The sequence below is a fragment of the Vipera ursinii genome, assembly GCF_947247035.1.
Source record: "Vipera ursinii genome assembly, chromosome: 1".
Classification (NCBI taxonomy): Eukaryota; Metazoa; Chordata; class Lepidosauria; order Squamata; family Viperidae; genus Vipera; species Vipera ursinii.
Window position 1 is genome coordinate 321,807,191 of NC_139512.1, and position 144,179 is coordinate 321,951,369.

Consider the following 144,179-nt stretch of genomic DNA (forward strand, 5'->3'; position numbering starts at 1 on the left):
CCGGAGAGATGAGGGGGAAAAGGAAAGTATGCGGAGCTCTGGGGGAAAGGAGGGTGGTTTGGGCTGGGGGGTGGCTTACCGGCTGCAATGGTGGTGGGGCGGGTGCCAAAGGGTGGATACTGTAGGGGGTGGTAGTTAAGTTAGGTGTGGGCGTGGTGGAATAATTAAGGGTGTGGTGGAGGGTGTTGCCGTTACTGGCTATTTAGCAGCGTTGATTGTGCTGTAAAATCAACGCTGACTGCATCAATCTTCGGGCTCTTGTTTATGAAGCAATAAACGTGGCTTAGAAGAACCAGCTCCCGTTCCGGTTTCATTTGTTTGGGTGAATCGTCGGACGGGCCCTGAAACTGCACTGTGCTACATAATTGTGTCTTTTTCATTTTGATTTAGAATTTAGCCCATTGTGTGAACACAGGCATCGAAGCATCCCTCACTAGAGGGAGGCTCCCTGATAATCTTATCTGTTTGCAATATTTAGCTTAGTTTGTTTTCACCTATTTTCAAATGCAGGTAGTCCTCAGCATACAACCATTTGTTCAGTGACTATTCAGTTACAATAGTACTGAGCAAATGGCATCTAGGGCTGGTCCTCAGAGTTCCAGCTGTTGCAGCAAGCTGTAATTGCATAATTGCAATTTCCAACATACTCTGCTGGCTTCCCACAAGCAAAATCAATGGGGAAGCGGGCAGGAAATTGGAAGTCACAATCACATGAGGTCCCTGCTTAACAACCTGCAGGGTCCTTGCTTAATGACAGCAACCAGGGCTGCTAGATTTCCTGTTGCTATGTAATGTGCTCACATGATATCATGGTTTACAATTGTGTCTCTTAGTGATCATAATTCTGGTCCCACTTGCTTTTCTAACCTAAGTTTTACCTTTGCTGGCAGTATTTTTTGAGATAAGCATGTGAAATAGTTACTGGAAACAGAGAGAGACATGGTGCTCCTTTCATACAGTATGTTATATTGTTGTTCAATTATTGCATATTTGGGGGGAGGTTGTCATGGGTATTGTGCTTCCCTCCTTCACCCTTACTCTTTGTACGTTCAAAAAAAAGTTTTTGTAAGGAGCTAGACCTTATACATGGAGAGGATTGATGGGAGAGGATGCTTGTAGGTACATAGTATATGCAATATCATTGGATGGGATTCCAGGATCTCAACATTACTACTGCTGCTTCTGCTTTACTGCTATTATGATAAAAATCTTATAACTCTGTATTTTCATATAGAATTCTAATATGTGAAATGGTTAAGAAAATTCCCAAGAGGCTGCAGAAAATTAATTGAATGCATAAGGTGCATAAGGCAGGCCACCCTAATTGGTCTCTCTCTCTCCCCCCCCCCCCGCCCCGCCCCGAGATTACTAGAGCTCACTAGTCTTAAAGTGACCAGAAAGTGATCTGACTATGACAAAAAAACAAAAACAAAACTTGGTGGAAATGTTAAACCTGACCCCATTGTTCTGAGGTAAAGATAAGATGTAACATGAGATGGGCTCTGATCTCCTGGGACAGGAGTAGGCAACCTCGGCTCTTTTGTGGCTCATGGACTTCAACTCCCAGAATTCTGGGAGTTGAAGTCCATGAGCCACAAAAGAGCCGAGGTTGCCTACCCTTGTCCTGGGAAAGCTGGTACTTGTCATGGTGGCCATGTATTAGCAAACCCTTCCTGACCGCACTTCCTCAGCACTTTATGAAGCTGGGTATGCTTACAGCTAGTTTCAGCCTTTTTAACTATGCATGGTTAATTCCAATGGCAATTATTTTGCTTTCTCCCATATACAACTTTATTTCCTTGCTACTGAAGGAAATTATCTGCTGTGTCTCATAATACCCTTCTGCAAAAGAAGTTCATGTCTTTTCCTCCTTTCTCACCTTCTTCACTCTTACATAGAATTTACCATGGAGTCAAAATGGTCAAACTGCTTTTTGCAATCAAATTGCTCACAGAGAGGACATTTCTTAATGACCTGTTGTTATGTATTGAATATATATAAAGTTGTGTTAATCCCTGCTAAAGTGAAACTAACTTAACTCCAACTGCTTGTGAAGCTAAAATGAAACTAGCCTTTAGATGACCCTGACTGTTAATTCCAACTGTTTTGGAGGGAAACTTTGAACATTCATATTTGGGTGGGTTTTTCAAGTATTGTGATTGGTTAAGGCCCTGTGGGTTCAGAGTATAAATTATACGCAATTGCCTGCATTTCTCCAGTTCTAGTTTGAGTCAATAAATAATGTTGTAACTATGCTGGTCTGCTCCTTGCCTACTGAAGCCCACTACTCAATACTTGTAGCCTGAGATTGTGCTGTCTATGGCAGTGTTCCCCAACATTTCTGGGTTGGTGGCCCAGTATGGGGAGTGGGGGAAAAGAGGGGATGATTTTGTGCAAAGGGCAGGTGAGCACACACAGTTTCATTTGCGTGAGCGGTGGGTGTGCGGTGGCCCACCTCTCATGTGGCACGGTTGCCAATAGGCCACAGTCTGGTAGTGAGCCATGGCCTACAGGTTGGGGACCCCTGGTCTATGGTAAACAGCTACTTTTCTTTCACCCAAGGTCTTCACAAAAGAGATATGGTTGGCAGATTCACCGCTATCCTTTTTCAAAAGTAAAAGTGAAGAGACCAATGAAATGGAGTGCCAGTAAATTTAGAGCAACCTGGATAGAAAGAAAGGAAGGAAAGGAAGGAAGGAAGGAAGGAAGGAAGGAAGGAAGGAAGGAAGGAAGGAAGGAAGGAAGGAAAGAAGGAAGGAAGGAAGGAAGGAAGGGAGGGAGGGAGGAAGGAAGGAAGGAAGGAAGGAAGGAAGGAAGGGAGGGAGGGAGGAAGGAAGGAAGGAAGGAAGGAAGCCCTTCATAGCATAATGCATAATTAGCTGATGAGATCCATTGCCTTAAGTTATTGAGCTGGCAACTTGCTAAGACAGCTTTAAAAGGTCATTAACAGATCCATAGAGATAAGCCCATTAAAATTATTAAAAATCATTATTCAATGGAACCTGCCTATTCAGCAGCAATAGATCTTGCACTAACCAGATAATGAAAATAAATATTGGAAGGACTGTTAAATTCGCATCCTGTTAATGTGCTCATGTATTTTCTTGGGGTGCAAAAAGAGAAGGCATAAATTTAGTATCAACAACAACAGCTATATTATCCTGTGTCTGATGGATCCTTAAGGTAAGTTCAGTGGATGACATGGGTAGAGGCAGTTTTTTCTTTCTCATTCCTCTCCCTTGTCCTCATAAAGTCTGTTTCAGAGATTTAAGAACAGATTTGTAGTTTGCAGAGAAATGTACAGGAAGTAATGGGAGGGAAGGTCCTTTTGTATGAATGGAAGTCTTGATACAATATTAGATGATGCCTGAAATCCGAATGAGTCAGTTTGTTTAATGTTCTTTTTCTTTTCTTTAAAAAAATGCTATTACATGTTCTGATTGATTGTAATAAACATGTTATGCTACTATGGATTTTTCCTCCCCATCTAACAAATCAACCTAGCTGTAGAAGCTTTTTGTGCTTGTAATATCTGATGGAAATGTAGCAGTGCAGGATGGATAAAAGCAGGCTGCCAGTTGTCCTATTATCCCTCACTTTCACTTTAGGAAGGAATTGAAACTGAATTTGAGAAACAATATTTCCATTTCAAGAATTGTCCTGCACCTGTCATTTCTCCATTATGACAGGTGGCAAGTAAAAAGACATTCTGAAGATACATAACAATGACTTTATTGTGCTGTGTTAACACAACAAGCATCTTGGGAACTTCTGTGCATGCTGTAAACACAGTGCATCATAGCTATATATTTCTCCTATATGAATGTGTTACTAATAAAGAGCATACTCTTTAAATAATGCATATTATGAAAATGCTCTTTGATACTTTAAAATTATCCACTTTCAGCAGAGTTGTAGCTGTTAAATTTTAATCATTTTCATCATTTTTAAAACCAGAATGTCTCCTAAAACTGCCTATTACTCAGTTTTAGGAGGGGCTTAACCCGGATTGGCAATACCAAAGGCCTGGTTTTCCACACGCCTGGCACGTGGCTGTCCTAAAATGGCAATCTGCATGTTGATGGCGGCCTCTGCAGCCCATACATCTAAGGAACGGAACTGCCTTCTCAGAGATTCTCGGCCCCTTCTCCTGGTGCCTTTGTAGTTTGTTGACTTCGTGGTCAGAGTCAGTGTCTTCCTATCGCTTGATGTCCTCGTGGTGGACTGCTTCAGTGTTCGATGTGCATTTGGCGGGCTGCAATGCTTTAACAGCCCCACCAGTGGCTTCATCTGCCATAACTTCTTTCAGCGCTTCCTGGAGCGAGACAGTCTCCTTCGCAAAAAGTTTTTGTTGGAGTTCTCTGCTCCGAAGTCCACAGACCAAGCGGTCTCTTAGTCTCTCTTCCAAATTGGTGAATTGGCACAGACGAGATGCTTGTCGTAGCGCTGTGATGAACTCTGTCGCCGACTCGCTGGGTTGCTGTTCACGTTGTTCGAAGGCATGCCTCCATGCGATCATGGACAGCTTCAGCTGAAAATGGTCTCCTAGCCATTTCTTCAGGTCCGTGTAAGTTACGGACTCCAACTGCACCGGTGCAACCAAATTTTCAGCAATATTGAAAGTGGCTGGGCCACACATACAGAGGAGTGTTGTGGCCTTCAGTCCATCTTTGGCAACCTGGTTGGCGTGGAGGTAGTTTTCTACCCGTGAGATGTAGGATGCCCATCTCTCTGGGTGTGTTACATCGAATTTTCCAGCTTGCCAATCTTCGCTATGGTGAGTAGCCTTCTTTGTTTCTTTTCTCTTGTGTTGCCTCATGCTGCTGGCTTCTGCGTAGGCCTTTAGGAGGGGTGGTCTCTAGCATGGCTTGCTAGGCAGACTGAGGGGGAAAATGTGGTTCCTGCCAGGGTCTGTGCTGGCTTCACCCCCTAGTGACTTCAGGCTCTTAAGAGGAACCAGCACAATCCCATCCTCATCGCCAGTGTTGCATATTCAGTTCTTTAGGCAGTAAATGAGATGTGGTTTCAAACAGGAACTGGCTTATTCAGAAGTTAACAGGAACAGAAGCAAAGCAATAGTTGCTACACAGCTATTTAAGCAGTTGGCCACTAGGCGGCAGCCAATAGGTTTGAAGGAGGCATTCCCCACCTTAACTTAGGGCTCCGCCCTCGTAGACAGCCAGTCTGGCCCAGACAGTAACCGTTACCCCATACATACAATAAGGAGTAGCAGTTAACAAATATATTACAGTGCCCATGAAATACATTACATTACAGTAATACATTACATTACAGTGCCCATGAAATATTCTTGTTGAAATGCATGTGAATGAAATTCTCCCTCATCCTTAGTTTTCCATTGCTTGTTGAAGACCTGTTATTTTGCTCTTATACTTGCATATTTATAAATAAAACAAAAGAATCTAGACATTTTCAATGCTGTTTTATTTAAATGAAACTGGACTCAATAATGTTGCCATGGAATTTACAATCTTTTAGAAGTGCCAAGAATATAGTATATGTCTGTGTTCTTTGCATTTGATTTTTCTTTTTTACTTATATGCTTTTGGACAATCTTTTGTTTTGCGTATGGTTTTCCTAATATAAAATTACACTATTGTTAAATAAAAGCTTTGTCTTATTTTTTAACCAGGGGCTGCAGTCTGCAAACACATACATATATACATCGCCACTAATTCTTTGTGTGTATGTGTGTGTATGCGCACAGGTGCGCATGAATGACATAATTTCTGAATTTTCTTTCGAATTTTGAGTCACAAAACAACCTGCCCCCCTCAGAAACTCTCCAATTAATCCCACAGTTTTCCCTCTTTGGAGATAATTGCAAATAATAAGAAACAGAATGGCATTTAATACTTTTAACTCCATATTTGAAGCAACTAAGAAAATGAATCCTCACATAACCCCTCGGATGCAGCATCAGACTCCTGCATCTGCTTTAATGATCAAAAACAAGGCAGAACTGTGCATCCTGAGAAAAACAGCATTCTTTGGTCTGCTAATGCATAATTAATGCTTCCTTTCCTTAGCACATCCTTCTGCAAGATTTCTTTCCTTGAGATTGCAGTAAAAGGATTTATACCCACCCCACCTCCTTCCTAGGTACAAACAATGGCTGTTTTGTTATTGTGATTGTGAGCAGAGAGTACATCTTCTCTCCAGCCTCAGCGCTTACCTCTGTTGAAAGAAAAATCATCAGGTCCAGTTCCAAGCTGGGAGTAAATAAAATAGATGTTAAAATGCTGGAAATAAAAATGGAGGCTGAGATGCTGGAAATAAAAAATGGAGGATGCTTAGAAAGAAGTTTCCAGTTTACTGTTGAGCAAAACCTGCAACAGCATGCAGTTCTGGTACTGCTGACAAAATAGAGTTGAGAGTCATGGATCTTTATAGGGTTCTGTTTGAGATGCTCCAGGGGGTTGTGCAATGTAGTGAGTCTTGTGCCTTTTGCTATTCTAATGGTGGTGAATTAATCCTATTATGTCCTAAAGGTCATCTTCTTTAGCTTTTGGGTGGGGGAATATAAATTCTTAATCCCATCAGCTGTGGAGACTGAAGGCATTTTGCTTATGAATGGTATGCTCCAAATCTGCATTTCTAAAAGCTGGCCTCCTCTTCAGATTTCTGCCTGGGAAACTTGGGCTGGTTTCTGCCTCCCCTAAGATTTTTCTCCATTATTCCTTTGGGGAAATATAATATTCTGCCTTTTTTAATATCCCCCTAAATATTTCCTTCTCTAGGAGGGTGGATGGGAGCTGACTTTCTACATCTTATTGGCCTGGTTCAAATTTTTGGGTTACTGCAATACTATTTCAGGGGCTGCCACAAAGAAGATGAAGTCAACCAATTTTCCAAAGCACCTGAAGGCAGAACAAGAAGCAACAGATGGAAACTAACCAAAGAGAGAAGCAACCTAGAACTAAGGAGAAATTTCCTGGCAGTTAGAACAATTAACCAGTGGAACAACCTGCCTCCAGAAGCTGTGAATGCTCCAACACTGGAAGTTTTTAAGAAGAGACTGGTCAGCCATGTTTCCTGCCTGAGCAGGGGGTTGGAGTAGATGACCTCCAAGGTCCCTTCCAACTTTATTATTGTTATTATATAAAAAATTTATTCATAAAACATGAAACTCAGTCAACTGAACACTCAAATTGACTGGCACTAATGTTGACATGGGTTGCTGCCAGCATCCTAGGTATCAACCAGGTATCTCCTTAAAATGTAACATGTTCCGAGTAGCACAGTTTTTTGTAGCTTTGCTGGAGTTGTTGTTGTTGTTGTTGTTATTATTATTATTATTATTATTATTATTATTATTATTATTATTATTATTATTATTAGCCTCATGAAGAGAAACTGCCCAGTTTTTAACAGTGAATGTGACTCCTGTCCAAAGGTAGAACCAGACTTTAAATGTCTTTCTTTTAGGGAGAAGAACAGCAGTGGAGAGTTTTTATGGTGGTGGCTGCCACAATAAGATTTTCAGCATCTCCTTTCTTGCATTCCTGAAGCAGGCAGCTCATTTGCCTGCAATCAATCTGAAACTGTATTTCCCCAATCCTTTCTCATTTGAATGAAATAATAATTCAACAGGGGCTCAGCTTTTTGATAACTAGGCTATCATATTTGATCTGTTTTGAGTTCTATTTGCAGCTTCCATGATTTTTACATGTCAGGAAGGCTTAGAAATCCCATTAAAGAATAAGCAGCTTGTTCCTCTGTCTTTCTCCTCAAAATAAGTCCTGCAAACTTTCAGTAGCATTTGCATATTGGTTAAGCAGGGTCCCCATCCACTCCAGTTCCACTGGTAGATCACTCTGACAAGAGGCCAGCAGGAAAAAGGAAAGAGAGATACTTGTTAATCTTCCTGGCTTTCCTATATTTTGGGGAAGTGATTTCTTTTTTCTGAGCAAAGAAAGGGAATATACAGTATTTAGAATTCTCCCAGGTTCAGGCTGGGTTGGAGGGCATAAAGAACTTTGGATCATTTGTAAAGAAAGCTCTTCTTATTCTGACCAATTCTTGCCCTAGAGCTTTTCTGAACAGACTTCCAATGTTGGTGCTTTGTTTTTGAAATAACTAGTTACAAAGCTGGCTATGTGACTGGAATGGGAATCTGATCTGGATTTGTTTTCCAAGGAGTGTGCTGATTTTTCTTCATCTCTTGGGTTGTGTACACTATTGTCCATTGTTGTTTGCAAAGAAGTGTATTGATACAAATTTATATTTTTAAAGCTGGTGTCTCCTCACTGCCCTCAGAAAATATGCTTGCATTTCCCCCCTCTTTGTTGCAGAGACAGATAAAACTCACATTCCAACAAATTCATTTTGTGTCTTTGGGGTTGCTTTCTAATTGGAGGAAGTGCCTGCATGACTCTACATCCCAGCTCATAGCTACCATTTCATTCTGGTCAGTTTGCTAGCTAGTTACTTTCATAGGATTTTCTGCTGTGCAACACTGAGGAATTGTTGGAATAACACATACCCCTGGGTATAACTAAGATTGGAAAACTAGAACCATAGTGAACAGAAGGCTTTTAATATAGCATTAAAATCTATTGACAGTGCATTTGTCAATAGTTTCACAAAGCAAACATCCTCTGTAATCTCCTCCATCATATTTTATTGTGATGAATGTTTGGAAAACCACTAGACATATCTATGCAAATACATGTGGAGCAATATATAGGCTGTGTGTATGTAAAGAAGAAATGCTAGAAACTTATTTCCTACTTTTTGGGACAAGATCAGTTGGACTGAGTAATGATTGGATGAAAGTACTCTCAGCAATACTCATTGCTCATAAGTATAGAGACTAAACCAAACTGAAAGTGCTTGAGATCTACATGTAGTAGGAGATCAACATGTAATTAAGTTATAATTTGGCTTTAAAATATCTTGGGAATGTCTAGCAAAAGGAATAATTAGTGACAGAGCTGATTTCAAAGCCAAAATCCTCCCTCAACCTGTTAAGGAACAATCTTTAAACATACTATCATCAATCTCATGAAATTATAATGAACTCACTGTAACTATGAGTAAAGACACATTGTATAATATTTTTATGCATAAATGGGGAACTGGGAATCCAAATGCACTTGAGTAATTCTACTCTCTCTAATCTTTGTTTTGCACAAGAAATAATGTTCATCTAAGGAAAAAAGCAGAGACATCACCCTGTCAACAAAAGTGTGTATAGTCAAGGCTATGGTCTTCCCAGTTACAATGTATGGCAGTGAAAGCTGGACCATAAGAAAGGCTGAGCGCCAAAGAATTGAGGCCCTTGAACTATGGTGCTGGAGAAGACTTCTGTGAGTCCCTTGGACTGCAAGGCAATCAAACTGGTCAGTCCTAGAGGAGATCAACCCTGACTGCTCTTTAGAAGGCCAGATCCTGAAGCTAAAACTCAAATACTTTGGCCACCTAATGAGAAGGAAGGACTCATTGGAGAAGAGCCTAATGCTGGGAAAGATTGAGGGCAATAGAAGAAGGGGACGACAGAGAATGAGGTGGCTGGATGGAGTCACAGAAGCAGTAGGCGTGAGCTTAAATGGACTCCAGAAGATGGTAGAGGACAGGAAGGCCTGGAGGAACGTTGTCCATAGGGTCGCAATGGGTCGGACATGACTTCGCAGCTAACAACAATGACTAGAATCTATTTCCTTATTAAAAATGTTGTTTATTATTGGCACGATTAGATAGGTTTATTCAAAATCTCATTCAGTTCAATGGAGATCACTTGCAGTTAAATAAATACATGATTGTATCCTAGATTTCCATTTAGGTTTACTAAGAATTGGATCGAGATATGATTATTCTATATGCATGCAGAACCTATAACTTCTTTTATGAATAAAACTGATTCAGAGTTAACCTGATACTACATTTAACAGAATTTAATAGTAGGCACAATGGGTCTGTGCCAGGTGAGGACAGAACAGGCTACCTCAGAAACATGAGCTTGGGGTATGGAATATTTAATTCTTCTCTTCTGTTCTTATTTATTTCAATTTTCATGACTGCCCATCTTGATGTTGAGACTCTGCAGATTGAATAGCTGTTAATTTTCCTAATTATCGTTAATCCAAACTGATAATTCTTCACAGGTTTGGCAGGAGTGTAGCTCATAGGTAACAAATGTTGGAAAACAGGAAGTTTTCACTTAATGATTGCCTTTTTAAATGACTGTTTGAATTACAACGGTGCTGAAAAAGTAATTTTATGACCAGTCCTGTCACATGACTGTTACATCATCCCTGATCAAGATTTGGACACTTTGCAACTGACAGATGTTTATGACAGTTGCAGCATTCCACAGTCATGTGATCACCACAGTGACACATCACGTGACCACAACTTGATGCTTCAGATCCAGAATTCATAGAATCAGTGGAGAACCCGAAGCAAGTGTGGCAGGGACTGCAGCACCTAACCAATTATAAGGGCAACATGAGGAACACAGTTAATACCGATGCCTTGTTGGCAGAGGAGCTGAATATCTTCTTTGCTCGCTTTGAGGTGAAAAGACCAGACCCCGTAGCCTCTGCTGGCTGGCCTTCTGATTTTCAGCCACTCACCTTGTATGAACATCAAGTGAAAACTGTATTGGGGTGCTGGGGATTGTTAAGAATTGTGCCAATCAATTAGCAGGAGTCCTGACAAGGATTTTTAACATCTCCTTGCAATCGGCCTGTGTACCATCATGCTTGAAAGCAGCTACCATTGTCCCAGTCCCAAAGAAAACAGCAATTGAGTGCCTGAATGACTACAGATCTGTTGCATTAACATCTGTAGTGATGAAATGCTTCGAAAGACTGTTTTCTCCAACATCTTAGGACATACCTCCCACCGGACTTTGACAGACATCAGTTTGCCTACAGGGGGAACAGGTCAACAGACAATGCCATAGCTACTGCTCTACATTCTGTAGCAAGCCATCTGGAGAAACCTGGAAGCTATGTCAGGATGCTTTTCATTGATTATAGCTTGGCTTTCAACACTATTCTGCCAAGCATCCTTATTGAAAAGCTGACTGACTTGAATTTTCCCCCCTCCATCTGTGATTGAATTAAAGACTTTCTAAGGGACCGACTACAAACAGTGAGGGTCGGGTCTGTTTCATCCACCCCCCTGAAGCTTTGCACAGGCTCACTATAGGGCTGCATGCTTAGCCCCTACCTGTACTCACTGTACACATACAATTGTGTATCGTCCGACCCATCCACTGCGATCATTAAGTTTGCAGATGATACCACCGTAGTGGGTCTTATTACAGGTGGAGATGAAACAGCGTACAGGGGAGAGGTACAAAAACTATCCCTATGGTGTTTAGAGAACGACTTGCACCTGAACATCAGCAAGATGAAGGAGATGGTGCTAGATTTCCGGAGGAAAAGAGAGGAACCTGCCCCACTTTACATCAGTGTGTGTGTGTGTTTGTGTGTGTTTGTGTGGAGAAATTTTCCTCCTTTAAATTCCTGGGAGTCTGCCTCTGTGAAGATCTTACCTGGAAAGTCAATACAACCCAGGTGGTCAGAAAGGCCCAACAGAGACTCCACTTCCTCAGGGTCTTGCAGAAGAACTGGGTAGAATAATGGCTAATGACCTTCTTTTACTGGTCTACTATAGAGAGCGTCCTCTCATACTGTATTGTGGTTTGGTATGCTGGCCTGACAGCCATGGATAGGAAAATATTACAGAGGGTGGCGAGCACAGCACAAAACATTGTGGCCTGTCCCCTGACCACTGGATGACATTGCCAGGGCTCACTGCCTTTGAAGAGTGAGGAAAATTCTCAGGGACGACTCACACCCTGGTCGGTACCTCTTTACTCTCCTACCATCGGGTAGGAGATACAGGAGTATAGCCAGCCATACCAACAGGCTGAAGAACAGCTTCTATCCATGGGCTGTCAGGCTCTTGAACGGGAAATAACTTTATGTATGGTTGACTTGCGAGGCCAGTGTGTTGTGTGCAATTAGCTCACATGGTGTAACAAGATAGTGTATTTGTTGTCACTGTGAGTTGTGGTGGTGGGGTCATGAAGGGAGACTCAGCCAATCTCAATGTATACATGGTTGTACTTTGACAATAAAGGTTCATTCAGTTGCATCATTCCACAGTCATGTGATCACCACAGTGAGACATCACATGACCACAACTTGAGTGCTTCAGAGCCAGATTCATAGAATCAATGGAGAAGCTGGTGGTAAAATCACAAGTCGTGGTCATGTAATGAGTTGCTTATAGTCTATTGTGATTCACTTAATAACCGTGAACAGAGTGAGGTCATAAATCTATCGTGCTCATGTAATTTCTTACTTAACAATCACGTTATTTAGCAACAAAATTGCCAGTTGTAGTCATTAAGCAAGGACTACCAGCAATGTTATCTATAGCCACAGAAAGGTGGCATGTAAGTGTAGCTTTGGGGGTGGGGAACAGTGAAATATTAGCACTTTTTTCCAGACTGACTTCTCTGGCTGTCAGCATCCACAGATAATTGCTCAGTTATCCTGGGCCAACAGCACATTTTATCATCACAGTCCATCTCTTTGGGAGAAAATCCAGTTACCTAGCATCATTCTGGTTTCTACAATATGTTGCCCTTCATTCCTAGGTAGTAATTTATAAAGACTGCTGCTCTAAGATTTCTCATTAGAAAGAGTCCAAAGATATACTTCTATCATTATTCACTGTAAAAATAAAATGGGGTTTTACTCCTGCTGATCTGTATGTTTTCTGCGTTTGCTGTACAATGTGCACATGCACGCATACACACACACACACACACACACACACACAAAGAGACAGGCACAGAAATTTTTTCCTTGGTTGTCTAGCTAGAGTGAATACTTTTTTTCATTATTCACTGGGTGAAGTGTTATCACTGAGCTACAAATCAGAAAATCCCTGGTTTGAATAACATTTCTGCCATATATTCATTAGATGGCCTTAGGCAAACCACTTTCTCCCACCTTCAATCTCCCAATCTAAAATATGAAAGATAATAATATTGACTTAACCTTGTGGAATTATTTTAAGAATTATTGACTTTAAAGTGCCATTGAAATGCACTTGGATGTTGCTATTGCTACAAAAACCATTAGAGCTAAATATAGGAGAAACAAAGAAAAATTTGGAAAGAGGCATTCCTCACTATCAGATTTAAATGTGATATATACCTGTGAATTTAAATATTTATTTATTTATTTTATTTAATACTATTTCTATACCGCCCTTCTCCCGAAGGACTCAGGGCGGTGAACAGGGCGAGAATAAAAATACAGATTACAAAAGTTAAAACAAGATTAAATAAATGCCCACATACTAAAATACATCTTTAAAACCCAATAAAATAACCATAACAACCCCTCCCCAATCCCTTCATCAGGCCAGGCCAGCTTGTTCAAAAAAGTATGTTTTTAGCTCGCGGCGAAAGGCGCGAAGGTCGGGCGCCGTCCGGAGCTCAACCGGTAGCTGATTCCATAGCTCCGGGGCGCCCACAGAGAAGGATCTCCCCCTGGGGGCCACCAGTCGACATTCTCTGACTGGTGGCACCCTGAGGAGGCCCTCTCTGTGGGAACGCACAGGGCGGAGGGAAGTCGATGCCGGCAGCAGGTGTTCCCTCAGGTCCTCCGGACCCCTGCCACTATATTACTCTATTTTGGCCCAGAGAGGTGACAGCAAGAACTAAATCCATTCCTCTGTGATGAAAATATCAGACATTCAAATACAATCTCCACAGTTTACAGAAAAGGGAAAAGAAGATAATTCGAGGGCAACATATTCCTTTTTATTGTTCCCTTTTTATTCTTTTCACACCATGACATTTTAAAAAGAAATTATGTAAAATGGCCCAGGACTTTCAATCTATCTGTCCATCAGTAAGGCAACTGTCTCACTAAGGCAACGGGATAGAACACGACCAAATTTGGTGAGACAAGAAAAAACAGAAAAAAAATGCTTAAAATGGGCTGGATTTGAATAGAGGCTGTAAAACTCTGTCCTCTTTTTGCACTTTTTGTGATGTTGCAAGTATGCACTGATGGGAGGGCACATGTATCATTGTGACAGATATGGATTTGTTATTTTGCTAAAGGTTTTATTCCTGTGGGACATCATTGTCTGTGTAAATCCAATGGGTCCTTAATATTGGAATAACAATTTAGAACATTTAAAATATTAATTCAACTGAAGGCCATATTTGCATACCTATTTGTCAAAGCTAGATTCAAGAACAAAGCAGGACTTTCTGGGACTGGTTTTCTATTTCTAAAACTATTTTTTTTAAAAAAACTTTTATCTATCCCTATTTTTTCAGGCATTTATTTATGTGGATCTTGTCTGCTTGCACACACGTACCAGGGTATCTTGACCTATAGTTAACCTGAGTTGGGTTTTGATAAGATGCTGTTATACTGGTGATATATCTTATATCATAATGCTGAAAAAGTAAGGTTCTACACTTCAACAAAAAAAACCCAAATGCACAGGTATAGTATACGGCAGGGGTAGGCAACCTTGGCTCTTTTGTGACTCATGAACTTCAACTCCCAGGAATTCTGGGAGTTGAAGTCCACGAGTCATAAAAGAGCCAAGGTTGACTACCCCTGATATAGGGTGTATCTTGCTCAATAGCAGTAACTGTGAGAGGGATCTCGGAGTCCTAGTGGACAATCACTTAAATACGAGCCAGCAGTGTGCTGCAGCTGCCAAAAAAGCTAACACAGTGCTAGGCTGCATTAACAGAGGGATAGAATCAAGATCACGTGAAGTACTAATACCACTTTACAATGCCTTGGTAAGACCACACTTGGAATACTGCATCTAGTTTTGGTCACCATGATGTAAAAAAGATGTTGAGACTCTAGAAAGAGTACAGAGAAGAGCAACAAAGATGATTAGGGGACTGGAGGCTAAAACATATAAGGAACGGTTGCTGGAATTGTGTATATCTAGTTTAATGAAGAGAAGGATGAGGGGGGACATGATAGCAGTGTTCCAATATCTCAGAGGCTGCCACAAAGAAGAGGGAGTCAAGCTATTCTCCAAAGCCCCTGAAGGCAGGACAAGAAGCAATAAATGGAAACTAATCAAGGAGAGAAGCAACCTGGAACTAAGAAGAAACTTCCTGACTGTTAGAACAATTAACCAGTGGAACAAACTGCCTCCAGAAGTGGGGAGTCCTCCAAAACTGGAAGTTTTTAAGAAGAGACTGGCCAGCCATTTGTCTGAAATGGTATAGGGTTTCCTGGCTGAGCAGGGGGTTCATCATCATCATCATCATCATCATCATTATTATTATTATTATTATTATTATTAATCATTGCACAGTCAGCCAGATGTTCAGACTGGATTTGGCATTTTTGTCTACCTATCGAGTCCTTACTAAGGACCTGGGATAGGCAGATGTGGATTTTTGATGGTATTACAGATACCATCTGTAATGGTATTACCATTATTAGTATTATTTATTTTATTTGACCAATTTGATAGTGGGTGCATGGATATTGTTCAAACTGTCCTGTATGTATACTGCTGAAACAGGTTTTGCTCCTACATTGCTAAATGTAACTCAACTGATTCTGCAGCTGAGTGTGGGAGAGAATTGTCTGGCAGCACTGTTTCATTCTCTCTGGATTGTCAGGGAACAACACTGCTGAGAAAACGGCATCTGTAGTATTCAAGGAAAAGAGGTTTTCATCTGAGAAAACCCCTGAGATATTGGAACACTGCTATCATGTCACCCCTCACCCTTCTCTTCATTAAACTACACATACCCAATTTCAGCAACCGTTCCCTATATGTTTTAGCCTCCAGCCCCCTAATCATCTTTGTTGCTCTTGTCTGTACTCTTTCTAGAGTCTCGACATCTTTTTTACATCGTGGTGACCAAAACTGGATGCAGTATTCCAGGTGTGGCCTTACCAAGGCATTGTAAAGTGGTATTAATACTTCACGTGATCTTGATTCTATCCCTCTGTTAATGCAGCCTAGCACTGTGTTGGCTTTTTTGGCAGCTGCAGCACACTGCTGGCTCGTATTTAAGTGATTGTTCACTAGGACTCCGAGATCCCTCTCACAGTTACTACTATTGAGCAAGGTACCACCTATACTATACCTGTGAATTTGATTTTTCCTGCCTAAATGTAGAACCTTACTTTTTTCACCATTGAATTTCATTTTGTTTGATAGTGCCCAGTGTTCGAGTCTGTCCAGATCCTCCTGTATCTTAAGCCTATCTTCTGGAGTATTGGCTATTCCTGCCAGCTTGGTGTTGTCTGCAAATTTGATGAGTTCACCATCTATCCCCTCATCCAAATCGTTAATGAAGATGTTGAAGAGCACTGGGCCCAGAACAGAGCCCTGGGGCACCCCACTACACACTTCCTTCCATGAAGATGCAGTTCCATTGAGGACCACACGCTGAGTACGGCCTGTCAGCCAGCTACGAATCCATCTGGTGGTGATGCTATCTAACCCACGTTTTTATAAGAACCAGCAAGAATAAAAACAAGCCAAAAAGAGAAGCCAAGAGTTGTCATGGAGAAAAATGGTGTGGCGTCTCTTTCTTTTGCTCTTGTTGCTGCAACTTGGTGGAGTTTCAATACAAGTATATGACAAGCAATCATTATTAAACTGCTTTCAGTGTTTATACAAATGTTAAGGCAGGAATTTAAAAAAATCAATAATCCCACCAAACTGTAATAATGTGGTACCCCAACCTTCATTTTTTCTAAATTTCCTTTATTTGTATCACACTGACCTTATTCTTATCCTCTTTTGAGATGCTCTGAGTCTGGGACTTCCGATAGCGCTGCCACGCCGAATGGCGGCGTTCTGAAGCCGCCTGATCTTGGGATGCGTTAGAGCGCCTGGAGGCAGCGAAAATCAGCTGTCCCATGGTGCTGAAGTCTCTCCCTCGGGAGAAGAGGGAGAGGCGAGCTTGTTTGGGTAGAGGTAGAGCTCCTCTGTGATTCCCCCAATGAGTTTGGGGGCTAACGGAGTGAGTTCCCTCGGAGCCCAGGCTTTCTCCGCTCCCAGGACGCTTTCACTCCATAAAGGAGTGGAACTAGACACGACAACTACATCTGCTGCTTAGATGGGACTGTGAGTATTTTTTTTCTTTGAGAAGCAGGCAGAGCGAAGCAGGAGGATCTGAATTTTCAAGTTGGATTTTAACTTTAACTCAGACTCATTATCTTCTTCAAGTTTTAAGCTGATGGAAATGGAGTAAAAATGGCGCTGGAATGTTGCTTTCTTGTGTGAATTGACTGTTTTGGAAAATTGTTATATTTTGCAACATAGCAAGAGATATAATTTGCAACTGATTCTACCCAGTACCGGATTTTGTGTATTTGAATGCTTGTCCTTTTTTTATTGAAGGATAAGGAACTTTGGGAGAAAAACTTTTATTTTTTCTCCCTTCTCCTTTCTTTTTTTCTTTTTCTTTTTTGAACTTTGATTCTGCTGGGAGAAAGAGGAAATCAAAACCTAAGAGATGGCTGCAAGGCATGGGGGAGGCCCTACAATCTCTAAAAGTGTTATTTCTTCACCTTTACCACAAGCTGCAGGGCAAACTACAACAAAACCTACAGTACAACCACCTTTCCCCCCACCACCTGCATTTACATTGGCAGACATTCAGCAAGTTGTGATGCAGTCAACACAAGTATTAACACAAGTATTACAGCAAGAAATAAAGGAAACAAAGGAAGAATTTGTTAATCAAAACAAATAGATGAGGGAGGATATAGTGCTTGCACTTCAGGGCTTGGCTGCACATATTGAACGCTTGGATGTTCGTGTGGATTCAGTTATGGAGTATGTGGAGAATCTGGAAAATAAAATCATCAGTACTGAACAGAAAATAGACAGAGCAGAGGTTAAAATTGATAGAACAGAATATAGAGACATGGAGTTTGCATTGTGCATCAGAGGCCTTAAAGAGAATCCTAAAGAAGATTTGGAATGGGAAGTGGTACAAGCAGTGGCTCCTGTCTTGAAATGTGAACCTGAAGAATTACTTAAAGAAATGGATAAGACATTTAGGGTTAATTCCTGGATTGCTAGACAGAAAAATTTACCTAGAGATGTAGTGATTTACTTTTCCAGGAGATCAACTAGAAATTCTATTATCCAGGCTTTTTATTGGGAAAGATTTCAAATTGCAGGCCAAGATATTATAATTTTAAAGGAGATACCTCCAAAAATTCTTAGAAAAAGGAAAGATTTCGCTTTTCTGTCCGATGAGCTTAAGAAGCGACAAATTCAGTTTAGATGGGAAATACCCAATGGAATTGTGGTGAATTATGCAGGGACGAGGTACAGGTTGAATATAATTTTAAAAGCAAAAGATTTTTATACTAAGGTCCTTAAAGCAGGCTCACCACCGTCTCCTCAAGTTAAAAGAACAGAAGTAAGACAAGAAGACAAACAATTGAGTGAAGGGGCAATGTCATTGCCTCTTGAGGAGATGCGGCAGGCTGAGATTATGGAGCAGAGTTTGGCATTAAAGGAGGACCCAAAAGAACAGAGGATGACTAGGGCTGCATATAAGCATATGGAAAAAGAGCAAAAACAGAAGCTTGTATGTGGTCTAACTACGCAAGATGCGGTTGTTTCAGAGCCTGTGGGAGGAGCACGTCCGAAGAGAGGAACAGGTGATCTTCAGGCTATGTTCCAAAGGCTCATGGTCACCAGAGATGGTGAAGTTCCTGACATGGAATGTTAATGGCTTAAATTCACCACAGAAAAGAAAGAAAGTATTTTATTATTTGAAACAACATAAAAATGACATTGTTTGTTTACAAGAGACACATATTGCATTAAAAGACCAAAAGTATCTGGCTAATTCCCGATTGGGAACACATTTTGCATCTTTTGCTCTGGACAAGAAGGCTGGATTGGTCATTTATTTAAGAGAAGATTTTTCAGCTAGATTAATTGAATCGGACAAACAAGGGAGATATGTTAGTATTGAATTAATGCTACAAGGAAAGAAAGTTCTTCTTATTGGATTATATGCTCCAAATCAACAACAGCAAAAGTTTTTCAAATTTTTACATCAGAGAATAATTGAATTGGATTACAAATCTGTTATTATGATGGGGGACTGGAATGAAGTTTTGGACCCATCTGAAGACAAGAAGGGATCCTTCAAAAACTTTTCTAATTCGAAATTGCTCAAAGCTTTTTTTTTGATTTGAAGGAGGATCTGGAATTAAGAGATGTATGGTGGGAAAGGAATATGAAAGACAGAGATTTTACTTTTTTTTTGGATAGACATAAATCTTTCTCTAGGATTGACTTTATTTTAATTACTACTGATCTTTTCTCTAGGGTTAAGAACGTTAAGATTTTTCCTAGGACATTGTCGGATCATAGTCCTGTTTGGTTGGAGTTTTTTTGCTGAAGATGGTAGTAGAAGGTCCTGGAGACTGAATGAAAATTTATTTACAAATGAGGTGTTCTTGCAGAAATGTAGAGAACATGTGAAAGAATTTTTTGTTATAAATATGCATAAAGGTACATCGATGGGAATGGTTTGGGACACCAGTAAAGCTTATATGAGAGGGGTCTTGATTTATATGAACAATGCTTATAGGCGTAAGCAAATGCAAAAATGTATAGATCTTGAGGAAGATATTAAATCTAAGGAGAAAGACTTTATTTTGAATCCATTGGATAATAATTTAAGGATTTCGATACATTTATTGAAAGAACAATTTAGTATGCTATTGGCTGACCAAGTAGCAACTAATTTGCGTTATGCTAGACATAATACTTTTTGTAACGCTAATAAGCCTGGTAGGTGGTTGGCTTACCAATTAAGGAAGAAACAGAAATTACGTACTATAGATAAAATAGAATATAAAGGAAAACAAGTCTATCAACAAAAGCTGATTAAGAGGAGTTTTTTAGATTTCTATTCAAAATTATATTCTAGAGAAAACATGCAAGCTTTAGATATAGATAAGTATTTACAGGAAGCTCATTTTCCGAGACTTTCAAAAGAACAACAACTTGAGATGAATCGCTTAATAACATCAGAGGAAATCTCTTTAGCTATTAAACAGTTGAAAGTGGGCAAGGCCCCGGGAACAGATGGACTTATAGCAATTTATTATAAAATGTTGTTGGTTGAAATGATTGAACCTTTAAAGATCTTGTTTAATGAAATTCAGACTGGAGGAGCAGTTCCTCCATCTTGGAGGACAGCTTTTGTATCATTGATTCCAAAGGAGGATCAAGACCTTACTCAACCTAAAAATTATAGACCTATATCACTTTTGAATACAGATTATAAGATTTTTGTTAAAGTATTGGTTAATAGATTAATGCAAGTTTTAAAACAAATGATTCATAGTGATCAATTGGGATTTATATCTGGAAGGTATATGAAATATAATGTAAGACAAATTGTAAATTTGCTTGAATATTTGGATAAGAACAACCAAGTCCCTGCAGCATTGATATTCTTGGATGCAGAGAAAGCTTTTGATCAATTGAATTGGCAATTCTTATTGAGAGTTGTTGAGGAAATGAATTTTGGAGAAGGATTCCTACATTCTATTAAAGCTATATATCAACAACAAACTGCACAAATTATAATTAATGGGGGGCTAACAGAGAAGTTTAAAATTGAAAAAGGTACAAGACAGGGATGCCTCCTATCACCATTATTGTTTGTTTTAACGTTAGAGATTTTATTAATTAAAATTCGAGAGTCCTCTATGATAAAGGGAATTAAAATAAAACAGAATGATTATAGATTGAGAGCTTTTGCTGATGACTTGGTTGTGACAGTATCTCAACCGATACAATCGGTTATAGATTTGATGGAAATTATAACTCAGTATGGTAAGGTTTCTGGGTTTAAGGTGAATAGTAATAAGACTAAGATATTATCTAAGAATATATCTATGAGTGAAAGGGAAAGGTTAATTAAATTAAAGGTTAATTAAAGAGCCTTGGTGGAGCAGTGGGCTAATGCCTCCTTAAGTAACACCAGCTGCCTGCAATTAGTGCAGGTTCGCATCCCACCAGGCTCAAGGTTGACTCAGCCTTCCATCCTTCCAAGGTAGGTAAAATGAGGACCCAGATTGTTGGGGGCAATAAGCTGACTTTGTAATAATGCCGCTTGGGGGAGGTGTGAAAGCCCTAATAAGCAGGCTTATACATAGAATGAAGGCTACTGCTAAGTTTGTAAGCCGCCCTGAGTCTTCGGACAAGGGCGGGATATAAATGGAATTAAAATAAATAAAAATAAATAAATAAATTAACAGGTTTTGAAATAGTAAAAAAGGTTAAGTATTTGGGAGTGTATATTGCAGCTTCAAATGTAAAATTATATAAGAATAACTATGAAACATTATGGTTGAAGATACAAAAGGATTTAAATAATTGGAAAAAATTACAATTATCTTTACTGGGAAGAATCGCAGTTGTTAAAATGAATGTTCTGCCGAAGTTTTCTCTTTTTGTTTCAAATGATACCTATATTGAAAAAGGATGCCAACCTTGATGAATGGCAGAAGGGTATTAATAAATTTATCTGGGCGGGGAAAAAACCAAGAGTTAAATTTAAGATTTTACAAGATGCTAGGGAAAGAGGGGGACTCAAGGCGCCGAATTTGAAACTGTATTATGATGCGGTGGTCTTGACATGGGTTAGCGATTGGCTTAATTTAACTAATAAGAGAATACTTCACCTTGAGGGTTGGGATTTGGTATATGGATGGCATGCATATTTGCTTTATGATAAAAAGGTGGATAGGGCTTTTAAATCTCATATTCTTAGAAGTGCCTTGTTGCAGGTCTGGAAAAAGTATTATTATAAGTTAAATTATAAAATACCGATTTGGGGAATTCCTGGACACGCGATAGAAGGTGTATCTATGGGAGTGAGTTTGGATATGTTTTCCTATAAGGAATTACTTAGATTGGAAGGGAATGATTGGCAACTTAAATCATTAGATGAGTTAAGACAAGAAAACATAAGTTACTCTTGGTTTCAATATACCCAATTGAAAGCTAGGTGGAAGTTGCATCAGAAGGTTGGCATCACAATTACAGATGAAAATTTAGTAAAACAAATTAGAGATTTAAATTGTGCACATATAAAGAGGATATATAATGTTTTAATTGAATTGGATTCGGAAACGGAATTAGTTAAAGATTGTATGATAAAGTGGGCACAAAATATCCAGGAACCAATTCCGTTGGATACTTGGGAGGTAATTTGGGTTAGAAATGTTAAATTTACTCAGTCTCAAAATTTAAGAGAAAATTTTTATAAAATGTTTTATAGATGGCATCTGGATCCCAAAAAGTTGTCCAACATGTATCCTAACTTACAGTCTAAATGCTGGAGATGTGGTAGTTTAGAAGCCACCTATTTTTATATGTGGTGGACTTGCAGAAACATAAAAGCTTTTTGGGTTAAAATTTGGTGGAACATTCAAAAGATTTTTAAGAGAAAGATAAAGTTCTCTCCGCAATTGTTTTTATTGGGCATTGTTGTAGATTGTGATGTTAAAGAAACCAATTTGATGCTGAATTTGATAACAGCAGCACGGTTACTGGTGGGACAATACTGGAAGAAGGATAGTTTGCCTACCATAGAAGAATGGGTGTTTAAAGTATCGAATCTTGCAGAAATGCCTAAGATTTCTGCTTATTTGAAGGATCATTCACAAGAAAGATATATTTCAGTTTGGAGGAGATGGATAGATTATATTCAGAATAAATATGGGACTAAAAAGTTCCATTTAGCTTATGAGTAGATTTTAGAGGGACAGTGTTATTAATTTTAGTGTTAGTACTTTGTATGTATCTATGTTAAAGGGGAGTTAAAGCACATTATGAATTTGGTTAATTTTATATTATGGATAATTTTTTAGTTAGAATATGATTATTATATCTATAACCCTGTATTTAGCTCTGGGAAGTGGGGGGGGAAGGTGGGTGGTTTGGGGTGGGTGGGTTTTGGGGATATGTATTGTAAAATCTTTTTTTGTAAAACTCTTTAATAAAAAAAAGAGATGCTCTGAGTCTTAACCAGTGTTTCTCAACCTCAGCAATTTTAAGTATGTCTGGAAATTCTGGAGGAAGAATTCCGTTTCAGGGAGTTTTACTTAATTGTTTTTAAACAGGAGAAAGTATTCAAACGTACCTCTTACACACCCAACTTCAAATGCTGCTTTCCTGAATAATGGCAGGCTGATGCTCTATACTAGGGACTCTCAAACTTTTCATAGGTCACAGAAACTATTTTTAAAAAAAAGAAATATGCAGGCCTAATGTTAGAAAGTATTCATATCTTTAACACTGAAACTCAGGTAATACTATTGGCTGCATCCAAACCATATTAATCCAAACCAACCATCTAAAAGGGGTTAGTGAGAAAGATTAAGATGACATTTTACTTTTCCCTCCAGGCAATTATTATTTGCAAAAGTTAACTCTGAAAATTTTTAATTCTCATTTCTTATTTCAGGTGAACAAAAGGTTTAATAATTTTGTTTTTTCAGTTGCATTTCTGTTGTGTTCTTTTGAGTGTTCAGTGCTCTTTTTGGTTTGCTGTGGGCCATTTCTATCTAAAGGTCACTTTGACCCTGGCTGTAGACCTTGGAGCTGCAGATAAGGATAACAGTTATTTGGGACCTCACTAACAAATTCCCTCCCATTCTTGTCCTATGAAGCTATTTATTATTTCTCTGTTATTAGTTTGGGCAGTAACAAATTGGGAATGCATCAACATGGTATAATTGAAAGGCAGTCGGTATCAATAAGGCTTCTGATAGTGCTGTGGAGATCATTTGTCACTGCTATCAGCAGCTTCAGAGAAGATATCTGGGTACATTTTATTTCTCTGAATGAAAGTTTTGGCTTAGAATTTTCTATGATTGAGCCAACATTCCATCTAAATGAGAAGGTAGAGATCAACTGTTTGTCTAAAATTGCAGGTGGGCTGAAGGGAAAAAAAAACTTCTTGAACTTGGAAAGTGGGAGGAATGCTTTCACTTAGTGAAACACCTCCTGTTGACACAAAGGCTTCTTTCTACATTGGCTTCAACTAACAAATACAGAAAGGCGGGGGGGGGGGAGGGGGAAGTTACTTTTGAGGTGAATGGGGCATTCTGATGTTATAGGGAATGCAAAAGGTGTGGCTGTTTGCATTCTTTCTAGACAAGGGTTCCTCCCTTATTGGTAGGTCAAATATTTGGGGTCCTTTGAATGTATTTTGGGGGGGAGACTGGGGAGAGGTTTTAAAGGGCAAAATATGTCATTTAAGCTGTGCAGATATTCAAAAGACCGAGAACCCTCCCAAAGTGAGACTAGAGAGGGAGAAGTCTTTGGTCAGCATTCAGAATCAGCTTTACTGTAAGCAGACCTCCAGGATTTGCAATGCCTTGGCATAGCACACCTGAAATACAGTGATTATAACAGTATCTTGTCTTGCAAAGTTATTATACCATGAAATATACTTGAGGCACCATGTCTGAAGGTTACTAAAGCTTCAAGTGTGCTTCCCAGCACACAACGTCTAGGTCTGTTCCATCTTCTCATTTGTTAGGGTGATAGAGAATAATATACAGGTGCAAGCATCACAACTATTTATTTTCTTACTAAGTGTATTAGTGGTGGTGGAGAGTTAAATTACCTTACAGCAATCATTTACTCTAAGTCATCTAGTAAGAAAATTGGAGAATAATAATAATAATAATAATAATAATAATAAATAATAATAATAATAATAATAATAATAATAATAATAATAATAATAATAATAATAATAATAATAATGTTGGAAGGGACCTTGGAAGTCATCTAGTCCAGACCCCCTGCTCAGACAGGAAACCCTATACCATTTCAGACAAAATGTGAGACTCTTCCATCACAATTTCTCTAGGGAACAGATAAATTCCCCAACAGATTCTTAGGGCAAAGGCACAACCTCAGCAATGATTTATAGCATCTCCCCCCACCTTCCCTCTCTCTTCGACATTCCCTACCTTTATTTGCCTGTGTTAGTGTTAGCAGCCACAATTGTGCTAGCAAGCTAGCACCATTTTACATGCAATAGCCCTGTTTCCTTATTGTTGAAATAGGATAAAATGAGTTTAAGAATTTACTGGATGACTTGGACCAGTCACTTATTCTCAGATCAACCTACTTCACAGGGCTATTGCAGAGAAAAAAACTGGATGAGGGAGTCCAGTGTATACTGGTTAACACCTAAAAAATTACATCTAACAAATGAAAAGAATTTAAAAGAATTCTCCCCTTAAATGGTTTGAGAAAGTTTAGCTCAGACCTAATTATTACTACTGTCCAATAAAGCAGTAATTATAGTTGGCTCAATCTGGAAACAGGACAAGAGAATTTGGAGCCCCAGATGCAAAAATTATTTGGAAGAAAGAATTTAAAAATAATCTATACCACTCTATTATCTATCATAACCCCTAAATCTTTACTGAAAGTGTTTTTCCTCAGCTTGTTAGTCTTCAGCCTATATTGGGTTATTTGATTTTTCTTGTGTGATGTTTTATCCAGATCTTACAGAATGTTGTTTGTGTTATTTGCAAAATGGAGTTGGATTTTCTCTGTGTTTTTTTCCTAATGGGTGAGAGTGCAACTTTCTTACACCATAAATTTAATTCCTGTTCTTTATCATTCAAAAATGATACAAAATTGAGACTTACCAACATTTTTGGAATTTTTATTATTATTGCAGAGAAAAATGTTTTCTGGCTTATTCAGACCAAACTCTTGTGAGCAGGAGATATCAAAAACAGTTTATTTAAAAATATGGAATCCATGATGACTGACTACAATAAAAAAAACTACTTTCCTAAATCATAGGATTGTAAAGGACCTTAACATCATCTAGCCCACAATTTTGGGAATTGAACATCTTAAAGTTGCTGAGGTTGGGAAATAGTGATCTAGTCCAATCCATTGTAGTATCCCTTACAGCATGTCTGTCAGATAGCCTTTCAACTTCTGTCTGAACACCTCTTGAGAAGGACAGGTAATTACTTCATGTAACAGCCTTTTCTACTCTTTCCTTGTAGTTTTGATTCACTGGTTCTGGTCCTGCAGTCTGGGGCAAGAAAAAAGTTCATGCTATCACATCTCCCCTTGATCATCCATTCTTTCCCCAAAGTCTGTACTATAATCTTGTTTCCATTCTGAGGAGACATATGCAAAATAGGAGTTAAGAGATTCTGCTTTCTTGATTATGATGATGTTATTCATTCAGTCAAATCCGACCCTGACACTTGGTAATTCTGTGGGCCAGGTCTCTCCACATCTTCTGATCTTGCACTAGTTCTTTGAGTTTTTCTATGCTCTGATTGGTATCAGCTTTGATGGTGTCCAGCCACCTTGTTCTTTGATGGCCTGGTTTCCTTTTACTGCTAACACTTCCAAACTTAATTGCTTTCTCCAGTGAATTTTCCCACATGTCAATGGCTAAAGGAAGATGCAGTTTTGTGATTTTGCCTTGTAGTGACGTGTCTGGTATTATGCATTCCAGTACTTGCTTGCTAGTCATCTTTGCTGTCCCAGGAATATGCAGGAGCCTTCTCAAGCACCAACCATTGTCTCTATTTGCTATGAGAACTAACATCACATTAAGGCAAAATTATAAGCTATAATAATTTGATTAAGCATTAATAAGTTATTTGTCATTTCAACCTGGCCTAGCAATACATATTATCATGTTTACTGAAAGGTGAAGGGAGGGGGAAGTTAACTTTTATTACATAATTTTTCTAATTGTAAACTCTCCTTGACTAGTTTCCATCCGTTGCTTCTTGTCCTGCTTTCAGGTCCTTGGCAGATCTTTTATTTAGTACTCAACAACAGCAAACAAACCATCAATAGCCAGGAATCCCTTTCACAATGTATGTGAAGTTTCTTCCATCAACTTTGTAATCAAGGAACAGACTAGTATCAGTAACCTAGAGTGGACTATAAAATGGATATATTTTTGACAATTCACAAAGATTTGGATTGAGATTTCTGCTTTTGGATGAGAGATTCCTGACCTTTGCATTATATAGATTGGATCGCATTCATATTTCTTTGATCTGAAGAATGGTTAAAAAAAAAGGGAAGCGAGGATCTATGCTTCTAACAATGTACAGTATTTGGTTACCTAAATTTATTAAGTCTCAGAACATTTGTCATTTATTGCTAAGGTAAATGTAGGAAGACCTTACTAAAAGAGTGACATAGTATGCATTTTGCACATAAAAGTTTGGCTCCTAGCTTTTTAGATTCTCTGAACAGATTTCAGGTAGGAAAACTGGTAGGAAAATGTCCAAGATTTTGGAAATTTGATGTTAGTTATACAAGTAGATAGTTCTGATCTGGATACACCAGTGTCAACTTGGTATAAATTTGTTATATTTGCTCATTAAAGAAGCCCATAATAAGCAAAAGTATATTACAACTTTGATCTCTATCATGAAAAAAATCAGTTTAGTTTGGAGAGTACATTCACAAATAGCTTACATCCAGGGCTAGTCACAGTAAGTAGAGAACTTTTTTAAGTTACTGATGATCAACATAATTCTGACTGATCTGAATAAATCTATTTTAAATATAGCTAAGTTTGCAGCTAACTTTATGTGCTTTATCGAGTGGGCTAAATCAAGATATTTCAGCAATAATATCACACATTGATAACTATATTTAACCCCATCAGTTGAATTTTATATCAGTGTGGTATGCCTGAAAACTAAATAGCTAAATAGTAATTTGAGATTATGGAAAACATTTGTCATCTTTTGTAATTGCCTTCATCTTGCCAAGGAAGCAAGGATCATGATTTGATAACCTTTGACATAAATTTATAGCCATTCTGCTTCAGTTCACATGATTCAGAGGCACTAATGAATAAATTGTTCCATCACTGGTTTTAGAAGCTGGTGTACAATGCCCATTTTTCATATGGGAGGTATGAACAGAAGAGGATGTTTCTGTTCTATAAATTTGAGCATACATTTCACAGCAGCCAAACTTACTTAGTAGGATGAAAAAATCCCTGCGAAATGTCTTGGTGAAGATGGCATAAAGAAATGGATTGGCACATGAATTAATGGGGTAGAACAAAACAAGGAGGATCTTTGAATTGGACACAGTGATCAGAGGGACCCTGAGTGATGCTGAAATGGCAAAAAAGGAGATTGGTGCCATGCAAAGGAAATCTGTGAAGATCAGTATGGCCATGCGTTTGGCAATCTTGGTGTCACTGTTGGATGAGAAAACATTGGGATTCCTCACAGTGAAGTAGATGCTGATGTAGCAGGAACAGATGATAACAAAGGCAAGAATATTTAATATCAGCAAAAACATGACGTAGGTCTGGGCAAGCAGAGTTTCAATATCCATAGGTAGGCAGATGCTAACTTTCATGTAGCTGCTGACTTCAAATATGGGAAGGAGGGCCACTGTAAAGGCAAAGACCCATCCTACCAGCATAATTATCGCTGCATGACGAAAGCGGACTTTGCGGTCTAGTTCCATGGCATAGGTGATGGTATGCCATCGTTCTAATGTAATGACGGTTAAAGTGTATACAGAGAGTTCACTTGCAAATACAGTGAAAAAACCAGCTGTATTGCAACCAGCCCCAGTTTGCCAGTCAATAGCATAGTTATAATACTGAGTTCTACTTTGCATGTCTTTGATGGCAATCAATAGTAAATAAATACCTGTGCAAAGATCAGCAAATGCAAGATTGCACATAAGGAATCGAGGGACAGTGAGCTTGTATTGGCTGCTGACTAAAATGATGAGCACAATAAGGTTCCCCATGATGGCCAAGATGTTGATGAACCATATCAGGACTCGGAGAATTATGTGGCCCATTATGTCTTCACATGGGTTGAAGGCATCAGGCTCTGGGAAGCAAACCACTTTAAACTCTTCTCTACATAGAGCATGATAGTAATCATTTTCATCCAGCTCAAAACTGAACTCATCAGACTCTTCTGAAATTGCAGATTTATTGCATATAGGGTGCATCACAGAACTGCAAAAGATGAAAATAATATAGTCAGAACCTAGGATGTATATAGTGCCAATATTAACTGAAATACTAATATGTGAATTCTGGGAAAATGCTAACAATATCAACATTTTTTTATTTTTTAAAAGTAGATTACTTCAGAAGACATGGAGGAAACCTGGTAGTATGGGTAGACATTTTTCTTTAAGTTTTGGGGAAGCTTAAACAGGTGGTTCCTTCAGCAGTAGCCAACATTTAAAACAAAGGGTGATGACTAACAGAGGTAAGAAAAATAGTGATGGAATTTGCAGACTCCAGGGCCTTTATTAGTGTCCTTTGGTCCACAAGGCCAGAGAAGAGGCTGTAAATGGTGAGAGTGAGATTCTGTACCTAGCCTATGCAGGCTGCAGGAATTCAAAATGTGTGGGGAAAAGGGAAAAGAAAGGTCCCATGGCCATAGTGGCACAAAAATCACACCCATCTTCTCTGTGATTGTAAAATATCCCTTTGGAAAAGGACTCTGATGACAGTGCTGCTGGTGACTGAGGCAACAGCTAACCCAGGAGTGGCAGCAAAGGAGGGAAGTAGAGTAGCAGCAGTGGCAGTGGATACTCCCTCCTGCCTTTGTTCCATACCGCTTCTCTGCTGTGGCTTTTACAAGGGTCATGAATGATCAGAAGGGTATAGGGACATTATAATCGTCATCATCATGAATAAATGTGGCTTCTTTTTTCTGGAGGGTAAAATTGATGGGTCAGGAAACCTGGACTAAATTCAAAAGTTCTGTAGTGCTAGTCAGTGAAATAAAAAGAATTTCACTTTTTTTTTAGTTTGATATGTTAAGTTTAGCCTGATAGGAAAGAAGTCAGGAGGGTATGCAGTACAAACGTATTGGCATGCCAAGCAGAAATAGAACAGATTACCAGCAGCTACCCACTTGAGCTATAACTGGTCATATGGTAAACCCCCCAATATAAAAATTGTTTGTGTTTTCAGTCTGTATTTTCAAAAAAATGAAGTTGCCTGTTATTTTGTAATTATACATACACACAAATACAAAACTGGGTAGTGTTATGATTAAGAGTAATATATCTAGACTGCAAAAATCTGGATGGCTTCTAGGCCACAGTAAAGAGGACAGAGAATGCTGTTTGCTACTATATACATTGTGGCTGTCAGAATCTTGCAGCCCAGATTTCCATGTATGGAGTCCAGGTTAACAAATATCAAATGCCGAAGATTTTTTATAGGTGTTATTTTTTAAAAAACTAAAATATCAAAGACTAAGAACAGCCCACTTCTGATGTGAAACATACATTTGTGGAGGAGTTAGAAGCATAATCAGCAAAGCCACTGAAAGAGCTTAAGGGTTAATTAAACCAGTCATTGTGCACATCTTAAAGTATACTTGAAAAGGCAGAAATAAATGAGGAGATCTCTTGATGCTTGAAGGCCTAAGCCATACAGGGATGGAAATCAACATGAAGGATGTCTGATTTAAGAGGATGAGAAGACCTGACAATTAACACCAGTAAAACTCCGGGGTGGGGGTGGGGAAGAGAGGTTGTGGTAATGATTATTTCTGAAAACTGGAGTTATTAAATGAACACAGTGGTGTTATTGCTGTTTTTATTTTTCTCCTGCCCCAAGGCTGTCCAAATGCCAAGGCCTGTTTTGTCCTTCTTGTTTCTAAATGGAAAAAAAATGCAGAAATAGTTTCTTATAGTATCCATTCTTTTGAAAAGAGGATTAGAAATGATGATACTTTGGCTAGAAAGGGAATTCTTTACATAGCTACTGAATTCAAGAGGGGCAGGTAGGGCATACAAACAGAGAATGTTAGCTTTAAAAGTATATTCATGTGTTCATGTAAAATGCTACCTGTTTGTCTTTAAGCTACTATCAAAATTGAAGATTCCTTGATCTTTCTTGGTAACAGTCCAAATAGTCCAATTATTTCTTTGAACTTTTGATGGGAATATATGGAAGAGCTACTAGCTACTAAGACCAAGAAACCAATTTTGTTCAAATCTAGAGCGCTTTTTATTACATTTTTAATAAGCTTAAGAATTATTTAGAGCTATGTACAAAATATTCAACATCAGAATCAATAAAATATCTGAGCTTTAAATACTATGAGATATATTTGTTCTTTGCCATCCAGCTCTTTCTATATATTTGAAAGGAAACACTTATTCTAGCCTGATGATCCTCAGTTACTTTTTTAAATAGTAATAATTTTGTATATGTTAGCTGTTTTATAGTCAAAATGCAAAATCATTTTTTCATTACATGGGTGCCATATAAGTTTCATGAATAAAGTATTTAGCCCAATCCTCATTAATTCTTACAAAGAATCCTTGTTGATATGGCCACCAACTCAACTATTCCACCCCCAAAAGCCAGAAAGGAGCAGAGTTTCTCTTAATTCTTATCTTCCTCTTATTGTTTACTTATCTAATGTATAAGTAAACAATCTATTGTCCTCCAGATGTTATTGTCCTCTACTTAGGACTGTTAAAAATTAGAATGTAACTATATTGTGGAGGGCCAGATGTCCATCTCTGATGACTGTGTAGTCAGAAAGGAACTTGGCCACTACCATCAGTATCCAGCTTGTTGAGAGAAGCAAAGTCTGTAACATTTATGTTTTTTGTTGGGCTGAGAAACCTAAGGGCTGACTGTATGATTTTTTCCCCCCTGCCTGGCAAATTAAACAAGTTGCACGTTAGTCAGACTAGTCATGGAAATCAAAGCAGACTTTGCCATTCACAAATGCTTCAAAACTCTACATGGAAAACAAATGAGCTACTCACTTTTGTTTAGTCCGATTTTCAAATGCACAGCAGTGGCTTGGATATGTGAGGTTTGCCTCAATCAAAGCATGGAACTTGTCCAAGGGAGGGAGCTTTTTTAAATTGTATGTAGATTTTGCTACCAACTTGTTAATGTGTTCTAGACCAATGCTTGGTAGTTGGCTGATCTTTGTCTCAGAAATATCCCTGTAAGAAGAGATAATGAGGATTTCAGATGCTACACCATTCCATTAATGATTTATCTGGAATGTTGGAAATACTTCAATATCACTTTTGTTAGCAATTTAAAGTAAACTGGTAAAGAAATGAAAAACTACAACTTGTATAATCCTGTGCAAAAACTGGAAGCACTTTTTTGTGAAATGACTGGGTCTTACCTGCAGCAGACATACTGTGCTTGAGTTAAATGCCTACTTTCTCTTTCAAAGTGTAAACTTTGAGCTAAAATACCAAAAAGTTATGATTCATACTTTTATTATTTTTTATGAAGATGGGATTTCATCATGAGCAGCTTTTCACTTTGTCTAATTACAAAATTAAAATTGTCACATCATTGTTAAATGAATAGGGGCTGAAATTTCCTTGTTGTTGTTGTTAGTTGCAAAGTCGTGTCCGACCCATAGCGACCCTATGGACAATGTTCCTCCAGGCCTTCCTGTCCTCTACCATCTTCTGGAGTCCATTTAGGCTCACGCCTACTGCTTCAGTGACTCCATCCAGCCACCTCATTCTCTGTTGTCCCCTTCTTCTATTGCCCTCAACCTTTCCCAGCATTAAGCTCTTCTCCAGTGAGTCCTTCCTTCTCATTAGGTGGCCAAAGTATTTGAGTTTTAGCTTCAGGATCTGGCCTTCTAAGCTGAAATTTCCTTAGCTTGCTCTAATTATAATCTTACTTATAATCTTACTGTCACTGGCTGTTTTTTCCCCTCTGACCCTCAGGACTGAGTGTCTCTAAAACCCACTTACCTATTGGCTATTTTCTTCCTAATACTTTAGCAGTTTGCCTCTTTTGATTTTAGATCCCGATTTATTTATTTTTTCTGCTGCTTAGAGGAAAACGTCTCTTTCCTTCTTAGAATTCACAGGGTTTGCCAAAGTTTTGCTTGAGCTGACAGATTTTCTTGAGAAATTAGAATGCTCATGAACCTCCTATATTATCACAGATTAGCATTTGAAGTAGAAATTAGCTGTACAATGTAGAAAATAGTTAACTTTTAGTTTTCAAGAGAAGCTTGTAAGTAAATAAGGGTACCAAGGGCAAGCAATCTCTTTGAAGTCTATGCTAGAAAAAGACAATACGCTTTTGCAGAAATGGCAATCTGGGATTGATGAAGAAGTTCTACATGCATGTTTCAGAGTGAATCAGTACAGCTGAAAGATGAAAAATAGATTTAGATCACCAGGGGAGGAAAATATCATGCAGGATTAGCAGTTGGGGCAGAACTCTTTTCATTTTACATCAGTGGCCTAAAGGAGAAGATAAACCCAAAAGAGCAAGGGTTGGATGATAACAGAAAACTGATGAAGTGAGAAAAACTGATTGAAGGGAGAAGCTGTGGCTGAAAAGGGATTAGAGGGAATAGTCTGTGTTCATTGCAGAAAATTGTCAATTAGGACAAGATCAATACAACCACTAAGAAAAAAAATGACTACAGAGTGCTGCTGAGGATCAAGAAGACCATTTCTGGCTCACAACATAGTTGCTTTGAGGAATTTGGGCCAAAATGATGCTAATTATGTAGAAATAAAAAAAAATATTTAAAATGTAGTTTGTCATCAGCAATATCTATTGCTGGAAAAGAAGCTTTCATCTTGGCGTTATTATTTTGTGTGTTTCTGGTTCTGAGTGCAGAAGCACATCATATTTCAAATTGGAAGGCAACTAGATAGAAGTTGCTCATGTTCAAAGGCCAACAGGTCAACTAATTGGTTTGAAGAAAAAGATTTTTTTCCACATAATTTTATTAAAATTAAAAAAGAAAGGTAAAAACTAATAGAAGCTAATATTCAAGACAGAAGAAAAAGCAAGAAGAAAAAAAAGCCAAAAGTGCAAAAGAAAAGAAACCATAAAGAAATAGCTTCTGATTTTCTTTACAGAGTTATAAGTCTAAATTTATACTTATACTCTTACTCCATGGTTACAACATCTCTCTCACTTTTTAATAATCTCTTTTCTAATTGTTAAAAACTATAAATCTTATGGTTTTTTCATTTCATTGCTGCAGTTTTCATATATAAAAATAAAGTTCTTTTCCTCAAATTGTTTATTGATAAGTCTCGAAAGAAAAACCTCTGGTTTCAATTCTATATTAATTTTAATTTTTTTCTAAATTACTGTAGGTATTTGAATCCGAAACTTTCTGGTTTTTAAAGTGTCCACCAGCATGATAAAATGTCCCTTCATTTTGTTTATATTTCTACTATAAACTTGAAATACATGTATGCATTTTAGACATTTTTTCTGGTGAGATATAACAAAGATATATCATTTTATAAAAAATTGCTTTAAGTTTTTAATATAATGTAAATTTCAGTGTTTTAACCACATGCAATATTCTCTCACTATTCCAGGTACATTGTGACCAACATTTGTATCCTACTTTAATATAGTTTTTCACGTTCTTTTGTTTCAAATCTCAAAAAAAGTTTTATTGAAAATTTAAATGTAGAAATGTAAAGCGTAAAATTTACATTTTAGGAATCACACATTCATCATTTGTTCACAGTTCTAATTCAAATTCAGTCTGAGACTGTTTAAAATGAAAAATTATTTTATCTATCTTAAATCTTTGAAGAAGGAGCTTTGATCCCATGTCTAACTGGTTGGTGATAGGGCTGACTCTATTTGTAGGTTTAAGTAACCAACTTTGGAGATAGATTTTAAGATAGTAGTTAAATGTATTGTTGGATTTTTAACACTGGTAGTAATAATGGTTTGATCATTTTGATTTTCTCTGTAGGTTTCCAATTGTCACAAAGATGCTTTGTGAACATGCAATTCTTCGGAAAACATGTCATAATAGTATGGAGATTATGCTGGAAGCCTTGTGGTCTGCTGTGATTCTCATTATTTATCATGCTCCTGGCATGTAAGCCATTGATGAGAAAACAGTGAAACAGGACACAACACCAGAAAAACCTGTTGTTGAGGGAAGAGGTCTTAGCATTGGTCCTGAGGCAGAATAAAATCCCGGTCCTTCAGACTCTCCCTCTGCAAACTTAGATCCTGCATTAGATTCTCAATATCATGCCCAGAGGGAAGAAGAAAGCTAGAAGGCAAGGACAAGTTGCATGGGGCAATATCTTGAGGAGGATGGTAGCTTGCAATCAGAATTGATAAGTGCCAGCTGCCTCTGGGCAGAGTTTCCAGCATTTAAGGCTCTATCTGTGTGCAGTATGAAGCTGGAACAATTTCTCTGTTCATCAGGAAGTTTGTAACTCCAAAGATAGGTGTTGCATTGCTTTTCCTTTGGAAAATTAGACCTTTTTTGGGGGGGGGGGGAAACGCTATTAACCATGCAAAATTTATTTCAAATTCCAACAGCTACAAGTTTCCAAGAAAGCAAGATTTCCATTTTGTTTTTATATGGAAAATAATTCAAATAAGTGACTCCTCAACCTCTTGTGTAAATGTGCTATTTATACTGTACCTACTGTACCTGGACAATTAAATCTAATTATGCAGTAAAGAATAGGAGTTTTATTTTTGTTAGTTTTTTTACTGTTTCATAGTAAAAGCCCATCTGCTTGTCATAACACTAGTCTCATACGGTACTCAAATTTTCAAATGTGTCCTCATTCACCACTTTGGAAAATCCTTAGATATTATTTTCTTTTCTGTACAGGTTGCCAATTCTACTTTATGTACGCATTTCATATTTGGATATACAGTTACTGAAGCTCCATTTTTGAAATTAAACAGTTTCTTTGGGAATGAGACGTGAGATGAGATGTGTGCGTGTATGTGTGTGGGGGAGGGGAGTAGGTTATATATTTCCTTTAGGATAATGTTAATGCAATACCTTTATAAGCAGGACCAAATACAAATATGAACTAAAGGATTATCAAATTGATTTCACTGCAATTCAGTTTCATCCAATGGTTTAAATTCAAACATTGAATTATTTTTATGAGAATTATTCTGTTTTATTACCATTGTATTATAGATGATGAATTGCCTTTTTTGATCCTGGCCAACTTCATGACTAGACATCTGTCACCTTACATTAAATATATTTTCAATTACAAGAGTGGTTGTTTGCTAGGTAAAAACAGAATTGCCAGATAAATCAATGTTTTTGCTCTTGTTTTTCCCCCAGCATAATGAATATCCTTTTATTAAATAGCATGGTTGACTCTCTTAAGTCCTGAATTCTGAATTCAAATAGCAATTAAAATGCTGTATATAAAATAAGTAAGAAGTAAGAAGGATGTGTTGGAGAATGGCAAAATATACACATGGATAAAAATTCATATAAAAGAATTAGTGCTGCAAAAAAAAATAAAGATGAGAGAAAAGTATTGTATACTACTTATAAAAAGTAAAAAAAAGATTAAAAGAGACAGAGAAAATGTAGAGTGATTTTGATTGAAATGAAGTTATTTTGGAAATAAGTAAAGATGACTAAAAAGAAACCACCATAAGAGTGAAAGGAATTAAAAATAAAAATGATGAAATGATTTGGGATGAAACTGAAGTGAAGGAATGATAGAAGGTATATTTTAGAGAGTTAGTTGGGAATTAAAATTCATAGGTTGAAGAATGAATTTAAAGCAAATGCAAATTTAGTACCCATCCAATGATGAAAAGCAAATAATAAATACATGGGAATATGGAAACATTGTAAAATTGCAGATACTGATGTATAACTAGAAAAATGTTAAAACAAATGATGTGGTTTTCTTATGGATTAGTTATACAGTATATTAAACCTGTGTATTCATGCTTGGCCAATTGAAGGAATCTGTTACTGTTCCACTATATAAGTGAATGACACTGTGAATACAAAACCTGCAGAGGGCCTCATGCCTGGGAAGGTATTCAGTGGAATTCTGATTAAAAGGGTAAAAGTAGCAATCAAAATTAAATAAAAATGAGTAGAATAAATTGGCTTTGAAGGTGAAGGTTCATTCTCCGAGCTTGTGGGTTAGTTTCTGAGCATTTCATTATCAGGCTAGGTAACGTATTCAGCAGGGTTTAGGGGATGTCATTGTCAGTGTTGTTCTGTTTATAAGGGCTTTTTGTGGTCAGTAGGTCTTGTGATGGGCCAGGTATGGGTGTGTCAAGTGAGGGTCTTGAAATAGGTCTTGTGATGGGTCAGGTGGTGAGTCATCAGGGGGAGTCTTGTGATGGGGAGGTTACATCAGGTGAGGGTCATTGGGAGGTGAAGTGCTGGTTGGGGAGGGGCTTGTGTGGGATGGTTAAGGGTTAGCTGTCTTTGGTTAGCTGTCTGGTTAATTTAGATTCTGAGGGTTTTGTAGGATGGTGGTAGGTCAATGTGTCTGTTGATGGAATTGCCTGAGTGCCAGGCTTCAATGAAAATGAATAAATTGGCTTTATGATGAATTTTGCTCTCCAACAGGTTATTGAAAAAGATCAGAATGTATGGAAATTTATTGTATATACACTGTTATTTTAGAATTTGCTATCATAGTACCTATGGCATCCTGCTCCTTATCTCTTCCTTTTTTGGGGGCGACCCTGAACTATTCCATTGCTTTTGATTTGAGGGATGCTATTACTAATAATAATTATAATCAGAATCATAATAATTCCAAAGTGATAAAGGTGATATGAACCTTTATCATATCAGTGTTGCCTTAAAATTCTATTATCAAATAAATCTGATAATAATATAGCCACCTTGGGTGCAATCCCAGAACAACTGGGATTGACAAAATCACCATCAATTAATTGGAAAAGACAGCTTTATTTGGGACAGCTTACATAATACAGACCATCAAATATCTACATCTGCCTGTCCCAAGTCCTTGGAAAGGACTTGATAGGTGGACAAAATGCTGAATCCAGTCTGAACATGTGGCTGACTGCCCAATAAAGAATAACATAACAAGATCACATCATTGGTCCATCTATTCATAACATATTACCAAAAGTGCTGGAGAATATGGTGCCAAATAGCACATGCACATGCACACGTACACACACACACACACACACACACACACACACACACACACAATTCTGAAACACTACCCTGTTTTGCCTGTGAATATGGAGTTTCCATTTAGTTTATCTATTATACTCTGTACTGGTTATGTTGAACTGTAGTACTGGGTCCCATTCTGGGCACTGCAACTTCAAAGAGATATAAATAGGCTTGGAGCAGCTACCTCCAAGTTAAAGAGCCCAGAGGCCAGATGTTAAAGAAGATGGGCATGTTTATAAAAGTGAATATAAAGGCAGATATAGCAACATTCTACAAATACCTACAAGTCTGTCAGATCAAGACAGAATCAACGGTTGAAAAATAAAGAAGATGATTCAGGTGGAATATTAGTATGACTTTCCTAGCTACAGTTAAGTAGTGAAACAGTCTCCTTAGAAAAATGAGACACTGTCTTGGTGGATACTTTTGAAAGAGACTGAATGGCTATCAGCAATGGAGATTCTGCTGGATTCTTGCAATGAGTAGGAGTTTGGACTTAGATGACCTCTAAGATTCCTTCTAATCCCTACAACCTGTAACTCTACTGACTATGAATTCATACTGACTATGAATTTTTCTCAGTCCCTTTTAGATTATCTAAGATGGAATCCATTGCTAGTTCATGAGAAAATACATTCCTTAGTTTTTTATATAGCCAAAGCTCCTTAAATGAATCATAAACTGGGAATTATGTGTTAATTATTTTGTGCTCTTTAGGGGAGCAAAGAATCAAAAATAAATATATAGTGCAGAGCAAGGAGATTCATGCAGTGATGAAATTTAAATGCTTCTTAAATTTCATAAAGCCACATGCATTTTTTAAAATGTGAGCTGTGATGGTACCTTAAAATCTACTTATCTGAGATTATACAAGCAGCAATGGTAAGCATATAATGAGAATTGTACTTACAAATAGCCTGGTCCGTGTGCTCCTTGGAAAACTTCATTAGGTAACTTTTCTAGGTTATAATTATCACTCAGATTTCTGTTAGTGAAATAAAAAATAAACAATAATTGTTTAAAGCTAGGCACTTCAAGAAGGGTATCTACACATTCATGTATCTTTAGAAACCTCTTTAATTGCCCACAGACTCTGTGTGACATTTGATAAGGTTGCTTTATGATGACCTTCTGAAAAACATAGGGTCATACAACAACATTTTTTCCTAAGGAAAAAAATGAGCTCCATGCAGGTTCACAGGCTTCCTTCAGAAAATAAATATTGCTGCAATGCTGTGTGTCACTTGGAAATGAATCCATCACTCCCTATCATAGAGAAAGCTATGCTGGCACATGTCTTGGGAGAGCTAGAAACAAAGGGGAGATCTTTAACAGCTGCATTTTCTAAATGCCTATTTTGGGACTGACCATTTCAGGACATGACCATGACCATTTTATTTCATGACAATTTCCTCATGAGAGCAGCAATATATGGTTTCAGAAAGGTTTGAGAACCCTGGTTTATAAGTTTGGAAAATTCTGATTTAATTCCATCCCTTCACTCAACTAATTGCATTACTTAAATGATTTCATTTAATTTAGATTTCTCCTGGTCGCGTTCACTGGGAATTCTGGTATGGCAGTTTCCCTACAACTGAAGATGCCATCTTGGAGAATGGTTATTTTACAGGCTACAGTTCCATTCTGAAAACCAAGAGATGGCCTCTCATTTGGATTATTGTCAGCTGATTACAATATTCAGGGATGTAGGTAGCATTTGTATTACTGTGAAATATTTCAAAACTTAAAAATTTTGGGATTTTGTCTTTGGTATCTTACTTATCACTCTCCATTCCAAAGAATATTACTTTCAAATAATTTATTTATTCATAGTTACATGTTTTTCTCATTGGTGCCTTCTAGATGCCTTATGATAGAGTCCTAGATTTAGAAAGCCTGGCACAACCTTTGGGGCATCAAATTAACATGACAGTCCTTCCAGCAGGTATATGGGCTCCATTTCAGATATTGGGCAGAGAGGATATATATAGTATAAAGCTTTGGTAAAATTCTATTCTTCCTCTCCCTTATGCCATTCACATAGGACAAAAACATTTCCCTGCTCCACATACTGCTACTGTAACCATAGTTTAGAGATCATACTATACTTTTAAACAACGAGAAAGTGAAATGAACGTTGTTGTTTTTTTGCAGTAACTATTTTACAGGAAATCTTTCAAAATTTCCATATAATGTAACTAATGTAACCTAATCTTGCAATACAATACAATACAATACAACAAAATACAAATATACACACAGCTCAGACAAGATAGTCCCATTGAAGGCATGGTTTTCAATTTCACGTATTCCATTTTTATTCAGTCTTCTGCAAGGAAAAAAAGTTTTTTTTTAAATCTATAAAAGGCTTTTAGTACAAACACTGTTTTTTAAATAGTTAGATAAATAACAATACATTTTCCTCCAACAAAGTTGTATCAACCTGATACATACTTCTAGTCCCCCTCCTTCCCCCCTATTCTTAATGAGAAACAAGTTCAAGAAAAAGATTGGGGGATTTCCCACTGAGTAATACCTAGTGGTGGGGATAAACAAGGACCAGCCACTCTCTTTAATGTGTGCTAAAGTACTTAAGAGTGCAGATGAGTGCCTGGGGCAGAGAATGTAGCCTGTCTTTAAAGTCTCCTGAGTGTCAGGTAAGAAGCAAAATTGTGCTATTGTGTTTGTGTCCTTCATTCAGGCTGTTCATGAACAGAGATCTAGTGTTCTTCTAATTTAAATGTCTGTACTCTAGACCTGATTTTTAAACAAAAGTTATTGCTCTTTCAAAAGAGCATTAAACTCAAAAAAAAAGATCCTGTCCTTCCTCTTTAAAAACAAAACAAAACACTAAACCCATGAATGCAAGAAGTCCATGAAGTGTCTAGTTGGCACTTTTTGAAGCACCAATTAGTTACTACAGCAGATACCATTGCAGAAATTAGGTATCTACTTTTCTCCAGCAGCTCAAGGATAATGGCCATGGAAGGCAATGCCCAGTGCTGGAGTGGCAAGGGCATGACTTCAGCACCTATAATCATCAACTATATATATACAAGGAAGTACTGAAGATCATGAAAGCCAGTTTGGTCTACTGATTAGAAATCTGGTGAGTTCTAATCCAGCATGAAAGCCACCTGGGTTATCTTGGGCCAGTCACTCTCTCTCAATCCACCTCATAGTGTTCTTGTTGTGAAGATAATAGGAAGGAAGAGTATTACATTGTTTGCTGACTTGAGTTCTTTATAAAAAATAATAAAAAAGAGGTATAAATAAAAAAAGTCATGAAAAAGAGGGTGTCAATGCTAGTTTAAACTGAAATAGCTCAATATGACTTGAGGCTGCCTATGTGGCAGGTTAGAGATGAAATAAAAGCAACATGATGAGGATGTATCCTTTAAAAACTTTTTGTGGGATGTCTCCATGCTGTGGTTGGAAGGATGTAGGATTGATTCCTCTGTCTTTTGCAAACTATGAGAGAGATTCTTAATTATTTGCCATTTATTCCTACTTCAAGTTATGTTTTAAGTTAATTTTTTCTGTTTGTATTATTGGATTTCTTTGGTTTTTCTCAATGCAAATTATTTTATTAATTTGGCAAGTAACATTATTAACTTGCAATTCATCAATAAGAAGAATACTAAGTTAAAATTTTCAAATATTTTTCCAAATTTTACCATTTTACCAAATATCAAATGTCTGTGTTCTGTTTAGCACAGTCATCACCATCCACTAACCACGTGTTACATAATACAAAAAGGTTAGTTGCTTGCCAGAGTTGTCCTCACATTGTCACAGAGATGGGAGCAAGAAATGGAAACAGGGATAAATGGAGGCAGAATGTATGTTTAAATAATTTATTTATACCTACTCACACTTCCTTTCAGTAGAACATGAAGATAGCACTATTGTATGCATTACAGATACAGTATGAATAGGTATAAATGAATGGGAATGCATTGTTCACCAGTTTACCCCTGCTTTCCTCCTTCCTCTCCTTTTCCTGGGGCAAATTTTAAAGATTGTAAACATATTGGAATAGGGGTATGTTCTCTTTATATTTCAGTTACATCATCCACAACAATGGTATACAATGTATACCAATAATCAGTGCTTTTTTCTAAAAAAAAAAAAGGTGCCAGAACTCTCATCTTGGCGGGTGCAGGAAGTGGGGGGTGGGGGGCGGTGCTGCAGTCACAGGTGCGAAGGGTGTTGGCGGTGGGCACCCCCCTGGGGCTGGAGCCAGCGCGGCTGGTGCTGTGGGAGCAGCAGAGCCCACTCTATATGGCGGGGCTGCGCGGTGCGGGCAGCAGAGGCGGTGCGGGCCAGGCGATGTTTTAATCTTATGATTTTAAATATATATTTTTTTCTATTGTAAGTTTCCCCAAACCTCGCCATGTGGATTGCATACAAATATTATATAATTGGTAAATAAAGGTAGAACATATGTTAAATATACATCAAATGATAATATGCTTCCCTACAAAGTCAATTCTTGCTCAATGACAGACCAAGGAGTTAACTCGGAAAGGCAAGAGGAAAATCTAGAAAAGATCTGTGCAACTTGTAGAAGGGAAAAGCCCACACTGATAAATTAAAAATCTTTGTGGTCTGCAAAGGAATGCTGGTAGGCTAATCAATGATTTGGTGACTAGAGGAGCATCTACAGTGTTGGAGTTCATGGTCATGGTAAGCCATGGAGGCACTAGGCAACATGACTTTCAGGGCAGTGGTGGTGATTTTATTACTTAAAAAAAAAAAGTCTGTGCTCTGTCCAAGGCTGCTTGGTGGGCTGCATGTACAGGCCTGGTCTAGAATTTATTTTGAAGCATTCAACTATCTAGAGCAGGCATGTCAAACTCATTTTGTTTGAGGCAACTTCTTATAAAAGAATTGTGATTAATTTGTTTTAATAAAATAATTTAAATCAATTTTTCACTTGATTTCAAATTAAATGAATTATATTGGTTGACAATGAGATTTTTTTAATACAATTGCCAAATGCAATAAACTGGTTTTAGGTATATGTTACTGGAAGGAAAAAGCAATCCCTGCTGCGTTACTGATCCCAGAGAAACATTTGCATGTATGCAGGTATCCTTAGGGTGCCATAGTTATGGATGAGAAATATTGGTTGCAAAGTTGGCATTTCTGGATGTAATACAGATATTTTGGACTTATTTTTGTTTCTTTGCATGTTTGATACTTTTAAAAAGGCATATGCTACTGACTACGCTTATGCATATATGTAACATGATCACTGCTTGTCCAAAATTTTACTATACAGATAATACCACCAGAAATTATTTTAGCCTTTTTAATAAATGTTGTTATTGATGTTAAGCTCACCATGGAAAACATATATTGTTATGTATATACTAGGTTAATTATTTAAAGACTGAAGTGTAACATAACTAGATTCTAAATAATCTATTTTTCAAAACACACAACAGTCCAAACAGTAAAAGTAAAGTCCAAATTAAGAATATTTCATTCTTAAGAATTGTTTAGATTCAAAATAGTTTTCAAGAGTGTACAAAAGATACTATTTTTTTCTAGAATCAGCTAAATTAGACATATTACATTGAGAAAAATGTTTCTCATTTCTTTCCTGTTACCTTTGATTTCATTGCAGAGATGTTAACATAAGAAATAGATTATTTTGTTATCTAATGATAACAAAGCAGATGAAAAATGTGAGGTTCTTTTCTGTTGGCTTTTTTGAATTAGCTGTTTTAGATTCTAAAAGTTTAGTTCCTAAAGAAGTAATCCTGTAAATAATTTTAATGTCCTCCTCTGGTGCAGGCTCTTTTATGACTCAAGGACTTCAACTCCCAGAATTCCTGGGCCAGCATGGCTCAGCTTGGAAACCTCTCCCTTTCCCCTCAGCATGGCTGGCTCAGGATTTCTGGGAGTTGAAGTCCACTAGTCATAAAAAAGAGCCAAGATTGCTAGCCCTGCAATAGGCTTAGGAAAGCCTATAAGGGAGCTGGTTTTTTTTGTTGTTGCAAAAAAAGGTGCCGGAATGCCATTCTGAGCGTTCTATGAGAAAAAAAGCCCTGCCAATAATGGTATACAATGATAATTAAACTAAACTAGTTTAGTGAGCACTCTTCTCAGCTAGCACTTGATCATCTGAATTTAGCATGTAATCTCATTCCTCCTTCTGTAACCATTCCTCCATGCAAGCATTTAATATATTAGGATATACTATTTCATTAGATGTGGAATGTGCTAGTAAAATAATAGTAAAACCTGAGGATTCCACCAATGGAATCTCAGAGCCTGCTGCAAATTTGTTCCTCAGGATATAGTGAAGTTAATATGCTTTTCCCTCTCTTTGCTTCTTGCTTAGACCCAATCTACAGTCAGCTATATTTATCATTCCTCCTGCATAATTTCCTTTCATCTCTGCTCTTATTGTGACTTGGCAAGGCTCATTCACTCTTAACCTAAAGTGGCAGGCCTGAGTGATGGGTTAACAATGAATCATTTAATTAAACTGTCAGAAATCCTTCACACTTGGTCTCTAATCCAGAGCGAAACCTGCCCATTCAAGTGATACACTTATCTAAGGTCCGAGAAGGAGTGTGAAGGTTGATGTGGAAATCAATTATGTTCTTGGTAGGGGAGATTACCCTTTTGACAGTGAAAGGCATGCGCCCTTTGGTGTCACATCTTCAGTACATGTCAGAACCTATCACAGCTTACCAAAAACCCTTCCATAATGCCTTTGGAGATGACAAACCAGAGAAAAAGAGCTTCACTGTCAGGTACCCTGACATTAGCTCTTGTGGCAGTGGAGAGAAGACCTGATCATAAAGTGGACCTCCAAACAACAAACTCCTGTTTTTGAGGGAAAATTCAGATTGAGAAGTCATCCAACAGATAATTACTTCCTGACAGGAAGCTCTCTTGAGGCTGGAATAATGATTATTGGCAGCTCTTCATTAAGTTAGAGATCAGGGAAACAGGATCTGCTGCATGTTTTCCTCCTGGGCCTTCTTGCTTAACATCTTTATAAATAATATGGATGAAAGAATACAGAATGCTCATTTAGTCTGCACTATGATAGCTAAAACTATGAACATGGCTTTAGATTGCACTATACTGCCTTTCTAATGTTGGTAGGCAAGTATGAAATTTTGAGATCATATTGATGGCTGCTAGAGAACCTCAATGAGGAGGTTCTAAAGTAAGGTGCACCATTCCCTCTAGTTGCCAGAATTGCTCTTTATTGCTTTCTTTCACTCAGATTTTTCTTTTTTTTTCTTTTCTGGAATAGGAGGCCCTGCTTACACTCAGCTGCAGCCATCCGTTATTTTTATTTTCTAAGACTGTTTATGGGATGTATTTAATTTTGTTTAATTAAAATAACTTTAAAAAATATTTAGGTAGGGCAGGAGAGCTGGATGGTGCCCAGGAAGATATTGCGAGCGTGTGGGAGAAGACCTTTGCCTGGGGTGCTGCTTGTGATGGAATTCAGGAATTCCATTTGAAGCACATTTTTCACCTTTAAAAGAGCAATGAAAATATATCTCTTTAGCCTAGCCCATCTAATGTAAATAATTTTAGTACTTGCTGTTTTAATTGCCTTATGATTACTTTATTTCCATCTTGTGTTTCTATATTGTTAAATCTACTGAGTGTTCAAAAAATAGACAGTATATAAAATGAATAAATACATGAAGGAACCAATTAAGATGGAAGCTGAGCTCCAGCATTAGCACTTGATTCATGCCTCTTACAAGTTTTCCAGAAATCTGCAGTGTCATAGGATTTCTTGCAGTGAGCCAGGTAAATTGTTAAGTCTTGTTTTTACAACCGGTTGCAATGCAAATCAGCTTCTTACTACACACATGGGCCTTTCTTAATCTTCCTTCTTTTCATCATGTGCACCTTATTAGACCACACACTTGAATTTTGCCTGCAATCAGCTGCCTTTTGCCTGGTTTTAAGAAGCGCTGTTCACAGCAATACCTTACCAGAACCTTAGAGTTCAGTAGTACAGAATTGAACAGGATCTTGCAGAAGGTCATCATGACCAAATCAGAAGAATCCATTATTTTAGCAGCTTAGAGAACAGTCATAAAGAATCCTCCCCCCACCCACTGTTTTATGCAAGTGGATATAAGACAGAGATAGGAACATGTAACATGTTGGAAAAGAAGGACAGAGAAGTGCCCAAACCACCCAGAATGAACTCTATTTAACTCTGTTTGGTCAGAAAGCATTGCTGAAGTGGCACAAACAAATGTTGGTTATTCTCATAATGATAACAAGAGAAAGCAGGCATCTGCTTTGCCCTATATATATATTCAGTTATGCCCAACAGACAAGAGATGAGAAGTGTCAAGGCTGCATGCTGGTTTACTAAAAGACACAATGCAAAAGGTTCCAAGCAGGCAGCATGACATTGTCCTGTGAAGTAGCCAGTGATGATATATTAACATTATGCACAAGTGTATCAAATAATCAGCTGCTCTCCCCATCGTTTAATGAAGGAAGGGAATGTCGGGAGCTGACAGGAAATAAGAAGCCATCCTGCTGACTTTGAGTGGCACTTGAATGATATGAGAGTGCCTTGGCATGTGAAAGGGGGAAGGAATGGGAGCATCATTAATTTTTAAATGTGCTTCATGTTGAGAAAGAGAGCTGGGGGGGCATTGAATGCAAAAGGAGTAAAGCAATTCAATTCTGTCAGCACTGAAGCCTATTTTCACATCCATGAAATTAAATCAGTTGGAAAGGTGTAGTAAATTCAAAGCCTACTATAGCATCTGCATTTTTTTTAAAAAATGTAAGTTAAGCAGTATAAACTTGAGAAAATGAAGACGTGGAAAAGGGAGGACTATACAGTATAAGACATGCTTTAAGCAGACCCTGGAAATGCCATGAGAAAAGAGATTGAGCTGGATAAATCAGCAACAATGGAAGCAAAGGTGATTTTTAATGCCAATCTGTCCTTATTTGCCAAAGTAAATTGCATGTAATTGTTTCCCTTTCCCCCCCAAGATGGCAGAGGACCCAGATTGTTGGGGGCAATTAAGCTGACTTTGTAATAATGCCGCTGGGGGGGGGGCGAAAGCCCTAATAAGCAGGCATATACATAGAATGAAGGCTACTGCTAACCTTGTAAGCCGCCCTGAGTCTTCGGAGAAGGGCGGGATATAAATGGAATTAAAAAATAAAAAAATAAAAAAATAAATAGCAGTTCATAAATTTTAATTTTAAAACTTTGGAGATAACGAAAGATCTACCTACATATAGATGGACAAAAAAATAAATAACATGTATATGTATAAAATCAGATGTAACTTACATATCAACACGATCAGAACTTAGGCCGAGAAAAGAATTTCTTTCAATTTTGCGAATATTTATGTTGTCTTGAATATCTCTGAAATTAAAAGAAAAGTCAAGGGAAGGGATACAAACATGGATTTTCATACTGTATTGTTAAAATACAAGGCAGATCCTTTAAGATTTTATAGTAGTAAGTACCAAAATAAAAATGAAGTGAGAACATAATTACATAATTGCTGATGATGACCTAAAAAGCCCTAAATGGCATGGGTCCAGATGATCTCAGGGAGCACCTGCTCCCATTGTCTTGTGCGCTCCCACAGGGAGGGCCTCCTTAGGGTTCTGTTGGTTAGGGAATGCCGGCGGGTGATTCCAAGGGAGAGGGCATTTTCTGTGGGCGTGCCTGCCCTATGGAATAAACTGCCGGTGGAACTTCGGACTGCCCCGGACCTTTGCTCGTTTCGCCGGGACCTGAAAACTTGGTTATTTGATCTTTCTGGCCCGGACTGAGTGGGTTTTAATTTAACTTTAAATTTTAAATTTTAATTTGTTTTAATCGTGGGCTAGTCTTAATTCTATTTTAATTGTATTTATTTGTATTGTTTAATTCGCCCTGTAAACCACCCTGAGTCCTTCAGGAATAGGGTGGTATATAAAATCAATCAATCAATCAATCAATCATTACAATCAAATCAAAATATATAATATATAAAGTATATAATAAGTACTTTATGTAACAACTAATACTACTTTATTGGTGACCAAATGCTGGTATTTACTAAAGTTCTTTTTCATGGTGGCTGAATCTCCAACCAATGATCGCCACACATAATTCTCTCTCTGCTGTGATCACTATCAGCAGAACAGAATTTGAAATTAACAAGGAAAGGTCAAAGTCTGATTTTAAAGAGAGAGAAGTTTGAAGGTAAATCCTATTTTCTTCTGGGAATCTATTCTTGTATAAATGCCAGTGGAATGTGGTTTCCATGTGCAAAATGACTTTATTGTCTTCAGTATTATTTTATGAATGAATTCCAGTGGTGTGCATTTACTGCTACAGATATTAGGAGAACAAATTACTCCTTCCCTCTGCAGCTTCTTCTCTTGCCCCCCCCCCACCTTGCTCTGGAGAAAGGCTAAGTGCTCTTTGAAGCAGATCTGGGGAAAGGCATGTAGGTACATGTGAAAGAGATGAAGGGAAAGAGTCTCTGCATAACTGGAAGTATGTTCATGTGACGTTGATAAATGTATTTTACTAGAAAGAATTTTATATGGCCAGATTATTTTAATTTGATCTATTGTTTAATTCTGAAGTTATATTCACTCTGAAACTTTTGTAGAGTTTCCAGAAATATGTATTATCCAGTATCAATTTATATTTTCATGTTTGCATTGCAAGTTTAAAATCTGAGATTTTATTCTGTTGAAGATTTGTAAAACCTAAACTGTAACCTGAATTGAATCCATCTTAATTTATGACTCCTATTTCTCTTTGCTTTGCTTCCCCCCACCCTGCTCTCTCTTACACACATACATGCAGGAGCATACATAACGTATGTTCATAAAATTAAAACTGCAAAAAAATCCAGGAAAAACTTACAACACAACTTTCTGCAAAGCGTATACTTGGTTAACAACAGGCAAAAATCTGATGGCAGTGTTCGATATTAACCTAAAAGAAGAGAAATATATAGTCATAATTACTTAAGGGACGAATGAGAGATTCATGAGAAATGCCTTCCCATCATGGGTGCCCTCCAGTTGTGTCACTGCAAGCCAGAATGTTCACTGTTAATCCAATATATTTGCAGGAAAGCAAAAATGATTAAAAACAGTGGGATTTATAATCCCACAGAACCAGAGAGTGCTAGATTGGAGAAAGCTGTCCCAGGATGATCTTGTGATCTTGTCACTGACATTATTTCTGACTCCAGTAAACAACTTTGTTCAGATATGCTGCATAGTTCTCAGCTACAATATGTGACACTGAAAGGGGAAAAGCAAGTTTTGTCCTCACGCTTATGAGGATTCTAAAGGGATTCTGAAATATGAAAAGAAGCATCAAAGAACTTGTGCTGCAGAAGAACTAATGAGTTTGTGGAGTAAGTCACATATCCAACACCAGGGACAACTAGTTCCATTCCAAAGTCAGCCTTCAAATCAGTATCATAATGTTCTGCAGTGTTTCAATCTTTCTGGTTATTCACAGTCTAATAACGGTTTATTATCTGACTTATTTAATATCCTCACAACATTTGCTTGAGAGCAAAACAGCATGCAAAGGAAGGCTTTTAAGCACTACAGCCAAGAGCCTGTGAATACTGATGACATTTTGCTCTTTGCATCTCAGAAGGAGAAGTGACAAATCTTGTCTTACTCAGTATGCCAGAATGTGACTTGGCTGAGTGACTTCCTGAGAATGGCTATCCAATAGATAAGTTGCTTGTGTTTCTCTTAGTTTTTTCAGGTAGTGGACATAGGGCATTTTTTTCCTGAGAGAATAGAGCATACAGTTATTAGGTCTGAACAGTGTTTTATGCAAGCAATTATATTTATTTGTAAAGTAAACAATTCAAAATAAAATTCTTAGCAATGACATGGATAGATTTTTCTCCAGGATTATGGTTCTCTAGCTTACATGTTTCAGAGATGTGAATGTATGTTTTTACAACACTGTGTTATATGGTCATGTTTCAGCAAGGGAATGTTTTTGAATCTGAAGTGGAGCAAAAGGGAACACGTTTACTGCAGCATGAATTGTCAGGCTTGAACCCCTGCCAATGCTTCTCCCCTGGTGCTAGGACCTTGCCAGTTCTTCAACCCCTATAGATGTACAGTTATAAACTAAACCCATCATGAATTTCAGTGCCAAGGAAATCCCATTCCCTTTCAAATTTGAACTATATATAGGTTCACATTTGTTTAAATCTGTTAAGAGTAAAAATGTGTGGATGGGATTATAGTCATTAGAGTTGGTTGGTTTGTAACTAAAGCAGCATATAAGCCTGAACAAGCAAGCAAGCAAATAAATAAATACAGTCTATGAACAATATGATGTTTTCAAATACTGCTCTGTAAAATATTTCCTGCAAATATTTTTAAATCACCTCCTGAATTGTATTTGTTCTAATTGTAGTATACATTTTCTTAATCTTTTCCTAATAAACATACATTTATATCCCACTTTCCACTATGTAAATAAACATACATTTATATCCCACTTTCCACTATGTATACTTTTTGTGCATACACTTTTAAGCTATCCAAGGTATGCTTTTCTTCATGCAGCTTTCTTAAATGTTCATTCCAATGAAAGAAACATTCGGATCTAACCTAGCCAACTCAGCACATTGTGTTTTTATCTGTTCTGGAAGATTCCATGTTGGTATCTCCTGCCATTGAACTTGAAAAATGGAATTTATGATGGATTTCTTTCCCATCCCTTGAAATGACAGAACATTCTAGAATCCAGATTATAAATGAACAGCAACTCTGGAAACAAAAGAACCCAACAGTGCGATCTAATAAGCCAAAACATTTGCAGACAATAGTTCCCCTTACTCTTTCCTTTTAATGAAGTTTATATCTACAGTATTGAAAAGGGCAACAAGTTACCATTTGGAAACAGATTGTCCATTTGGCCTGTGCTGGAAAGGAGCAATTAACAATTTTATGTTCTGTTTGAAAAATCTTTGGAAACAAGTCAAGGGCACACTTTCCTTAAAAAAAGCAGGAGGGATGGAGAAACAATGAATTGAAGGCCTTAACAAATACAATTGGACCCTAATCATTTTTGTTCTTTTTGTAACTGCATAAACTAGTTATTAACCAGCATTTTAGTGTTAAATACTTTATTAATCTATATGGATGCCTGATTATGATTTTAAAGTTAGTAGAAAGTTTAAATATTAACATGTGGAAGAGGAACGCAAAGTAATTGCAATTTCATTTTCCCAATTGAAACATATATTAATAGAAATAAATGTGATATGAAGCTAAATTCTCTGTGTGTTTACTCAGAAGTTACTCCTGTACTTCAGAGGTATATATAATAGTGCAAGCCTCCTCTTCTAAATGGTGATGTCAATAATATTATTTGCCCAGAAATCATGCCATGTGAAAGGGTAAACCTAGTTTCCTAATTGTGTATGACTCAATACATGTAGTCTTCAACTTACAACCACAACTGAACCCAACATTTGTGTTGCTAAGTGAGTCAGTTGCTAAGTGAATTTTGCCCCAGTTTATGACCTTTCTTGCCCCAGTTGTTAAGGGAATCAGTGCGGTTATTAATTCAGTGACACAGTTAAATTGCTTGTCAGCTTTCCCATTGACTTTGCTTGTCAGAAGGTCACAAAAAGTGATCACTTGACCTTGGGACACTGCAACCATCTTAAATATGAGCCAGTTGCCAAGTGTTTGAATTTTAATCATGTGACCACGGAGATGTTGCAAAGGTCATAAGAGTGAAAAACATGACTTAACATAGACTGTATTTCTTTATTTGTTTGCTTCCTTGTTCAAACTTATATGCTGCTTTAGTTACAAACCAACCAACTCTAATAAATATGTCACTTTTTTCAGTGTTATTGTAACTTTGAATGGTCACTAAATGAACTGTTGTAAGTTGAGGACTTACCTGTATATAGAGCTGGTTATGATTTATCAGTACCAAGTAGATAAAATGTTACTACTGTGTTTCCCCGTAAATAAGGCCCAGCCAGAAAAGAAGCCCCAGCATGATTTTTCAGGATACTCGTAATATAAGCCCCACCCTAACAATAAGCCCCAGTTAAGATTGTCAGCCAGACAGATGCATTTAATACCGTATTTCCCTGAAAATAAGACCTAACCAGAAAATAAGCCCTAATGCATCTTTTGGAGCAAAAATTAATATAAGACCTGGTCTTATTTTTGGGGAAACATGGTATTAAAACTACTTGTTTAACAAGGATTCAAAATTATAATGGCATGGGCAAAAGTAACTTATAACCTGTCTTTGAAGTTAAGATTCACCACCCCCACAGTCATGTCATCACTGTGCAGTCGACTTGTATTTATGATAGTTGCAGTGTCTTGTGGTCATATGATCACGATTTGCAACTTTCGTGGCCAAAGCAAAGTCAGCTGGGGAAGCTGGATTTGCTTAATGACTACATAAGTCCCTTAACAACTGTGCAATTTGCTTAATAACTGCAGTGAAAATGTCCATAAAATCAGGTCCAGCTTAATGACCACATCACATAGCAATCGAAATTCCAATCCCAACTGTAGTCGTAAGTCAAGGACCACTGGTACTGCAACCTTTAGAAGAAAGTTATTGTATGACTGCAGGAAGCAATAAGCAAATAATCCCATTTTCTTGGCACCTTTCCTCATAACATGAAAAGTCTAAATATTGTGATGCCTGAAAGAAATGGAAAATTAAATTTACACTGGTATCTGCAGCTCTGTCCCTTTTCTTTATTCATTAAGTTTTTAAAAAGCCACTCAAGTTTTCTCAGTGGAGTGTGTAATGCTGTGATGAAGCGCTGAGATTCTTTTGCCTTTCCATTATATCTCATCAGCTGATCAGTGTGAAATAAAGCTGGGAAAGAACTGGTCTGGCATGGCATTTGTGAATACATTGCAGTGCCAAAAATAATTAAAAAAGGAAACACAATACAAATTGCTGCATTTGTCTCAGGTAGAGACCATAGTTTTTTAGGAATTCAAATAAGGAATGGCAGCATAGTACCGAATGTGTCACAATTCCCTAAACCAAACTCAGCCTAACTTCTTGTATCTCCATCACAACTTAAGGCAGGGGTTAAAAAAAAAGCCCTTTGGTCATGAAAAGTGTAACAATAACAGCAAAAAAGGCCATTATATCCTTAAGCTTGTTTCTTCTACCATAAGGATGTGAAGTCTTTTTTTCCTATCATTAACATTTGCCTGTTTCTGAGTTTAATACAATATAAAAAGGTAAAGGTTCCCCCGCACATGCGTGCTAGTCGTTTCCAACTCTAGGGGCCGGTGCTCATCTCCGTTTCAAAGCCGAAGAGCCAGCGCTTGTCCAAAGACGTCTCGGTGGTCATGTGGCCGGCATGACTAGACGCCAATGGCGCATGGAACGCTGTTACCTTCCCACCGTAGTGGTCCCTATTTTTCTACTTGCATTTTTACATGCTTTCGAACTGCTAGGTTGGCAGAAGCTGGGACAAGTAACAGGCGCTCACTCTGTTACGCGGCACTCGGGATTCAACCCGTCAAACTGCCGACCATCTGATCGACAAGTTCAGCGTCCTAACCCACTGAGCCACCGCGTCCCTTTTAATACAATATAGATATATTCAAAGAATATATGAGCTACTTGGGAAAAAGAGGGCAGCTGTTGTAAGCAGTGCTGCATGAATGAATTTTTGATGTACATGTAAAGTTCTAATTCCTATTCCAATATCTGACCATATCCACAGAGTGGTAAGAAGATAGTAAAGGGAAGAGCTGCTAGACTTTTTCCTGTTGAATATCCCTTCACTGCAAATATCTGTCCAAACAGAAGGGCACTATGGCTTCAATTAAGTCAATGGATTACATTTAGAAACAAACCCTCTTAGAACCAGGATGCTCTTCTGGATCATTATGTGGATTATTATGGCAGCAAAGGGAAGAGCAGAATTGCCCGTTGCTCCTTAAACATAACAGAATTAGAGATATATTTCTGATAGTGACTTGCAGTGCTTTGAATTACATAGTTTATTATATACTTTTTCTCAGAAGGCTTTTGAAGCTCATAACATGTTTCATATATGGAAATGGGAGAAAGAAGAAACTGCCACACTTATCAAGCAACAATTCCATTTTATTCCCACAGTTGCATTCTATAAACACTAAAAAATATAGCAATAAATGCATACCGGTAAGCATAAGCAAGAACCTGAAATAAAATAATGTTGCCATCAACAAAACTTTCATTTTTGAACTGAGAATATGAATTGTTTTCACCACAGGAGCAGTTGCATTAATTACGTGAAAGAAATTGACTGGATGGTTATTGTGTAGACAAAACAAAATAAAAAGAATACTGTATGTAAAAATAACCTGATTTGAAACAGTTACATAAATAACAAACTTACAAATATCTGAGACTGGGAAGTTTCTGGAATGCATTTCTATCAATATACACAAGACTGTTTGCTTTCTCAATCCTTCTGTATGGAAAAAAGAAATATGTCCATAAGAATATGTATTGTAAAGATTTAAGTCTTGCTGTTTGATAGTAAATAGAATGGGTAATCAGTATTTATCTATTAAGCTGTATGTAACTTGTCAAATATAAAATTTCACTATAACTTTGACATCAAGTTATATGTTTATAGAAAGACACCACCATCTCTTGAGGACCATTACCCTACCCTACTTTTCTGATGTCAGTGTAATCAATGTATACATCTGCATATGATAACTATAGCCCTACTACAAGCTTATTGTGAATCAATTGTTAGATGCTTACTATCATACTATCTCTCTATTGATCTGTTCTTACCAAACATGATAAGTTAGTCTTTTGATAAGAACAGATCAATAGAGAGATACTGTGATAGTATGAATTATGAATGTCAATTTATCACTAATTTATTATCACATGACAAGTTAGTCATAAATTGACTTTATGAATTTGATTTCAGCCAGAGCTTATCTTGGAAACTTACCTGTTCAAGGATTATGATCCATCTGGCAATTCCTTCCTTTACTCCAAATGCATCATTCCTTGCAACTCATTGAGTAAATCAGGGCTTTAATATTTGCCTTTTGAAACTGTTTATTGTCTTAGATTATTATTTGAAGCTTCTCCAAAGTGCCACCATTTTCAATATCAGGCAAGCAGGAAAAAAGAGGCAGCCTTTTCAGTGATGATACTACATCTTCATAATACCCTCCACAGAAATAGTTGGTGAGTGATTTTACTCAGTCTAGAAGTGAAGAAATGGCAGCCAAGGGCTAATTTCTATTTTTGTAATAAAAATATTAGTGCATTTTTTCAGGCTCCAAGGGAAAGGTAGTCATGGTACTATGCCTCTAAGCTCATGGTAGTCACCAATGGTGGGATAGAAATAGACTGTTGTCCTTTTTCTTTTGATAAATATAAATAACATTTATATCATTTCATCAATAAGTTCATCACATTTTTATGAGATTTTCTTTCAATTCCATTTATTACTTACATTTCATAAAGCTTGGGCAGGTGTGAGAAAACATCTGATTCTATAGTTTCCAGGGCATCATTTTGAGAGATCTCTCTGTCAAGAAAATGGAAATAAAAGTTTATATTGCCTTGCTAATGACTGGAAATGTTAATAGGGCAAATACTGTTTGTATGAAAACAAATAATTCAAAAATTTGATAATTTAAAAGAATTAAATAGCTGTAAACTGGAGTCAGTTAAAACACACTATTGCTTTCAAAATTAAATCATATCTCTAAACTGTTCTCTACAAATGAGACATAATCTTCTCAATTTAAAGGTTAATGTTTGGAAGAAAGAATCTAGTTTTTTTTTCAGATAAATATAGTACTGTACTTGGAATCAACCATCACAGCAAGAAAGAGACTTGCTTAAAAATCTTTCTTCTTGATTTTCAGGAGTTTGTGTATGCCTTCACCAATTCTATTGACATGACTGCCTGGAAACTAAAGTAATACAGGTCATTCTGCTGTCCATGTACCCTCACTTCTTCATATTGGCATTAATGTCATAAGTAACAACTCTGCAAGAATGTGCAATATCACAGCAATAAACATGTTTATTTAATTATGGTTGGCTGAGTAACAGATGTTGGCTGGCTATGTTTATCCAATATATATAGCCATAGATACACAAACTGCTGTCAAGCAAACCAGGCTGCTGTATGTCTTAGCAAGGTATATTAATGAGGGGGTCTTTGATGTTCTCTGAGCTTGGTTGTTTTCTTCCAACCATGAGCTTAAATATTTCCCTTAATTGATATGAAGTATTAACCTTATCTGCATACCTACATACTGTAGGTGTTAGTCTAACTCAGGGGTCAGCAACCTGAAACAGTGAAAGAGCCACTCGGAACCGGTTCCCTCACAAAAGGAAAAAACTGGGAGCCGCAAAAAACGTGTGCACAGGCGCGTACATGCGCGCAGGCACAGAACAGGGTTTGACTGAAGAGTGGAGCCAAAGTGAGATATGCACCTACCCTGCATATTTGAATTGATTGGTTGAACTTTTTTAGTCCCACTTTTTTTTTGGGGGGGACTGCACATGGCAGAGGACTGAGAGCCGCAGGAGACGGCTGAAAGAGCCGCATGCGGCTCTGGAGCCGCGGGTTGCAGAGTGGTCTAACTGGACTCAGTGTGGGTTTGGCAATAGTGGGATTTACTTTAGAGATCTTTGTATGTTAAAGGGAATAAAAATAAGGAATCATTTAACATTTTTTTCTAAAAAAATTAATCATGATTTTCAAGGCTAATATCTTAATAAAAGTTCAATGTATATAAACTAGTAGAAATAAGATTAAATAATAAATATCTAATTAAAACTAACAAAAATAATCCACAATCTTCTACTTCTTTTCATCAGATATAGATTTATTTTCTTGAACGTTATACCTTTAATTTATTTGGATTACTATTTCTTGCTCCTTTCTGTGCTCTGCATAATATACTTAACTTGAGAAGGTATAGCTATGTATATATGTATGTATCTACATACAGTAAAACCCAGATTTTCTGTACTTCCATTGAGCAGACTCCAGATCAATCATCAAAATTTTATTTTGGAGTTTATTTTACTTATTTTATTTTATTGAATTTATATACCGCCCTTTCCCGAAGGACTCAGGGCGGTTTACAGGGTACTTAAAACATTGATACAAAAATTAAAAACAATTAAAAAGATTAAATTTAATCCCTGAAAAAAATATTAAAAACCCCAATTAAAAAACTCTCAGCCTGGGCCGGAAAGCTCGAAGAGCCAGGTCTTCAGGTCCCGGCGAAATGAATGAAGGTCGGGGGCGGTCCTAAGCTCTGCGGGCAGCTGGTTCCAGAGGGCAGGCACACCCACAGAGAAGGCCCTCCCCCTGGGTGTTACCCACCGGCAATCTTTAACCAGCGGCACCCTGAGAAGGCCCTCCCTGTGGGAGCGCACTGGACGAAGGGAACTTGATGCCGGCAGCAGGTGTTCCCTCAGATATCCTGGACCCAGGCCATTTAGGGCTTTATAGGTCATCACCAGCACCTTGAATCTCACCCGGAGGGCAACCGGAAGCCAATGCAGCTCGCGGAGTAGAGGTGTTACATGGGAGTGTCGGGAAACCCCCATCACAACTTGCGTGGTTGCATTCTGCACCAGCTGAAGCCTCCAAGTGGTTCTCAAGGGCAGCCCCATGTAGAGAGTGTCGCAGTAGTCTAAACGGAAGGTCACGAGTGCATGAGTGACTGTGCATAGAGCATCTCGGTCCAGATAGGGTCGCAATTGGCGCACCAGGTGAACCTGGGCAAAAGCCCCCCTGGTTACGGCTCCTATGTGATCTTCAAAATTGAGCCGTGAATCCAGGAGGATGCCCAAGTTGTGAGCCCTATCAACGGGGGGGTAACACCTCATCCCCCATCGTTAAAGATGGAATAGTCTGGTTAACCCGAGATGTCGGTATGCACAGCCACTCACTCTTGGCAGGATTGAGACGAAGCCTGTTTCTCCCCATCCAGACCCGGACCGCCTCCAGGCAATGGGACATCATGGCGAGGGCATCACTGGGTTGGTTTGGGGTGGAGAAAAAAGTTGGGTATCATCAGCATACTGATGATACCCCACCCCGAAACCATGAATGATCTCGCCCAGCGGCTTCATATAGATGTTGAACAGGAGGGGTGAGAGAACCGACCCCTGAGGAACTCCACAAACGAGAGGCCTCGGGGCGGATCTCTGCTCTCCCGTCAACACTGACTGCGAGCGGCCCAGGAGATAGGAGGAGAACCACCGTAGAACGGTGCCTCCCACTCCCAACCCCCTGAGACGCCGCAGTAGGATACCATGGTCGACGGTATCAAAAGCCGCTGAGAGATCTAATAGGACTAGGACAGAGGAACAACCCCTGTCCTGAGCCTGCCAGAGATCCATTCTTTCCAAATTTTCTAGCTTTTTTACATATTCACCAAGCATGATAGCATGTCCTTTCTTGTTGTTTACATTTCCAATGTGTACTTGAAATGATTTTATACATCGTAGACAGTTTCTCTTGTGACTTTTTATTTATTATTAAATTTATACCACTCATCTTGCTGAGTCTATGAAGTATAGATATATATTTGTACATCTTTTTTTTTTAAAAAAAACCTCTTTAAGATTATAACATAGTGTAAATTCCAGTCCTTTCAATCATATATTTTCTCATTTTTTTCATTTATAAATTATCATACATTCTTTCACCTGGTTCACCTGGTTCTCAGTAGAAATTATGATCATCATCATTCTAGCCATTGTCTACCCATTGCAGGATGAAGGCCTCTTCTGCATGTTTCCAACTGATATGGTCCTGAACTTTCTTTTGCCAATTGGGCCTGCAATACTTGCTGATGTCATCAATCCATCTTCTGTGGTCAATTTTTATCAAGTGGGATCCATTCTATGACTGCCTTGGTCCAACTGCCATGAGTTCTTCTTGCTATGTGATCAGCCCATTTCTATTTCAATTCTTTTACTGTCTTTTTTTTAAAAAAATATGTTTTATTGATTTTTAACATAATCACCTTAATATTTGGTAAAGAGCGCATTGTCTGGGTTTATATTTTTTTAAAAAATAATAACAATTATTTTCTATAATTCCATAGTCCATATAATGGCTTTGCTTGATTTTCTCTTCTTCCAATAACATTCTCTTTTGCCAACCTTAAATTAATACAGTTCTTATTATTTGAATAAATGACAAATATAGTCATTTTTCTCATGTTTCTGCAAATAATAACCACCTCAAAATAAAGCTTCTTTTCTAATTGATCATCTTGATTGCCTCATCATAGATCCGGTTTACAAAATTCTTATTTAAATTTGTTTTCTTCACAATATTCAAAACATTCTTACTGGTTAAGATGTTCTCAAAATTAGTTATAGTTAAGTATTTAAGTCTTTTTTCCACATACAAGACATCCCAACACTTTTACATTTCTCATATCTTATAAAAAGCTAAGAAAAAAACCCACAGAGAAAACATTTTTTTATATAAACCATCCCAACAATTTTATATTTCTCATATAAAAAAAACCAAAACACAAAGGAAAAAAGAAAAAATACTATTACTTGAGGGGTTCATCCCTCTTAAACTAATCTTTATTTATATCCAAAATCTTTCTATTTCTTTAACCATATTCAAATAGATGTTTAATTTTTAAATATTCCCTCTGGTAAATTCCATCATCTAACTTCTTAATTCTCACTTTAGCCTTTTTTTTGTCAAACATCTTTCCTGATCAATATGCTTCACTCAATCAAAAAGTCTTCCCATAATCTTGTAAATGTTGTCCAGGTACAAAAGGCAAAACAGGTAAGATGTTTTTATAGGAAGTTTTCGCCCCTTCGTATTCATTGAAAATCTTTTCTCTTCTTTTTTTCTTGATTTCATTTATCATTTTTTGTCTCTCAAATTCTTGTAGTTCTGGCAGAATCCATTTTGTCAAATCTTTTTTCTTGTCCTCAAACTTATTTTATGATCTTAGAGTATGGGTTATCTTTTCCATGTTCAGTGTTTCCTGTAAGTTTTTTTTCCATCTGAGTTAAGTCATATTTCCTTCTATTGTTAAGTTCCATCTTGAAATCTCTCTCTTCTGTCTCATACACAGTTCTCTGTTTTTTTCTGCTCACTCTCTATTTTTATTTTCTGAGAGTTTTTGTGTTGTAAAGTAAAATTGGAGATGTATTCATTTATATTTTCAAAGTTATTTTTAATTTCCTTTGAGATCATTGTTGTTTGAATTAGTTGCAACATAGCATAAATATCTTGCTGGAAAGTATTTGCTTTTTCTTGGTATATTCTTTCTGCAGATCTCTTATTTTCCATGGTAGCCAAAAATCAAGGTTTTCCTTTCTCTGTAGACAGCTTTAGAGTCACAGTTGAGATGGTATTTGTAATCCAGAAAGGTCAATTTTTTTCTCTAAAGTTTATAATTCTCACTTTGTAGATAGCCCAAAATGTTTTCTTTTTTGGTCACAGCTGTTCTCTGTTATTAAGACATTGAAGGTCACCAAAAACAAGTTATCTTTTTCTGGGCTTTGCCAGTTCCTATAATAAAGTAACTACTGTCATATATTTTCATCCACCACTAGATGTCAGCACCAGTTCATTTTTCAGTAATAGACAATTGTTTCCCTCTATTTTCATGGTTTAAAAGGAAAATCTTAACAGGTTCCACTGATTTTAAACCTATCCAAATTAAGTTTTATATTCATTTCATTTCAGTATATTTCTGTTCCCCCTCAAAAGTTTAATTCACTGCTTCTGTCTGTAGGAGGGTGGGGCAAAGATCCCCCTTCTTCTCACTTTTGGAGGTTTTTTGCTTCTTGGTTTTTTTATTTTTCTTTTCCCCCCAGGAAATCAATTTTAAAATAGAAGAGAGAAAATCACTGTTCTTACCCAGTTCCAAACACATTGTTTACAGTCAGCTTAAAGTAGTGCTTTTGGGCTTTGGCTGCTTTGGCTAGACTCTGAAGTTAAGCTAGCCTTTCTCCTGCTGGTTTCTGGAGAGCTTTTTGCAATCCGATAGGATCAGCTGCCATCTCTACGCAATCAGCTGGACTTCCTTCCTTCTTTGTTGCCTCTATGGGGCAACTTCAGGCCCATTTAGGGTCCCCTAGCAGGCAGAAATAGGGTGTGGAGCCCCTTGATCCCTTGGCTACTTGCACTACTGTGCGAAACCAGAAGCCTCCAATTCTTTTACTCTCTTGATGATATCATACTAGTATACTTTTTTTTGTTCTCTAATCCATGTGTAGGTCTTTCTATCTTGTCTTGTAATGCCGAGTGTGTATCTTTCCATGGCTCTTTGTGGCACTTGTAGCTTTTGTCAAAAATATGAGTGGGGCAAAGTAGAAATTATACATTTTAGGAATTACATGTTCATAATTTGTACATAATGATGTACAATTCATGGCATGAGCCCAGGTTACCACAAGAACTGTCTCACCTAGTCAGGTGATTAAAGGCATGTTATGGATCTTGTCAGCTAGAGAGTTTTGACTGGTAGTGTCCAGGAAGGGATCCTTCTTTGCTGCTGCCCCTGTCCAATGGAATATCCTATCCCCCTGAGATGAGGCTGGCCCCCACCCTTTTGGCCTTCTGGATGAGGGTTAAAACCTGGCTCTGTCATCTCGCATGGGGATCCAAGGGCAATATGCAACCCTGTGGTAGTTGATGAGTTAGGCCATTCCCTCTGTCTTTTTAACTCCATCCTTTTAACTCTTTTTAATGTAGTCTTTTAATTTGGGGGTTTTTTTTGTATAGATTTTATAGATTTTTAAAAAATCTATAAGCCAAGATTCACTTCAATAGTGAGAGTGATAGTGTATAAATGTGTTAAATAAATAAATAAATCCATTTCAAATTCAGTCTTACAATGTTCAGAACCATAAACTCTTTTGTCTCCTTTAAAACTTTCTAATAACTGTAAATAAGGAAACCATTGGCAACTATGTTCCTCTGCCACAAGTTTTTCTCTTGATTTTATTTTGTATTCCTTGTAACAAAATTCTAGTATCTCACAATAAGTTACCCATTTGTATTTGCCTATTTTGTTTGCCTTTAAAATGTTTCTTGTGCCAAGAACCACAAAGTTTTTGTTTTGAGTACAACCTGGATTGGTACTTATTCCATATTGTGGAATGTAGCATGTTTATGTGATGTAATAGAATGCATGGATAACCTTGAGGAAAGAGTGAAGCAATATGGCTTAGAAAACTATCAGACAAAAGAGGCAGGAACCCACAGTTGTTTAATAGTCAATGAAAGAAACAGGACCTTAATGGGTCTAGCAGTTAAAAGTGGTGGATGGGAAATTCGTAATTCCACACTTGCAGAATTTAGCTGTTTGGGAAGTTTAATTGACTAGAAATACACTCATAAATAGTATATTTAACAATTAATGGAATTTAAAACCATCAGATTTATGAATAAAGAAATTGTTTTTACGAAATCCCCTTAGCCAATTCAAAACGGATGACTTCTTAAGGTCTGCTTAAAAGGTTGATTGATGATTCTAGATATATCTCCCATGAAAAAGGAGTTCCATTAAACATGAAATCTTCACAGTAAAAGCCAATTTTCTACTGATCTGATGGACTATCAGCGTATATTAAAAGCAGACTGGACAGGTTCAGAAATACAATATGTAAATATGGGTAGTCAGTTCAGGTTTTTAGGTGAACTCTTGGAGGCTGAAGCTGAGATATGTACTATAAATGTTAATATCTTCCTTTCTTTATACCTTCTTTGCATCCACTTAGGGCATTTGACAATGTTTTTGCAATAAATTGGGCTGGTAAGTATTATTTTTCTTCCCCAGGAGAGAGACAGTAGAGAAAGAACATATTTAATTAACCTTATAAACAACTTAGAAAATGCAAGCACCAACATTTATATCCACCTTTATATAAATTATCCATTCATATCAAGAAATGCGATTAACTGCATTTCTATTGCTAATTCCACTACATTTCACATTATGATGAAGCTGGGAACAGCAGGTGCTTTACAGTGACACTGTATATTTCACTTAAAAAAAACCAAGTTGTAAATTAAACAAAACAATCCAGTTTCTATAAAAATATGTATTTTAAGTTTATAAGCTGTCTCTTGCAATTCAGCCAAGCTGAACAACTAGATGCAGCTCCCACCTCCTTGAATACTAGCTCCCTCTAAAAGGGATTGTTTTTTATTTGAGAACACACTAGGTTTAAAATAATTGTAATATTTATCTTCTAATTTATATAGTATGCAGAAAGGAGCAGAGGAGGAAGTTACTATTTTGGCAGGTCTAGCAATTCAGAAATGAGCAGAGGAAAAACAATAGTTAGGCTTATGCTGATTAAATTTTAAGCTTTCCTGCTGTCACCGCCTTCTCCTCTTCCTCCTCTCATGTTCTGGCAGACAATTAGTCAGGTAGGCTTGAGTCCCAAGAAGACCTAAATTAATCATCCTACTATTTGGTCTCTACGGAATTTAGATCTTGCTAGCCTTCTACTATTTTACCTAGTTTTTTCTGGCTATTTTGCTAAACCTTCAGTTTAGTTGAACCAGTTCATCTCCAAATGGCTACAATACTATGTTATATTTTGTTATATTTTGCAAGCCTCTCTGGGAAGGATATGCAAATTTTATTCTTTGTAAAGTGCCATGATCCCAATCGTTATTCTTAAAGTTGCCTTATGCTGTCCTTTCTGCTCCAAGTTAATTATGAAGATCAAAATCAGATTTTAGAAATGGCTCCATTGTTAACATTCAGAGTTCTGTCTTCCCCTTTATAGTGAGATGTATGGATTTCTGCTGTATTTCTATTATATTCGAATCAAAGTAAATATTTCTGAATATTTATTTACTGTTGAAAACAGGAAAACCAAATTCAATTTTTTAAAATCTTTGTCCTGTTTTTGCTTTACTTCATTCCTTTTTTTATCATATTAGCTGCTATGTAAATAACACCAACTTTATATGGTTACCACTTTTACTGTTTTTAAGGGTCACTGATATATATATATATACATACATATATATACATATATACACATAAAAAAGTTAAAGGTAAAGGTTCCCCCGCACATGCGTGCTAGTCATTTCCAACTCTAGGGGCCGGTGCTCATCTCCGTTTCAAAGCCGAAGAGCCAGCGCTTGTCCAAGGACATCTCCGTGGTCATGTGGCTGGCATGACTAGATGCCAAAGGCGCATGGAACGCTGTTACCTTCCCACCGTAGTGGTCCCTATTTTTCTACTTGCATTTTTTTACGTGCTTTCGAACTGCTAGGTTGGCAGAAGCTAGGACAAGTAACAGGCACTCACTCTGTTACGCGGCACTCGGGATTTGACCCGCCAAACTGCCGATCTTCTGATTGACAAGCTCAGCATCCTAACCCACTGAGCCATTGCGTCCCTTATATAGACACACATATATATACATATAGTGCTTGATTGTTGACCAGGAACAGTCGATATAATTTTTCTGCTGATGAGCACATTTGGAATTTTGCAATTTTGTTGTGGATGATCTCATAAAATATCCACTGTGATGTATGCAGCCTGGTCACATAGCACTCCTTTACTAGAAAACAACATTTCATGATAGTTCTGTCATCCCTGTAACCTGTCAGATTGCTCTGTACCATCCTAGCTTACCTGTGCATTTTTCCTGGCATTGGGAGATACTAATTTGTAGCCACCTACAATTCTTATTTCATAAGAATGTTTACAGACCAGACTGGTGCTCTTAAAAATAAAAATGCTGAATGCTAATATGTAATTGGTTGTTAAGTTCTTATTTGTAAAATAATTAAAGAATTTTAAAAAAGGAATATAAGAATAAATATATACTGCAGATCAGAGGCCCCTAACCTTTTGGGTATCAGGGACCGATGCCGTGGAGAAAGGGTTTTCTGCGAACCAGAGGGGGCATGGTTTTGCATACTGCCCGCATCCCGTAGTTGGGGCTTTGCTTGTTTGTGTAGCCCAGTTGCTGACATGCCGCAGCCTGGTTCCAGTCCAAAGACTGTGGGTTGGAGACCCATGCTGTAGATGAAGGTTTTTGTAGGTACCAGCTAAGGTATCTGAGGCACAGTAATATCCAATCACATCTCACCAACTACTGTTGTAGATGGATTTTTTGATTCCCTTTCATCCATCCTCTCCCAGCTGATAGTGTCCCTTAGCAACATAGACATGTTTGTTATGTTTACATTCCAATATATTACAATTTTCCCTGCCAAAGTTTTGGTTCTGGTTCTGGTTCTGTTTACTTCTTAAACACAAATCTGCAGCTACTTCATTCTTGCCTCAATCTGATAGAAAATTGCTGTCCACTCTGCCAGTTCATCCATCTAACTATGTATCTTCTTGCACGTGCACACACTATTATTTCTTAAGTAACTTTTAAAGTGGCATATAATTTAGAAATTGTGAAAAGGAAATAAATATTTCTTGTGACGGAACTGATTTGAATGAATTATCTTTTAATTTTGAAAGCCTCGGCTACTGTCTATAAACAATTTTGGGTAAAACTACCAAGTATTCTTTCTTTTGGTTCATGACCCAGGAATTACTGTAGCAACTTGTCTTCGAATTAGTCTTCAGCTTCTCACAATCAGCATGATTAAGTAAGGTCAGCTTCAAACCAAATACTATGGATTTTCTTAAAAAGCAATAGCAGAATTAAGGAACAGACTTCATTTTATTTTTCTTCTTAGACATGAATATGATTTTTTTTAATGTTTAGAGCTTCTCCTGTTATACATTGCCCCACAATTTTAAAATCAGTGCATCTAAATATTTCTTTTTGTATTTTCTGATTATACAGAAATGGCAGAATGGCTGCAGATCACCAATTAAGAAGCAAAGTTCTAAACTCATCTATGTTTTAAGGTTTTGGCACAGGAGGTTGCTATAAATTAAAATGCAAAAGCATACACATCTTTTACTGAAGAGAAATAAAAGCAAAGCATAATGTACAATAGGATGTAATAGCTACATAAATGGGAAAAATATGTTGCACACTCTTAAAAAGTGCAGAACTTTATCATTCTTTCTCTGCACTGTAAACTAAATTAGGGTTGCTGAAATCAATGCCATCATTTTGAGCCACCTCTTTGTAGTGGCCTAGTTGCAAGGCTTCAGCAATTTTTGAGAAACCATTGTGCAGACTGCAAATAGCCCCACTGAGTTCTGCAGATAAGTCAATAGCTACAATTTGGCACCCAGCTGAGAAGGAAATATCGCTTTTCCTCTGTGCACCATTTATTTTTTCCATGTAATGGTTCATATATAACCAGGTATGTATATGTAATGGTTGACCTAGGTATGTAGCCTGAGCTTATAAATATTAGCACCCTAGTTGTCTCATTAAACTCTGGTTTTATGGAGTATTGCTCTTGGACCATTGATTCCAAACATTTTAAAATACGTCTAGGAAAAGCCCTGCTCTTTGATAGTAGCAATAGGTTATTGGCAGGAATAACGTAAACAATCAACTCCTTTTTGTTAGTTCTTCAAGAAACTGAAAGCATAACATAGTGGTCAAGGCCACTCACATTGATAGGCCTTGATGGTAAATAGCAATGCATCAGGTACTCTCCTAGTTAGGTAGATAGAGCAAAACAAGCCATAGAAGGGAGTCGTTTCAGTGAGGATGTCAACATATATTTTGCCTTTTGGGCTGTTTTAGGTGGATGATTGAAATGGAAAATAGATTTGATAATTTCCACTTTATTTTAACTCCCAAATCACATCACTGAAGATCAGTTATTTGCTGCTGAGTATCTATATTGTCATCAGTCTGTGTTTTGGAGGATGCAGATATTCAGTGGCAAATAACTGATTTTATCTTTTGCAGTCAGCTGTTTGGTTGTGGCCCCCGGGTTGAGAGAATTGCACATCCTTCTTCTAAGCAATAATCTACGTTGGGAAGAGGTATGTGCTGTTTCGCTGTTGGATCATCAGTAAGTAACAGAATAAACACATGCCATAGAAGTACTTAAGGCTTGACTAAAAGTACTTCAATGGTGAAATAAAACCCAGAAACTACTGGAAGAACATCCAAACTACTTGTGGTGTATTTTATCTAGTTTCTAGCCTTCAAACTGATTTTTTTTCACATGCCAATTTTTTAAGAATAAGAAAAGCACATTAAAGGCTGTTCTCTAGTTCCTGAGAAGAAATGCATATGATTATGAAAATTCAGCAGTGTGCACATTGGCCTTAGGACAAAGTGGGAGTTAAATATCTTAATTTACATTAGTAGAGATTATGCATAACAGCTACATTGTTGCAATGTACCCTGGAGAGTATAGACCACCTAATCTACATGCACTTCACTGTGCATTTTGATATTTAAGTCATATAGATGCTATTCAAGAGTAAGCATTTTATGAATTGTAATTTAATTAAGATACCTGAAAGACCGTTTCAAAACCACACAGAAATATCTGAAATAATGTCAAAAACGTACAAAAGCCTGCCTCATTTGTCAAATAGAGGAGGCTTCTGTTTTTCTATCCTTTTCCCAGAATACCTGAGAAGGTCTTTCAAATGTCTCCTGGTGGGTTTTGAATGTTATCAGTGGGGTTGTTTTTTGTTGCCTGTCTTTCCATTATTCCATTATTTCCATTATTAATGGGTTCAGAGCAATACTTAGTAGTATATGATGGAAGCACCTGATTAGAACCTGTTTCCACAGTTCTGAAAAGGTTTGTAAGTGCAAGTCCAACAGCCAGCTAACTAATGTTCCACATGATGGAACCTACCTTTTCAGAGAATCTGAAAAGAATTGTAATTTTCACCAAACAAGGTTTCCTTTAGACTGACATCCTCGGTTGGAATTAGAAAATCTGCCCATTCCTGATTCCCAGTCAGTAAACCCATCCCAAAACAACTTCATAGGGTTTTTTTTCTCCTTCTGGATAAACACATAATGTCCTTGTAGCTCTTGCACAACAAGTCAACTCTTTTCTCTTATAGACTTGGAGCGAAACAAAGAATTAGCTTCTCTAGCCTGTTTTACTCTAAGTTATGGCTTGTTTCATTTTTGTTATTATTCTTGGAATAATTAAGATCTAAAAATAATTTTTTTTGCAGGCTCTATGTTCCAGATTTGATTTTGGGTTTGGTAAGGAATAATCAGATAGTCTAGTGCTGCGGATTGGTAATCTTTGTTAAGTATAAATATGTTTATGTTAAATAAACTTAAAAAAATAAAAATTCAGTAAGTGTAAGATTTAAGGGAATCCCATGTTGCAAAATATATGCCTGTATTTTTAGGTGCACTGTGTATGAATGGTCCTGGAAAACAGCAAAATCTGGACTTTGCTGCTTGTATCTGCAGTGTTATGCTACTCTCCACTTTTCAGCTCAGAGGCTAAAAGCAAAACTATACAGGATCATGGGTGGGTATGGAAGTGCATTCTTTCATATTTTGACAACAAGGGGCTAAGTACTCTAATAAAGCTGGACTGGCACTTGTATTAGAGTTGGCAGCTGTTTTAGACAATTGATGTTGGATATCATAAAAGGGCAATCAAGTACCTTATATTTATTTCATAACTTGTGCTTTTTTACTGTTAGGAAGGGCAAGAAATGGCTATGGGTTTTTCTGCCTTACTTGCAACATAGTTAGCTAAACTTGGATGATGTCCAGTCTCATCAAGGTTCATTTGAGAAGCTGACTGGAGCAGAAGCATTCTTGCTAAGGCAAATCTTGCATGATATGGACCATGTTCATTGTTATCTTCAGACAGGATAGATTTCTTTCTGAACCTTCAAGGAGATAGTGTGGAAGATGAGGGATGGGATGTTCTCCTTCAATAAAGGAAAACTTCAGGTTGGGTGAGATAAAGAAGCCTTCAAAAGACTTATTTGGAGTTGTTCATTTCTGTGACATGGATGCTTGTGTTATTTAAACTTTTTGAATTTTAACAGTCAATAAAATGGTATCTTGTAGTCTGGAAAATCAAGATGTGTGTGTGTATGTGGGGGGGGGTTATTTATTTATTTATTCAATTTCTATAGATGATTATTTCAGTCAATGACTCTGCATGGCTTGTAGTTCAAAACATACTGTATATTACAATTAAAACACTAAAAACATTTTAAAACAATAAAAAACAACAAAAACATCCAAAATAAATATTCATAGCAGCCGAGATACCTGACCCGTTAACAATAAAGCTAACAAATGGGGCCCTTGACATATTTAGTGTCCCAGGCTTGGAAAACTACCAGGTTTTTAGAGCCTTATGAAAGACTAACTGGGTTGGGGCCATTGTAATCTCCAAAGGGATAATGTTCCATAGACCAGGGGCCTCTGCAGAAAAAGTCTGTTTTTTTTAAGTCCCTGCCAACTGACATTCTTTTGGCTGATTTGTTAGATAATGTTGGATGGGTAGATGGGGAGAAACTCTTGGGAAAAAGGCAATCCTTCAAGTAACCTGGACTTTAAAGTTGATAACCAGCCCCTTGAAATGCACCCAGAAGCACATGTTAACCAATGCAGGTCACACACAAGTGGTGTTATATGTGCCTGGCACATATAACACCACTTTATATTATATTATACCTGGCACCATTTACTGCCTGCACAGCCACATTCTGCACCAATTAAATTTCCAAATGATCTTCAGGGAAAACCCTGTGTAGAGTGTCTTGCAGAAATGAAGATTTCTTGGGAGATTGCAATTCTCCCACTTGGTGTCTCTTCTGAGCCTTGAGGGGGAACTAAGGCAGAAAATAAGGCAGGCTCTATGTGAGCTTACTTGAAGTGGGCAGCTTATGCAAATTACCAAGACTCCTTAGAGAGCAGGGACAACTGCTGAACCAATCTGTAAAATGTTTACATCATCCTTCATTACCTGGAAACGAGCTGCCTGCCTTGTATAATATGTGAAAGAGTATTGATTGGGGAGGTGATACAAGGGACAGATACTGCTAATCAAAAGACAAAACTCTAAATGCTAAAAAAAACAACTTTCTATTGAAAATACATCAATGTGCCATGGCAACTCTGTGGGGAAACTGCTCTGAAAACAGGGGTATATAATGAATATGCAAATATGACCAATCAACATCAGCAGCATCTGCAGATGAGAAGTAGCAATGAAATGTGAAATAGCTGACAAATTAAACATATAGGCCTTAAAACATTTATCGGCAGTAGTCATGATAATTGCGGGACACAAACTATACAATCAAGTGATATGTTTGCATAGGTAAAGGTAAAGGTTCCCCCGCACATGCGTGCTAGTCGTTTCCGACTCTAGGGGCCGGTGCTCATCTCCGTTTCAAAGCCGAAGAGCCAGCGCTTGTCCGAGGACGTCTCCGTGGTCATGTGGCCGGCATGACTAGACGCCAAAGGCGCATGGAACGCTGTTACCTTCCCACCGGAGTGGTCCCTATTTTTCTACTTGCATTTTTTACGTGCTTTCGAACTGCTAGGTTGGCAGAAGCTGGGACGAGTAACAGGCGCTCACTCTGTTACGCGGCACTCGGGATTCGACCCGCCAAACTGCCGACCTTCCAATCGACAAGCTCAGCGTCCTAACCCACTGAGCCACCGCGTCCCTTTGTTTGCATATAGAACAAGAAACTCCTTGTTTGAGCTTCTTCCTTCCCCCACCCATAACATCATGGTTGTACATGCACATGCACACCAATATTAAAATGAATAGTATGCTGTTTGAAGAAAACAACTATTAATAATGTAATGCTTCTATGTGATAAAAGTCATTTCGTCTACAGTATACAAATTAGATACTTCAATACACATATGGCATGCTGGCATACTGCTGAGCTGCTTAAATAAATAAATAAATAAATCTCACAATAAATATATATTTCCCACTGAGATTTCATGAATTAAAAATTCATCCATCCTTTCAGAGGAAAGGATGGCTTCAAATAGGCTCTCTCTCAGGGCCTTTCTGTAGAAAATGAGTATGAAAATTTCAATGCATTAAACTTTGCCAGCAAAAAGAGCTTTCACAAGGAACAACAAGTTCAAATTAGATTCAGGCCAATCCCTCTAGAGTGTCTTCTGGTAGTGAAAATGCATGTGGGAATGAAGAGCTTGGTGGAGATGACTTGCATGTCATAGGAGAAGCATTAAGCCCTTGTATAAGTGTAGTCTTTGAAATGGATGATTGAGCTTTGCTGAGCTGAGATCATGAGACAGTCCAGGTATTTTTTTCTCTGTTACAGAATTAAATAATAAATATGGGCTCTTACCAAATTGTTTGATGGATATGACCTTCAAGCTGCAATGTACATATTTGCCATTTGTGCTGATGCTCCAGGAATTGGGGTTTAATGTTATCTACTAAGAGGCAACTTTCAGTTTGTGGCCAAAGGAATATTTTGAATTGCAAGAAGTTCGATTTGCATTAAATGGGGTTATTAGTTACAGATTTCTTGTATTACTATATAGAATATTTATAATGTTTAGCTGGATTTGTACACTACTCTGTGACGAGATAAGATAAGACATAGTATGCTTAATTATGATTTATGAATAAATAGGAATTGGCTGATCTGTAATTTGCCTTGTTTGGCTTTGTCTTAGCATATTGGTAAAATCAAAAAGCATATATAAAAACTTCAAGTATATAATTATTTTGTTTTGGGTGAAGGAACCAAGCCCAGTCCACTTTACTTCTTGAGAAAATTCCTCTACTACTCACATTGTATAAAAGGGAGGACAGTTTATTTTCCTCAGTAACAGTTGCTGTTGTTCTTGGTGCTTTGGGGCAGAGATTCAGAGCTCGACTCAGAAAGAAGCCCTTTCTGAGCAAAGAAGAGCAGGGCTGGCTTATTGTACTTGGAAATGAATGAACAACTATTGTCATCTAAGTAGGGGCTCCCATAAAGTCATTAAATCTGCAGATTATAGCAGTGGTCTTGGTAAATTGTTAGGTGTCAGCAATTGCTGCTAATCTGGTACAAGTCACCCTTAAAATGCCACTATGATCATTACTGACATATGGGGCTGAATCAGATAGCAATTTACAAAGCACCCTTTTAAGTTAGGAACTGCCTTAAATTAAATAAAAGAGTCCAAATGAAGTCAACCAAACATTAAATCCAAGGGTGTCTAGAAGGGGATGTCCCAATCTGTAAGATGGCAGACACAATGTTGTGATGCTATCCCCAAGCCTTAGATAAGATTCTGACTCCTCATAGGTGCTATTGCTTAGTCTTGAACTAACATTGCAAATGTCTATTCTGTCATTGGTTTTGGTGCTCAACTGAGTTATAATAAAACCCCATATGTGTGTTTGTGTGTGTCTATCTTTATCTCATTGCTAGATAACACTGCTTTGGAAGGCTACTTCTGTTTTGCTTTCTCCAGATCATTCAATAAATCCACATCAGTATTCTAGTTTAATTCAATCTGTGCCAATTTGATGGCTTTTATAATTGGATTGTCACTCTTATAAGTGGCTGCTCCTTATATTGGCTGGGAATAAAAGGAACTGATGTTGAGCATATTTAGAAGGCATGAAGTTGCTCTAGGCTGGTTCAATTAATACATTGTGGGTCAGGGAAGAGAAAGCATACAAGGGACCAAGATATGAAGATATATAAAGTAGACATACTGAGTATATTTGAAAATACATACATTTTTTCCACTTCTCCAAATCCCGAGAAAGCTCCTTTGGGGATGATTCTTATTTTGGTGAGGAAAAATATCCTGAAAGCACAAGAAGATACATATTTTATTTATTAAGTACTGCATAATAAAATATCTCAAAAGCACAAGAAGATGCAGATGTTATTGAGTAGTGCATAATATTTAATATTGATTCACTTTTTGACTAAAAATCATCTAGGATTACCTGCCAAAAATATACTAAGTTATTGAGATACTATAAAATTTCTTCAGTTTGGGCTTTCTCCTAAATCTGATAGTGGGATTCTGAAAAATGTGCACCTTTTTTTACCTTGGTAATAAAAACAGAGCGGATTAAATGAATCATGGGCAGAAGAAATATAGCTAGTAGACCATGGCTCCAGTTTGATGTAGCTGCCAGAATGCAGAGTTCAGAAGAAATGGAAAGACAAGAGTAAAAGACTCTGCTCAACCATGAAGATGAGAGAATGGGTGGGATAAAAATAATAAACCATAATAAAAATGGAATACTTAGCAAGTTAATAATATAGCAACATTATGATAGTCCTTTACAAAAAAATATAAGTGAATGAACATATTTTGTGTAAAATGCATACAGTCATTAGCAAGCAAAATTCACAGGGTATTGTTTTATATGCTTTTAAGGTTGTTGTACTGGCTTAAAAGCAGAAACTGCAAACAGACAGGCTAGAATATATTTATCTGAAGGATCTGCATTAGCTGATCAGGATCTACAATTCCAAAAAATTCAACAGCTGCATGCAGAACTAAAAGTTAAAAATCTGATTGGCTTTTGCCGGATGCTTATATTTGTTTATATAAGTGCAAAAAGGAATATTGGTTGCTTGTTTTGAGTTTGGTCACCATGCAAATCTACTAGGCCAAATTAGAGACCTTGAACACCACTCAGTTTAAGCTTTTGGGTGTTCTATAAATAAAACAAGTGAACAATAACAAAAAAACCAAACCAAAAATAACAAATATCCAAGGTCAATTTAAATTTTAAAGCCTGATCAACTGTAAAAAGAATTTAGGCAAATAACTGGAAGATGGGACTCTTAATGATTCCAGACATAATAATTCATAATTCTTTAAAGACATTGTATTTGTACCACATGATGTAGGGAAACACTTAAATGGCCTTTCCAGAGCCATTCTCAGTGGGAATTCATTGGCTACTCTTTGAAATAGACTGATGAATAAGACAACATTTTTGTCTGATTCATCAAAATAATTCATTCATAAGCTGATACCAATATTCTAATATCATACTTATTGTTTACAAATTTTGGAAATGTTAATTTTGAGAATATAGATCAAAGCAGGTTTTAAAACATAGCTTATCCATCTCAAAATATGGCTCAATAGTTTAGTTTTATTTGTATAAACCTTAGATGAGGGATCTTCAAACTTGGCTCTTTTATGACTTGTGGACTTCAACTCCCAGAATTCCTCAGCCAGCATGCCTGGCTGAGGAATTCTGGGAGTTGAAGTCCACAAGTCATAAAAGGGCCAAGTTTGAAGACCCCTGCCTTAGATTCTACCATTTCCTTTCTTCCTTTAGTTAATTTTAAATTGGTTAAAAATTTACTATTTTTTCTGGAAAATCAAAAGCGTTTGTTTCAATTAATAACTATTATTTATTAAATTCATATGCCATCCATCTTGCTGTCCAAGAATTTTTCATTCAAGCCAAGAATGTTGTTTTAATACTAACCAGAGTTTAACAGAGAAACTATTACAGTAAAAATGTATAACCCTGAGTTTAACTAAGCCATAATTAATACCAAAAAGAATTCTCAGTTTGGATAAATGGTAGCATAGACTGTGTCATGAGGCTTCCTCTGGGATGTTTCTGCATTAATTTAGTGTTATATCTCTACACGACCATTATGGTTTTTAAGGATGTTTAATAGTGCAAATTATTAATGTGTTTTGCTTCATTTTGGTGTATTGAAATAAAGAGACCCTGACCTATATAATTTTGAAAAACAGGGCTAAAGTATGTATGAATCAGAACAATGTGACTGATTCAAAAGATCTCAGTTAAAAGGAGTGGAAAATTAGAATGCCACCGCTGTAATGTCTTTATACAAATCTACAGTACAGTATGTGTGTAACTGAAGAACTGTCTATATTTCAGGTCACTATGCTTGCAAAAAAAATATATAGGTGGAAAAAGTGCTGCAGAGGAAACCCAAAATTATTCGGGGAGTTTGAAAATTTTCCCTGCAAGAAATTAGCTACAAGATTTGTGATTCTTTAATTTGAAAAAACATATGGGTGAGAAAGGACATGAATGAGGTGGATGAAATCATTCTCAACATGGAGAAGATAGATAGGAAGAAATTTTTGTCCTTTCTCAAACATTAAGACCAGCAGTCATCCAGTCAAACTGATTGAAAGAAGATTTAGTGCAGACACAAGCAAGCTCTTCTTCACATAGCACATAATTAACCTGTCCAAAATGTGGTGCTGGACACCATCTTGGATGACTTTAAAGAAGAATTGGATAAATTCATGCTGGACAAGTCTATTATGGGCTGCTGGATTGTTGTCTCTGGGTTGGGGGTGATGTGTCTCCAGATAATTGCAGGGAAATAACTTTGTGAGAAATATGTCTCTATTTCCTGCTACACAAGCACTCCAGAGGCATCTACATGGTTACTATATAACCAAAAAGCCAAACTGGGATGGACTTTCACTGATCCAACAGGGCTGTTCTTATATTCTAATACCTTAATATAATAAGTGAACCTGGCCATTGATTATGGCAGATTGAATGAAACAGACAGCGTTTAAAATTAAAACAAGTTGATTCTGACAACTGTGAATAGCCTGTGATTAGACTACTTCTCCAGGTTTCAGTATTATTTTTTGTCCCTAGAACTGAGAATTCTCCTCTGAAGCCACTCATAATATAAAGATGATATCATCAACTAACTACTTTTCACAGTCTGCTTCCCCTTAGGGGTGACAGCTAATTGTTTCTTGAATTACTGCAGTTCTTGCCTCAGCAATCTTGCTCTGATAGATGCATCTTCACTTTTATCTCTTCAGAGCACAGATTTCTTTTCTAATAGCAACAATGAATCAAATTTTCTTTGCAATATTGTTTTAAAATCTTTTTTCTTTCTCTACTCCATCCATTTCTCACTTAACCCTGGATAGGGTGAGTGACTCTTGACTTGATTCTATCTGCTGCATAATGTTACTGATCATGCCTGCAGCCTCAGAACCAAATTTCATGGCTCTGCAGCACTGGCAGATTCTTTTGGAGCATGTCCTGATGTCTGCAGGTTGTACATCCATATGTCATATACTGGTGCTTTTGCAATCCATATTAAATGAAATAATATCCCCAAGAATATTTATTATTAAAAGGAAACTGTTGACTTAGTTTAGTTTAGTTTAGTTTTATTTAATTTGTATACCGCCCTTCTCCCTAGGGACTCAGGGCGGTTCACAGGGCATATATAAATTACGATACAAAAGTTAAAATAAGATTAAACCAATGCCCAAATAAAAAAACAATAATACAATAATAAAAACAACAATTTTAAAAGCCCATATTCCCCCATCAGGCCAGACCAGCTAATTCGAATAAGTGGGTCTTCAGGCCGCGACGGAAGGTTCGGAGGTCTGATGTCATCCGGAGCTCCACCGGCAGTTGATTCCATAGTGCCGGAGCGCCCACAGAGAAGGCCCTCCCCCTGGGGGCCACCAGTCAGCATTCCCTTACCGGAGGCACCCTGAGGAGGCCCTCTCTGTGGGAACGCACAGGGCGGAGGGGAGTTGATGCCGGCAGCAGGTGGTCCCTGAGGTAACCCGGACCCATGCCATGTAAGGACTTAAAGATCATAACCAAGACCTTGAACCTCACCCGGAAGACAACTGGTAACCAATGCAGCTCGCGGAGCAAAGGTGTAACATGGGAGTACCGGGAAACTCCCAAGACAACTCTCGCAGCCGCATTCTGTACCAGTTGGAGCCTCCGAGTGGTCTTCAAGGGAAGCCCCATGTAGAGAGCATTACAGTAGTCAAGGCGAGAGGTCACGAGCGCATGAGTGACCGTGCACAGGGCATCCCGGTCCAGATAGGGCCGCAACTGGCGCACCAGGCGAACCTGGGCGAAAGCCCCCCTAGTCACGGCCACTATATGGTCTTCCAGGGTAAGCCGTGAATCTAGGAGGACTCCCAAGTTGCGAGCCCTATCCACGGGGGGACTTAAGCTTGAAGTTCCCTGTAATGAGCTCTGTAATAATAGAGTTTGCTATTTAGTGAGTCCCATAAACCATTTCCCTGGCTTGATTCAAGGTACTGTATTTTAATGACTGCCAAATTCAGAAAATGTGACTCTGGGTACATAAAAAGAGAAAGCAAAAAACCTAAAACCAACAAATAAAAAATGGCATATATGGTTGAAAATTACTAAACAAGAAAAAGATAATTGGGGGTGTAATACATTCTAACTCATCAAAGTGGGGACTGTACTCATCCTACCTCTAAGGCCTGGGAAGCAAGACAGGTCTTACTGACATAAAACTCTGCATGGTTGGGCCAATTGTATATTGGAGGAGGAGGGGAACAAGGCCTTCAAGATGACGGAATGTACATCTTGCAATGTACAATCAAATTTGAACATAAATCACCAGGACCTGACGGATTACACCTCAGAGTTCTGAAGGAGCTGGCAGATGTCATCTCAGAACCACTGTACCATACGTTTAAAAACTCCTGGAGCACTGGGAAACTACCAGAGGATTGGAAAAGAGCTGATGTGGTTTCCATCTTCAAAAAAGGAAGAAAAAAAAAAACCACACCCAGGAAACTATAGACCCATCGGCCTAACATCAATAGCTGGGAAGACATTGAAAACAAACAAAAAAAAACACACAAACAGATCTGTGAATACCTAGAAACAAATAAAGGTATAACTAGCAGCCAGCGTGGGCTTGTTAAAAACAGATCATGCCAAACTAATCTTATTTCATTCTTTGACAAAGTGACTAAATTAGTAGACCAGCAAAATGCTGTGGACATAGTATACTTAAACTTCAGCAAGGCATTTGACAAAGTAGATCACAACCTACTTCTTGGTAAGGTAGAAAAAAGTGGGATAGATAGCATCACCACCAGAGGTTTTGTAACTGGCTGACAAACTGTATTCAGTGAGTAGTCCTTAATGGTGCTACATCTATATGGAGGGAAGTAAGCAATGGGGTACCACAAGGTTCTGTCTTAGGACCAGTACTCTTCAATATCTTCATAAATGACTTAGATGAGGAAATAGAAGGGGAGCTCATCAAATTTGCAGATGATACTAAGCTGACAGGAATAGCCAACACCCCAGAAGATAAGCTCAGGATCCAAAAAGATCTTGACAGACTTGAACAATGGGTCCTATCCAACAAAATGAAATTTATCGTGGAGAAAAGAAAGGTTTTACACCTGAGCAGGAAAAACCAAAGGTACAAGTACAGATTAGGTGAATACAATCCTTGGTTGTATAAACAGAGGTATAGAATCAAAATCATGTGAAGTATTAGTACCACTTTATAAATTCTTAGTAAGACCTGCAATAGTTAGTCATACAAACCCTTCAAAATGAGAAAGTCTATAGTAAATAATCAACACATGCTAGCATGTCTTTTAAAAAGCTGTATAACTTCATTTTTCTAATTCAATGTTTAAAATCTTTTTTTAAAAAAATATTGGGTCCTGTGATGAAATGAAACTGGCATTGTTGTCTGTGCTTGGGAAAAGCAGCTGCAGCCAACTCCACTTTCTTAAAGCTCAGCACTGCTCTTGTTTTATAGGCTGTAAAAGTTTATTACCCAGAAACCTGAGAGGGCTCATGCATTCATTCATTCACTCACTTGCTCACTCACAAATTTACTCATAAGAATCCACACCAACTTTCCAGCTGCCTGGCTAATTGAGCCACACGCTGCATTTCAAGGACACTAAAGTGCAGAGGTAGCCTCATTCCATCCAGACCCTTAGCTTACAAAAGCAAATGCTAAGATGGAGTGTATAGGTGTGAGGGGAAAAAGCAGATGGGGAAATGAAGGCAATGTCTGGAGGTTGGCAGGTATTACAAGGTGGCAAGAGGACTGCCAGGACCACAAGCAAGGATGGGATTCCTGTTTGGAGCTTGGGAGCAACTAGGAAAAGAAAAGAAATGACAGCAGGCTGGACTCAGGGAATTCTAAAAGAGAAAGGGAAGAGAGATAAGCTCAAAGAATGGATTTTATTAAGCTAATGTCCCTTCTCAGGAACACAGAAGCCACCAGACAAGAATCTCAATATTTGTCTAGCTGTACTTCTAGTGTATGAGGGGGTATAGGTCCCTGTGTTAGGGATATAAAAATCTGCAAATTAAGTGAAGATGAGGACATAAAGGCATTTTTTTTGCTATGTCTCAATATGTGTCAGTGTCACATAAATGGATGAAAGAAAGGTGGGAGAGCTAGGTCCCACCAATGCCAACAAAACAGGTTTTTAAACTTTACAGTGGTATGTAACACTAAAATTTTAATATAAACATCCCTTCTTATCACCATGTGATCATAAATTCAGCCATCTATTCTAAATAATCAACTTTATCTAAACTTAATTTGAAACTGTTGAAAAATGCAGTGATTTTGAAATGTAAATTTTTTCCATATAAAGAGTTGCCCTTGAGCTGGGTAGCATTTCTTGATAATAAAAAGAAACTTTGGTCCTCACTGTTTTACTCAAAGAATGGAAAACAGAAGGAAAAACAGTTTGACATCCATAGTGTGTGAGTCCTTCGGGAGAAGGGCGGTATAGAAATATTATTAAATTAAATTAAAATATTGGGAAAAATATGAGTGCTTAAAAGGAGCTCTTTGCGTTTAATTTTTTTCACCGTCTTTTCAATTGTCAGCCATTCAAAATACTGCTGATATAGAACACAGATAATTAAAACAATTTTAAAGGCATTAACTAAGAAGCATGAGCTTTAGTCCTAAATCCATCAGTCCCATTTCTACTTGGATAACAAGTAGTGGTGTGATAACAATTTTGTGCTCAATGTCCTGCTGAGCTAAATAGATGTAGAAATTGGAAGACTTTTTCATCTATATTCTACAATTATGCAGAACAACGTGCTATCAAAAAAGTAATCGGTAGAAAATAGATTTTTTTGGTTAGTATCAGTGTTTTCTGGAGTTAAGACATCAATTCATATTTTTCCTTGAAGAATAGGGGGATCCTGTAAGAATTGGGGCTCTGGCTTCTGGATGCAAAGTCCAACACTTGCCAGACATTTCCAGAGTTTTTTTCCCTAGTCTGGTTCAGCAGGAGAAGATGAGATTTTGATTTAGTCCTAGTGCAGGGGTAGGCAACCTCGGTTCTTTTATGACTCATGGACTTCAACTCCCAGAATTCATAGCATAGCTGACTCAGGAATTCTGGGAGTTGAAGTCCATGAGTCATAAAAGAACTGAGGTTGCCGACCCCTGTCCTAGTGTATGGGACAGTTTAACTCCATGTTCTCACTCAGTGGGTAAAGAGTTTCTGTGGTTCTTTGCAGGAATCTAAGCAGATCTCACTCATTCAAAATAAATAAATAAATAAAAACAAAATAAATCCAGATTCAAAAAGAGGAAGGTAAATTTTGATCCCTTCACCCACTTAGGTAAAGAGTACAGCCCTCGTTTCTGGAGACTTCATTAACATCTCTGTAGGGGCACAGTGGCTCAGTGGGTTAGGACGCTGAGCTTGTTGATCAAATGGCCGGCAGTCTGGCGGGTTGAATCCTGAGTGCCGCATAACAGAGTGAGCGCCTGTTACTCGTCCTAGCTTCTGCCAACCTAGCAGTTTGAAAGCACGTAAAAATGCAAGTAGAAAAATGGGGACCACTACGGTGGGAAGATAACAGTGTTCCGTGCGCCTTTGGAATCTAGTCATGCCGGCCACATGACCATGGAGACGTCTTCAGATAAGCGCTGGCTCTTCGGCTTTAAAACGGAGATGAGTACTGGCCCCTAGAGTCGGAAACCACTAGCACACATGTGCGGGGGAACCTTTACCTTTACCTTATAGTTTTTCTGGCAACAGTTCAAAAGCTGTTAGCCCTTCCTTTATTCAGAGAAGATATTTTTTCATCTTAGTTTAGCTTGATATTCCCCAGAGGTTTTCTGTCCAAGTGCTTCCCAAGTCTGACCTCACTTAGTTTTGCAAAATCAGTCATTTAGCTGTTTCTGTGTGCTTAGCAGCCTGGGGGCCTTTGGCTGATTTCAAGCAAACTGTGATTTCAGGCAGATTGGTTGCACTGAGAACAAAGAAGTATATTATTGCTTTCTGCCAATACAGGGAGCAATCAGGGTGAGTGCTGAGAAATAACTGTTGTTCAGTGAGCAAGGGGCTAAAATGCAATTCCTGCCAACAGATAATTGATTTTTAAAAAGATCTAAGATTCCCTTAGTCAGTCATTCCTTTAGCATCCCACCAGCATTATCTGCCATTCCAAAATCAAAGTACCTTCATCTAGGCATGATACAAATGAAATGTGGAGCTTTGCCCCAGTATTAATACAACAGAAATAACAACATGGCTCAGAAATATTAAAACATGGGAAGACTGCCTCTGAAGTCAAGGAAAAAGTTCTGAATTTTGGATCAATAGTAGTTAAAGGGCAATTTCTTTATTAAAATCAAAGATTCAGAGATATGATGAATAGACTTTGGACAGAAAGCTAAGATTAATTCAAATTAATAGAATAACACTGAGCTGATTATCATGAGGATACTGTGTAGTGAAATTCTTGCCCGGAAAGGCAGATGGGGTGCATAGTTAATCCTGCTTACTACTTTCTGTCACCTTCCCCATCTTTCCTCCCTGCTGTTCTGCTTGGTATTATGGCAAATGCTGTGTAGCAATCTAATCCAAGAAAAAAATATCTATCCACGTAGGAATTCCAACAGGGGAAGCTTCTGATCAGGGTCAGGTTGAGCTTTTCCCCCTTTGTCCAGTTTATAATCTTTTGATAGGACCGGGATTCCCCAAACTATGTTTGATTGTCAAACACATTTTTAATATGTATGCAGCGTTCATTTCCCATGAAAGAAATAATATTGCATATAACTGGTTCCTTTTTATGACATTTGTGGTAATTTACAGCAAGAGCTCTATACAAACTGAAAAATGTTATTACTTAATTTATAATTTATTGCAAAGAGTGCATGATTTAAACTGCAAGGCTATTTTATAAATTGATAATAAATATTTATCACGATATCCACAAAGTCCTCCCCCACAGCTGCCCCAAAATCCCTGTTCCTTATGGAGTTGCATAAGTCTGGAGGCAGGCTTCATTTTGTACTGGACTCTCTCTCATCCAGGTTATTATAGGAGAAATGAATTTTGATTAAAACCATGTCACTTATCAAAATTCAAGTAAAGTCTTTAAGACTGATTATATTTTTCAATCTTTTTCAATTTCTGATAGTCATATCTCTGTTTTAAATAATTTCCACTATTCTTTAAATGCCTTTTCTTCTTAGTTGCATGGCTTTCAGAGCAGTGAGTGATACAGCTTGTGCACATTGCCAAAAAACAGGGAACAGATATGCATAAATGGTGCATTAAAATATATTTGTGCACACTGAGAAATCTGCTTTTATTTTTTATCTTTCCCCCCTAGTTTTAGGAGCTCACAGTGATTTCCATGAGATTTTTCCATCACTTCATCCCAGAAAGATATTGGGAAGTAGGAAAGTAAGTTGGTTAGGGACAGAATAAGTGGAGAAATCTCTCAGTGAGTTTACATGGACTAAGGGTGGATCTGTGAGTACAGTGTTTTGAGATATATATGCTGTGTTCAAATTCCTTGCAGAAAAGATGAACCTGTTGCTAGCGGTAGGCTCCCACCCAGACTGGTTAGCACAAGGAAGATCAGTGCTAATCATGAAAGACCCACACAAGGGAACAACAACATCCAACTACCAGCCAATAACCTGACTCCTCACAACATAGAAACTCCTATCAGGCATTGTAGCTGTCAGGTTATAGGTCCATATGAACCCAGTACATGAGTACAGTTTAGAAGGTCATTTGGAACAACACCAGAGGCTGAAAATGCCATTTGCTCATAGATAAAGCAGTTGCCCAAGACTCAAAGTTTAGACTGACCAATCTGAGTCAACTCTGGATTGACTACAGGAAAGCTTATGACTCAATGTCACATGGATCTGTGACTTCCTAGTGCTATACAAAATTAATAGGACATGAAAGATCTTCCTAAAGAACTCAATGGGACTATGGAAGATAACACTGGAAGTCAACAGCTCTCACAAATGGACATCTAGTGCACATATACCATGATCATACACTATTCCCATTGTTCTGCATAGGCTTGAACCCTCTCAACCAAATAATAACAAGGACCAGATCTGAATACAAAGTCAGAGTGGAGATATCAGTCATCCCCTCTAAATGCATGATATCAAGTTGTAGGCCAAGAATGAGTGAGACTGATCCACCTGACATGAATCTACAGTGACAGCATTGGGATGTCATTCAGGCTGGAGAAGTGTGGCCAAATGGTAGTCAAGAGAGAGAAAGTAGTAAAGATTGATGTGGTGAAACTACCAGTGGGCTGGATAGTAGGCATGCAGACCAGTTACAAGTACCTTGATATCCCACAGTCACATGGAAACACAATGAAGAGGTAGTAACATTGAAGTACCACCAAAGGATCAGTCATATTCTGAAGACCCAGCTTAATGGGTAGGACAGTCATCAGATATTTCATTGGTATAGTGAGCTGGCCAATAAAGGACATGGCAGCTGTCAATATTTTTTATTTTTTATTTTTTATTTTAATTCCATTTATATCCCGCCCTTCTCCGAAGACTCAGGGCGGCTTACAAGCTTAGCAGTAGCCTTCATTCTATGTATATGCCTGCTTATTAGGGCTTTCACACACCCCCAAAGCGGCATTATTACAAAGTCAGCTTAATTGCCCCCAACAATCTGGGTCCTCATTTTACCTACCTTGGAAGGATGGAAGGCTGAGTCAACCTCCTCACAATATATGGAGATTTCCACCCCAGGTCCAACATGCAGAAACTGTACATCAGTTAGAAAGAAAGCTATCCTGGCTGAGACTCAGGGGATTTAGGAGTACATTAGTAAGATGGCATCCAAATATGAGTTGCTGAGAGAATGCCTTAAGTAGCAGCAGACATGGGAGAAAGATCAAGCAACAGATATTCCATGGCAAGAGAAAACCCTGCATGGGATATCATTGACAGATAACAGTGGTGGCAAACAGTGGGAAATCCTATCAGTGGCTGGACTAATTGTACCATTGAGGCACTGATCATAACAGCACAAGAAAAGGCACTAAGCACCAGCTCAGCAGAAGCAGGGATCTATCATACTAGGCAGGACCTGAGGTGCAGATTATCCAGAGGCCTCAGGGACACTCCAATGCATAGTGGCAGGATATAAGATGTAAACAGGAATAGCATATACTGAATGGCACAACCAAGTATCTGGCATTGTGTACAGGCATGTCTGCACAGTTTATGGGCTAGATCCTCCTAAGTCCATATGGGAAGATTGTGGAGAATAATAGGGCTAAGATACCAAGAGACTTCCAGATCCAGATAGCCAGGTACTGGCGAATCAATCAGACATTGAGGTATGTCGCTGTGACTCCAAAGTTCGAAGAGTGGCTCCAACAGATCCCAGGAACAACATCAGAGTTCTCTATAAAGAAGAGTGCAGTGCTTGGAACAGCTAAGATATAGCACAGAATCCTCAAACTTCCAGTCATCTCTGTAGAGGACTTGAGATTGAGGAAGATACATTGGGGGGGGGGGGGAGAGAGAAAAGGAATTGTTTATTTTCACACACACACACATATACACATATAAACATGTGTCTGTGTGTATTTGAGAGTTTTACAGTTTTATGCACATGGTGGAAAGAAAATGGTATTTAAATGGTGAACAAATGTGTGCGTGTGTTGAAATTAGTCCCTATATTAAATATATAGGACCAATTGGTTTCCACCAAAGGAATCTATCTGGGCTACAGTAAACATATTACCTGAGTGCCCTATTTTACTTTTTCTTCAGAAACAAGAATGGGAAAAGAAAAATGCTTCTTGAAGTGAGTATAGAAATCTATTCTGGATTATAGTACAGGGTTAGTACAGGGTTGATTTAATATTTTTTAAATTGGGTTTTAACTTTTGTATGGTTGATTTTTAACTCCCTGTAAACCGCCCTGAGTCCTCAGGGAAAGGGCGGTATATAAATGCAATAAAATAAATAAAATAAATAAATTATCAAGTCTAATAAAAAAAGGATCTTGGCCACAGGGACAGTACAGAGAGTTTCTCTATCTCAGTCACTACAGATTGTCTGCACAAAAGCATACATGCACTCTAATGTACAAAATCACTTTTCACATACATTCTGTTTATCACTATAACAGGAAACCTTGTTAGATAATTAATGTGAAAGAAAGATGGACCTAAATGAAAACAGAATATTGTATTGGTACTTCTGCTAAAATCTGGGACATCACAAAATAATTCAGAAATTTGCCCTTCAGCAAGTAGATTTTAGTCATGAAAACATGATGCCCTCAGTCTCAACACTGATATCCTAAAAAAGAGCTATCAGGGCACAAAATTCAATGTTTTAATCATTCAGCATGCAGAACTATTTCATCTGTGTAACTCTGTGTGCAAAGCTGCAATTGAAAGCAGTTAAAAATGAAGATGGAAATATTTTTTCATGCACCACAATCAAAATTTAACTTGTTCACTAAATAATTTGTTTTCAATGTCCCTCAAGGAAAAGAAAGGTAACTGGGGAAAAAAAATAAAGGAGTAATGCATAAACTAATTTTAAATAATTCTTAAGCTTTTCCATCATCATATCTAGAAAATTATCTTTCAAAACTCTTGAAAATGTACCTACTAAGATTTTGAACTTTTCCAGCTTTAGCATAATGTCCTTTACAACAGTGGCATTGAATATCTTGCTGTTCTGCTGTATAGTGACAGCCAGGATGGGACCATCCTTGAAAAGGGTAATGCTTTTGCTTGGTTTTGGATAAGGTATACTAGTTATTTGAGGCAAACTGTTGGTGCCTGAGAACAAGAATGTAATGCTTCCTGTTTCTCCACATCAATATCAATGATGCCACAGCATCTTCTCCCCCAAATTAGAGCCACAGTCTATTTGGAACTTCTACTGCTCCTTTATGCTTAGAAGTTGGCTGAGTTACTTTGGGACAGTCATGCTTTCAAGACTGGAAAGTAAAAAAAAATAATCTAGCAATAGCAATAGCAATAGCACTTAGACTTATATAACACTTCATAGTGCTTTACAGCTTTCTCTAAGCAGTTTACAGAGTCAACATATTGCCCACTACAATTTGGGTCCTCATTTTACAGACCTTGAAAGGATGGAAGGATGAATCAACATTGAGCTGTTCAGAATTGAACTTCTGGAGTGAGCTGTGAGTTAGCCTGCAGTACTGCATTCCAACCACTGCACCACCACGGCTCTACCAATCTACATTGGGCCAACACTGTGGATTACTATCCATAATTTCTTGTGAAAAGGCCTTCATCCTGCAGTGGATTTATTCACGCTAAGGATAACAACAACAAAGGATTCCCTTTGGTAAGATGGGTAGCTATATAAATTTGATAAACACCACACAAACAAAAATACACAGAAATACACACACACACACACATACACACATACACACACACACACACACAGACACACACACGTTCCTCTCAGATAGGACAAAATAGCTTTTTCCAGAGTAGTTTAACTTAATTTCCTTGATATTTGTCATTGCTTTTTGCAAGATTTTGTTTTCAATCTCTAACTTAGTTTAAAGGGATTTTTTTAAAGTGATCTATCAAGTACTACAAGTTCTCAAAGAGATGGGAGTATCAGACCATCTTATTTGTCTGTTGAGAAATCTATATGCAGGTCAAGAAGCAACAGTGAGAACTGGACATGGAACCACAGATTGGTTCAAAATTGGGAAAGGAGACTGGCAAGGCTGTATACTGTTGCCCTGTCTATTTAACTTATATGCAGAGCACATCATGAGAAAGGCAGGGCTGGATGAATCAAAAGTTGGAATTAAGATTGCAAGGAGAAATATCAACAACCTAACATATGCAGATGATACCACACTAATGGCAGAAAGTGAAGAAGAACTAAAGAGCCTCTTATTGCGGGTGAAGAAGGAGAGTGCAAAAGTTGGGTTGAAACTTAACATTAAGAAAACCAAGATCATGGCATCTGGCCCTCTCAATTCCTGGCAAATAGATGGGGAAGAAATGGAGGTAGTGACAGATTTTATTTTCCTGGGCTCCAAGATCACTGCAGATGGGGACTGCAGCCAAGAAATTAAAAGATGCTTGCTCCTGGGGAGGAAAGCCATGACAAATCTAGACAGCACACAAAAAAGCAGAGACATCACCCTGCCAACAAAAGTGGGTATAGTCAAGGCTATGGTCTTCCAAGTTGCAATGTATGGCAGTGAAAGTTGGACCATAAGAAAGGCTGAATGCCAAAGAATTGAGGCCTTTGAACTATGGTGCTGGAGAAGACTCCTACGAGTCCCTTGGACTGCAAGGCAATCAAACCGGTCAGTCCTAGAGGAGTTCAACCCTGACTGCTCTTTAGAAGGCCAGATCCTGAAGTTGAAACTCAAATACTTTGGCCACCTAATGAGAAGGAAGGACTCACTGGAGAAGAGCCTAATGCTGGGAAAGATTGAGGGCAAGAGAAGAAGGGGATGACAGAGAATGAGGTGTCTGGATGGAGTCACTGAAGCAGTAGGTGTGAGCTTAAATGGACTCCAGAAGATGGTAGAGGACAGGAAGGCCTGGAGGAACGTTGTCCATGGGGTCGCGATGGGTCGAACACGACTTCACAGCTAACAACAACAAATCAAGTACTAACTGCATTTGAACCTGCTTAGTTTTTAAATACATATTAAGTTCATCTAGGTACTCACACCTGTGGCAGACATCCTAAACTCATAGCCATACACTGATTGGTACATTAAACCCAATATCCAGCACACCTCTTTATTAACAAAGCAACAAGCAATAAAGCCTTCTTCTGGCTGTATTTCAGAGATTTAGGGTGTTTGAGACTAGAATTTTTTTTCTTGATAATTGACCTTGGCAAGTGATCTTTCATCTTCTTGAGATCCACCTGCTGTCACTCCATGATCCCTGTGCTGTGTAATGAGATAACAAAAACGAATCCATTCCATGCTGAGATAAGGAGGTTCTAAAAACTACTGCTAGATTTGGTTTTATTTCAGTGGGTATTTTTATACTGCGTTTCTTTTCAATGTCCCTTGCTGATCCTATCAAGAAAAATAGCATTAATGAGAATATCAGTACTTCCAGCTCAGCAGCCTTTCTTTGATGTCCTAAATCTTCACTTTTCTCAAATTCAGGGAAGACGTACATTATAGTTGAAACCGGATTTTTCCTGTCCCAATGAAATACTTAAATTCTGTCTTTTTTGCCATTAAAGAATATTAGAAAAAAAAATCACCTAGGGCAGGTGATTACTGGAAAAAATAATAATCTGCTTCTCAAATAAAATGTTTCTAGGAGCTTAGCTTCATTATAATCAGAATTAGAACTGGAGATTAATTATAGGTTTTTAATATTAGGACTTATTTTTTAACATAGAGGAGCAGAAAATATTGCCACGAAATGCTACAAAGCACAATTAGAAAAGGAGACAATAAAAAACCCTTTTCAGCAACTTAATGGCTTTTATTCACCCTCCCTTCTGTCTATTATTCTTCAAAAATTATCCGTTCAGTTTGATCACTCTTTAGTAGTTAAACCAGGGATCCTCCAGTTGTTGCTAAATTATAGTTCCTAGTATCTCCAGTCAGTACGACCCCAGGATTGAACTGGAGGTTATCCTCCCCAGCATTCCTTGCAAGATATGGACATTTCATTTCTGTGTGAGATGTCAGATAAATTAATGTAGAACTTAGTTTAATAAAGACTAGGTGGACTATTGGTAACTTTTATAAGGTCCTTTTTAAAATCTTCCTGTGTAAGTTGCTTGCTTTTCTACAACTCCTAGTAACTCCAGCCATAATGACCAATAGTGAAAGATGCTTAGAACTATAGTTTTTCTGGACTGACCAATCCTGCTATTGGAAAACAGGGCACAAAAAAAAGCCTATTAAAGATTAAGCAGCTTGTGTTAAAATCCTTGGTCAGCAAATGGCCAAACTCAATTAAGTACTTTGACCAACATTGGGAAACAAAGACCCACCTTCTTCTCTACAATTGCCATCCCCAACTATGTTTCCTCAAGTTACATGGGTTGGATTACAACTCTCAGATTTCCCACTATTTGACTTTGTAACAAGTCTTCCCCTAATATTACCTCTATGTTCCCACTGATTTAGAGCCACATATTTTACAGTAATCTAAAAGAAGCTTCTAGAAATTATTGTGTCAATTGTATAAAACTTTCAATTTTAAAGGCCACAGAAAGCATCATGTGGTTATATTTTAGCAGAATAGTCCTTAAAGCCATCAGAAAATTATATTGGGCCAAGAACCTCCAGTGTAGACCATTTATATTGGTCCTGAAAACCAAGTACATAGTAATCAATATTGGCCCTCTTATTTTTGTTAACTGACAGGAGAAAATCAAGCATTTTTCCCCATGAAGAAAAAGTACAAAATATTTTTGTTGATATAAATATATCAGTAATATTTAATTGCAATAAAACAAATACCTATTCATTTGCTGTTCTTTCAGAATAGTCTCAACCTACTTCTTGATTTTTTTTTTTTAATGTATGGAGGCTGAGGAATTCTGGGACTTGAAGTCCGCAAGTCTTAAAGTTGCCAAGGTTGGGGACCCCTGACATATACACATACATATACACACTTGCATAACTTGGACTCACAGAGCCACTTATTATTAAATCAATGGATTTCTCTTGGTAAAGGCTTGTCAAACAGAGCTTAGAAATTACTGGCCTGTACTGCCTACAGTACACAAGTGTCATTATCAGTGTTGTGGCTGAAATGTAGATAAACAGGCAGGGTAAGGGGAGAGAACAGCCTTCATTTCAACAGATTGTCTTTATCCTTGTATTTCTAGCAAGCATTGCTGTCCTGCCTCCTTGCCCTGTGCTTAATTTCAAGAACACAGCACTGAACCTTTGACAGACAGAAATTACTTCAACACAAAATTTTGTTCACTCTATGGTTTTTGGAGTATGTCCTGTAATGTTCCAAGACCAACTAATATCCCAACCAATAGAAATGCATCAGTTTCTTTAGGTAGAAATGTCATACATATCTTGATTAAACTGTCAATTTAGTAATTCAAGCAGAGCATAAAAAGGGACTTTAATTTTAGCCCAGAAGAGCTGATTTGCTCAGAAGCAGTCACGTATAATGGATTTAAACTGAACACACAGATCAGTTTCATTCTCTTCCTGCACTAGTCAGATACACACATATGCATGCACTCACACATGTATACATGCACACAAACATGTAGATACATTTATTTTCATTTCTTCTCCTAAAGCAGGGGTGTCAAACTCACAACATCACGTGATGTGTCGTGACGTATCTCGACTTTTTTTCCATTTCTGGCAATAGGGTGGGCACAGTTTTGGCATGACACATCCGGCTCACGGGCCAGCAGTTTGATGCCCCTGCCTTAAAATGTATCTTTTCCACACCATTTTCATAATTATACATGTTTGTGCATGAATTCAAACTATTTGGAAACTGCAAAATTCAAGGTGAATTGATCAAAAGAATAAATAAATAAATGCATTTAATTCAAATTTTGATCAAGGAGGTCAGTTCCTCCTTGATCAAGTACTAAATTCTTTCCCATCATTATGTCTTTGCTAGAGGCAAAGCAGCATTTTTTTCAGCCAGTGTTTTAGCCCATGGACTGCTCCTTCTCCACCACATTTCTGGTACCAATTCATATGAATTCCATACATATTAGTAGACATTCTGAAAATCTTGAGGGCACCACGATGTCCACATATGGCATGATTATATAAGTTATATTAAAATTTGCAGAACTTCATAAAACGTGACAAATGAAGAATGATTAGTTAGAATACATATCAGTGGTTTATCTTGTCAGTTTTCCTCCAAAGCAAGATTTTGAAAAATAGATTTAAAAAAACAGAGGATGTAAAGCTTTTGCCCCTTGACTTTGACAATATTCATAAAAACATGAAGAACTGAATTACAAAACATTCCACCCTTATTAAAAGAGCAGGACAAATGAAAATATATCACAGAATCTTAAATGGATAGACGCTCTTAAAGTTTCCCCAGTTTTAAAATAATAGTACGGAGTTTGAAATGCAAAGCAAATCCAGCCAAGCTGCAAATGTTTAAACTATTGCCAGTGGAGGATGGTGGGGCCCAATGGAAATAATATTGGAAATTATTTTTTCCTGATATGGGGAATTATTGTTAGCAATATTTTTTTTCTCAAAAGCAAAATTTATTTATAAAATTTCTATTCTTTTTATAAGTAAAAATCATTTTAGAGCAAACTACAATTAATGAAAATGAATAATAATATTTACAAAGTTTACATAACTTTCTTAAGAATCAGATAAGCATGTTAGACTTGAATGAATAGTCTAACATAAAGCATGAATAGTCAGAGCAGAGGCAGAAGCACCACCTCCACAAAAACGTGGATGAGCCCTAATGTTGGAAACAGAAAAGACTTTGTCCAAACATAATTATGTTAAGTAGAGAATCCCCAAATGGAGGCGTTTATACTAGCAATGTTTCTCCTCTGACTCTGCAGAGCAAGTATAAACTTTATTCAAGGGCAGATACCAAGGCCTGCCAGTTTTTTTTTTAATGTTCAGCGAAACCAAGTGAAGGGAGGAGAGCACGCCTTTCAAATCTGTTTTTTCTTAAATTATTGGATCAATTATATCTCTGGATGAATAGTTGTTTCTTTGCAGATTTAGTTCATACTCTCGGTTTTCAAGGTTTTGGGAGCTCTCTCCCCTTGACCTCTTTCCATCTCCCTTTCTCCAGCTGCAGGCTGATGCCATTCCTTCAGCCTTCATTTGAGGGAGAGATTTGGCAGCTTGATGTCCTCCAGGCTGAAAGAATTGAGCCACCTGGGTTATCAGCAAAAAGAAGGAATGAAGCCAGGGCTTAGTTCAACACCTGCAAAGAGTTTGCACAAATTTTCAGAGGGATAAAAGATCAGTCTTCCTATTTGGAGAAATTTGCTTTAAATTTCTCATTCTTATTTTTCTCCATTTTCTTTGGAAATATTCAATACTTTGAATATTTCCAAAGAAAAGCAAATACAAATATATTTTATTTCAAATTCCATACAATTAACAAATATGTGTGTGTGTGTGTGTGTGTGTGTGTGTGTGTGTGTTTAAAACCAGCTAGGGAAGGAGACACAGCATGTAGAGTTCATAAAGCATTTCCTTTTTTCTTACCTTAAGCTACATTTTTTACAAAGAAGGAAAAATAGGCCACCTTCATCCATACAGTTCTTTTTGGGAAACCAGATTTGTAAGTGAGAGTATGTGATTTTACAGGCAAAAGACAGGAATCAACAACCCCAGCTCTCTGCAAATCATTTCCTTGCTGTAAATTTTGTTTACTGATACTTTGTGTCAAAACTAAAAATAGGAAAAAATAATAAGCTTCCAGTCTCATTATCCAAAACTATTCTTAAAATGTTATCAACCAAAAACATATTTTTTATTCAAATCCAAGTATCCACATTTCACATAGATGCTCTGAAAAGCACAAATGTAGCAATTTAGTGAGAAGAGCAGAAGCAAAATCCAATCCTCGCTTTGCCCTAAGCCACTGATTAGCAGCATTGAGAAGGGAATTCCTCCTCCACAGGGCCAGAGGTAGATCCAGAAGGGGACAACCAGTGTGATGCATTACTTAGAATATTTGGTTTGTATCTAGGAGACCAAGATGCAACGCTCAATAAGGTAAAGGTTCCCCTGCACATGCGTGCTAGTTGTTTCTGACTCTAGGGGGCGGTGCTCATCTCCGTTTCAAAGCTGAAGAGCCAGCGCTTGTCTGAGGACGTCTCCGTGGTCATGTGACCGGCATGACTAGATTCCAAAGGTGCACGGAATGCTGTTACCTTCCCACCGTAGTGGTCCCTATTTTTCTACTTGCATTTTTACGTGCTTTCGAACTGCTAGGTTGGCAGAAGCTGGGACAAGTAACAGGCGCTCACTCTGTTACGCGGCACTCAGGATTTGACCCGCCAAACTGCCAACCATCTGATCGACAAGCTCAGCGTCCTAACTCACTGAGCCACTGCGTCCCTGCAATGCTCAATACAGTGACAAAAAATCATTCATCCAATCACCATATTTCTATATATGTTAATATAACAAAGAATGAAAAGGGGGAGGAGAGGCAAAAGACTCCTTCCCAAAAGAACAGATGCTTAGCATCCATAAGATTGATCTCCAAGACTGCCTTATATGAAGTGAATCTCCCCATCCACTAAGACGAGAGAGAGAGAGAGAGAGAGAGAGAGAGAGAGAGGGAGGGAGGGAGGGAGGGAGGGAGGGAGGGAGAGAGAGAGAGAGAGAGAGAGAGAGAGAGAGAGAGGGAGGGAGAGAGAGAGAGGGAGGGAGGGAGGGAGGGAGGGAGAGAGAGAGAGAGAGAGAGAGGGAGGGAGGGAGGGAGGGAGGGAGGGAGGGAGAGAGAGAGAGAGAGAGAGAGAGAGAGAGAGAGAGAGAGAGAGAGAGAGAGAGAGAGAGAATGCTGGGAATCCAGCTCTGAAAGAATTCCATGTACAAGTACTCCATAGCAGGGGCTGCTCAATGGTGGTATCCATTTTACAGAATAGAAGGCTTCCATATATAAATACTAGTTTCTCCCTAATGAATTTCTATAAAGAAATAAATCCATGACTCTGGAAGAGATCATTTGGGGAATGTTCAATGTTCCACCCTGGTTGGTCAACATCACTGGAATGTATGTTATTTATTACTGTCCTGAGCTTTTAATCCTCTGGAGGCTTTTTTAGTGCACTGTTCTAGCCTTTGGGACTACAGTGGCATGAAAATGTTAGTAACAAATGAAACCCCCCCCCCAGCTTTTCCAGCAGCTTAGCGACATTATGGAAAAGAAAAAAAAACGTGCTTTTGGCTTTAGGAAATTAATTACATTTCCTCAGAGAAGACTCTTCAAAAGCGTTTGATACAAATCATTGTAGAATTTCAGTTCACTCCCTTTTGTGAGATTGTAAACTGGAAATATATTTGTAGAGCCCCATTTGCTTTGAAACAGCAAAGGAGGGACAAGAAATACTAGCACATGAAGCATCTCCCATCTGCTGTTGTGAGTTTAAAATGAGTATGCTATTTGTGCAGTCCCCAGAGACTATAGTAAATTTAACACAAATGCAGGAATACAAAACCAAAGTAAGCAAACAAAAACAAATGTCCTCACTCATGTTTAAATTTGCTATTGGTGGTACAGATGTGAAATTCTCTTAACAGAGCATCAGGAACTAGTAGATGAAAGGTATATAGAAAGAGACAGATTTTTTTTAGAAATTCTAGATAATTCAGGTTAAAGCAGTAGTTCCCAACCTTTTCTATACCCTGCACCCCTAGAATGCTTCTGATATATTCTCGCACCCCTTACAAAAGTTTGAAATAACAGCAATAAATTATGCATATACACTATAATTTTGAAAAACCAAGTTTTCTTACCGCCTGGAATATCGTCTCCCACCCCCCAGGAGGTGCGAGCACCCCTGGTTGGGAACCCCTGGGTTAAAAGATAGAAAATGGAGGAAAGGCTTCAGTGTGGGGTAAAATGGACCTTAGTTAAATAATGGAGGAGATTAAAGCTCTGTTGACTGAGGACTTTAATTGTTGTTGAGAGTGTGGTGGCGCATCAGCTCCCCTTGGTCCTGGATGAAGCGGATTATCTAGACCCGTACCAATCGGGTTTCAGGCCTGGGCACAGCACGGAGACGGCATTGGTCGCGCTGGTGAATGATCTCTGGAGGGCTCGGGACAGGGGTCATTCCTCTGTTCTAGTCCTATTAGACCTCTCAGCGGCTTTCAATACCATCGACCATGGTATCTTGCTGCGGCGTCTCAGGGGATTGGGAGTGGGAGGCACGGTATTACAGTGGTTCTCCTCCTATCTCCAGGGACGCTCGCAGTCGGTGTTGACAGGAGGGCAGAGGTCCACCGCGAGGTCTCTCGTTTGTGGAGTTCCTCAGGGGTCGGTCCTCTCGCCTCTCCTGTTCAACATCTATATGAAACCGCTGGGTGAGATCATTCGTGGCTTTGGAGTTGGGTATCATCAGTATGCTGATGATACCCAGCTTTTTCTTTCTACCCCAAACCACCCCAGTGATGCCCTCAACGTGATGTCCCGTTGCCTGGAGGCGGTTCGGGTCTGGATGGGGAGGAACAGACTTCGACTCAACCCCGACAAGACCGAGTGGCTTTGCATACCTTCATCCCGGGTCTATTCGGATATTCCATCTCTTTCGATGGGGGGTGAATTATTACCCCCCGTAGATAGGGCTCGCAACTTGGGAGTCCTCCTAGATTCACGGCTTACCTTGGAAGATCACATGGTGGCCGTGACTAGGGGGGCTTTCGCCCAGGTTCGCCTGGTGCGCCAGTTGCGGCCCTATCTAAGCCGGGATGATTTGTGCACGGTCACTCACGCGCTCGTGACCTCTCGTCTAGACTACTGCAATGCTCTCTACATGGGGCTTCCCTTGAGGACCACCCGGAGGCTCCAGCTGGTACAGAATGCAGCCGCGAGAGTTGTGTTGGGAGTCTCCCGATACTCCCATGTGACACCTCTGCTCCGTGAGCTGCATTGGTTGCCAGTTGTCTTCCGGGTGAGATTCAAGGTGCTAGTAATGGTGTTTAAAGCCCTCCATGGCATGGGGCCGGAGTACCTCAGGGAACATCTGCTGCCGGCATCAAGCTCCCTGCGCCCTGTGCGTTCCCACAGAGAGGGCCTCCTCAGGGTGCCACCGGTCAGAGAATGCCGTCTTGTGGCCCCCAGGGGGAGATCCTTCTCTGTGGGCGCCCCGGAGCTATGGAACCAGTTACCGGTTGAGCTCCGGACGGCGCCCGATCTGCGCTCCTTTCGCCGCGATCTGAAAACATACTTGTTTGAGCAAGCCGGCCTGGCATGAGGGGGATTGGTGGGGTTTTTTATCATTTTATTGGGTTTTTATTATGTATTAATTGTATTTTAATCGGGCATGTATTTAATTATCTTTTAATTTTTGTACATTTCTGTGTTTTATTCTTGCCCTGTACACCGCCCTGAGTCCTCAGGGAGAAGGGCGGTATAGAAATATTAATAAATTAAATTAAATTAAATTAATTCACTTACTCATACTTTCTGTCTAATTCTGATCCACAACTGCTTGTCACTGTATAATGTGATCAGGAAACATTAAGGTTGGTACCTTAATGGATAGGGGCTGATTTGGTAATAAGTGATAGATGCCCCTGGGAGAAGGGAATATGGAATTGACGGTTCATGAATGCAATAATAATACTATATAATGTGGTGTGTGTGTGTGTGTGTGTACCCGTGTGTGTATGTTTAGAGACAATCCTGTGTTGTTGGCTGAATATGTAACTGATCTACAATGAAATGTTAGATTGAATGTGTGACATAATAAGAAGTATATATCTGAAAATAAATGTACTGAAGTCCAAAATAGCTGTTTGACAATAAACATGGAGTGAACAACTGCAAGTTATACATAGTAAAAGAACCTAAAAGACATAGATGTATTTCTGTACCTTCATTTAATGTTCACTAAAGGTGAGAAATGGAAGGACAAATTTTAAGACATGCAAATACCAGTAGAGTAGTAATGGTGTTTGCATGTCCTAAAATTTGTCTGTCCCTTTCTCATCCCAGTAGAGTGGTAGCAGGCAGTTATGTACTCTCTTGAGAGTAATAAATGTTTGCTGAGAGAAGCAAAAATGGCTGTGAATAACAGAAAGCTTTTCCCCTTTTTATTATACTATATGGAAACAAAAGGTGGGTATTTCAGGAGAAACATAAAAATAGCTTGAATGAAGGAAATGGGAAGTGTGTATGGTAAAATAAAAAGCAATAAAATAAAGATTGACTGAGTGCTCAACGAATACACATGGACTGAATATTAAAGTAAGTGACCAGTATAAAAGTCAGCACATTGAGTTTTTTGAATGAGGACCACATAACAAAAATATTCAAATATTATTTAACAGTCATAAATATATAAAGGATGAATGGCTCAAGAAGAAGGGAATGTCCAAGAAAGTCAAGATTGGATGAAGTTGATGGGATCCTCAAAAAAGATAGAAGTGAGAAGTTTAAAAGAAGAATAGAAAATACGGAGTGTTATGAAGACTAGTGTTGCTATAACTGCATTTAGCTATATTTCTTATTTGTTAGTACTTTTGATTTTCTGCAACATTGCTTATCCCAAAAGGAAATCTTGGGTATATACTTATGTATAAATGAAAAATGTATCATCATTTCTCAAGAAACCTTATTTCCATTCTGAACAGCACTTACCATTAAGAAGTTTCCCCAAAAGGTTACCTGAAATGCACAGTCTTGCAATTTCTGTCCATGGGATATAATCCTGTTCTTATTTAATCCTTTATTTCTGGATTTAATTGTGACCAAGCAAATGCCTCTTTGCCCTGCATCAGTTAATATGTAATTGCATTCAGGAGGTGAACCATTTATTTAGCTAGCTAATAGCCTTTTGTAGACCTCCATTAATTTCTTATTTTTTAAAAGCCATCTGAGCCAGTGACTATCATCTCATCACACAGCAGCAGAATTTAGTTTGCAAATTATGAATTCAGTGAAGGACTTTTGTTTGTTGGAATTTGATGCTATTCATTTCTATCCAACTATGGTTATACTTGGAAACTACAGTTTTGTTACACATAATTGCTTTATATTATTTTCTTTTCTACTATGTATCTAATTTACAGTTGTTGGAGCTCAAAGGTAGCAACTAGTAGAAAGTAAACAGCATCTCTAACAACTCAAGATTATACCATTGAAATCTGGTAGAAAATGGCCAAATTTTGGAATTGTTACTTTTCCCTGTTCTCTGGAATCTGGATAGTTGAGAAGGCAAATGGCTTGATACTGGTGGGCTTCCTGTTTCCATAACTACTCTTAATCTTTGTAATAATATTTTTAAAAAATCTCCCTCCCAATAGTTCATGTTCCTGCTGGTGATGTCCTATACCTTCGAGAAGATCAGAAATTTATGTTACAACTGTCACCTCTTCAAATGTTGCTTACCTCTGATCTAGCTGATGATAATGTGAGCTTGGTGTGGGAAGGAAATTAAACAATGCACTGACTTTGGTATTAAATAAATAAAAAACAATGCAACTTAGATTTTTGTCTGGAAGCTGAAACTGTCTCAATGAATGCTATTGTCCTATAATTAATAATTCACATTTTCTGTTCCAAATTACTTGATTTTACTTTTTGAAGACTAATCACATAATGCATTAGAAATCCTCTCTTATTTTTTCTTTTACATCTGAATGTTCTGCAGAGATTTCACTCATTTGCATTTTACTTTTCACAAAGGATCCTCTTGATCACAATTTGATGAAATCAGATAGACTGTCTCAGTAAGATTTCTTTCTCCTATGTTTTATTGATATGCATTTGGTTTTGTGTAAGTGGATGACACTGCAATGATGATATGATCAATTATAGAGCAAGATACCAGGAACGTCTTGATATATTTTGCCAATATACAGGAGCATTCTCAATGTATATGAGCATTATCTTGTGTTACCTTGATGTGATTATACATACAACATGAAGAAATTCAGAATGTTTAGTTTAGTTTAGTTTAGTTTTATTTAATTTATATACCGCCCTTCTCCTTGGTGGGGACTCAGGGCGGTTCACAGGGCATATATAAAAAAGACAATACAAAAATTAAAAAAAGATTAAACCCATGCCCAGTTAAAAACAGTGAACAAGTCTAAAACAACTATTAAAACCCATCCCCGTCAGGCCAGACCAGCTATTTCGAATAGGTGGGTCTTCAGGTCACGACGGAAGGTTCGGAGGTCTGGTGCCATCCGGAGCTCCACCGGCAGTTGGTTCCATAATGCCGGAGCGCCCACAGAGAAGGCTCTCCCCCTGGGGGTCACCAGTCGGCATTCCCTGACTGGCGGCACCCTGAGGAGGCCCTCTCTGTGGGAACGCACAGGGCGGAGGGGAGTTGACGCCGGCAGCAGGTGGTCCCCGAGGTATCCCGGACCCATGCCATGTAGGGACTTAAAGATCGTTACCAAAACCTTGAACCTCACCCGAAAGACAACTGGTAAGAATGATTGTATGAAGGAAGGTTGCTCTTTTGTAACAATTAAAATTCCTTCTTACCCCTATGCGTGGTGTGTGTCTTTCTCAATCTCAGTTCTTTTATTAAAAGTCTGGGAATTTGAGGGTTCTGCACTGTATCTTAACTATTCTTACCACTGCACTTTTTTGGACAGAATGCTCTGTTGTTGTTTCTTGGATCTGTTGGAGCCACAGCCCCAAGTACTCCTACCATCACTAAGGTCACTTTGGCCTTTATTACATCCTCTCTAGTTCCTCCTTCTGGCTCTGGTATTTCTCCAGCTTCTCATACACTTTCTTGATGTTGCTATCATTTGGCACTGCTACATGTATCACCACTGCTATCCTCTGGTCCTTGTCTACTACCACAATAACTGGCAAGTACTTGCCTGCCTGTCTGGATCTGGAAGTCACACAGTATCTTAGCCCTGTTGTTCCTCCCCGATGTTCTTGGGATTTCACATCTGGTCTAGGTCACATACTGTGCAGATGTTCCTTTACACAATGTCAGCTATTTTATTGTGCCATTCAGTGTATGTAGTTCCTGCCTGCGTGCTGTGCCCCTATGTGCTTCTGAGACCTCTTTGCATAGTCTCCACCTTAGGTCCTGTACATACATGTGTGCATATTGAAGGCTCTAAAAGCTGCTACAAATTAGCAGCAAAATCCTATACAGGATATTCAAAAGCAAACATTTTCATGTTTCAATGGAAGCATAATAAATTCAGGATGGGATTAATTTTAATCCTGAAATTAATTCCAGATTTTTTCTAATTAAACCCAAAATGGAATGAGAGGCAGAGATAATTCACAGCATTCTGAAGGGATATAAATTGGAAACATTTCTTTATATTCTATTGCTCATCTTCAGTGTCTGGGTTTAGGTTGCCAAAACAGCAACATCCATGTCATTTGTTCACTGATAAATGGAGAAGAATGCTGAAAGTTGCAATAATAAATTCTATAGAAAAATAAAAGGTTCTAGGGTGATCCAAACAACTTCAGGAAGATGGAATAGGGAGTTGATGAAGGAGAGGTGAAGAAATATATAGGGATATGTATAGGTCTCTTTCTCAATATCATTTTTTTCTCTCTAGAAAGAACAATTTTTTGATCATATAAAAAGGTTGCTAGATAGCATGTAACATGCATAAAGTAAACAAACAGAGAGAAAGAGGGAGCTACTTATTATCTGGCTGTATAAGTTCTTGATTCATAGAATGAATCAATGTAGTTGAAAGAATTTGTTGCTTATCAAAATCCATTGCCATGTTGTCTGATTTGTGTGGCCAGAAAAATGCTTTAAATAAATCAATAAAATCAGTGGAGAAGTCCAAGAAATGTTTTTATGGGAGAGTCCTGAAAACGACTTGAGAGGCATAATGAAGGAAAACATGGCTGACTTACTGAAACAATAACCAAGTGTCAAAATGTTTTCAAATCTCCAAATCACTGATTTAAACTGTTTAACAAAGATGTTAAAGAAAAATAACTGTGTAAATAAATAAACATAGCCCTTCATTCCTGAGAATGAAAGCAGGCTTTTGTTTATAAAGGCATTTTTTTCTGTGTTTTAATAACGGTTTGTTCCCTTTTTTGATGTTTGTCTTAAATATTTCTTCCAAGGAATTTCAAGAAGTACACAGAGTCGTTGTTTGCTTACCCATGAGAGACACTAACTCAAGAAGTCCTGTGTTTCACTGTGATAAGAGCAATTGTAGAATGGAATTGTGCTATTTCAGGAGTTGTTAAAGCTGAACAGTATAATTCATGTATTGGAATACACTTCTACATTAAACCTGCCTTACAAGTAAAATTATAGACTCACAACAAACAAACAAAATTCCCTTAATGTGTAAGTAGCCTATAGTATTATGATTTCCACTTATGCAAGTGCTAATAACTCTTGTGGGCAGTGCTAATGCAAGAGAAAACTTGCTCTACTTTATGTTCCCCAATTTTCCACTTGTATATTTTCTGTTTTTTCTAGACTGGGGAAAAGGAACCCCTTTGATTTTTTCTGCATTCACAGTTAGACAATTTAAGGAGCAATAACTATCCAAAGCTTTGAATAAGCCTATCTGAGAATGGGATATAAGCAATAAATCATCTGCATAGTGGTAATGACATCTAGCTTATATAAGGTTTATTAAATCTGTGCACAAATGACCTCTTGAAATTATTTCTCTGGCAAAACATCTTACCAACTTTCTTTAGGAATAGTAGTAAATCTTCTATATTCCTCAGGGATATGTTAGCAGTAAAACCTTTTTGATGGCTTTACCCAGTGATAACAACTGCCTTAGCAACTAGATATCATTTCTAATGTGCAATAATGCTCTGGAGGACTTTGAATTACTCTGTGGCCTCTCATATGAAAAAGATGATAAGGAGAGATGAGAAAAAATGAGAATGGGGTGACTGCAGGATAATCTTAGGCTACACTGCAATAGTTAACATGAATAAGGTCTGGAAAAGCAGAGATATTGATATAAATTTAAAAAGCAGGTTAGTTAGAGCAATAGTCTTCCCTATGATGATGTATGGGTATGAGACTAAGAATGGCTGATTGAAGAAGAATTGATCCCTTTGAACTGTGGTGATGGTGTAAATTATTATATATGCCATGGATCACCACAGCAACCAACAGAGAGATGCTGAATCATATAAAACCAGATACGTCATTAGAAGCCAAAATCACAAGACTATGTCTGATTTACTTTGGCCATGTCATGCATGCAAATTCATTGGAGAAGTCAATGATCCTAGGAATTATTATTATTATTTAAACTTATATACCGCCCTTCTCCCGTAGGACCCAGGGTGGTTCACAAGGCGATTAAAACAATATAACAATACAAAAGTTAATAACAAATTAAAATAAATTAAATTATCCTTAATTAAAATCTAAAACCCTTAACTCTTATTAAAAACCCAATTGGAATAGGTTAAAAATTAAAAGTTCTCAGTCCTGGCCGGAAAGCTCAAAGAGCCAGGCCTTCAGGTCCCAGCGGAACAAACAAAAATCTGGGGCAGTCCTGAGCTCTACAGGTAACTGGTTCCAGAGGACAGGCGCGCCCACAGAGAAGGCCCTCCCCCTGGGTGTCGCCCTCCGGCAATCCTTTGCCGGCGGCACCCTGAGAAGGCCCTTCCTGTGGGAGCGCACTGGATGAAGGGAAGGTGATGCCGGCAGCAGGTGTTCCCTCAGATATCCCGGACCCAAGCCATTTAGGGCTTTATAGGTCATCACCAGCACCTTGAATCTCACCCGGAGGGCAACCGGAAGCCAATGCAGCTCGCGGAGCAGAGGTATTACATGGGAGTATCGGGGAGCCCCCATCACAAAAAGAAGAGGCAAGCAAAGTACATTCTGGGTTGATAATATCAAAAGTGATACAAAGATGAATATCCAACAACTGACAGAAGCTGTGCTTGACAGGATAGCATGGAGAGCACTTGCCTATAAAGCTGCCAAGAGTCAGACAAGACTGAATAGTTAAAACAACAATAGAAATATTACCAGCAACTGATTTGGCATTAAAAAACAGAATTTAAAACTGGAGGTCTAACTTATCTTTCATCTAGGCTTCGTTGGTTACACTGCAACCTTAACCTAGAGATGTAACAAGACTTGTAATAGTGGTGAATGTCTGTAGCTTGGGTATAGGATGAGGGTGAAGGTTCGTTCTCTGAGTTTGTGAGTTGGTTTCTGAATGTTTCGGAAGGTGGTAAGACTATACAGATTTCCACCCAGCAGCCAGCCAAATTTGAATGCTGCTGCATTTGGGTGGCCAGGGAAATATAGGAGTACTATTTAGTGTACTATTCCTCTTTGCCATAGTATTAAGTCTTAGACTTTTTGGAAAAGTTAAGAATTCATACCGAGGCTATCCAGTCCAGAATGTATTTCATGCCATTCCACAAAGCTGTGTTATTTCTTATGCTGTTAAACATATACACAAAACCACTGAGGGAGTCATTATATAAAAAATATAAATATATATAATATATTTGGAGTTTGGTTTCGGTTACAGTCAGAATGCTGATGATACCCAGCTTTTTAGTACACTTGAATGTTGCCTACTTGAAAATGGACTGGGAGAGGGAGAACAAGCTGAAACTCAATACAGATAAAATGGAGGTGCTAACAGTTAGGGGAAAAATGAATTTGTGACTGAGGTGAAATTTGCTCAGAATTGGGTTGCATTTTCTCAAAATACTATTGCTATTATGCCAAATGTGACTACCTGAGCTGGCAAAAATTATCAATAGTTAATTGCACCTTCTTTTCGCTATCTTTACCTGCACTAGGTGATAACAGCTGCCTGCTGAACACAGTTTAAAGTTGTTGACCTTTAAAGCCCCAAATGGCTTAGACCTTGGTTATCTGCAAGGCTACATCACCTACTATGAGCCTGTCCACTATCAGTCAATAGAAAAGATCTTTCTGAAGAGGCCTTAGAACGCTCTTAGAAGTTAGACGATCAGGTATGCGAGAAAGACGCTTCAATTTTGTTACTGTTGCAAACTGACTTGGATGTTGGAATAAACAGAGAAGTGGCGTATAAATTCAGTAATAAAAAAATTGCTGAGATGGTGTTAGGGTGTTATCTGGAATGACTGCCTAGTGCTAGTGCAATAGTCCTGATTAAGAAGCTGGGCAGAGAGGCAGCTGGCTTAGGCAATGCATTTTAGCAGATATGTTGCTCGGTTTTGCAGTGAATAATAGGGAGCAGGTGCTAAATGAGTGGCAAACTAGTTTTCTCCATAAATTATCCTCTACCATTAAGGTAGAGATAAGGGGTGATTTCTAGAAATAATGCAATGCAAATGCTGTAAGACCAAGCATAGTTATCAATGCCCTCCAGTGAGGGAGGGAAAAAAACCCAGGACACAATGTTTTTTGAAGCAGAACTCAAGACAGTCTTCCATCTTTCATCAAAGAAGTGCTGGATTCCTTATAGGTTCAGTCTTTTGGAAGGAAATTGCAATGTCGCGTGGTTGCACGGAGAGGCGGACACTTGAGCTGGGTAGTATTTCTTTGTTGAGTCAGAATGAAGCTGGAGCAAAGGGGTTACCTGGCGTCTCTTTATACCTGCCCAGGTGAATGGTGACCAATAGATTTAAACCTGGCTTCCCGCCAGTGCAGGTGGCCAATGGATTTAAACCTTGGCTCCCACCAGAGCTGACCATGCCCTGGGGCTGTCAACAACTCACTCTATTCAGGCTTTTCCCGCCAAAAGCGGTTATAGCCTGGAGCTGTCCAGCCCCCTGCTGTGCTGACATTTCTGTGTATGCTTTAAGGGCATACACTACACCCCTTCCCCCCATAGTGAGGAATTACCCTCTGTCATCCTGTCTCCAAACTATATACACTTATTTACACTATACACAAATTTTACATACACAAGAATGTATGTAAATTTGTTATTCCTTGGTTGCTTCTCCACCCCCCTAAGAACGCACATAGTCCGCGAGGTAGCTTGGAGCCTTGTGTGGCCTGCTTGATCTTCTTGGGACTGGTTCATCTGGTGGTGTGGTGCTGTGTCTAGGCTCTCTTCTTTGTTGTGAATGTTGTGGTAGATTGTGGTGTGTGTGTATGTGTGTTGCGGTGCCCGGGTTTTGTGTTCTGCTGGGTTCTGGTGACTGCCTGGTTTCTCTGTCAGTCTCCTGTCTGGGGTGGGGTTGCCACTGTGCCCCTCTGGTAACCCTCCTGGGTTTTTGTGTTTGTGTTGGCTCTTCCTCCTCAGCCCCCAGTGTGTCCTCTATAACCCTTTCAGGAGCCCTTTTCCTCAGCTGATCCAGGTGCCTTTTCCAAAGGAGTCCCCCCTCCACCCTTACTCTGTAGGAAAGGGGTCCTGTTTGCTCTAATATCTCCCCTGGCACCCATGAGTGACCTGTGCTATAGTTCCTAGCCCAGATGGGGTCTCCTGTGTTGAAACTTGTTTTGATGTTGGGGGTCCCGGCGTCTGCTGCTACCCTGTCTGGGTGAAGCCTGTCCAGCATTGTTATGAGGCGTCTGCCCCATCTGAGTTCCACTGGGCTTTTGCCTGTGGCGGTGCAGGGTGTTGCATGTTGGTATAGGAGGAATGTGGCCAGTCTTTGCTTCCAATTTCCCTGTACTATGCGCTTGAGGGCATCCTTTGTTGTCCGCACGAATCGTTCTGCCAATCCATTACTGGCAGGGTGGAAGGGAGCTGAGGTGGTGTGCCTAATCCCCAAGGTCCTCAGGAACACCTGGAAATCCGAGGAGGTAAATTGTGTTCCATTATCTGACACGATTACATCAGGCAGACCATGTGTAGCAAACATCCCCCTCAATGCTTGAATGGTTCCTGCTGAGGTCATGTTGCCCACAGGCACCACCTCCAGCCATTTAGAATGGCTGTCTACTGCTACCAGAAATGTGTGTCCTTGGAATGGGCCTGCATAGTCTATATGCACCTTGGACCATGGTGAGTGTGTTTCCTCCCACTTGTGAACTGGTGCATGTGGTTGTTCTGGCCGTGTCCTCTGGCATGTGTAACACCCTGCTACTAGTTCTTCTATCTCCTTGTCCAAACCTGGCCACCACAGGTAGCTCCTTGCCAGGGCCTTCATTCTTACTATTCCTGGGTGGCCGTCATGTAATGACTGGAGGACTCTTTCTCTGAGCCTTGTGGGGATGATGACTCTACTTCCCCACAAGAGACATCCCTTGTGTGTGGACAGTTCATGCCTTCTGGAGAAGTAAGCAATGAACTCTTGCCCTGGTGATTTGTCCTGCCACCCACTGCTCACCCATGATTGTACCCTGCTCAGAACCTTGTCCTTGGGGGTCTCTGTGGCTATGTCCCTTGCATTGAGGGGGCATTCTGGCAGTTCCTGTATTGCCAGTATTTGGACAGCAAGTGCTGGGTCCGGCTCAGTATCCCTTAGGGGAAGTCTGCTGAGGCCATCGGCGTGCCCCATCTCTTTGCCCGGCCTGTGTACCAGTTTGCATGAGTATGCAGACAGGAATATGGACCAGTGTAACATCCGGGGTGACAGGATCTGTGGTATCTGCTTCTCTGTTGTAAATAACCCTAATAATGGTTTATGGTCTGTATAAATTAGAAATTCCCTACCATAAAGGTAGTCATGAAATTTCTTTACTCCTGCAACCACTGCCAGTGCCTCCTTGTCTATCTGGGCATAATTCCGCTCTGCAGCTGACAGGGTCCTGGAGTAGTAGGCGATGGGGGCCTGAGTTCCATCCTCCCTTAAATGGCTGAGAACTGCCCCAATCCCATGCATCACAAGCAAGGCAGATTGGCTGGTCCTCCCTGAAGTGGGTGACTGTGGCATTGCCTGCTAACAGGTTCTTCAGTGTTTTGAATGCGTTAGTGTGTTTGTCAGTCCAGTCCCAGGATGCTTGCTTGTCAAGCAACCTGTGTAGGGGTTCTGCAATTATAGCCTTGTGTGTCAGGAATGTGTGATAAAAATTGAGGAGGCCCAGGAATGCCTGCAACTCAGACTTGTTTTTGGGAGTTGGGGCTTCTTTGATTGCCCTGACTTTGGATGCAGATGGGTGGATGCCTTGAGCATCAATCCTGAACCCCAGGAACTCTGTCTCAGTTATCCCAATCTTGCATTTCTCCCTTTTGAGCTTCAACCCTGCACCCCTGAACCTCTCAAGTACTGCCTTCAATCAGGCTGCCAGAACATCCTCGGAGCTGGCTGCGATCAGGATGTCATCGAAATAAGGGCAAACCCCTGGTATTCCCTTGAGGAATATTCACCTCCTGGAATATTCCAGGACCCACGCTGACCCCGAACTGCAACCGGTCTACCCGGAATGCCCCTTTGTGTGTGATTATTGTTTGTGCTCTAGCAGCCCCTGGGTCTACCAGCAGCTGCTGATAAGCTTGGGCAAGATCCAGTTTAGCGAACACCGACCCGCCTTGCAGGGACGCCAGAATGCTGTTTACTGCAGGAACTGGGTATGAATGAGCGCTCAGAGCCTGGTTGATTGTCCCCTTATAGTCGGCACAAATTCTAATTTCGCCGTTTGCCTTGAGCAGTGTTACGATGGGGGTTTCCCATTCCGCTCCATCGACTGGCGTTAGCACCCCCTGGTCTACCAGCTTATCCAATTCCCGCTCTATCTTATGTTTTAGCGCAAACGGAACTCTCCTAGCTTTCATTCTTATGAGTTGCACCTGGGGGTCTAACTTAAATGAGATTGGGGGACCTGTGTACCTTCCCAGCTGTCTGTTGAACCCGTCCGCAAAATCCTTGCAGACAGCTTCAAGGGAAAGGCAGCTCCGTGTCTGGTGAATCCCCGTGATTCCGATGCCCAGCGCATTGAACCACCCTAACCCCACGAGGCTGGTCCGCTGGCCTTCGATGACCAGTGCACTTAATTTGCCCTCGAACCCTTTGCACTGAACCCTCACCAATGCCTCCCCCCGGACGTTAATGGGTGAATTTTGAAAGTCAGATAGGGTCATTCTGGATGGCCTCAAGGGAACCCATTGGCCGCTCTGCTTGCAAATCTCCTTAAACGTTCTGGCGGAGATTATGGACACGGCTGACCCTGAGTCCAGCTCCATCGTGCAGGGGACCCCTTGCAGCTTCACCCTCAATTTTATTTTTGGGGTTAGCACTGCAGGGGCCCCTGTTAGACAAACGTCCGGCCGTCCCGCCATGTGGCTGACTGTCAGTCCCGGCAACCGCTCCCCGGTACCTGTAGCGAACTGGAACTCTGCCTCCACCTCGTGCAGGCTATCCCGCTGCTTGCTCCTGCAGACCGCCGCGATGTGCCTGGTTTTCCCGCATGCCCGACACTTGGCCGACTTGAAACGGCAGGTAGACCGGGGATGCTGTCCTCCGCAGCTGGCGCAATGGGTAGACCGGGAGCTGTTCGTGCCGCAGCCGGAACACTGGGTAGACCAGGGTTGTCCGCAGCTGCTGTGCTGGGTAGACCGGGGGCTGCAACCGCAATGCTGGGTAGACCGGGGCCGATTCGCGCTGTAGCTGTGGAGTTGGGTAGACTGGGGGCCGTTCGCTCCGCACCTGCACTCCTGGCATCTTCCGTCTGCCACGGCTGGTCTTGGCTCCCTCACGTTGTCTCGGTTGGAGGTGACGGGTCGCTGTTGTCGGTGGATGGCGTCCACTTCCAACTCTGCCCCGTCCGTGTCGCTGCAACCGCTCAACTGGTGGATGGATCCGCCTTCCCTCGCGTCGGACTCCTCGGCCGTGTCCCAGGCTAGGAATTCCTTTTGGACATCCCTCAGGGTCAGCTTCTGCTTTGCAAAGATTTTCTGGCGCAGCTTCCTGTCCCTCAACCCACAGACGATCCTATCCCGCAGCCGGATCTCTAAATTTTCAAAATTACAGAGGCGAGCTGCCTGCCTCAGGGCAGCCATGTATTGCTTGGCAGACTCACCCGGCCGCTGGTCCCGTTTCTCGAAACGATACCGCCAGGCGATCTCGGACATCTCGGGCTTGAAGTACTCGGTCAGCTTCGCCAGCAACTCGTTGTACCCGACGGAGTGGATGTCGTCGGGTGCACAGAGACCGACCGCCAGCTGGTACGTTTCCGTGCCGCAGCTGCAGAGTAGCGCCGCTGCTCTCTGCCGGTCATCTTTCACCCCGTTTGCCCGTAGGTAGCACTCGAGCTGCCCCACGAATGCTTCCCACTCCTCTGGGCGGTTGCTATTGAAAAGGGGATACTGACCCAGTTGTGCCATTCTGCCGTCTCGGCCGTCCTGCGTCTTGGTCCGAAGCTGCTGATTGGATTCCGTCCGTGGCTAGCGTTGTCCAGTGCAGGATCCCACCTTCGTCGCCAGTGCAATGTCGTGTGGTTGCATGGAGAGGCGGGTAGTATTTCTTTATTGAGTCAGAATGAAGCTGGAGCAAAGGGGTTACCTGGCGTCTCTTTATACCTGCCCAGGTGAATGGTGACCAATAGATTTAAACCTGGCTTTCTGCCAGTGCAGGTGGCCAATGGATTTAAACCCTGGCTCCCGCCAGAGCTGACCATGCCCTGGGGCTGTCAACGACTCGCTCTATTCAGGCTTTCCCGCCAAAAGCAGTTATAGCCTGGAACTGTCTAGCCCCCTGCTGTGCTGACATTTCCATGTATGCTTTAAGGGCATACACAACAGAAATGTTCCAACCTGCATTTAACAGAGACGGTTAGCACAACTTCCCAGTAATAAATCTCTTTATAAGTGACTTCCAAACTCTGCCTTTTCAAGGAGCAGACTAGGGAGCTGACCTCTTAAGTAAATTTATTTACAGAATGTTCTGGGTTCAAAACTACATGCATTTATTTAATCTGAAGATTTCTTTATTGATGTCTGCAATGCATTACAAGCCCTTGATTGGTAGAGAAGTCTGTGTTGATGAATGTAATTACATTAAATATACCCCATCCCTATTTTTATATTTCATAGATCAGACAGCAGAAATGATTGAACCAAACAGCCTGTAAAAATTTCTGGCAGATAAATTTAGGTCTTTCAGTGTGCAATCTACTTTAAGGACATGTCATCAGAAAGACAGTAATTTTTTAAAGAATTGTTTCTCAAAGGTAAAACTGAGTGAGCAAATCAGCATTGGATGTCTATATTCCAACTTTTTGTTTAGGCTTCTCATCAGCCCTGTCTAGACTCAATAGTTAGCAGACAAAGAGCACCAACAATCTTCTGCAACCTTGATTGCTTGCAAAATTCATAGGAATATTTCAAACTAGTGAGGGCAGGAAACTTCTGTAATCTCTATCGTTATTGTTCCCAGTGTGAAAACAGTGTTCTTAGCTCAGGCTGTCATGTAATCTTGGCCAAGAAGCAGGGTCCTAACATATGTACTTGTTATTAGCAATGAAAACAAGTTAATGATATTGGAGGTGTGGGGAAGCAACCAGAAAGGTGCAAAACACTTCTGGGGACTGCATGAAAGGCTAAAAATTGTTGGCTGGGGAATTCCACACACCTTAAAGTTACCAAAGTTGAGAAACACTGTCTTGGACCTTTGTAAGGCACTCTGTTGGGGAGATTTAATATATGCTTTATTTTATCTCTCTCACTACTTATTTTGTACCCATTTTTTTCTTGAAAGGAAACCCTGAGAGATGCCCATGTTGTTTTGATCTCCTCTTTCATTTTATCATCATTATAGTGAGAATAGTGCCTGATTTTAGATTATCTGGTGAGCTCCTTGGCTCAGAAGGCATTTCTGAATTTCTAATATTCAACATCTGGCCCCGCTAACATTATATTACTTCATTATATTGATTATATTCTCTCTCCTGTATGTGTACGCTATCATATTTATAGCATACTGTACTGTGGGGTATTCTCAAGCAATATCTTTGCAAAAATAATGCTAGGTCATCTAAATTTTACTTTATAGCATGCTAGATAGCAGTGTGCTAGCAGCAATTTAAAATGAGCTTGTTTCTGTGCTAGAAATTTTTCTTGTATCTGAATATCCTTATAGGTTATGAGACCTATAAAAGCACATCAGAGCATAGCTATATCTGAATATAGCAAAACTGAAATCTGTAAGCTAAAATCAGACCACATTACATTTTAGCGTATGAACTCAAGTCACTAAAAGAGATGACAGTATTCTATAAATTAATCTACCTATTTTGTAATAATCTACTATCTTTTCAGTTATTCTGTTACACTCTGCACAAAATTACTGCATAAACTGGTTTATTTATAGCATTTGTGAAATACATGTTTTGAGCAGTATCTTCATATTGATCTTTGATAGAATTGATTATTAAAGTCTCATTTAATAATCAGATTAAAATGGGGGGGTTTGGAGATTTTTGCTACATCTCCACATTATTCTCTGACTACCTAAACACTTTGATGTGTAAGGAAGTCTGTGAACTCTAATTTAATTATTGTCTTTAGTGGGATTTTTTCCAAGATAAATCTGTGCAGGCCTCTATATGATGATTGGACTTGCTTAATTTGGTTAATACACTTTTTTAGTAAATGAACCCATTTTATAAAGCACACATACATACACACAAAACCATAACCACAATTGTAACTAAACAAGCTTAGGACTTTCTAGATCTTTCAATGATATAATTCACAACATACAATCCCAGGGAAAGAATTGCTTTCATCCCTATTTGTGTACAAATGGAAGAGTCATTGAAAATAATCCATCCTGACCATTCAACTCTGCTCAACAGGCTAAAGAGCCCAACTAGAAAATGTTTATAGGGAACATTTTCTGTGATTCAGGAGGGGAAGAAAGCCTATTTACTACCTTCCTGCATGATTATTTGATTCCTGCATTGAGAGGGGATTGGATTGGATTGGATTGAATTAAATAACTATTTCAAACCCCATGATTTTATCTTGAATATGGCCTATCTTTATTAAATCCCTACGGTCTAACATGCTCATCCAGGCATTGTGGGTATGACTTGTCACAATGTTCTTGAACTCTCAAAAGAAGACATTGAATCAATATCAACGCCTATTAAGAGTTTGATTAATGGACACTTTTTATCTTTTCCTTTCATCCATCTGCTTTTCTTCCAAATTTGGATTGTTGAGTGAATACTTTTGCATAAGAACAGCTGAGATTAACAGCTGAGAAGAATAAATGTTACAAAAAAGACACTGCTGCTGAAATTTACTCTCAAACAAAATCTAAAACAGATTTGTGATTATTCCTCAGGTAAAAAGACCCAGGAAGACTAAAAATGGAATTGGTAGCATAATTTCTACAAGGATAGAAATAGGGTTGGTGGTGGTTTGCCCATTTCTACACTATGACTATGATTTTCTGCCAAGCAGAATATGAATTTTTACATACATACATACATACATACATACATACATACATACATAGATACATAGTTTTTTTTTGAGAGGTAGAACCAGAGCATTGCTTTACTGCCAAACAATGGAAAGGTAAAGATGCCTTTGAGTCAAGCATGACTCTTAGTGTTTACATGAACACAACTATGCAGTTTGGCAGTAGTGCAAGGTATTTGGCAGTGCCTTCCTCCATTATATTTTTTTCAATGTTCCTGCCTAACAATCTGAAAGGGTGACATTAAAAACAAAATAAATATTAGTGGATACAGATGCTCTGAAACCAAAGACTGAAATGGGGGGAACTTTTGTTAATCAACTCATGAGCCCTGTCCTTTCCCTAGGATATTCTAACCACTGTTTTGCTTTTTTTCCACAGTCCTCACAAAAGTCGATGCTGCTTTAAAGGGGAGCTTGTCCATATTAGCTAACTGTTGGGCTTGTTTTGGACAGAAATTTAGTGTTCAGGGACTGTGCTTGACTATGGAGGGTCCCCAATAATGCATCCCCTCTCCTGATTTTGTCTTATTTGTGTTTATTATTTCTAACTATATTGTAGAATGTTTTGATTGGTTACTTTTGTGTGAGATGGGCAGCCATATAAATTTGACAAATGAATGTTTGACTCTAAGCTGTGACAGTTATGAAGAATGGAGGGTGGGATAAGATGAAGGCAATATTATGAGGACACAGTAGAAACAAAAGTTGCTGGGAAGTGTTTGTGCCATGGTTATCAAGAAGGGAGGAAAGACCCTGAAAGTGTATGAGTTGCATAGTATCACATTTCTCCATTAATGCTATTTGACCACACAGAAAGATATATACGAAAGATAGCATATAGTCTGCCTTTTGTCTTGATATACTATTTTTATAACAATGGAATTTCATTTTGAGGGGCAAGTTCAACCTGCACATTAAAGTAGTGCAGCCAGATACAAATTTACTAATAGATGATCTTTCTACCGAGTCACCTTCAGTTCTCTCTCAGTCTATTTACGTTTGCTATGACCTGCATGAAAATATGATTTTTTATTACTTCTTTATTTAGGGAAGAAATATTCATGTCTAAATTTTGTACATTTTACCTTGTAGTACATAGCTGCTTTGAACTTTTCCCAGAAAAAGAATTCACAAATTCACTTACAAGATCTCTTCTTTGTAAAGATCCCAATAATTCTATAAAACTTTACTGATGTAAGGCAGCTGTTCTGCAGTTACAGCTGTGTCATGAGGTTTGTTAAGACTGCCTCATTAGACCCACTATTTGGAACTAAGCCCCACTGAATTCTGAGAAATCTAATTAATGCTATGGACTCTTTTTATACTTTCACCAAATACAGGCACATATTTGTACTCTGCATCTTTAGCAGATAGACGGAGAAACAGTTTTTTGTATTTGAGATGGAAAAAATACCATTGTTTTTAATGTAGTAACAACATAGCATTGGTGCTCCAGGAGTGGGTGGGAGCAATATGTAAATTGCTTCATGTCTGTGGAAAATGAATGAGAACTTTAAGAAACTCTTCTGGTGTGGAGAAATGAACTGTCTCATTTATTCTCATTAGCTGTTCTTCACGAGGACTCTTTGCTTCACTGACTTTACTTGAGAGTCACCCTGCTTCTTTATGAAACTCTGCAAAGAACTGTGTGATCCTAACACAAACCACCAAGTTTATGCCAAGAAACCTTTATCTTCTTCCTGAAGAAGTGACCATTGCCAGATTTCTAGCTTCTTAGCAAATCAGATGTGCTCTGTTCAGTTTCAACTGCCTGAAATTCAGGCTTTAGAGAGGAAGTGCTGGGTGTTAATAAATTATTTTGAAAGCATCCACTGCTATCAAAAGAAACTTTGTTTTAAACTTCTGTCTGAGGTGGCTTATCTTTGCTCTGCAGCTGCAAAATATCATGTGAATGAACTTCAAGGGCTGCAGTGTTCTGAAGAATCATCAATCCCCCAAAAGCTTTCACCCCACACAAACACATTGAAAATGTTCGCCAGACCTATCAAATGAGAAGCTGACCCACAAAGACAAGAACAAAAGCTGCTGTTGACTTGACTGTTTTTTGTCTGCTTCTCTTTTTTTTTACTCACAGTTCAGTGGAATTCCTGGGGATGTCCTGTGGTACATAGGTCACCTCACTCTCCTGGCAGATGAATGCCATTCTGTCCGAGCACTGACAGAGGGGATGCTGGCACCCTAAGCAAGCCCCCAAGAGGAGCCACAGGCTGAGGAAAAACAGAGCCATGCTTGCTTCTACGTTGCCCATGCCTTCCTGAGCAACTGGGAAATAAGCTCCTCCTGCCTCCCACCATAACTCCGTTCCCTGAAGACCCGCCTTCAAGATTTGTGGTAAGTCATGTGATCCCCAGGGAAGGACATCTCTGTGTATCAGGGTTTTCAGTCCATCAGGATTTCAGGAAAGGTGGGGTTACAGTGTGTCTGCCTCTGTTTCATGTGCTCATGGTGTACTTTTTGCACTCTAGATCTGGGTGTTTGGCATCAGTGAGAGGACTTAGCATACTGCAATATTCGGAATAGTTTTGTTTGCTGACATTCATTTGTACTTGCTCCCTATAATTTAGTATAGACTGAGTTTCTTTATGGCAGGACTAGGAAACAATTTTGAAGCCAAGTGAATTGCCACAGGTGCACTCTCCAAGGTGGGTAGGCTCTTACTAAAAATTAAATTTGATTAAATTTAAATCCACACTTAATTAATTGCAGTACAATTGATTATTCCCCACTGAGTTAAATATAGAACCCTGCTGTCAAATCACCAGTTAAAATTCAGTAGGAACCTTTGATGATGTTCATATCTTGGTGCATCCAAGCCATCATGGGGGCCACATATTGCTCTAGGATCCCAGGATGAACTCCTCTGGTTTATGGGAGCATCATATTTCCTGACCAGGTTATTGTGAACAGTCAGATTTCTGTCCTGTAAAGGAATATGGAAGCAGCTTTGTTTTTCCACATTTTTAGAAGCTATAATAGAAAATGAATGTCAGGAGAGAAAATAGAAAGGAGCCTAAATAAAATTTATGGACATGATAACACAGACAATGGACTCAGAAGCACAGTGAAAGAGAAGACAAAGCAAAACCTCTGAGGAAGGAAGAACAACCACTTTTCATGGAAATTTATTAAGCTTCCTTACACATATGTAGTCTTAGCTAACCAGGAATCATGGGAATTGTAATCCACCTCATCTGGAAGGTTGAAGAAGACTGATTTATTTCAACATTTTATTTATTTTTTTATTTTTATTTTAATTCCATTTATATCCCGCCCTTCTCCGAAGACTCAGGGCGGCTTACAAGCTTAGCAGTAGCCTTCATTCTATATATATGCCTGCTTATTAGGGCTTTCACACACACCCCAAGCGGCATTATTACAAAGTCAGCTTAATTGCCCCCAACAATCTGGGTCCTCATTTTACCTACCTCGGAAGGATGGAAGGCTGAGTCAACCTTGAGCCTGGTGGGACTCGAACCTGCACTAATTGCAGGCAGCTGGTGTTACTTAAGGAGGCATTAGCCCACTGCTCCACCAAGGCTCTTATGTACTAATGTATAGAAGCTCCCCCCCACCAAGTCTCATGCAGAAATTTTTCTTGTCACCATTTTAAAGAAAATTATCAGGAGATACATATTTTTTTAAAACCAAGGAACAGCTTGCCTTCAGAAGTTGTGGGTGCTCCATTACTGGAGATTTTTTAGAGATTAGACAGCCATTTGTCCAGAGTGGTTTAGGGTCTTCAGTTTGGGCAGCATATTGACTAAAAGGCCTTCAAGGTCCTTTCCAACTCTGTTATTCTGTGTTCTGTAAGTATCTGAGCCAGAAGGCCTTGTTTCCTTAAACCTCTGATAAACATGCTAAGATAAGGGAATTAGTTTGGAGAGGTTGTGACTGAATGGTTTTTTTTTTCTGTATCAAGTGAAGAAATTAAATAAACATTCACTCAAGTAGAAAACTAGCATGTTAAGGAAAGAACTAGGTTCAAACTCATCTCTTTAGAATCTACTGTTTTTTTAAAAAATAGTATGATAAGTTAACATTGAAATATGTGAAGCATCTTTTTATCACCTGCCCTTATATTTAATTCATTCAGTCCAAACTCATACTGGTTTACCATCTCTTATTTCATTTGTATGAAGTCCCTTGTTGAGGATCAGGAGCTTTCAGGTCATACTTACTGAAAAATGCTCCATAAATATTCTTTGACACAATGTGGTTTGCCATTCATTTGAAAGTTTGCCAAGTATTTTGGTAATGTGTATAGACAAACAATTTGTAGGCACATAATAAACTCCTTCCTTCTCTCTGGCCTGAAATGGGCTGGTTGCCCTTAGACAAAGAAAGTACACTCTTGGCAAAAGTACTTTCATGTTGCTTAAGTGCTAAGAAGGATTGTTTAGTTAAGATTTAATCCATAGTGGTGTTCAAAGAAACTTGAGGCAGGAGGGAGAGAGTGGAGTTATGATGCAACTGTGACTAAAAGATATTAAATAAGGAAATGTTTCCCCAGGGCTGAAATGCAATCGTGGGTCATAGGTTTGAAGGTCATCTTGGACCTTTGGGATTCCCATTTTTTATTCAGACAGGGAGCAATTTAGTTTCTAGTTAAATCACTTGGAGGTTGAATGACATATAGACATATAAAATTAAAAGCTGGGGTAATGTACACTTTTTTAAACTCATAAGGGAAGGTACACTTTTTTAAACTCATAACCAGTTTTTTGAGCCATTGATTTATAAGTAAGAGTCGCTTTGCAGAATGAGATGGTTGGGATATAATTTAAAGAAACAAATAATTCCAATGTTTAAATTAAAAGCTGTAAAAAGTTTATGAGACCAAATGTGGGGGAGGGGGCAGATGAAAGTTACATTTACTTTTAAAATATATGCTTATTTATTTTATTTCATTCAGCCTGAATTGATAGGTCACAATATAAGAAGCAATAAAAATGCAATACATGGCCAAGTGGGGCTCTGGCTGTTTAAAACAAAAACAACAAAGGGCTCCATCCAGGCCTGGGTGACAGATTGGTTTCCTCTATCACTGCCTACTTTTAAAAAGTTTGACATGTTTATAACAACATAGGTGTCCTTCAAGATTAGAGGTTTCTTCCTGAGAACCTCCTGGGATACTATATGACCATTCATATAGCTTCTTGTTCTCAAAGAATTCAGTGTTAGTATAAGCAACCTCCCCTACCCTACACCTCAGTTACCTCATATATTCTAAATGTATTATTATTCTATTTGATAATGCTACACATTTTCTTTCTTGGAAATAATGAATCTTTGTAATCTTTAATAAGGTTCACTTTCTGTTCTAGGACTATAGAATACCTGCTTCTGATCAAGAACAGGGAGGATTATTGCTTTAGATCCTTGAGGTGTCTATCATCCTTGAGGAATCCAGGATGTTTTACTATATAGGCTTTTGGTTTGATCTAATAGGACTTTTCTGAATGCGATATGATCAAAACATGCCATCTGTACCTGCTTATGGGGAAGAAAAAAAATCAGGCTGATCACTTACCTTACCTGCGGAAACAGATTCAACCCACCTACTTCTTCAATATGATTTGTAAAATTCTTTGCCATACCTGATCTTTCTCCACTGTGTATCATATTTTGAAATTTAAATATATACTGATTATTAAGGGGAAAGTTTGAGATTGAAGGAGACCCAAACCATTTTCCCTCAATTGTATCCTTTTTTGAAACTGAATAAAATACATAAAAAGAAATGGCAAATTAAAAATTGTTAAATTGTCTTCAAAACTATGTAAATTAGGAATCCCAGGTGTTGGTTGCTGAAAAAGAACAATGAAAGTGTTGCAGCATTATTGAAGACTATTTCTATTGACAGAAAGCAGTGAAAGAAGCGTAATTACCTAGCAAGTATAGAAAGATGTTAGCGAGGGCAATTGAAGTAGCAAGCTTCATTGTTGGCTGAAATGGGAAATAAAAAAAAAACAAAACAAAATTTAAAGCCACAATCAGCCTGTGAGAGAATAGTTGGCTTATGAGTAGATCTAGAAGTTTAATGGAAAAATGGAAATATCATTGATGGTCATTAAGATGTAGGCTATGTTATTTGGGGGTATGTGTGCATGTTTTTATTTTGGGTATTTATAAATTTAAGATTGGCATTGCATTTTTTCCCTAAACATCTGTGAGAGAAAATGTCAGATGAGTAAGTTACAGTCTTGAATTAAATGTGATAAGAATGTATTCAACCTCCTGTCCAGGCTTCTGAATTTCCCAAGTTATCCAGTTACCCATTGTCTAATTCAAAATGCTGGACTAGATTGGTCTGTAGTCTAATCCAATAAGAAAGACTGCATTGGCTACAAGCTAACTAACCTTATACTAACCTCATATAACTGAAAAATCTAATGTTTTTAGCCAATAGAGTGATGTCTTAGAAAACTAAGATAGTATTATCTCTTGGACAGTTTAAGAGCCAAGATATCTTTGTGTAGGCGTCTTTTAAATTTAGTAGTGGAATTTCAAGCTTGTGCCACCATTCATCTGATAATTAGTTTAATAGGAAAATTCTCAAAGAACAGCAACTGAGAGACATAGACCACTGAGATGGCCTTGAAGAAGGAATGTAAGAGTCATTATGAAATCATGAGCTTAACCTCAATATTTGATCTGTAATGGACAGTAGGAATAACCTTGAATAACAGGAGGAAGAACTGCTACCAAAACAACAGACAAAAGAAATCTGCTTCCTGTCCATAAAAATAATTTGAGAAAGTGTCTCTGACATGATCGTTCCTAGATGTCATGAAGATAAGGAGATGGGGAGGGGTAAGTGCATTCAGACTTGCAAGAGTCTGTATGATAAAAATAGGTTTAGCTTTCATAATAATGTTTCACAATGTTTCCTATCGGGTATACCCTAAAGTGCTGACATCTTAAAGGACAAGGGATGCATGACAAAGAAATTCAAAATTGCCCCACCTTGAATCACTTTAATATAAAAGAGAAGATGAGAATTTTTCTTATTGTTATTATATTTTTTTATATTTATATTTTATTAGATTTATATACCGCCCTTTCCCGAAGGACTCAGGGCGGTTTACAGGGTATTTAAAAACCAAACCAATACAAAATACAAAAGTTAAAAAACAATTAAAAAGATTAAATTATCCCTAAAAATAAAACCCCAGTTAAAAATTCTAAGCCTGGGCCGGAGAGCTCAAAGAGCCAGGTCTTTAGGTCCCGGCGGAATGAACGAAGGTCAGGGGCAGTCCTAAGCTCCACAGGCAGCTGGTTCCAGAGGGCAGGCGCACCCACAGAGAAGGCCCTCCCCCTGGGTGTTATCCGCCGGCAATCTTTTACCGGTGGCACCCTGAGAAGACCCTCCCTGTGTGAGCGCACTGGACAAAGGAAACTTGATGCTGGCAGCAGGTGTTCCCTCAAATATCCTGGACCCAAGCCATTAAGGGCTTTATAGGTCATCACCAGCACCTTGAATCTCACCCGGCGGGCAACCGGAAGCCAATGCAGCTCACGGAGTAGAGGTGTTACATGGGAGTATTGGGAAACCCCCATCACAACTTGCGCGGCCGCATTCTGCACCAGCTGAAGCCTCTGAGTGGTCCTCAAGGGCAGCCCCATGTAGAGAGCGTTGCAGTAGTCTAAACGGAAGGTCACGAGTGCATGAGTGACTGTGCATAGGGCATGTCGGTCCAGGTAGGGTCGCAACTGGCGCACCAGGCGAATCTGGGCAAAAGCCCCCTGGTCACGGCTCCTATATGGTTTTCAAAATTGAGCCGTGAATCCAGGAGGACGCCCAAGTTGCGAGCCCTATCAACGGGGGGTAACACCTCACCCCCCATCGTTAGAGGTGGAATAGTCTGGTTAACCCGAGATGCCGGTATGCACAGCCACTCAGTCTTGGCAGGATTGAGACGAAGCCTGTTTCTCCCCATCCAGACCTGGACAATGGGACATCACGGCGAGGGCATCGCTGGGTTGGTTCGGGGTGGAGAAAAAAAGTTGGGTATCATCAGCGTACTGATGATACCCCACCCTGAAACCACGAATGATCTCTCCCAGCGGCTTCATGTAGATGTTGAACACGAGAACCGACCCCTGAGGGACCACAAACGAGAGGCCTTGGGGTGGATCTCTGCCCTCCCGTCAACACCGACTGTGAGCAGCCCAGGAGATAGGAGGAGAACCACCGTAAAACGGTGCCTCCCACTCCCAACCCCCTGAGACGCCACAGTAGGATACCATGGTCGATGGAATCGAAAGCCGCTGAGAGGTCTAATAGGACTAGGACAGAGGAGCAACCCCTGTCCTGAGCCCACCAGTGATCATTCACCAGCACGTCCAATGCCGTCTCCGTGCTGTGCCCGGGCCTGAAACCCGATTGGTATGGGTCCAGATAATCAGTTTCCTCCAGGAACAGAGGAAGCTGATGCGCCACCACGTTCTCAACAACCTTTGCCAGGAAGCGAAGGTTGGAGACTGGACGATAGTTATTTAAAACAGCCGGGTCCAGGGCAAGCTTTTTGAGGAGGGATCTCCACCGCCTCCTTCAAGGTGGCGGGGAAGACACCCTCCTTCAAAGAAGCAGTTATTACTGCCTGGAACCAGCCTCGTGTCTCCTCCCGGGCCGCATAAACTAGCCAGGAGGGGCACAGATCCAACAAACAGGTGGTGGAGCTCAGCCTCCCCATGATCCTGTCCACATCATCAGGGGAAACAGGATCGAACTGAGTCCAGATAACATGCTCAAGACCGTCCGATTCCTCCACATCAGACTCCGCCCAGTCAGAGTCCAAGCCGGCCCGGATCTGAGCGATTTTGTCCGTCAGATGATGACTAAACTCCTCAGCCTGTCCCTGTAAGGGATCCTCCCTCCCTCCTGGTTAAGAAGGGAACGAGTCACCCTAAACAGGGCGGCTGGGCGATTATCTGCGGACATGATGAGGGCAGCGAAGTAATTAGCCCTCGCCATCCTCATCGCAGCAAGATAAGACCTTATAAAGGTTCTTAGCTGCAATCGGTCAGATTCGGAACGGCTGGACCTCCAACGGCTGGACCTCCAACCGACTCTGACGCTTCATCTCCCGGAGCTCCACAGAAAATCATGGAGCCCAACGGGATCTGCGCTGGGTCAGAGGTCGCAAGGGTATGACACAGCATCAACAGTGCTTTTTTTGTAAAAGTGCCAGAACTCACATATGTCATACAACCCACCTTGCCTCCCCTATAAGGTTCCACCCAAAAAAGGTGCCGGAACTCCATTCTGAGCATTCTGTGACAAAAAAAGCCCTGACCCTATAACAATAAAATAGATTCAAGAAGTTGTAGTGAGGTCTCTTTCCTGACCTGGTCTACTTCAAAGTGCTGATAGCCAAGGTTGCCTACCCCTGGACTAGTCTAAAGAAAAGATGAAGCAGGGATGACATGATAGCAGTATTTCAGTATTTGAAGGGCTGCCACAAAGAAGAGGGTGTCAAACTATTCTCTAAAGCACCAGAGGGCAAGACAAGAAGCAGTGGTTGGAAACTGACCAAAGAGAGAAACAACCTGGAATTAAGGAGAAACTTCCTAACAGTGAGGACAATTAACCAGTGGAACAGCTTTCCTTCAGAAATTGTGGGTGCTCCATTACTGGAGATTTTTAAGAAGAGACTGGACAGTCACTTGTCTGAAATGGTATAGGTTCTCCTGCTCAAGCACGGGGCTGGACTAGAAGACCTCCAAGGTCCCTTCCAGCTTCTATTCTATTCTATTCTATTCTATTCTATTCTATTCTATTCTATTCTATTCTATTCTATTCTATTCTATTCTATTCTATTCTATTCCATTCCATTCCATTCCATTCCATTCCATTCCATTCCATTCCATTCCATTCCATTCCATTCCATTCCATTCCATTCCATTCTATTCTATTCTATTCTATTCTATTCTATTCTATTCTATTCTATTCTATTCTATTCTATTCTATTCTATTCTATTCTATTCTATTCTACAGCATTCTGACCTGGGTCTGCTGTTATTTTGATAACTTCAACATATCTTCCTAAAACAAAGACCCTATGGAATGAACATGTAAATATCCTAACTAGACCCAGCCACAGAATTGATCCTGTCATCACTTTTAGGCAATCATAAGCATGGCATTAACAGAATTTAACATTGCAGCAAAACAGCAATGCTTCTTCAACGCAACCTCAGGCCATCTGGATTCTTTTACTCCACTGTGTCTTGCTCTGAGTTACTTGCAGAACATTGTGAGAGGACATGTTTAGAAGGAAGAAAGCAATAAAGCCAGTCCCTTCTATTGCACCATGCAAAGGAGGTAGGTATGGAGAAGCTTGCATTTCCTTGCTGTATGTTTGTGCTCTCTATATTCACAAGCCTTGCACTCTGTAATGTCTAAAATAATACACATCTCCTTTGTACTTGACCTTGCATGGTTTCAGACAAACCAGATCTGCATATGAAAAAGAACTGCTCCAAATGAACCAAGACATAAAATATTCAGAGAATCCTTCTGGGAAATGCGGCCAATCTGGATGGTTCATTAAAACAGAAAACATAAAGGGAAAATGGGAAAGAAATATAACATCTATAGAAGTCTCCAAACAGAATACAAAGTTCCAGCAGTGGTTTGAGGAGAGTAAGATGAGATTATTTAGGTAATTGATCTTATTTTTTACACACAGACACACACACACGCACAGACACACACACACACACGAGTGGGGGAAGGGAGGGAAGGAGTAAGATGCAGCAGGAAGAACATAATCCATGATCCATTTTTTAATATTCATGCAGCTCTGGCATGCTCTCAAAATTGGAGGGAACTGAGGCATTTTTATCTCCTCTTCCAGTTTGATCACACAAGGTATGGTCTAACCTATTTTGGTTATACCCGAAACTTAAAGTTAGTGGGTTGGAATCAGACTTACTGTAAATGAAAATAGATCCATTGAAATAAACAAGGTGAATATTCTTTAAAAAATGGCTCTAATCCAGTGTTCTGCATTTGAAGACAAAACATAGTACTCATTAGTGCTTTTATATGCTATTTTAACCTGTTCATTTTTATAAAATGGGATTGCTGTTTCTGTTTGTGTTGTGTTTAGACAGGGTAGCACTAGCCCTTGAAGCAGTTGGTTTACAACTTATGGGTTCTTCTACTATTAACTGAAAGGGACGCGGTGGCTCAGTGGGTTAGGACGCTGAGCTTGTCGATCAGATGGTCGGCAGTTTGGTGGGTCGAATCCCGAATGCCACATAACAGTGTGAGCGCCTGTTACTTATCCCAGCTTCTGCCAACCTAGCAGTTCGAAAGTACGTAAAAATGCAAGTAGAAAAATAGGGACCACTACGGTGGGAAGGAAACAGCGTTCCGTGTGCCTTTGGCATCCAGTCATGCCGGCCACATGACCACGGAGACGTCCTCTGACAAGCGCTGGCTCTTTGGCTTTGAAACGGAGATGAGCACTGGCCCCTAGAGTCGGAAACGACTAGCACGCATGTGCGGGGGAACCTTTACCTTTACCTTGCTATTAACTGAGTGAGTAAAGGCTGAGTCTAGGAATGACTTTGCTGAACAATGGATGTGTACCATTTGTGGTCTTACCAAAAGCAAAATAACTCAGTTACAGTAATTCATCCTGTAATCACCATACGTTTGGATTACTGCAATACAATCCATCAAGGGCTGCCTCTGAAGACTATCAAGTAGTTGCAGGTTGTTCAAAATTCAGTGGCCCACTTATTCATTAGTTCGTATCACCTATGTTGCAGAATCTCTCTAGGTTTTCAGTGGATATCGGAGTGCAATTCAAAGTGTTGTTTTTGGCTTATTTAGTCCTTTATGGCTTGGGACTATATTTCCAGAATCAAACTGGCTGACTTGAATGTACCAGTAGCACCTGCTGTTGGTATTCTATTTTTACAAAATGAGGGCTCCTGAGGTACAAAGTCTATTCTTTTCATTGGCAGTGGCTAGATTATGGAACAGCCTTTAGCTAAGATCAGGATGGTTCCCTCTGGGAGTGTCCATGTCAGATAGGTATTGAAGACATGGCATTTCCAAAGAGCTTTTGTGCAATGAACTGCTGCTATCTAGGGCAGGGGTCAGCAACCTGAAACAGTGAAAGAGCCACTCGGAACCAGTTGCCTCACAAAAGGAAAAACTGGGAGCCGCAAAAAAATGTGTGCACATGCGCGTACATGCGTGCATGCGCAGAACAGGGTTTGACTGAAAAGTGGAGCCAAGGCCAGATATGCACCTACCCTGCATATTTGAATTGATTGTTTGAACTTTTTTAGTCCCACTTTTTTTTTTGGACTGCACATGTCAGAGGACTGGGAGCCACAGGAGACGGCTGAAAGAGCCGCATGCGGCTCCGGAGCCGCGGGTTGCAGACCTGTGATCTAGGGTCTTGCTCTGTTATTGGGTTTTGGTTATTGCTTTTCTGTTTGGGTTTTGTTTTCTTGTTCATGTTTTTGTTGTTACTGTTATCCAAAAAACTCTTGGCAAGTATATTGGATAGATTCTCTCTCTCCATCCACTCAATTGTTTATTTCATAGTGCAGAATAGAGAAGATATCACCTATTGTCTTACTTTCTATCTGTCTTCTGCTGCATAACAGCAGCAGAATTAAAAGGTTGGGGCTGGAACAACCAAAGGCCATTCCTAGGGGATTTCCCATGCTAATTATCCAGAAAATTGTTTTATGCAGCTCTGGAATGTTCTTTGCTTTTTGGTCTATAAATACATAGATATGTAGATAATGTCTCTTACTTTCTCTGCTTTTGGCGGCCTTTTATCCCATTTTTGCCAACTAATTATTTTGATGTTTGTTAATATTTAATTAATAAACAACAAGATATAATTTTTGCTGGCTTAATTGAATAGTTTGGTGTCTCTCTCTGTTCTGGATAAAGAGATTGGCTGGGAGTATGCTAGGTGCAAACTAAACTGGATATTACCCACAGTAACCTTCTTGAACCGGCATTTGATTTGGATTTGTGGTTTAATTTACCTGATGAAAAATGTAATTCAGATTATATTGGAAATTATTTCTTACTGCAGACTGTCTTCTTCTAATGACCTTTTAATTGGCCTGGTTATAATGGGGTCTTTCTTAGATGACTGGATGTAAGAATGGAAGTGGTATTGATTGATTTTTATTTTCTTGTTTTCCATGACATTATATAGTTCCACTGGAAACTCTAAATATGGCCTGTCTTTATTTATTTTTTTTTAAAAAATATATATCACAGTTTTGCTAATCAGATTAGGTCACACATCCAACAATTCTTTTCTAGGACATTTTACACAGAATTCGAAATGAGAGAAAAGCTCAATTAGTCTCTTGAGAAGCTCTTGAGAAATCAATCTTTATGAATGCCAATATGAATTGGCCTCATCTACCCTTCTTGGCCTAGAATGTAATCATCTACTGTGATTATCCCTGTCATGTTTCCCAGTTTAAAGATCTCTATGGGTAAGATGTTCTGAAAGAAAGGAGACTGAAAGCCACAGTTCTATGCCACAACTGTTTCTGTTATTTTATTAGCAAGATTTTTATATAACCTATTTATAAGATTCAGAGCAGTGTCCATCTGTAAAACAGTTAAATTGTTACTCTGAATTGTAAAAGTAAATAATCAAGAACTAATTAAAAACATTACAGTCACCCCAACATCATTGCTAGATATTAATTGCTGTATAAAGGTAGTGCTTTTAAATCATGTCAAATTTAGAGGCAATGAACCCTTCAGGGAGCCTCATATTCTGTAAAAGTGGGAACCACCACAAAGAAGGCCTCCTTTCTGACCAATGTCCTTTTTTTCCTCTTGCCAGAGGCAAATTTTCAGCAGGCCCTCCTCAGATAGCTATACAAAATGTACAGACAATGTGGACTTGGATGGCCCTGATACAATTCATTGTTACTATTATTATTTGATATCAGGTACATACGAGAGCCAGGTTAGTGTAGTAGTTAAGGCATCAAGCTAGAAACTGGGAGGCTGTGAGTTCTATTTCCACCTTAGTCACAAAGTCTTGGGAGACATTGGACCAGTCAGTCTTTCTTAGCTCAAGGTAGCAGGCAATGGCAAAGCACTTCTGAAAAACCTCGCCAAGAAAACTGCAGGAGTCAACAATGACTCAAAGATATTGAATTTGTCCTCCTTACCAACAGCCATGCAATGAACATTTTTCCATAATGGGGGGGGGACATCCAGTGATCAAATTTAGAGACATAGTATTAATTTCCTGACTTATTTTCCAAAAGCTGGCTTACTCCACTGATTTAGTGGCTATTAGTTAGTTTTGCATTTCTATCTATAATGGCCTGGCTTTTCAATGCTCTTTATAATTTTGCAACTAGTCTGTGCAAATGCACCAAGGTTGCTCATTGTCTACTCTATGTCATTATCAAGTCCATCACTACTGGACTATTTGGCCTTCTATTCCTGCAGGTTGAATGGGAAAAATATTTTACAGAATGCACTGCTGAAAATTTAGGAAATCTATTGTTTTTGAGCATCTTGTTTTATTTTAACTTATTGTTCCTGAATAATAATTAGAAAAAAGAGAAACTAGGGTAGAAAAGCAATATCTTATCCCACCTAGACACTTTTAAGACAGCATTCTGAAGCACATTCTTATTAGATATGTATATATCTTTTTAAAAGCAAGAATAGTCAATACAGGGCACAGTTTATAAAGACTGGGCAGCCTGGAACTTCTGAAAACAGAGATCAGATTGAAGAAGGCAGATATAAGGAGTTGTTTTACTTGATTCTGGATTATAATTCCATTTACACTGATTGGTAATGCCTTCCTAGATACATCCATGCTACCCTCCTCTGGGATTTATTTATATTCATTTAAGAAGGATCTGTTACTGCTAGATGCAATAAATAAATGGAACTTCTACAATGCTGAAGCAATATGTTATCCTTGAGGCACACAGAACAATAAGCCACTTAAATCAGCAGAGCAGTAGAATCCCATAAATCTCTCCTCAGAAGGAAGCTCCATTGAACTTAATAGGATTGAAGCTCAGGTACATAGGTATAGGATTACCATTTGCAGCTCTTGTCTTGTACTCATTTATCCAGGGAATAAAACCCAGTGAACTGAAGGAGGTTTATTCAGAAGAGCCATACCCTGGATTACATGTTAATTTGTGAAATGCACTTTTAGGATTACCATTCAAATATAAAAGGAACTGCAGAGGTTTGAAAACAAATAAATGCTAAGGTAGACTGGGAGACTGCTGCTTTCATTTTTGTTATTGGTAAACTCCCAGGGTAATTTAATGTCCAGATCAATAGCCCATCTTCATTTTCTGCTTGCAAATAAATTAGGAAATTAGGGTGCTGGACGGGAGGGGAAGATATTTTTCTCAGTGCAGTTGTTTAGGGTGTTAGATACTGGGTTTGTGGTTTCAATGACGAGACGAGGCTAGTGAGTTCAGCAAAGATCATTGTTTATTGCTTGCAGGAACTGAACTGAGAAACAGGGCTGCGAATGCAGCAATTTATACCCTGGCCTCTAGGCGGCGGCCAATAGGTTTAGAGTAACCTATTGCTGCCCTAGAGGCAGCCAATGGCAGCACTGGAGACGGGTTGTCTGAGGAGCTGGGAGCCGTTAGCCAGCTTCCCTGCTTAAACAACCTACCAACAATTAACCCACGTGATGTTCCCTTAACAAGACAAAGCCCAATACATTACACCCCTCCCCCTAGAATGTACAAACATTATAACAACAATGAGAATGATTACAGCAATACGAATTTACAGTGGTACAACAGTAATGTGCAATATACACGTTTTTCCATACTGGCTAATACAGAGGGTCTCCTAGCTAGCAGCACAATAATGATACAGACAACATCATGGCTCAGTTATTTCAGAACAAAAGCTTGTAAATATGCAGGAGGCTTGTGAACCCTCATGGAACGCCTGGGAGACCTAGGCACTTTCTGGCCTACCAGCTTGACCACCGGGCTGGGTAGACCAGTGTCCATAGGTTCAAGCGAATCTCGTTGACTTGGAATTCTCTGGCTGGCCCTTCCAGGACAGCCCACCCCAGAGTCCAATTGCTCCACAGAGTTAGCACAGCGGCTGTAGTGTTCTGGTTGGCTTTCTCTGTCAGGGGCCCCATGTTGCATTCCTCGGCTTTCCTCCCCTATGGCCACCTCCCTGTTGCTCTGACTGCTTGGCGCCTCAGAGCCTATGGATTGATAGGCCTGGCTGCCAGTTTGCAGTCTGTGAATGGGACCTGGGAAGAAGTCCTCGCTTTGTGACCATTCTGGGAAATGCTTTCTAAGCTGATCGATATGGCAATGGATGACTCGCCTGCCCTCTAGGCCCACTTCATATGAGAGAGGGCCTGACATTTTGGTGATTTTCCCTGGCACCTATAAGTTCCCATGCCCATAGTTCCTGGCACACACCCCGTTGCCCACTTGCAGCTCCCTCGGGGGTTTTCAGCACGAGGCCTCAGCTGCCACCTGGTCTGGGTGCAACCTGTCCAGTTTTGTGATTAGACGCCTCCCCCAGTGCAGCTCTGCTGGGCTTTTCCCTGTTGCCGTGCATGGTGTGGAATGTTGGCAGAGCAAAAAGTTGGCCAGTCTGTGGTGCCAGTCCCCAGTCACTATACGCCTCAATGACTCTTTCCTGGTGCATACCATACGTTTGGCTTGACCATTACTAGATGGGTGAAATGGAGCCGATGTCACATGCCTAATGAGGTTTGTCCTCAGGAACGCCTGAAATTCTGCCACAGTAAATTGGGCCCCGTTATTGGACAATATGACGTCCGGCAGCCCGTGTATTACAAAGAGTTTCCTAAGCACCTGGATGGTCCTAGCAGTAGTCATGTTTGCGATTGGTATAACCTCTAGCCATTTAGATTAGCTGTCGACTGCTATCAGGAAAAGCTGTCCCTGAAAGGGCCCAGCGAAGTCTATATGAATCCTTGACCAGGGGGTATGTGTCTCCTCCCATCTATGAACAAGAGCATGCGGCATTTCAGGCCTAGACTGCTGACACATGTAACACCCATGTACTTGAGCTTTAATGGCTTTATCTAATCCTGGCTACCATAAACAGCTTCGTGCCAAAGCTTTCATGCGAACAATACCCGGATGACCTTCATGAAGCGATTGCTGTTATGTATGCAGGAATCTGCATAGCAACAGCCATCAGGGGGCGTTGGCCTGGACAGTTTCGGCGGGAAACCTAGGCCAACCCCATTGGCTGTTAGCTTACCTGGCCAGGTATATAAGGAGGCCAGGTAGCCCTCATTCCTCAGTTCACTTCCCCTTCCAATAAAGAGCTGAACTCACACACCGGCTGGCGTCTCTCTTGCGTCGGACCCACTACACAATAGTGGCGACGAAGGTGGGATTGCTGCCGACCAAGAACTGAAGTCACTGGGGAAACGCTCCGCGAGCTGAAGGAAAAGGCATTTTTCCTTCTTCCCCCCACGACCGCCAGCCGAACCGGCAACGCCAAGCGCCACATCCACGACCAACTGCCGCCATGGCTAGAGCCGGACAACCCCGCGAATTCGAGACCCGCCGCCCCAAAACCTGGACCCGTTACCTGGCTCACGTTGAACTGTACATGCGGTTCAATCAGATATCGGAGGACGGTGCAAAGGCGGCCACCCTGCTCTGCCTTGGGGGACCAGCACTGCTGGAAGTCGCCGCGAACCTGTTCCCCCAGGAGGCCATCAACACCGTCGCGTACCGAGACCTCGTGGCCAAGCTCAACGCACATTTCAGGCCCCGGCGCTCCAAGGTGGCCGCACGGTCACAATTCGAGAAAAGGGACCAGCGCCCCGACGAGACCGGCGCCGACTTCCTCGCCGCCCTACGGGAAGCTGCTGTCGCTTGCAGGTTCACAAATTTGGAGGAGCGACTACGGGACCGGCTGATTTGCGGCCTACGCGACAGGCGGTTGCAGGAGCGCCTGTTCGAAAGAGAGGAGGTCTCTCTCCAGGAAGCCGAGGACGCCATCCTAGCCCACGAAGCAGCCTGCGGGGCCGTCCAAGCCTGCCAGGGAACCCGGCCCGGCAACCAGGCAACCAGCGTCCACCGGCAAGGGGCCACAGAGGAGGACGACCTGAGCATCGACTTCCTCCAGCGGAAGTCGACCCCTGACCAGCGAGCCAGACGCCCAGACAGGCCCAGGCCTCCCAGCAACACTGCCATTCCCCAGAGGTGCGCAGGGTGTGGTGGGAACCACATGCGCAGCCTCTGCAAGTTCCGGTCCGCCACGTGCTGGGCCTGCAAGAAAACAGGCCACATAGCCGCCATCTGTCGTAGCCGCCGCCCCCGAGAGGAGATCCACGAGCTGCAGCCAGAGGAACCGCCGTTCGAAGGTACTGGGGGCCCCACCAAAACAAAAATTGGCTATGTCGAGAGCCGGCTGGCCATTAACCACACGGGTAGCCGCCGGCTGCTCAAACCCAAAATTAGATTAACAATCCGTTTGCAAGGTGTCCCTTGCAGCATTGAGCTTGACACCGGATCAGCGGTCTCGATTATTTCGGACGAGACCCTTAACCACATAATTAGCCGGAGCAAGCAACGGATTAAATTACGGCCTACTAAATTAACCCTGACCGATTTTCAGAATTCGCCGGTCAAGGTGAAGGGGGAGGCCACCATTTCAGTGGGGTTTAAGGGTTGCGAAGGGCACCTGGACATTGTAGTGGTAGAGGGCCGCAGAGCCAGCCTGGTCGGGCTGGACTGGTTTGAGGCCCTGGGAATCTAAGTATCCGGGATCCATCGGATCCAGGGGGACTCCGTTGAGGCCGTTTGCCGGGAGTTCGCCGACGTCTTCGACAGGTCATTAGGCAAGTACACCGGGGCCCCCATATCGTTCAAGCTTAACTCGAACATCTCCCCCGTTAGGGTCCGGCCGCGGCGAGTCCCGTTTGCACTCAAACACAAAATTGAGCGTGAACTAGACAAGTTGGTGGCCCAGGGAATCTTAGAGCCTGTAGATGGAGGGGAGTGGGAAACCCCCATCGTGACCCCCCTCAAATCCAACGGGGAAATAAGGATCTGCACCGACTATAAGTGCTCGGTGAACCGCGCCCTAAACCTGCACGCTTACCCGGTTCCCGCGGTCAGCCACGTTCTCGCTTCCCTCCAAGGCGGCGCCATTTTTGCAAGGTTCGATCTTGCACAGGCGTACCAGCAACTCACGGTCACTAGGGAAACAGCTGACATCCAAACCATAGTAACCCATAGGGGGGCGTTCCGGGTGAACAGGCTGCAGTTTGGAGTCAGCGTTGCTCCCGGCATTTTCCAGGAGGTTATGGAAAAGACACTCAAGGGCATTCCAGGAGTCTGCCCCTATTTTGATGACATCCTGATCGCAGGAGCATCAGCAGAGGAACTGGCAGGGAGGCTTAGGGAAGTGCTGGCAAGGCTGCGCACAGCTGGCCTCAAACTCAAAAAGGAAAAATGCAGCATAGGCGTTCCTTCCACAGAATTTTTGGGGTTCAGAATAGACGCCAGGGGAATACACCCCACAGAATCCAAGGTGAGGGCCATCAAACTAGCACCCACACCCAAGAACAAAGCAGAGCTTCAGGCATTCCTGGGTCTGCTGAATTTCTACCATACATTCCTCCCCCACAAGGCAGCCATCGCTGAACCGCTCCACAGGCTGCTAGACAAACAGGCAACATGGGCCTGGACGGCCACCCATGATCAGAGTTTCAAGGCCCTGAAGGCATTGCTGTCGGACAAGTCCACAGTAACCCATTTCATCGAGTCCAAGCCCATTTGTATCGCCTGCGATGCATCCCCTTATGGTGTGGGCGCTGTCCTAAGCCACCTTGAGCCCAACGGGGCACAAGTACCCATAGCATACTATTCTAGGACATTGTGTGGAGCAGAAAGGAACTACGCCGAAATAGACAAAGAAGCCCTGGCAATCGTGGCAGGAATCAAGAAATTCCACGATTACTTATATGGCAGGGAGTTCACTGTCTTCACGGACCACAAACCACTCCTGGGCCTGTTCACCACAGACAGGCAACCCCCCCAGATTCTGTCCCCCAGGATGCTCCGGTGGTCCATCTTCCTTGCAGCATACAATTGCAAGCTGGTACACAAGCCAGGGAAGGAGATGGGCCACACAAACGGTCTAAGTAGGCTCCCCCTAGACACACACGACCCAGACCCAGCACCAGCCACACAGATCCTAGCCCTGCAGGAACTACCTGAGTGCCCAGTTCTTGCCAAGGACATTGCCAGCCACACAGCCACAGACAACATCATGGGCAGGGTGCACTCATGGGTTTGCACAGGGTGGCAGGACAAATCCCCGGGACCAGAGTTTCAGGCCTATTTCATTAGACGTGATGAAATCTCCACACACAAAGTGTGCCTCCTTTGGGGTAGCAGGGTCATCATTCCACCCGCAATACGCGCCAGGGTATTGGACTCCTTACACGAAGGGCACCCAGGGGTGGTCAGGATGAAGGCACTGGCTAGGAGCTACCTCTGGTGGCCCGGGTTGGACAAGGAGGTTGAGGATCGGGTCAAGGCCTGTTATACGTGCCAGAGATCCAGGCCAGAAGTGCCACATGCACCAGTACACCGGTGGGAGGCCACACACACGCCATGGTCCCGCATTCAAATTGACTATGCGGGGCCATTCCAGGGTCAACTATTTTTAGTAGTGGTGGACAGTCACTCCAAGTGGTTAGAGGTAGTCCCTGTCCCCAACATGACCTCGGGGAGGACAATCCAGGTGCTCAGAGCTCTCTTTGCCATACACGGCCTCCCCAACGTAATTGTGTCTGATAATGGGCCTCAGTTTACTGCTGCTGATTTCCAGGCGTTCTTGAAGGTGAACTGGATTAGGCACGCCACCTCTGCACCTTTCCATCCATCTACCAACGGGCAGGCCGAACGGATGGTAAGGACGACCAAAGACGCACTCCGGCGCATCATCAGCGGGGACTGGCACCACAGACTGGCCAAATTTTTACTAGCCCAATACACAACACCATGCGTGGCTACCGGCAAGAGCCCAGCAGGACTGCGATGGGGACGGCGCCTCATCACCAAGCTGGACCGCCTACACCCAGACCGGGTAGCAGCTGAAACCGGTAGGGCAACATCACCATCATCACCATCATCACCATCACCACCAGCATCACTACCATCACCATTGCCATCATCACCCACACACAGGGTCCTCAACCTGGGGGACCTGGTCTGGGCAAGGAACTATGGGGCTGGACATCCTTGGGTTCCGGGGACAGTGGTCGGGAAAACAGGACCCCTTTCATACATTGTAGGGGTGGAGGGGGACAGACGCATAAGGCGACACATCGATCAGCTCAGAGGAAGAGCCCCTGAGCGCGTCACACACGTCCCTGAACTCAACGCACACGATCAACAGGAGGACCACACTCTAGGAGGGGTCAACCCAGCTGAGGACGTCACAGGGCAGGGACCAGAGGAGGAGGACTTCCTGATGCCGGCTCCTTGCAGCCCTGCACAAAGGCCTCAGGAACCCACGGTCCAAGCCCAGGGGCCAAGCACACCCAGACGATCCACCCGTCCACACAGGACACCAGCCTACCTGTCGGACTATGTGTGCAAGTGACCCTCACACAAGGACACCACTGTTTTTTTTATATATATACTCATAGTTATAGTAGTTGCATGTTGTTGTTGTTATGTGGGTCTTCTCTAAGGGGGGAGGGGTGTTATGTATGCAGGAATCTGCATAGCAACAGCCATCAGGGGGCGTTGGCCTGGACAGTTTCGGCGGGAAACCTAGGGCCAACCCCATTGGCTGTTAGCTTACCTGGCCAGGTATATAAGGAGGCCAGGTAGCCCTCATTCCTCAGTTTACTTCCCCTTCCATTAAAGAGCTGAACTCACACACCGTCTGGCGTCTCTCTTGCGTCGGACCCACTACACAATAATTGCAATACCCTGTCCCTCAATGAAGTGGGAACAATGACCTTGTTCCCCCATAGAATACAACGCTTATGATCTGAGAGCTCGTGTCTCCGTGTGAAGTAGCTCTGGAACTCAGGTCCAGGGCTTTTTTCTAGCCACCCCATGTGCACCCAAGATAGCACTCTGCTTAGAGTCTTCTCTGCCGCTGTTTCTGCGGCTATGTCCCCTATGTGGAGGGGAAACTCCAGCAAGTCCTGAATGGACAAAATGTGGGCTGCTGGGGCCGGATCTGGCTCGATTTGTGGCAGTGAAAGCCTGCTCAGGCCATCTGCATGGCCCATATTCTTGCCAGGTTTGTGAATTAGCTTAAAGCTGTAAGCTGATAAAAAATGGACCATCTTAGCATTCTAGGGAATAAGATGTGGGGTGTCTGTCTATCTGTAGTGAATAACCCCAATAGCAGTTTATGGTCTGTGAAGACCATGAAGTCCCTGCCGTATAAGTAGTCATGGAATTTTTTTACTCCAGCTACTATAGCCAGTGCCTCTTTGTCGATTTGAGCATAATTACACTTAGCGGAGGACAGTGTCCTCGAATAAAAAGTAATTGGAACTTGAGTTCTATCTCTCTCTAAGTGATTTAGGACTGCCCCCACCCCATATGGAGATGTATCACACGCTAGGCATACTGGCATTGATTCCTTGAAATGAGTGATCATGGAACTGACCGACAGAAGAGCCTTCAGTTCTTGAAAACTTTTTCCATGAACACTGGTCCACTACCATGCAGCATTTTTGTCCAAGAGCCGGTGTAACGGCTCTGCCACTGCAGCCTTGTTAGGAAGGAATGCATGGTAAAAATTTAGGAGGCCTAGGAATGCCTGCAGCTCTCTCTTCGTTTTGGGGCTGGGTGCCATCTGAATGGCTTTTACTTTAGACTCGGCAGGATGGATGCCATCAGCGTCTATATGCAAGCCCAAGAACTCAGTTGAAGGGACTCCAATACTGCACTTATTCTTTTTAAGCTTTGCGCAGCCTTTGAAGAACGGCTCTGAGCCTCCTTGCAAGCACCTCAGTGGATTCACTGGCGATGAGCACATCATCAAAATAGGGGCAAACCTCCGGAATGCCCTTAAGTGTCCATTCCATAATGCCCTGAAAACTCCACCTGAAGTCTAAACTCCACCTGAAGTCTAAACTTCGGCTTAATAGGGCGGCGATCTCCTGTATGGCAAATGCTTCCGCAGCTGGAGAAAACCCCCACGCTATACTGTCCTGGGGCCCCGATACCTCTCCTGCTCAGGATGTCTGACTGGTGATTCGATTGCTGGTCCCTCTGGCGACCTCTGCAGATGGATGCAATGTGGCCAATATTTCCGCAGGACCGGCACGTGGCTGTCCGGAACCTACAGTCCAAGCATTGGTGGCGGCCGCCACACCTTGGGCACATAAGGAAGGGATCTGCCTTGTAAGTCGCCCCTTGTTGCTTTTCGCTGTGATGCCTTTGGTTGTTGTGTCTTTGTAGCTTGTCAACTTCTGTGTCATCATCGGGGTCTTCTGTGTGTTTGGTGTCCTCATGGTGGATGGCTTCCATGAGTTGAACTGTTTTGGTGGGCTGCATGGCTCGTATAGCCCCGCCAGTGGCTTTGTCCACCATGATTTCTTTCATGTGTCTGGGAACAACAGAGTATCTTTAGCAAAGAGTTTTTGCTGTAACTCTCGATTCCGGAGAATGCAGACAAGCCGGTCTTGTATCCTCTCCTCGACTTTGGAGAACTGGCACAGGCATGCGGTCTGCCTCAAGGCCGCGATGAATTCGGACACTGTTTCACCTGGCTGTTGAATTTTTTGCTCAAATGGATGGTGCCAGGCGATTACCGACAGCTTGGGTTGAAAGTGGTCTCCGAGCTTCTTCTTCAAGTCTGTGAACATTACGGACTCCAATGGTGTTGGCACGAACAGGTTCTCTGCCATGTCAAACATGGCTGGGCCGCACACACACAGGAGCGTGGCGGCCTTCAGGCCATCCTCGGCAACTTGATTCACGCAAAGATAGTTCTTGACCCTGGATAGATATGAGGACCATCTTTCTGGGTGAGTTATGTTGAATTCTTCCAGCTTTCCAACCTTGGCCATTTCTGCTGGTCTTCGCGGCTGGGGCTCGATGTCTTTGCATGCTGCTCCTCCGTTGCCCAGGGACTGGTCATCTGGGTGCATGGTCACTAGCGTGGCTGTGCTAGGCTGACCGTAGAGGGTGAAAATTGCTTTTCTCGCCAGGCACTGCTCGGCCTCTCCCCTAGTGACTCTTCAGCTCAATTGGAGGAGCAGGATCCCACCTTTGTTGCCAGTGTTAGATACTGGGTTTGTGGCTTCAATGACGAGACGAGGTGAGTGAGTTCAGCAAAGATAATTGTTTATTGCTTGCAGGAACTGAACTGAGAAACAGGGCTGTGAATGCAGCAATTTATACCCTGGCCCCTAGGCGGTGGCCAGTAGGTTTAAAGTAACCTATTGCCACCCTAGAGGCAGCCAATGGCAGTGCCAGAGACAGGTTGTCTGAGGAGCTGGGCGCCATTAGCCAGCTTCCCTGCTTAAACAACCTACCAGCAATTAACCCATGTGATGTTCCCTTAAGAAGACAAAGCCCAATACATTACATAGGGGTTTTACTGAACACACAATCCAGCTCTATATTCAGCTCTATCAGAACAATAGTAACTTTCCACCCAGGAAAGAAAACTAGCAGATTTGTGGAACTACAGGTTAGCTATGATACATAGTCAATGAGCTTCATTCACCCGGATGTGTAATAAACAACAACAACAAACAAAAAGTCATCTATTACTAGCCATTTCACTGTATTATGATGCACAATCAAGCGTGTTGCATGACATCAATTTTCAGGAGAAACTGGGTGTTACTGTACTGATTAAACAAAGGCAGGAGATTGAACAACTGATCTTATCATTTAAATGTCCAGGGAAAAATTAATTTGTCAGGGAAAGTAGTTGCCCAAAGTCCTAATCTCCTCTTACACTTTTAGGGCCAACAAAAAAGAGGGAAATTCTGTTAAAGTGATTATAGAAAAAGAATTAAAGAACAGGGAGGCAGGAAACAAGCAGCAGAAAAATAAGAGAAAATGCCTGAAGACTTAGTGGCTTCCACACACTTTCATATTCAGTAATGCTCCTTTGCATATTTGTTTTTATTTTCTTAATGCTGCTTTATATATTTGTTTTTATTTTCTGAAGGTTTGTGTCGCTCATAACAAGTTCTCTGAACAATTTACTATGTAGTTTATTTCCATAAAATATAAATGCATGCAGAATATAAAGGTGCAAAAATATATTATTAAGAACAGTATAAAACCAGAAACAGAAGGGTATTGTAAAAGAAATAAGAAATTGGCCTTAGTTGCTGCAAAGGCTAGGGCACAAGTACCAGGTCACCTCTAGAGAGGCATTCATGGCCACCTTTAAGAGCCTTTGTCTCTAGCCATTGGCTTTTTTGCAGTTGGTAAGTGCACAGGACAAGTTAGTCTCTGGTAAATGCCTAATCAGACAGATATGGGGACAGTTGGCAGCTCTGCCTAAACCATTCTTGCTTCACACTAAATTCCACTGTTATCAGTGTGACTTGTCTTGGTGCAAACATGGTGGGAGGGGGTGAGACTGGAGCCTGAGGCAGGTAATAATCTGAGCCTCTTCTGAAGTAGCTTATCTGAAGTGTTCACATCCAATTTCCCTCAATTAAGTATCATCTCTCCTCCTTTTAATTGTATCAGAGCAGGAATTTAAGTAATTATTTAATCAGAGATAACCTCCTATGGGGGATAATTTCATGTGAAGGGAAAGCTCACATGTTTGCCATGATACCTTTGCTGCTGGTCTTTTGATTTGGATAAGGGATAGCTTTAACACCAACTCTTAAGTGGAATTCACCAAGACCAAAGTGAATAATTTAATCTGAGAGAAAAGAAATGCTGCCTTTGCAATTAGAGTATGCTTTTCTTTGCTTTCTTTTCTTCTAGTCTCATCCCTTCTCCAGGGTAGCAATCCCTACATTATCCCAGACAAACAGCTGAACAATTTTGGATTGAAAACCTCCAGTGATGGAGTATTCATAGCTGCTCCATAGCAATAGCAATAGCAATAGCACTTAGACTTATATACCGCTTCACAGTACTTTACAGGTCTCTCTAAGCAGTTTACAGAGTCATCATGGTCCTAATTTTACCAGCCTTGGATGGATGGAAGGCTGAGTCAACCTTGAGTTGGTCAGGATCGAAGGAATCAAACTTCTGGCAATGTGAGCAGAGTTAGCCTGCATTCTAACTACTGCGCCACCATGGCTCATACTCAAAATGCAGGCTGTTGCATTGATCAGAAAATCGCTTCTTATTTTCTTCTGTAAAGCTTCCATCTATTGGTTCTTGTTCTACTCTTGCATGCTATGGAGAACTCATATCATTTCCTCTTTCTCCTGTGATTGTCCTCCAAGTATTAGAAGACTATGATCATGTCTCTCCTTAGCCTATGTCTATTTCCTTTATTGCTCTTGATAGGATTTAGCTTCTTAGCCCTTCTCCATATTACTCATCATTCTCTGCTTTCTTTCTAGTTTCTCAGTATTCGTTTTTGTGGCAACCAAAACTGGACACAGTAGTCACAATGTGGTCTGACCAGAATGGAGTTCCATGAGCTCAATATTACACCTAAATGCAGCTCAAGATTACTATTTTGTTAACTGCTACCTTGTAGCTCATGCTTTACCTGTAGTTTACCAGGATGCCTAGATTCTACTCACAAGTACTACTGTCAAGCCAGGTGCCGCTTATCTTGTGTCTGCATATCTGGTTTTATCAAGATTTATCTAAGTACAGAGTCTTACATTTCTCTCCACTGGACTGCATATTGTCAGATAAGGTCCAATGTTCAAGCTTATCAAGATTCTTTAAATCTGTTTTCTGAGGTGTTATCAGTCCCCACCACCAGATTTGTGTTGTCTGCAGATTTAATGACAGCAAATTTTATCTAGTGGTTAAGGCACCAGGCTAGAAGGCAGGAGATTGTGAGTTCTAGTCCAGATTTAGGCATAAAAGCCAGCTGGGTGATGCTTGCTTTCTTCAGTTATTTCTAAAAATAATAAAACTGTAATAAAAATAAATATATAAATGATGAGCAACTTTTTCATCCCCTCATTCAAGTCATTTGTGAAGATATTGAATAGCACTGGGTCCAGGACAGATCCCTAGGGCAAACTGCACACTTACCTTTACATAGACATGGATCTGTTAAGGACCATATACTGGCTCATGAATGCATCTGGTAATAGTACCATCTGTCCTGCATTGTTTTTGTGGTAAAGGATTTGATATACAGAGAGTCCTCACTTAACAACCACAATTGAGACTGGCAACTCCATTGCTAAAGTGATATGCCTACTAAGTGATACATCATGTGACCATGATGAATTTATGTCTCTTCCCATTTGTTTGTTTAAGCAAATTGTTATGTATATATGTATATAGGGGATGTTACACAGAGATAGCCACTGACACCACAAGGTGGCAGGGTGACCTGTCAGGATTGGCAGGGCAGTCTTTGGCGGGAAATCCGGACATTGGGATTGGTTCCAAGTATACCTGGCTAGGTATATAAGAGGGGCAGTTGCCCCTTTGTTTGCCAAGTCTGTGCTTCATCAATAAAGAATGTTATGCTGAACCCTGTTGTCCTGCATCGTCCATCTTGGCCATGCAGTCCAGAGCTCATGACTTAACACAAATCACCATAAGTTGTTAAATGAGACATCACATCACCATGATTTGTGATTTTGCTTCTGGCCTCTCTCACTCTGCTTTTGTTGGAAGGTAGTTGTGAAGCACGCAAGTGGAGATCATGGCTTCCGGTTGCCCTCCAGGTGAGATTCAAGGTGCTGGTGATGACCTATACAGCCCTAAATGGCTTGGGTCCAGGATATCTGAGGGAACACCTGCTGCCGGCATCAAGCTCCCTTCGTCCTGTGCGCTCCCACTGGGAGGGCCTTCTCAGGGTGCCGCCGGTAAAAGAATGCCGGTGGATAACACCCAGGGGGAGGGCCTTCTCTGTGGGGGCGCCTGCCCTTTGGAACCAGCTGCCCATGGAGCTTAGGACTGCCCCCGACCTTCGATCATTTCGCCGAGACCTGAAGACCTGGCTCTTCGAGCTTTCCGGCCCAGGCTGAGTTTTAATTGGGGTTTTATATTTTTTCAGGGATTTAGTTTAATCTTTTTAATTGTTCTTAATTTTTGTATTGATGTTTTATATACCCTGTAAATCGCCCTGAGTCCTATGGGAAAGGGCGGTATAGAAATTCAATAAAATTCAAATTCAAAATGTGACGGTGGGATTCTGCAATGGTCATAAATGCAAGGACTGGTTGCAAGTTATTTTTTCAGTGGCGTAACTTCAAAGGGTTTAACAGGACAACCATTAAGTGAGGTTTACCTGTCCTTGATTGTAGCCAGTTTCTTGATAAAATTTAATTATTTAAATTGCACTTAGCTACAAAGCCTTTTTATTTTACAGCAAACTACAGTGCAATTGTCTTTATATGTGTACAATCTTACAAACTTAAAAGGGATGAGTTAGTCCCAATCAATTATATATTAAAAAGTTCAATAAAATGATATTTTTAAAGGAGTAAATTTTCTTTACTCCTTGACTAATGGTAAAACATAATTGGAATAAAGATACTGAAATATGAATGGTAGGGATAGCATTCATTAAACAAAACCTTTGAAATTATAATGGCTTAAAATATATTGGAAGGCAGTACCCTAATAAGTCTTTAAGATCTATATCATTTTGTACAGAAACAATCAGGAAAGTATACATTCCTAAACATGGATATTGAGTCACTCATGACTAAAGTACATGCTTAGTTCTGTAAAATCAGTACAAAGTCCTCCTTAACCAAGGAAAAACATTGGCCTCAGAGCAAGCTGGTCATGGTCAATGAGTGAAAATATTATGCAAAACCATGAAGAGGGATCAGAGAAAGTGACTTTTAAACACCATAGACAATTTATGGATCTTATCTTGTCTCAGATGTAGTGAAGACCAGGAAGATTATGAAGACCAGCCTGTTCATTCCATTTTACTGTCAGTGCTAAATGGACTTTTTCAAAACTTCACACAGAAAAGGGGTGAGTGAGCATATGGTATAGATAGGAAAGAAGCAATAAAGAGAAGAAAATAATTTCCTTAGCAGACTGGATGAATGAGAAAATACAAACAGGAACAAGCATACCACTGTGGTGTGCATAAATTAATTGGCTAAACCTAGGCAGGGCTGAGTTTTATTTGCTAAGCTTATGCTATTTTTCTTTGACAAACTTAACTGTATGCAAGGGAAGGACAGATTAGGTACTTTGGGCCCTGGAGAATGAATCATTGGCAGAACTGTTGAAGAATCCAGTGTAGAAAGTCTGAAGAAAAATGAGAGATAAGGAGAAAAATTTTAAGGAACCAATAGGCAACCTATTCAAACTGAAACTGGATACCCATTAGAAAGGGATTGCAAAATGGCAGATTTCTCTTCTGGAGAGTCAGACTGGAGGACCCTTATAGTCCCTTTCAGCTCTACAATTCTATAATCTGCAGTTTAGACCTGAAAGGAAATCAGTGCATAAAATGGGGAGGACTGGTGGCTAAGTCAGGTATGATCTGTATTAGTCTGTTTCTCCACTCACCCTACTCCTGCTAGATGTTTGTCCCATTTTGCAATTTGTGGTTGCAAATGTTTTATTCTTCCCATTTTGTTTTCCTCCTGGCTATTAATGAGTAGCCAGGAGAAGCTGTGGAGCTGAGAAGTGACCCTGAGGATTGCATCCGATCTGATGTTTTTTAAAAAATGGCCTTCGTAATTCATGAAAAATGTCTGCCACAAGAGTGGTGTACACATACACACACACATCTTTCATTTGGCATGCATTCTGTGTCCTTGTAAGCAAGCAGTTTATCAACTGGGATTCTCTCCTCCTCTGTTTTGTCAGCTCAGCATATGGTGTTCAAATCCTTTCCCCCTCATTTTTCCCCTAAGGGGAGGAAAGTTTATTAAAAGCATTTTATTTGTGACTCACTGCAAATAAAAATGTACATTTCATCAATAAAAAGTCTCCCCCTCCTCTTCATGATATGCTTTTGGTTTTGTAACAAACCAGATCTTTGATTTAATTTACTTTTAGAGGGTTATCTTTCTGCTAATAATCTCATTCTGTACACAAATATTTCTTGACTTTTTTCCCTCTTTCAGCCTTGAGGTTCTTGCCGGCTTTTGTGATATCCATGCATCTCTTCTGGGGAGAATCTGTTAGGTTTACAGAAAATAATTAACAAGATTCAGTAAGAAGTTAGATAGCTTTATATAACTGCATAAGCTGTATAAGCAGAAAAAGCCATTCCCTTAAATCCACGACTGGAAACAGTTTACCTGCCAAAAAAACCTGGAAATGTTTTATTCATTATTTCCTTCCAAAGAATCCTGTTTATTATTGATATAATGCCATAAGCCAAAGAAAAATTCCCAAGTAAAGTAGACATGGGGATTTAAGAGAAGGAATATCATAGGAGAGCAGGTTAGGACATGGAAGAGGAACAAATTTTCCTAGTTAGATATTGGGCTAAGCAATCACATATACTTTCAATTGAAATAAAATTTCAGTGAGTAATAAACATCCTAAAGAGCAGCCTAAAAAACTCCCTATCTGTGATTAACAACAACAACAACAACAACAACAACAACAACAACAACAACAATAATAATAATAATAATAATAATAATAATAATAATAATAATAATAATAATAATAATAATAATAATGTTGGAAGGGACCTTGGAGGTCATCTAGTCCAACCCCCTGCTCAGGCAGGAAACCCTATACCATTTCAGGCAAATGGCTGTCCAGTCTCTTCTTAAAAACTTCCAGTGTTGGAGCATTCACCACTTCTGGAGGCAGGTTGTTCCACTGGTTAATTGTTCTAACTGTCAGGAAGTTTCTCCTTAGTTCTAGATTGCTTCTCTCCTTGACTAGTTTCCATCCGTTGCTTCTTGTCCTGCTTTCAGCTGCTTTGGAGAATAGCTTGACTCTCTCTTTGTGGCAGCCCCTGAGATATTGGAACACTGCTATCATGTCACCTCTCACCCTTCTCTTCATTAAACTACACATACCCAATTCCAGCAACCGTTCCCTATATGTTTTAGCCTCCAGTCCCCCAATCATCTTTGTTGCTCTTCTCTGTACTCTTTCCAGAGTCTCAACATCTTTTTTACATTGTGGTGACCAAAACTGGAAGCAGTATTCCAGGTGTGGCCTTACGAAGGGATTGTAAAGTGGTATTAGTACTTCACGTGATCTTGATTCTATCCCTCTGTTAATGCAGCCTAGCACTGTGTTGACTTTTTTGGCAGCTGCAGCACACTGCTGGCTCGTATTTAAGTGATTGTCCACTAGGACTCCGAGATCCCTCTCAGAGTTACTACTATTGAGCAAGGTACCACCTATACTATACCTGTGCATTTGATTTTTCCTGCCTAAATGTAGAACCTTACTTTTTTCACCATTGAATTTCATTTTGTTAGATACTGCCCAGTGTTCGAGTCTGTCCAGATCCTGCTGTATCTTAAGCCTGTCTTCTGGAGTATTGGCTATTCCTGCCAGCTTGGTGTCATCTGCAAATTTGATGAGTTCCCCATCTATCCCCTCATCCAAATCATTGATGAAGATGTTGAAAAGCACTGGGCCCAGAACAGAGCCCTGGGGCACCCCACTACATACTTCCTACTATGTAGATGCATTTCCATTGAGCACCATTGAGTACAGCCTGTCAGCCAGCTACGAATCCATCTGGTGGTGATGCTGTCTAACCCACATTTTTCTATCTTATCAAGTAGTAGGTTGTGATCTACTTTATCAAATGCCTTACTGAAGTCCAAGTAAATTATATCTACAGCATTCCTCTGGTCCACTAATTTTGTCACTTGGTCAAAGAATGCAATAAGATTTGTCTGGCATGATCTGTTTTTGACAAACCCATGTTGGCTTTTAGTGATGACTTTGTTTGCATCAAGGTGTTCGCTGATTTGTTGATTCTGTTCTATGTGCTTCTAATTTGCCTATCCTCTAAATCTGTGTGGTGTATTACAACATTATTTAAAATAAAGGTTTTGAAAGAA

The 144,179-nt window shown here is 39.8% G+C and overlaps 1 protein-coding gene across 1 annotated transcript; it reads right to left on the reverse strand.

The window, feature by feature from the left end:
- Positions 1–27,906: 27,906 nt before the first annotated feature.
- FSHR (follicle stimulating hormone receptor) lies at positions 27,907–114,247 on the reverse strand (the record flags this gene model as incomplete). Its single annotated transcript, XM_083350672.1, has 10 exons — positions 114,090–114,247; positions 72,700–72,771; positions 55,547–55,621; positions 54,458–54,532; positions 48,943–49,014; positions 47,359–47,436; positions 40,297–40,365; positions 38,947–39,021; positions 31,867–32,052; positions 27,907–29,074 (listed from the first exon to the last, which is right to left on the reverse strand). Exons 1-10 carry the CDS (start codon positions 114,242–114,244, stop codon positions 27,907–27,909), a joined length of 2,025 nt encoding a protein of 674 aa, XP_083206798.1. The 5' UTR covers positions 114,245–114,247.
- Between the last annotated feature and the right edge of the window lie 29,932 nt (positions 114,248–144,179).